The sequence below is a fragment of the Arachis hypogaea genome, chromosome 9 (genome assembly GCF_003086295.3).
Source record: "Arachis hypogaea cultivar Tifrunner chromosome 9, arahy.Tifrunner.gnm2.J5K5, whole genome shotgun sequence".
Taxonomy (NCBI): Eukaryota; Viridiplantae; Streptophyta; class Magnoliopsida; order Fabales; family Fabaceae; genus Arachis; species Arachis hypogaea.
The window spans coordinates 120,078,232-120,222,410 of NC_092044.1; the positions used below are offsets into that span (position 1 = coordinate 120,078,232).

General features: G+C 32.5%; 7 protein-coding genes, 2 long non-coding RNA genes and 1 pseudogene across 21 annotated transcripts; 4 read left to right on the plus strand and 6 right to left on the minus strand.

Moving 5' to 3' along the window:
- Positions 1–6,777: 6,777 nt before the first annotated feature.
- Positions 6,778–7,421, minus strand: LOC140175014 (uncharacterized). Its single transcript, XR_011865189.1, has 3 exons — positions 7,236–7,421; positions 7,091–7,145; positions 6,778–7,003 (listed from the first exon to the last, which is right to left on the minus strand). It is a non-coding gene; the product is annotated as an uncharacterized lncRNA (long non-coding RNA).
- Positions 7,422–13,287: 5,866 nt separating this feature from the next.
- On the plus strand, positions 13,288–19,767 carry LOC112709654 (uncharacterized; annotated as a pseudogene).
- A 6,901-nt stretch (positions 19,768–26,668) lies between these two features.
- LOC112712699 (GEM-like protein 5) lies at positions 26,669–30,141 on the minus strand. Its single transcript, XM_025765629.2, has 3 exons — positions 28,992–30,141; positions 28,110–28,384; positions 26,669–27,479 (listed from the first exon to the last, which is right to left on the minus strand). The coding sequence occupies exons 1-3, from the start codon at positions 29,308–29,310 to the stop codon at positions 27,264–27,266; spliced, it is 810 nt and encodes a 269-aa protein (XP_025621414.1). The 5' UTR covers positions 29,311–30,141; the 3' UTR covers positions 26,669–27,263.
- A 3,203-nt stretch (positions 30,142–33,344) lies between these two features.
- LOC112712700 (uncharacterized) lies at positions 33,345–46,637 on the minus strand. Of its 3 annotated transcripts, XM_025765631.2 has the most exons (5): positions 46,396–46,637; positions 46,113–46,303; positions 45,754–46,029; positions 35,280–35,413; positions 33,345–34,801 (listed from the first exon to the last, which is right to left on the minus strand). In XM_025765631.2, exons 3-5 carry the CDS (start codon positions 45,770–45,772, stop codon positions 33,572–33,574), a joined length of 1,383 nt encoding a protein of 460 aa, XP_025621416.1. In that variant the 5' UTR covers positions 45,773–46,029; positions 46,113–46,303; positions 46,396–46,637; the 3' UTR covers positions 33,345–33,571. The 3 variants fall into 3 exon arrangements, with proteins under 3 accessions (XP_025621416.1, XP_025621418.1, XP_025621415.1); XM_025765633.2 differs by lacking the exons at positions 46,113–46,303; positions 46,396–46,637 and having other exon boundaries at positions 35,280–35,410; positions 45,754–45,964; XM_025765630.3 differs by lacking the exons at positions 45,754–46,029; positions 46,113–46,303; positions 46,396–46,637 and having other exon boundaries at positions 35,280–36,065.
- Positions 46,638–56,034: 9,397 nt separating this feature from the next.
- LOC140175398 (uncharacterized) lies at positions 56,035–59,319 on the minus strand. Of its 2 annotated transcripts, XR_011866153.1 has the most exons (3): positions 58,999–59,319; positions 58,658–58,797; positions 56,035–58,562 (listed from the first exon to the last, which is right to left on the minus strand). It is a non-coding gene; the product is annotated as an uncharacterized lncRNA (long non-coding RNA). The 2 variants fall into 2 exon arrangements; XR_011866152.1 differs by lacking the exon at positions 58,999–59,319 and having other exon boundaries at positions 58,658–58,987.
- Positions 59,320–63,349: 4,030 nt separating this feature from the next.
- Positions 63,350–70,570, minus strand: LOC112712704 (protein S-acyltransferase 10). 8 transcript variants are annotated; one of them, XM_072203739.1, is made up of 13 exons: positions 69,874–70,255; positions 69,233–69,302; positions 68,475–68,634; positions 68,169–68,283; positions 67,151–67,225; positions 66,946–67,017; positions 66,690–66,827; positions 66,570–66,603; positions 66,139–66,248; positions 65,212–65,298; positions 64,810–64,893; positions 63,983–64,048; positions 63,350–63,831 (listed from the first exon to the last, which is right to left on the minus strand). In XM_072203739.1, the coding sequence occupies exons 3-13, from the start codon at positions 68,566–68,568 to the stop codon at positions 63,657–63,659; spliced, it is 1,050 nt and encodes a 349-aa protein (XP_072059840.1). In that variant the 5' UTR covers positions 68,569–68,634; positions 69,233–69,302; positions 69,874–70,255; the 3' UTR covers positions 63,350–63,656. The 8 variants fall into 8 exon arrangements, with proteins under 8 accessions (XP_072059840.1, XP_072059841.1, XP_072059839.1 ...); XM_072203740.1 differs by having other exon boundaries at positions 69,870–70,000; XM_072203738.1 differs by having other exon boundaries at positions 68,475–69,302; positions 69,870–70,570.
- A 14,105-nt stretch (positions 70,571–84,675) lies between these two features.
- LOC112712705 (protein decapping 5) lies at positions 84,676–89,738 on the plus strand. Of its 2 annotated transcripts, none has more exons than XM_025765639.3 (8): positions 84,676–85,289; positions 86,376–86,476; positions 86,876–86,947; positions 87,022–88,035; positions 88,198–88,275; positions 88,553–88,750; positions 88,847–88,957; positions 89,038–89,738. In XM_025765639.3, exons 1-8 carry the CDS (start codon positions 85,139–85,141, stop codon positions 89,176–89,178), a joined length of 1,866 nt encoding a protein of 621 aa, XP_025621424.1. In that variant the 5' UTR covers positions 84,676–85,138; the 3' UTR covers positions 89,179–89,738. The 2 variants fall into 2 exon arrangements, with proteins under 2 accessions (XP_025621424.1, XP_025621425.1); XM_025765640.3 differs by having other exon boundaries at positions 84,818–85,289; positions 87,028–88,035.
- Positions 89,739–91,631: 1,893 nt separating this feature from the next.
- LOC112712706 (protein CHUP1, chloroplastic) lies at positions 91,632–96,752 on the plus strand. The gene is made up of 9 exons (XM_025765641.3): positions 91,632–92,324; positions 92,490–92,581; positions 92,725–93,453; positions 93,700–95,028; positions 95,111–95,242; positions 95,354–95,535; positions 95,778–95,889; positions 96,136–96,279; positions 96,365–96,752. The coding sequence occupies exons 1-9, from the start codon at positions 92,240–92,242 to the stop codon at positions 96,449–96,451; spliced, it is 2,892 nt and encodes a 963-aa protein (XP_025621426.1). The 5' UTR covers positions 91,632–92,239; the 3' UTR covers positions 96,452–96,752.
- Positions 96,753–111,359: 14,607 nt separating this feature from the next.
- On the plus strand, positions 111,360–114,708 carry LOC112712707 (uncharacterized). The gene is made up of 7 exons (XM_025765642.3): positions 111,360–111,682; positions 112,538–112,600; positions 112,686–112,765; positions 113,240–113,348; positions 113,445–113,604; positions 113,812–113,975; positions 114,081–114,708. The coding sequence occupies exons 1-7, from the start codon at positions 111,680–111,682 to the stop codon at positions 114,438–114,440; spliced, it is 939 nt and encodes a 312-aa protein (XP_025621427.1). The 5' UTR covers positions 111,360–111,679; the 3' UTR covers positions 114,441–114,708.
- Positions 114,709–118,145: 3,437 nt separating this feature from the next.
- On the minus strand, positions 118,146–123,523 carry LOC112712709 (uncharacterized). Of its 2 annotated transcripts, none has more exons than XM_025765643.3 (10): positions 123,236–123,523; positions 122,995–123,117; positions 122,390–122,510; positions 121,350–121,478; positions 121,149–121,258; positions 120,870–121,053; positions 119,966–120,139; positions 119,090–119,326; positions 118,773–118,974; positions 118,146–118,648 (listed from the first exon to the last, which is right to left on the minus strand). In XM_025765643.3, the coding sequence occupies exons 1-10, from the start codon at positions 123,253–123,255 to the stop codon at positions 118,533–118,535; spliced, it is 1,416 nt and encodes a 471-aa protein (XP_025621428.1). In that variant the 5' UTR covers positions 123,256–123,523; the 3' UTR covers positions 118,146–118,532. The 2 variants fall into 2 exon arrangements, with proteins under 2 accessions (XP_025621428.1, XP_072059843.1); XM_072203742.1 differs by having other exon boundaries at positions 119,090–119,319; positions 119,959–120,139.
- Positions 123,524–144,179: the final 20,656 nt, after the last annotated feature.

The following is a 144,179-nucleotide window of genomic DNA, read 5'->3' on the forward strand; positions in this document are numbered from 1 at the left end:
CTAACAAGCTTTTCTCTCCAGCTTCATACCAACATAGCGGAGATTGACATTTCCTCCCATACAAGGCCTCATACGGAGCCATTCCGATGCTCGCATGATAACTATTATTGTATGCAAACTCCACCAATGGCATATACCGATCCCAACTCGCCGGTTGGTCCAAAACACAAGCTCTCAACATATCCTCTAGTGTTTGGATTGTCCTCTCAGATTGACCATCTGTTTGAGGATGGTAAGCCGTGCTCAAGCTTAATCGGGTTCCAAAAGCTTTCTGAAATGCACCCCAAAACCTTGAAGTGAAACGAGGATCTCTATCAGAGATTATAGTAGCAGGTACACCATGAAGTCTCACAATCTCCCTTATGTATAACCGTGCTAGCTCCTCAAGGGTGTAAGCCATACGAATGGGTAAAAAGTGAGCTGACTTCGTCAGTCGGTCCACAATCACCCAAATAGCATCAAAACCAGCCCTAGTCCTTGGCAATCCCGACACAAAGTCCATTGCAATACTTTCCCACTTCCATTGCGGAATCTCTAAAGGTTGCAACATCCCGGAAGGTCTTTGATGTTCAATCTTTACCTTTTGACAAGTTAAGCACTTTGAAACATATTCCGCCACATCATTCTTCATACCCGGCCACCAAAACATCGCCTTTAAATCATGGTACATCTTAGTACTTCCCGGGTGAATGGAGAATCCGCTTTTGTGTGCCTCTTTTAAAATATCTTGCCTCAAAGTGCCAACATCCGGCACAATGATCCTACCCTTGAATCTCCATAACCCATCTTTTTCTTCCGACACTCTCCACCGTTTTCCTTTCTCAATAGCCGGTAATACCTTCCATAACGCTTCATCATTTTGATGAGCCTTTAGGAGTTCGGACTTAAAATCACTTGAGATCTCTAATCGGCTCAAACACAAAGTTCCGGATACTTCTCGAGCACCAATTTTCAAACTCTCAAATCCCTTGAGCAACTTCTCCTCTTGAAGCATCATCCAAGCCGCATATAGCGACTTCCGACTTAACGCATCCGCCACTACGTTCGCCTTTCCCGGATGGTAATTCAACTCAAAGTCGTAGTCCTTTAACAATTCCATCCACCTTCTCTGCCTCATATTGAGCTCTTTCTGATCAAAGAGATACTTCAAGCTCTTATGATCAGAGAAAACTTGGAACTTAACCCCATAGAGGTAATGCCTCCACACCTTCAAGGCAAACACAACTGCAGCGAGTTCCAAATCGTGCGTAGGGTAACTAACTTCATGAGGTCTCAACTGTCGTGAGGCATACGCCACCACATTACGATGCTGCATTAGCACGCATCCTAGACCCTTTAATGAGGCATCACAATACACCTCAAATGGCTCATTCGGCTCGGGTAACACTAGCACAGGTGCAGTGGTCAACTTTCTCTTCAATGTCTGAAAGCTCTCCTCGCACTCAGGAGTCCAAACAAACGGAGTGTCTTTGCGGGTTAACTTTGTCATTGGCAAAGCTATCTGTGAAAAGCCTTTGATAAACCTTCGGTAATAGCCAGCTAAACCCAGAAAACTCCTTACCTCTGTTACGGTGGTTGGTTGCTTCCAATCCATCACAGCCTCCACCTTAGTTGGATCTACGGCTATTCCCTTCTTACTCACCACGTGACCCAAAAACTTCACCTCACTCTTCCAAAACTCACACTTAGACAGTTTTGCATAGAGTTTCTTCTCCTTTAGAATCTGCAATACGGTCCTCAGGTGTTCCGCATGCTCTTCTTCAGTCTTGGAGTAAATCAGTATGTCATCAATGAAGACAACAACGAATTTGTCCAGAAACGGACGAAAAACTCTATTCATGTAATCCATGAATACCGCAGGAGCGTTTGTCAACCCAAATGACATTACCGTGTACTCGTAATGACCATAACGAGTCCTGAAAGCGGTCTTAGGGATATCCTCATCCCTCACCCTTATCTGGTGATAACCGGATCGCAAATCGATCTTGGAGAAAACTCCAGCTCCTTGTAACTGATCCATGAGATCATCAATTCTCGGCAATGGGTACTTATTCTTTATTGTAACCTTGTTCAGCTGCCTGTAATCCACACAGAGCCGCATACTCCCATCCTTCTTCTTCACCAGTAACACTGGAGCACCCCACGGAGAGACACTTGGTCGTATAAAATTCTTTCCCAACAAATCCTCTAACTGAGACTTTAGCTCGTTCATCTCTAACGGTGACATCCTATAAGGAGCACTTGAGATTGGTCCCGCCCCGGGCACCAATTCAATAGCAAACTCAACCTCTCGGTTAGGTGGAAACTCATCAATATCATCAGGAAACACTTCTGGAAACTCACACACAACCGGAATCTGTTCCACCTTTGATCATCACCCGAAACGCCCGCGGTTAACAACATGATACCCTGACATTCGGTTCCGGAACAACTCACCATCATCGAATTCAAGTAATAATTATTCACCACGACCGGCCCTTCAGTATCTTCCGGCATAAAGTACACCGACTTTGTAGAACAATCAAGCAAAACATGGTTCTTAGATAACCAGTCCAATCCCAAGATAAGATCAAGACCAATCATCGGTAAGCAGATTAAATTATGAACAAAATCACGCTGCTTGAACCTAAAGGAAACTTCCGGGCATCCTAGCCTAGTTACCATGGCTTCATGGGTAGCATTGTACACTCTTAGATCATAACCTAAAGTTACAATCTTCAACCCTATCTCATGAGCTTTCTCAAATGCAATGAATGAATGTGATGCTCCCGAATCAAATAAAGCATTTAAAGTTTGACCAGCTATTTCACAGTTACCTCGAATGAGTGTCTCAGATCCCTCAGCTCCTACAGCTGAAGTGGTGAACACCCGACCGGTCTGTTGTGCCTTCCCAGCACCTTGTTTCTGTCTCTCCAGACAATTGGCGGCTTTATGCCCCGCTTTTCCACAATTGTAGCACAAACCCCATCCGGCCTTGCATGGTGCTCCCGGATGGTGACTCCCACACCTAGTACAAGCTTGATCATTCTGAGGCTGCTTTCCAAACTTCTTTCCTTGGGAGTTGTTGTTGTTGGGCCTCCTAAAAGAGCTTCCTCTCTTGAAAGATGAACCTCTAGGTGCAAAGCTCTTCCCTCGGTTCTGTGGGAATGATCCCCTTTGACTCCCTTTCTCAGCGGTTGCCCTTTTTACACACTCTTCAGCAACCCTACACTTGTTCACCAATTCGGAGAAGGTCCTAATCTCCATTGGTCCCACTGAACTGAAAATATCACTCCGGAGTCCTCCTTCATACTTAACACACTTCCATTCCTCATAGTCCACCGGAGTCCCTTGGCACATACGAGAGAACCTGAACAGCTCCTCAAATTTGTCAGTATACTCTGATATGGACATAGTACCCTGCTTCAGCTGTAACAATTCAAGTTCCTTAGCCGTCCTAGCAGAAGTCGGAAAGTACTTCTTATAGAACTCTTCTTGGAAGACATTCCAAGTGATATAGTCATCACCCTGCTGTAGAAGACGTCGGATGCCTTGCCACCAATGCGATGCTTCACCGACAAGCATATAGGTAGCAAACTCGACACGCTGTCCTTCAGGCACCACTTGCGCTTGCAGCGCTCGCTCTATAGCCTGAAACCATGTATCAGCCTCAGTCGGGCTAGTAGTTCCCTTGAACTTAGGCGGATTAACCTTCAAAAAGTTTGCCAAGGTCATCGGACCCTGAACTCCACCTCCATCATTACCATGGTTGTTCATCTGTTGACCAAGAGCCTCAGCAGTGGCTTGCATAGCAGCAGCCATGTTCTCCAACGCAGCCATAAAGTTCACCGGGTCATTAGGGTTATTCTCCGGCGCACGAGCGTTCGTACAACCTCTCGCACTACCTCTACCGCGTCCACGAGGCGCCATCTGGTTCCTATACATACCAAACAATCGATATTAAGTTGATCAGTCTCAATATCGGAAGTCTAGTACTTCAAAGTCCCAAATGCATGCTCATGAACGTTTATGCCAATTATATCAAGCAGATATACTAACAGCACATAACACACACACAGAGAATGCACAGAAGCATAATCAGTCCATCCCTCAGGCTCTACAGGAACGAACTGCTCTGATACCATAATGTAACACCCTACCATACAGAGTCTTATGCTTAAGTCATAAGTCAAGATGGCAAGGTATTACGACCTCTAAAATAAAAACTTAGTACATATAGTAGTATGAATAATTGATTATAACTAGGAGCCTTTGTAGAAAAGGGGTAAACAAAAACCGCAACCTTAAAGCGCAACACTCCGATCGATAACGTAACGAAAAAGGATAATCCAACGCGTGATTATATATAAACAGAGGAGTGTCAAAAACAGGAATATCAAGACTCAAAATCCGGCTGCGAAGATAACCGGTCCGAGTATAACAATATATACATATGATAAAATAAGGAAAACCCCAAAGGAAACCCAAAGGGACACAAATACATCAAACCTATTCTCCAAAATCTCCCATAAGAGGAGTCATCACAGTTTGTATTATTCAATGGAGATAAAAGTATCTAAGCAAAACATATAAACCAAAACATAGCCCCGAGAGCAAAGGATCTTCGCAATAAAAGAAGTCTCCAGCATGCATCAGCGGGACGCCTCACGTCCTGCATCTGAAAACCACAAAATCCGCATGGGTGAGAACCAAAGGTCCCCAGCATGGTAACAGCTTCCACATATATAATACATAATAATGGAGGAAAGCCGAAGGAAATCCTAGAACTTCCTCCAGATAATATCCCAGCTTATAAACAAGCTAAACCATACAAGGCAACTGACTAAAGATTCTTCAGTCTAACTAATACTGCCCTTTCCAATTCCTTCAGACCTCCCAACCACCAGCAGGATATAATATAGCAAACACAGTTATATCAAACAAGGAATATACAAATAGGAGCAAGTAAGACATTTAGACAATTAGCAAGTTATATACAGTCAAATAGGCAATCTCAAACAATTCATATAGTATGCATATGATGAATGCCTGTCCCTAGTGGCTGATGATATCATCTTGTCGGTTATATAGCCAACCCGACAAGTCCTGGTCGCTAACCATTGGACTGTCCCTCTGTCGTGCATCCCCAAATTTGAGTTATACTCGTTATAAACTTGATCATAAACATGATCCATATACATCACCCTCATTGGTGAATATTTACGGGGGTTCGAGCTCATCCGGGCCTTTCACAGTGCCCGGCCACACTTACAACATAGGGTTAACAGAGCTTCGAGTCTCAACCTGGAGCACGTGGTGGCTAGCCACTGCTACTACCCAAGGAAACTCGTACTCAGATAGTGGAAGTGCAATTCCACAATTATCAATAATTCAGCATCAACATGCATGAATTCTCATCCATGGATCAACATCCATACCAGCCATTCCGGCTCACAGTTCAATCCAGAACCAGCCAATATTCATAGCATACACGGCTATTCCGGCTCATGGTTAAATCCATAACCAACCATTTCATTAACAATTATAGCCTCTCGGCCCATGGTATAACAAGCACTTCCTCCACCATCCTCCACATCTCACATAATCATCTTGATCCTCATTGATCATTCATATTTCCCTTGCTTCACTCGCAAGTTATCACATTCACTAGCCCCTTTTTAATAGCTAGGCATGCCATAATGATTTAAGACATAAATGGTGAGATCGGAGGCTTAGAAGTATGAGATTTGGCTTTTAAAACTCAAAAATCAACTTTGGGATGAAAACAGGGCCACGCGTACGCGCACTCCACGCGCACGCGCGGATGGCCTCAAAGACTTCATCGACGCGCAAGCGTCAAGCACGCCAACGCGTGGATTCAAAATTTGCCAATCGACGCGTACGCGTCTACCACGCGTACGCGTGGGTACTCTCGTGCCCCAGGCACAAAACTGGCACAGTTCTGGCATAACTCTCTGGAAAATGGCTGGGCATTGGGTGCAGCACAATCGGCGCGCCCGCGCACATCACGCTCACGCGTGGATGGCATTTTCGGGAAGAACGGCGCGCACGCGCCAAGTGCGCCCACGCGCAAGGGGTTATTCTGCTAAAAATTTTCTAAGTTAAAAGCTGCAGAATTCACCAATTTAAACCCCAATCTTCCAACGGACATAACTTTCTCATTTTAAATCGTTTTCCACCCGTTCTTCGAACGGCATGGACTTCCCGGATCCAATTTCATTTCTAAACAGATTTAACACAAAACGGAGATCCGTAGTCCAAGTTATGTCCCGTCAAAGTGTGCCCAAAAACCATGTTTTTCATAAAAACCACAAAGTGCCATTTTCAAACATGTCATTTTCAACTCTTTTCAAAACCAATCAAAACATGCCATTTTCATCCCTTTCTTTGAAATCAATCAAAACATATCAAATTCAACATCAAGCCTCCTCAACTCACACATTGACACTTTACCACAAATTACAAAATCACTATCTCATCATTTTAACCCACTTCACCCAAGTGGCTCAAACTCAAACATATTGACATATCATATACTCTTTCTCATGCCAATTCTCAACAACACCAATTCCAATAAATCATTATTGTACACCATCAATATCATACTCACCATCAACATGGTTCAACCCACAATTCAACCATAACCAATCATCAAGCATATATCACAACATGCATATTTCTCATACATCATACCACCAAGGCATCAATAATCATCATCACATATATGACCACATCATATATCTCAATCATTCAACAACATCAACCATTCAATGCCTATCTTAGGGCCTCTAGCCTAAGTATTTCCTACCACATTACATATTAGATACGGGAAACCGAAACCATACCTTAGCCGATTTTCCCAAGCTCCACCGGAGCACTTCTAAACCACTTATCCACAAGCTCTCAAGGCCTCAACACTTTCAAGAACAGATTTTGCACCACCAAACCCTTTCCAAGCTTTTCAAAATCACCAATCAAGCTCCAATATCCACACATACACAACCTAAGCCACAACCATCATACCCATACACAACATCTCAAACCCAAACATCATAAAACAACAAAAATACACTAGGGTTGAGAATCTTACCACACCCAAGGTCCAAGGAGACAAGATCAACCTTCTCCTTCAAGAGAGTTGGGCCCTATAACATCAAAGAACCCAAAATCTCAACATTTCACCCATAAAACTCGAAAATAGGGGCTGAGATTTCGAACAGCAAGGTGTGGCTTACCTCAAGATTGATTATATGGGTTTTGTAGAGCTCTCCGCGGTGAACGCGTGGCCGCAAACGGGGCGGCAATCGGAGCTCTAGATCAAAAGTTATGGTGATTTGAAGATCAAGTGAGAGAGAGAAGTTGAGAGAATGTTCTTCCCTTCCTCTCCACCATTTCAGCTTGTGTGTGTAACAAATGAGGAGAGAGAGTGCTGAAAACTAGGGTTTTGGTTAAGTTATGTTGGGCCAAGGGCCCACTTTGGGTCCAATTGGCCCGGTTTGGCCCGTTCGGTCCAATCTTGGTCCGAATTCTATAAAATTGGTACCAAAATTCTCGTCTCAGTCTTCTTTATCACATTTAGCCATAAAAATCACATTTTAGGCTTTCTAGAATAAATTCTCATTTATGGGTTAATTAGCCATTAATTAACCGGGTTTTACAATAGTAGTATGAATAATTGATTATAACTAGGAGCCTTTGTAGAAAAAGGGGTAAACAAAAAAAATCGCAACTCAAAGCGCAACACTCCGATCGATAACGTAACGAACAAGGATAACCAACGCGTGATTATATATATACAAAGGAGTGTCAAAAACAGGAATATCAAGACTCAAAATCCGGCTGCAAAGATAACCGGTCCGAGCATAACAATATATACATATGATAGAAATAAGGAAAACCCCAAAGGAAACCCAAAGGGACACAAATACATAAAACCTATTCTCCAAAATCTCCCATAAGAGGAGTCATCACAGTTTGTATTATTTAATGGAGATAAAAGTATCTAAGCAAAACATATAAACCAAAACATAAACCCCAAGAACAAGGAATCCTCGCAAATCTAGAAGTCTCCAGCGTGCCTCAGCGGGAAACCGTACGTCCTGCATCTGAAAACCACAAAATCCGCATGGGTGAGAACCAGAGGTCCCCAGCATGGTAACAGCTTCCACATATATAATACATAATAATGGACGAAAGCCGAAGGCAATCCTAGAACTTCCTCCAAATAATATCAAAGCTTATAAACAAGCTAAACTATAAAGGGCATCTGACTAAAGATACTTCAGTCTAACTAATACTTCCCTTTCCAATTCCTTCAGACCTCCCAACCACCAGCAGGAGTATAATATAGCAAACACAGTTATATCAAGCAAGAAATATTCAGTTAGGAACAAGTAAGGCATTTAGACAATTAGCAAGTAATATGCAGTCAAATAGGCAATCTCAAACAATTCATATAGTATGCATATGATGAATGCCTGTTCCTAGTGGCTGATGATATCATCTGTCGGTTATAGAGCCAACCCGACAAGTCCTGGTAGCTAACCATTGGACTGTCCCTCTGTCACACATCCCCAACTCGAGTTATACTCGTTATAAACTTGATCATAATCATGATCTATATCCATCACCCTCACTGGTGAATATTTACGGGGGCGAGCTCATCCGGGTCTTTCACAGTGCCCGGCCACACTTATGACATAGGGTCAAAAGAGCTTCGAGTCTCAACCTGGAGCACGTGGTGGCTAGCCACTGCTTCCTCCCAGGGAAACTCTCATCTCCAACAGTGGAAGTGCAACATTCACAATTCATTCAACAGCATATATGCATTTATACATGGCCATAATCATAGCTCCGCCGTAACACGGCAATAATCTAGCCATCCGGCTCACGGTTAAATCCATAACCAGCCAATCGGCATCACGGTTAAATTCATAACCAGCCAATATTCATAGCATACACAGCTATTCCGGCTCACGGTTCAATCCAGAACCAGCCAATTCATAAACAATTACGGCCCTCTGGCCAATGGCATAACAAGCACTTCCACCACCATCCTCCACATCTCACATAATCATCAATGATCCTCATTGATTATTCATTTTCCCTTGCTTCACTCGCAAGTTACCACATCCACTAGCTCCTTCTCTCATGGCTAGGCATATCATAATGATTTAAGATATAAGTGGTGAGATCGGAGGCTTAGAAGTATGAAATTTGGCTTTTAAAACTCAAAAATCAACTTTGGGATGAAAACAGGGCCACGCGCACGCGTGGACGGCCTCAAAAACTTATCGACGCGCAAGCGTCATGCACGCTAACGCGTGGGTTAAAAGTTTGCCAATCGACGCGTACGCGTCAACCACGCGTACGCGTGGGTGTTCTCGTGCCCCAGGCACAACACTAGCACAGTTCTGGCATAACTCTCTGGAAAGTGGCTGGGCGTTGGGTGCAGCACCACCGGCGCGCCCGCGCACATCACGCGCACGCGTGGATGGCATTTTCGGGAAGAACGGCGCGCACGCGCCAAGTGCGCCCACGCGCAAGGGGTCATTCTGCTAAAAATTTTCTAAGTTAAAAGCTGCAGAATTCACCAATTTAAACCCCAATCTTCCAACGGACATAACTTTCTCGTTTTAAATCGTTTTTCACCCGTTTTTCGAACGGCATGGACATCCCGGATCCAATTTTATTTCTAAATAGATTTGGTACAAAACAGAGATCCGTAGTCCAAGTTATGTCCCACCAAAGTATGCCCAAAAACCATGTTTTTCATAAAAACCACAAAGTGCCATTTGCAAACAAGCCATTTCCAACTCTTTTCAAAATCAATCAAAACATGCCATTTTTCATCCCTTTTCTTTAAAATCAATCAAAAATATATCAATTTCAACATCAAGCCCCCTCAACTCACACATTGAGATTTTACCACAAATTACAAAATCACTATCTCATCATTTTAACCCACTTCACCCAAGTGGCTCAAACTCAAACATATTGACATATCATATATTCTTCCTCATGCCAATTCCAACAACACCAATCCCAATAAATCATTATTGTACACAATCAACATCATACTCACCATAAACATGGTTCAACCCACAATTCAACCATAACCAATCATCAAGCATATATCACAACATGCATATTTCTCATACATCATACCATCAAGGCATCATTAATCATCATCACATATATGACCACATCATATATATCAACAATTCAACAACACCAACCATTCAATGCCTATCTTAGGGCCTCTAGCCTAAGTATTTCCTACCACATTACATATTAGATACGGGAAACCGAAACCATACCTTAGCCGATTTTTCCAAGCTCCACCGGAGCACTTCCAAATCACTTATCCACAAGCTCTCAAGGCCTCAACACCTCCAAGAACAGATTTTTTCACCACCAAACCCTTTCTAAGCTTTTCAAAATCACCAATCAAGCTCCAATATTCACATATACACAACCTAAGCCACAATCATCATACCCATACACAACATCTCAAAATCCAAACATCATAAAACAACAAAATTACACTAGGGTTGAGAATATTACCACACCCAAGGTCCAAGGAGACAAGATTAACCTCCTCCTTCAAGAGAGTTGGGTCCTATAACATCAAAGAACCCAAAATCTCAACATTTCACCCATGAAACTCGAAAATAAGGGCTTGGATTTCGAACAGAAACACGTGGCTTACCTCAAGATTGATTGTATGGGTTTTGAAGATCAAGTGAGAGAAAGAACTTGAGAGAGTGTTCTTCCCTCCATAGCCTCCATTTTCAGCATGTGAGTGTGTTTAGTGAGGAGAGAGAATGCTGAAAACTAGGGTTTTGGTTTAGTTATGTTGGGCTAAGGGCCCACTTTGGGTCCGTTTGGCCCGGTTTGGCCCGTTTGGTCCAATCTTGGCCCGAATTCTATAAAATTGGTACCGAAATTCTCGTCTCAGTCTCCTCTATCATATTTAGCCACAAAAATCACATTTTGGGCTTTCTAGAATAAATTCTCATTTATAGGCTAATTAGCCGTTAATTAACCGGGTTTTACAAAGGGCGATTAGATACCACAACCTTATGAAATTTGAAGTTTATATTAGAAAAAAATGAAATAGATCAAAATGAGAATGAAGGAGGTTATCAAAGTGAGATTTGAAACCTACTGGGTCAAAGTTCTCAGATTCTTTTATAGAGTAAAGAATAGGACGACAGTTACTTTTGGATGACCGATTTGGAGTAGCTTTGGGAATAGAACATCCTTGAGGATGAGAAGAAGATCGAGGAAGAGGAGACATGAGGAGTTCTTCCTCAGTCATTGGTTGCCCACCGGCCCGGAAGCCATGTGTCAGCATATTCCCATAGATGGCGCCAATGTTCATGACTAACCTAGAACAATGGATCCGTGACCTCGCAAGGTTGTTGTGCCTCCTGGTTCTAGGTCTTTGTGCAAACGACGGGGTGGAACCTTCAAAGACACTGTCCAAATCTAAATGAATCTTAAAGGGTTAAGGCTTAGAGTTTTTTGTGTGTCATACCTACGGGGAGTCCGAAAATTCCCTTATATGGATCGTGTTGTGATTTCGAGATCATCTTTATATGGGAAGATACGATTTCGTATCCAAACATGATTTGTGGAATGATTTTCGGCGGACTGAAAGGTCCTAAGTAATTGGGTCAAAGAAAATGATTTGGCCCAAAGACCGGATCCTTGTTGAGCCTCAATGGTTGAGAGATCAGGTCCCTAACATATTTAAAAAATATTAACCTCAACAAAAAATAAATAACAACTTTTTACTTTTTATATTATAATCACAAGACTTAAATATTAATCAAACTATAGATATAGATTTTTAAAAAGAAAATATCATTACTTTATGTAATAAGTTATCATACTTTAATTTGCATTCCTTAATTAGTATGCATAGATATGTATATTTAACATTTGTGTCATAATTTTCAGGTTAAATTTTAGCTTTGTCTCTAATATTTAAAATATTATATTTTTATTTCAAAACATTTTAAATGATTCAATATTATCTCTCTATTTAAAAATATTAATTTGAGATTAATTTTTTAAATAAAAAATTAATAAAATAAAAAATGTGAGATCTAATCACTATTAAATTAAAATAATGAGACTTACACATAATAAAAATTACAAATTTAATGGTGATGAATTTTTCGCTGTATTAATTTACAAACGGTGATATTACATGGTCAAGTTATTTTAGTATCTAAATTCAGCTAAGCTAGTCCATAGCTTATTAGAAAAAGAAAAAAAAGACTTAGTTGAATTTAATTACAAAAATAATTTGATCATCCATTTTTTATTTATAAATAACCTTATTTTAGAGATTTTTTTTCATGTCAATTTGGTCTTAGACCCTAGAGTTGCTCCATATTTATAGCCTAACTCATTGCTTCCCCATCTTCTAAAAGGTGCTTGTTAACTTGCAAATAGTCCTGAATTATTGAAAAAACAATCATTTTACCTGTGAATGTTCTTAACGCTGACAAAATTATCACATAAGAATAAAACTAAACTTATACTCATAAAAGATAAGATTTTTATGTCAAAAATATCCAACCCTTCAATTTTTGCTGACTTTTTAAAAAAATTAACTAAATTCTCTAAATTATCTCTACCATTTATCTTCAACTTCGACCACCTTTATCGTTTCTTTTTTATCCAAACTCCCAATTTTCATAATTTTTCATCTCTATCCCCACTATCTTAACCACTTGTAACACCATCACTACCACCAACGCTGCTCTCGCAACATAATCCACTTGAACTTGATTGATTTGGAATTGAAAAATCTAGTTCTAACTTTAAACAAAATTTGAAAAAAATTAAAATTTGTAACAAAAATTCGCAGTGACTCTTGCTTGGCCTGCGTGCACTCCCATTGAATATCACAAGCACCAAGATGCAGCTCAATGTACAAACCATGATGAAGGCAAAATCAAATAGCTTTTTCAGTACGTATCGCGTTCGAGCTGCAGGTGCTTTTGATATTCTCTCACTATCATATGCGAAAAGCCCATCTTTTCGATCGTTGCCTTTTCGCTAACATCGGAGCGCTATTGGGTGCACCATTCTTCAGCGATGAATCAAGCTTCTTGATGGAATGCTTTTATCGGTTCGCGAATTGATTTGATTCCTTGCGAGGATGAGGCTAGAGATGTCAATGGCGATGGCGAGAAGAGGACTAGAGAGGAGGATGGACGAGAAGCCTAAGGTGGTGGTGAAGGCCTTCAGCTTGGAGTTAGCGACGTGATGGTAGTGGTGGTGGATAAAGGTGTTTCTATGGTGACACTACATATTATGGTGGTGGATTTAGGTTTTGTCAGGAAGGGTTTGAGGGGGCACAGTGACATGGTTGGAGTTGTGGACGTTGGTGTTGACGATGGTAGTGTTAAGAGGTTGAGGATAAATGGCAGGAATAATTTACAGATTTTGGTCAACTTTTATTAAAAGTAAAAAAAAAATTTACAGATTTTTGTCACAAAAATCTCATCTTTCATAGATATAAGTTCAGTTTCATTTTTTTCTGGGTAGTTTGGTCAGCATTCAAGATATTTGTGATTAAAAATAATTTCTTTTTCAAATTATTTAAAAGTCCCAGCCAACTACAGCTAAACCCCCCCAAGTGTAATCAATCACCAGCCAATAGTCGATTGACCTGTGGACATTATCCTACCAATCAATCAACCATGGCCTACTATCCCGACCTACCACAGCAAGGCGACGATCACTAACCGATGGTCGTCTGATCGATCTTGTCTAATCGACCTTCAATCGATCAACCCTCTGCCGATGGTTGATCCCATGGCTCTTGTCCACCTCTGTCTGACAATCGGTTGACCGTCGCGTAACAAACTGATTGCCAACTGTTGTGTGACCGAGCAATCTCATTGGTCAACCCGGCACCCAACATCTGATTATTTGCGAACCGATAATCGTTTAACCAACTGCTTGCTATCTAAAGAACTTAACTTATCGATTTGTGGCCAACTCTGAATGATGTAGGATATAATATAAAAATAGGATAATTTTAAAAAATTTATTGGATCGATGATTAAAACAGGGGCCAAAGTTAAAAAAATAATAATAAAAGAAAAAATTAAAAGAAGAGTCGAGCCTATAAAATTTTGATCAAATAGAAATTTTAAAAAGTGACCCTTTTATCATTGGGTCATTTTTTTTTATCTTAATACGTAAGGTGATGGCCATGTGATAGATTGATTCTATTGATAGCTCTATCTAGAATTGTTAAAATGGACTAAATTTATAGGCCAGTTCATTTATCCGTTTAAACGGATAGTCTTTTGTCTCTAAAATTAGATCCGTTTAAATTTTTGACTAAACGAATAATTCATTTAATTTTTTTGCATTTCTCTAAAAAAAAGATTAGCACTAGAAAAATTCTATTTATTTGAGATTTTTGACCCAAAAGTATTTTTTTTTAACCAAAATATTCCTCTAAAAAACTTAAAAAGTAAACGGGTAAGTTTGTTTAATCCGTTAGATTAGCCATAAGCAATTTAAATTGAAAAATTATGGTATGAAAACAAAGTGAATTTAAACAGACCAGTCCGTATAATCCACAAACTTAAACAAGTCAACTCTAAAACAATATATCCAATATCATTAATCTTAACCTTTGACGCTAAAACAATATGTTATTTACATAAAAATATTAGAATTAAATAAGTTTAATTTACTCAAAAGTTAATACAAGAAGTGGCGAGTATCTCAAACCTATATTCCCTCTAAAATCATATTCTTAGAATACATGGGACTAGTAATAGAAAATGAAATGGCAGAATTTGTGAATAATAAGTTTCCTATATAAAATTTATCCATATAATTGTTTGCTTGACTTTTTTACAAAGTATATATACCTTACAGATGAGCCTAGCATTAAGGTATGATGATATATAAATCCCCATCTTGAATGTGTGTGGTGGGAAGAAGCTAAGCTAATAGATATGTGACAGACATGCCATATACACACATATATAATAGTTTTCTTTTCTCTAATTTCTGCCAAATTTGAAGACTGTTAATATGTTAACATCATTAAATAGAAGCTGGTGAGGGGTTTTCAAACAATTATTAGATGTACAATATTATTCCGATTGCTAGTGTAGATATCTTGGGTGGGTTGATGATCCAATAATAATTGACATTTAGCTACCGCAACAGGTGTCTGGTTTCAGTGTCCAAAATTTTCTTGCAAGAGTTTTAATTCTTTTTCCTAAATTTAGTTGTGGGGGCTGCTGGTTGGAGAGAAAATCCCAACTAATTGGAAAACATACAACGACCATTGAAATGCACTACTTATTTATTATATGTATCTAAATCAATTATTAACTATGTCACATAAATAATGCACTTATTCTACTCACCCAAAAAAATTGTATTTTCTACACGTATCATTTTTGGTTGATGTAAGGTGTATACAATTATAGTGTTTGCTATGATACGATGATATATTCATATGTACCCATATTTTTAAAATATGGATAAATAATAACAATCTACGTGGAATTTATTTCCACATCAACATTTAATTTTTGTTTTTTAAATATATATTATATCACAACTTTTATTAATACACCATTTTAATTAAATAAAAATAAAAAAAAATATTTTTTATTTAATTTTATAAAAAGTCTTGAACATCATTCTTTTATTTGATTAGACAAAAATATCCTTTTAAATTAACGAAATTTTAGAATTCAATTAATTCTAATTTTATAATTTCAAATAATTTAAACAACAAAACAAAAACATATTAAAAAAACAAAAAATCAAAATTTCTTCATCTTCTCCAATTTTTCTAATCATTCATGCTCCCTCTAAGCAAAACATATCAAAAAAACAAAAAATCAATCGTTCTTCATCTTCTCCAATTACCCCTCTAAAGCAAAACAGTGAAAATCCCAAACCAAAACCTAGGTTCTTCGTCGTTGCCGTCCCAAACAATGCTTCTTCTTCTTTTGCAACAACCGCCACTAACAACAACAACAATAATCTCCTTCATGATCCATCCCAGTTGTAAATAACACTACTAATCTTGCTGTATCTTCATCAATGCCCAAACAACAGGACCTCAACGGTAGCGGTGTCGGTGGCGGAGGTGGTCATCATCACTTCGACATATCCAGTTTGCTCGCGAAGAAACCGGCAGCGGCGAAGAAAGATAGGCACAATAAGATTTACACCGCTCAGGAGCCGAGGTACCGAAGGGTGAGGCTATCGATCGAGATCGCGCGCAAGTTTTTTGATCTCCAAGACATGCTAGGGTTTGATAAGGCCAACAACATGCTCGACTAGCTCTTCACCAAGTCCAAGAAAGCCATTAAGGAGCTTGCCAGGAGCAAGAACCACAGCGCCAGTGACAAAGCCGAAGCCGAAGCCGGTGCCAATAACAAGAGTTTCGCCTCGTCCTCTAACTGCGACGAAGATGACTTTGAAGTGCTTTCTAGAAACAACCACCACCGCCACCAACAACAAGGGTTAGTTTGGTCTTTATAATCCGCCAATATTTAATTTAAATCAGCCAAAGAAGAAGAAGCATTGTTTGGGACGGCAACGGCAAAGAACTTAGGGTTTTGATTTGGGACTTTCACTGTTTTGTTTGGGTAATTGGAGAAGATAAAGAACGATCGATTTTTTGTTTCTTTGATATATTTTATTTAGAGGGGGCACGAATGATTAGAAAAATTGGAGAAGATGAAGAAATTTTTATTTTTTGTTTTTTAAATATGTTTTTGTTTTGTTGTTTAAATTATTTGAAATTATAAAATTAGGATTAATTGAATTCTAAAATTTTGTTAATTTAAAAGGATATTTTTGTCTAATCAAATAAAAGAAGGATGTTTAAGACTTTTTATAAAATTAAATAAAAATTATTTTTTTATTTTTATTTAATTAAATGAATGTATTAGTAAAAGTGGTGATATAATATATATTTAAAAAACAAAAATCAAATGTTGATATGGAAAATAAATTCTACATAACTTGTTATTATTTGTCTATATTTTAAATGTATCGGTACGTATGAATTTATCATCATACCATAACAAACACCTACAATTATTTACTATTTGAACTATCAATGATAATCTACTGTTTTAGAATAATTTTGCAGCAATCAAATCATACGGGCCAAACTATACTATATACGAGAATTTTCTTTATTTTTCGTTTTTACTAAAAAATCCATGCTCAAAATCAAATCTAACATATATAAGATGATAACACGTTCTTCTTTTTTCTTTTTTTTTTCCGAATTAAGTCAATCTTTTTATTGGACTATGCTATTATCGAAAATTCATCTAATGTAAGAAGGGTATTAACTATTAAGTTCTCTAATAAAAATAAAAAAAATACTGTAAAAAATCTAAAAAGAGAAAAAGAAACTTAAACGAGGCAAAGTTTCTGTAATTTTATTTGGTAATAACTACTTATTAAAAATTAAGATAATATTTTCTATTACTTTTTTAAAGACTATCCAACATTAATTTTAGAATAAACACTAAATTTGATCTTTATTTGTTTTGCTGAAGGACAACGTCATTTTTTTCTAAAAAATATATTTTAACTTTTAACAAAATCATTTTAAAATAATACAATTTTTCTATTAAAACTTCGTTAAATAATAATAAAAATAAGCATTACAAGGATAGAATTTATTTGTAATTTAAAAAGAGGAGAGGGTTTAGAATTCTTTTTAAAAATAAAAGTAATTACTATTGAAATTATCACTGTCTTTTTTATCATTATCGTTATAATTTTTATCTCTACTATTTTAATTGTGTAATTATATTTCTTTTTATTAGTAAATATCTAATTCGGTCTTGTTTATTTTTAGAAAGGACAAGATGATTTTTATCTGAAAAAGAGATATTTTGGCTCTCAATCTCTTTATTTTGGGAGAATATGACCTTTCTGTTAAAAAATTTATTAAATAATAATTACAATTACTTTTATAGGATTTTATTTATATTTTGTGAGAAATTTTAAATCCTACAAAATTCTTTTTTACCATATGATCAACTATCACCATTATTACCACCACATACTTCATTCTTATTATTATCAATTCTATCTCTATTATTTTTATTGTAGAACCATACGTTATTATCACCGTTATCTCCTCTGTTATCATCATCGCCAATATCAATACCATCAATATTAATATTCTCTTCTCTTATTTATTATTCGATGTTAATTTTTTCTTTAAAAAAACTTCGTACTGTAATTTTTTTTCTCATATTATTTTCAACAATGGCCTTTCTCTATTTATTAACCACCACAAGTGAAAAATTTTTTAAAAATAAATTTATTAATAATTTGTAACACCCACAAATTACATATAAGATTTCCATGAAACAAATTTTCGTATTTATTTAATAAATATTTTAACAGATGGGTGATATTATCTCAAAATAAAAAAATTAAAAACTAAAGTGTCTTTTTTTTATATATAAAAATTATCTTGTGTGATGCTATTTTTTTCAAAAGATTTTCGTACTTGAATTACTTTTTCTTTTTATGACATTCTCTTAACAATAGTTTTTCTCTAGTTAACTATCACTAATAAAAAAAATTCAAAAATAAATTTACTAATAATTTTTGAAAATTTAAAATCTACACATTACAAATAAGTTCTTTCCACAAAATTATTTTTTTTTATTATTTAATAAAATTTTTAATAAAAATTTATATTATCCTAAAATAATTTTATTAAAAACTAAATTTATTTTTTTATTTAAAAAGAAATCATTTTATCTTTTAAAAAAATAAACAGAAACCAAATTGAGCGTTTGTTTCTAATTTTATAGTTGTAAAAATTTACATGGCCCAACTCTTCCAACAAGAATAATCTATATATGCCTCTGACACTTTGGTCCTAGTAATTCAAAAAGACAACTATTTAAATGAAAATAGTAAAAATATTTTTTTATAAAAATATTTTATTTAAAAGTGTAATTTATTTATTTAATTATATTTTAAATAAAAATAATATTTTATAAATATTAAAATTTGATCATATAATTTATTATCTAAAAATTAAAAATAAATATTTTTATATAAAAATAATTATAAAATTTTTATTATAGTATTTTATTATTTAAAAAATATTTTTTGGGGAGAGGATAGGAAAACAAAATCCTTACAACACGATGTAAACATCCATATAAACTCGGATCAATTTATGTAAAATGAGAAACACATCGAAATTGTTATCACTTTCAATTTATTTTAAATGAGGCTATGTCATGAAAGGAGACCTGAGAGTGTGAGATGAGCATGCACTAAATAATCAGCATCGATCCTATTTATGAGTTATATATATATATATATATATATATATATATATATATATATAGAGAGAGAGAGAGAGAGAGAGAGAAAATTTTAAGTGTATCAAAAATATCAATATTTCAATTATTTTAATTGTCAATCTAAATTATAAAAATATACATAATATATATTAATTAAAATTAACAATTAAAATAATTAAAATATTCATGTTTTTGATATATTTAAAATTTTTTCATATATATATACGCCGAAACTGAGATAAATTTAATTCGATTTAATGGATACATATCTACTAAGAATGTCTTGTGAATCAGGTTTCTGATAAGGACAGATCACGTGCTCTCATCTGCTCTTCAGACATGTGAGATCTTCCCAATTGGAGTCGCATTTAGACTGGGAAAGACATTGAAATCATAGAGAGGAACATATAATATAAAATAATAATTAAAAATATAGAGTTTTAATTAAAGTCAATATACAAATTGACACCTTAACAATCGTTATATGGCGTAAAAAGAACAGAAAATTTTTAAGTATATCGATGCACCGATATTTTAGTAATTTTTAATTATTAATTTTAATTATATATATTATATATTTTTTATAATTAAAATTAATAATTAAAAAAAAGTATTTTGTTAATTTTTTTTAAATTTATTTTTTTAGTAGAAAGCAATAATCTTTTTAGCAAATTAAAATACATCATATAAAAGAATAATTTTAGAAGAAAATTCAAAATATAACATTTTTTTTCATATTGCCCACCCCCAGTTTTAAAGGTTGAATTATGTATTTTATATCATAAAATTATTTATTTTAAAAATTTAACATAATAAATAAAGATACATAAAATAATAAATAGAGATATACAGTAAACGAGAAAACACTTTAGTAATATATGGAGTACATAGGATGTATTTTTATGTATGATTGTATTGTTTGATTGAGATCTTATTTTGATTAAACAGTTTTGATATGCTGTTTGTAACTCCTACTCCTATTATTGGATCGAGACTTAAACTACTAATTAAAAAATAATTATTCTAATACGTATTTTTATATAAGAGTTTCTTTTTTATTCATGTTTAAATAATTTTTTAAAATTAGTAAAAGTTAAAGTCTATATTTTTTTTATAAAAATTTTAATATTGTATTATAAAACTACTTTGAATTAATAGATAAAATATTTAAATAATTATATCACTAATATAAAAAAAATTGGAAAATTAGAGCCAAAAATTTTGGATATGAAAATTTTTTGTGTTATTCACAAATATAAAATTGAGAGGTGTTGAACCAAAGTTTGCGTGCTAAAGAGTAATTCGAATCAGCCTGATTTGAATTGTTGTGTGTGTAATTTGAATCAGGTTGATTCGAATTAGTGGGTATGTGCGTGTGTATAGTTTGAATCAAATTGATTCGAATTATATGTAAATGGGATTTGAATTAAGCTGGTTCGAACTATATAGAAACGTGCTTTGGTTGATTTATAAACCAGATTTTGGTTTGGTAGATTTGTATAAAATTTGTCTCTCCTTGACTTAATATAGTGATTTACCCTAATATTAATACATTTCTATTAGTGTGAGATATTGATGTGGTGAATATTATTACTAAAGTTATTTATTTACACATCTTTATTTTATATTTAGTACATCTTATTTATTTATTTTACAACACGTTATCAGCACGAGACTCTGATCAAATTTTTGAAAGACTCAGGTAATAAATTTTCATTATGTCAAAGCTCTCTCATCTTGAATTTAATGCTCTTGATATATCTAGAAACAATTATTTATCATTGATAATAGATGCTGAAATCCATCTTGATTTAATGGATCTTGGAGATAACATTAATGCTGAAAATAATACATTCTAAAAGGATAAAATCAAAGTCATGATTTTTTTTCGTCGTTATCTTGACGAAAGATTGAAAAATGAATATTTTACATTAAAAGATCCTGCAGATCTATGGAAAGATCTTGTAGAAAGGTATAATCATCAAAAAACGGTGATACTTCCTTAAACCCGATATGAATGGACGCACTTGCGTCTATAGGATTTTAAATCCATAAATGAATATAATTCAACAATGTTTCGAATCACGTCACGAATGAAATTATGTGGGAAAAGGATAACTGATAATGATATGTTAGAGAAAATTTTCTCGACCTTCCATGTCTCAAATGTGCTCCTGCAGCAGCAGTATCGAGAAAAATGATTTACAAAATATTCTAAGTTAATTTCTTACCTTCTTGTTGCTAAATACAACAATGAATTGCTATTAAAAAATCATGAAGCGCGCCCAATTGGCGCCGCCCCATTTCCTGAAGCAAATGCGGCAAATCATTACCCTAGAAGAGGTAAATGACATGATTTTAGTAACAAGAAAAATCATGGAAAGAAAATGAATTATGTTCACAAGAAAGGATCTCACCAGAAGTGGGATAAAGAAAGAATCTCTGGACAAAATAAATCAACAGAGGAAAGTGTTTCGGTTGTGGTAGAAAGGGTCATTGGTCACGTACCTGTCGTACCCCGAGGCACCTAGTCGATCTTTGTCAAGCATCTTTGAAAAAGGATGACAAAGGAAAGGAAATAAATTTTGTTTCAAATGATGCTGAAAATTACACCACTCATTCTGATGTATCTGATTTTTTTGAAGATTCTAAAGGAAATATTTGTCATTTGATCAATGATAGAATAGTTTAATACGTGAGATTGTTAAGTATTCATGTAAATAAATAATGTAAAAAACTTATTGTTAAGTTTTTTTTTATGCATCTAAATTTTAAATATGATGTATAATAAAATATTTATGAATTTCAAAATTTCTAAATACGCCAAGATGGTAATAATAAACTTTTTAGTATATTCTATACTTAGAAAAGTATTTTCAATCAAGAAAATAATTTTACTGCGTAAATATTTATACTCATATTAATATTATTTGTCTTTGAAGAAATGGCAATGATATGTTTTGTGGATAGTGCAAGTTTGCACACTATTCTCAAAAGTGATATATATTTTACCCATCTTGTACCAAAAGAAGAATATGTTAACACTGTTATTGGCTCGGGCAATGTGATAGAAGGCTCCGAAAGAGCTATAATTTTGTTTTCTGGAGGAACAAAATTCATAATAAATAATGCACTATTATCTACCAAATCTCTAAGGAACTTGTTGAGTTTCAAAAATGTTCGCCGAAATGTATATCATATTGAAACAATGAATGAGGAAAAGCATGAGTACTTATGTTTCACAACTCATGATTTAAATAAAAAGGTTATATTAGAAAAGTTACCCTCCCTTTCATTTGGGTTATATTATACCAAGATTAGTGCAATTGAATCACATGCCATTGTAAACCAGAAGTTTACTAGCCCAAATAAATTCATAACTTGGCATGATCGATTGGGTCATCCGGAAAAAACCATGATGTGGAGAATTATTGAAAACTCCCATGGACATTCACTAAAGAACCAGAAGATTCTTAAATCTAGTGAATTTTGTTGTGCTGCATGTTTTCAGGAAAAGTTAATTTTAAGGCCATCATAGTAAAGATTGGATTTGAGTCCCCTGAATTCCTAGAAAGGATTCAAGGCGATATATGTGGACTTATTCATCCACCGTGTGGATCTTTTAGATATTTTATGGTCCTAATAGAGGCATCTTCGAGATGGTCACATGTGTGCTTATTGTCTTCTTGCAACCTGGCGTTTGCGAGATTACTTGCTCAAATTATTTGATTAAAAGCACAATTTTCAGAAAATCCAATTAAAGCAATTCGGCTTGATAATGCTAGTGAATTCACTTCCCAAGCCTTTGATGCTTATTTTATGGCTAATGGAATAAGTGTTGAACATCCAGTAGCTCATGTTCACACACAAATGGGTTAGCAGAATCACTTATTAAACGCCTCCAATTAATTGATAGACCCTTACTTATGAGAACAAATCTCCTAACTTCGGCTTGGGGACATGCTATTTTACATGTCGTAGCACTTATTCGTTTGAGGCCAATAAGTTACCATCAGTTCTCTCCTATGCAAATAGCTTTTGGCCAGCAATCAAATGTTTCTCATTTAAGGATATTCGGGTGTACGATATATGTTCCCATTGCACCACCTTCTCGCACCAAAATAGACCCCAAAGAAAATTGAGGATATATGTTGGATATGATTCTCCCTCTATAGTGAGGTATCTTGAGATACAAATTAAGGATGTATTTAAAGCTCGATTTGCGGATTGTCATTTTGATGAATCAAATATTTCCAACATTAGGGGGGAGAGAATAAGCTTCCTGAAAAGGAACTTAATTGGAATGCATCATCATTGATGCATTTGGATCCTCGATCAGGACAATGTGAACTAGAAGTTCAAAAGATTATACATTTGCAAAGGATAGCAAATGAATTGCCTGATGCATTTTCTGATACAAAGAGGATTACTAAATCCTATATATCGGCTGAAAATACTCCAATTCAAGTTGATGTCCCAGTCAGACAAATTGCCACCAAAGCGAATTCATGCCAGAAGCGTGGCAGGTCTGTCGGTTCCAAAGACAAAAATCTTTGAAAAAAAAGAGGTAAATATTATTCCTGTTGAAAAAGACACTGTAAAGACACATGCAGTTGTCCAAAATTCTAATATAGTTTTAATGCCAGAAGATGTTCAGGTACCTGAAAATTGTGAAAATGACGAGAACTCGATAAAGTATGTCTTCACAGGAGAGAAATGGGACTGAAATAAGACAATTGTCAATGAAATATTTTCATATAGTGTGGCATTAAATATCATGCATGAAAGTAAGGATCTTGATCCAAGATCAGTTGAAGAATGTCAATAAAAAAATTATTGGCCAAAATGGAAAGAAGTTATAAAGACTGAGTTAGACTCACTTGCAAAACGTGAAATCTTTGGACCTGTAGTCCGTACATCAGAAGATGTAAAACCTGTTGGATACCGATGGGTATTTGTGAGAAAACGAAATGAGAAAAATGAAGTTGTACGCTACAAAGCTCAACTTGTAGCACAAGATTTTTCACAAAGGCCCGGTATAGATTATGAAGAAACATATTCCCCTGTAGTGGATGCAATAACATTGCGTTATTTGGTTAGTTTATCCACATATCATAATCTACATATACATTTAATGGATGTGGTAACATCCTACTTATACGGCTCATTAGATCGTGATATCTATATGAAAGTTCCTAAAGGACTAAAGATATCTAAACCATCCAATGAATATTCACATGGATTATACTCAGTCAAATTGTAAAGATCTTTATATGGTCTAAAGCAATCTGGACGAATGTGGTATAATTGTCTTATTGAGTATCTGACCAAAAATGGTTTTAAGAATGATGTTATCTACCCATGTGTTTTCATAAAGAAATCTACATTTGGATTCATTATAATTACTGTGTACGTTGATGGTTTAAATATCATTGGAACTCCTGAAAAGATTTCAACAATTATAAAAACTCTAAAAGAAGAATTTGAGATAAAAGATCTTGGAAAGACTAAATTTTGCCTCGACCTGCAGATCGAGCATACAAAGAATGGGATCTGTGTTCATCAAATAATATACACAGAAAAGATATTGAAAAGATTTTATATGAATAAATCACATCCATTAAGTACCCCAATAATCGTAAGGTCTTTGGATGTGGAAAATAATCAATTCCGTCTTAAAGAAGAGAATGAAGATATCATTGGTCCCGAAGTACCATATCTTAGTGCCATTGGAGCGCTAATGTATCTTATTAATAATACACGATCCGATATATCATTTGCTGTGAATTTACTAGCAATGTATAGTTCCTTTCCAACCAGAAGACATTGGAATGGAATCAAACAAATCTTTTGATATCTTCATAGAACGGTTGATATGAGACTGTTTTACCCATATGGATCCAAGTCACAATTAGTTGGCTATGCTGACGCTGAATACTTGTCTGATCCACACAAAGGGATATCTCAAACAGGATACCTGTTCACATATGGTGGTACATCCAAATCATAAAAGTCCACGAAACAGACGATAGCAGCAACCTCCTCTAATCATGCTGAAATACTAGCGATACATGAAACAAGTCACGAGTATTTTTGGCTCAAGAGTTTGATCCAATATATTCTGTCATCATGTGGACTAATTAACCATAAGATAGCTCCAACTTAAGGGTGGATACATTAAAGGTGACAGAACAAAGCATATTTCTCCCAAATTCTTCTTCACTCATAATCCTTAAAATCAAGGGACAATTGATGTCCAACAAATCCACTCAAGTGACAATTTGGTAACTTATTCATAAAGTCACTTCCAAAATCCTCCTTTAAAAAATTGGTACATCAGATTGGGATGCGCCGATTTCGAGATGTTAAATGATGTCGACAAGAGGGGGAGACTGTACTCTTTTTTCCTTGGTCACTTTTTTTCCATTGGATTTTTCTTGACAAGGTTTTTAATAAAGCAATCCCCATCACAAAAAAAATTTGTACTCTTTTTCCTTCACTAAATTTTTTTTCATTGATTTTTTTTTAGTAAAATTTTAATGAGGCATAATCCTAAATAGACATCCAATAAAAAGTGTTGTGATAAGAATGGAATATGGATGCCCATTTCCTATGAACACTTATATTCTCAAGAAAAAAATACATTAAAAAAGTATTAAAGAAATTTGAAAATATAAACACTATAATATTATAAATTCTATTATAAATACTTTTTAATATATATAAGTTAAAAACATTAAAAAAAATTTAATTAAAATTTATTAAAAATTTTAAAATTTTTTATTATTATATTTTTTAAATATGTCTTTACGACACGAATGGACTAAATCCTATAAATTTTACTATGAAAAATGGAATTTCTATCATCTTGTATGTTAAATTTAATTACGTGAAGATATATATTACTTCATATGTATGAAAATTAACTTTATTAAATGACATGAGCAGTAGTATTAAATCAAAGCGTAAATAGCTAAGGGGGAAAAAATGGCATGTAATTAATGAGCAACCCACAGCTAAAATATAAAGAAAAAAAAATTTCAATGTATAAATATTTTTTTGGTTTCTACTATGTTCTCTAATTTAGTAAATTAAAGATTAATTTACATAAATCTAAATTTTATTTAAGAATTCGTAATTAATTAATGAGATACACCCCAATTTTATTTAAGAATTCGTAATTAATTAATGAGATACATAACTCCTAATATTTGTTTAAATAAAAATAACTATTTAATTAATTTAAATTAATTTAGTTTTATTTTCTATGATACCTCCCAATCCAATAAGCCAAGCCATGAGGGATTAAAATTTTATTTAAAATTAATCGCTGACCAATAAATAAATGAGTAGTGCTAAGGAGCCAATGGCCTAAACGTACAATGTGTACAATGGGCTAAATCTTTAGTTTATGAATAAAATGAACATCACCTATACTATTCAGAATAACCATCCGGATACCAGTGATAACCATCTAGATATCAGGGATAATAAACATCTCATGTTATAAAAATACCATGTTTTGAAACAACTCATCCCAAAAACGTAACCTAATAGAACAATGTAACACTAATAATCATATCTCTAATACTTTCTAAACCTTCATTGTACACATTGTACGCTTAGGTCATTGCCTCCCTATACTTTCTCTAAATAAATACATACACAAGTTAGATCCATATGACCAACATAATAGATCTTCTAAAACATAAACAGAAAAACCTAGCATCCACAAATTAAAAGTTGGCCTTAAATCTCGCTTTGGTTTGGGTCTGGAAACTATTCATCTAGTATATATAAATCCAACATTAATAGCTGCAAGAAAATACATTAATGAACACAACTCGCACAGGGAAAACAGATTTCATGCAGCGATGAAATGGAAATCGGTGCTCAGGAACTGGAACTGGTGGGTGGAACCGCTATTCCTGGCACAGTAAAATTTGACAAAGCTTCTGAAAGATGCTTATTTGCCTTGTCAAAATTAACAAAACCCATGAACCAAAAATCATGTCCATCCACAGTAACAATCTGAATGTACTTCTCTGATGGGTTCTCCCTCATGATCACTGGGTTCGCTGCTCCAATCTTCCCCAAAGGCACCATTACCTGTTACAAAGTAACATCCTAAGTGACGATGTTTCAACATTTGAACACTGAGTATCATCTAAAAGTTAAAAAACAGAGTTTTTAAGAGCTGAAATGGATGCCATAACAAAATCTAAACATACAATGATATACAAGTTCATAAAATAATGCTTTTCATTTATACTAATCAAACTGCACACTTATTTAAAACAAAATCATATTTGTATAGGTGTTGTATTTTTGTGCACTCAATTTAATCTATTACAGTACAATGTGATCTCCCATAAGTTAACCCTTTTTCTATCTTCTTCACCCGTTAGATTCAATAGATGTTTCAATTGTACACCTATTTAGATGGTAGGTTGCGACTAATCTACTATAATTGTTGCTACATTATGGTAAAAATTTGCGTACAGTTGTTTTTTACATGAAGTTGATAGTTAATAATCATTATATAACAATTTAGTCAAATATGTCAAATCATCTAGTAATTTTTAACTATCAACTTCACATGAAAGAATTTCATGACTTTTTTCCTTGCATTATTGCTTTCCATATAAAAACTTGGGTGTTTTCATTTCCTTTTGAACAATTCTTTCTGGTGTTATAATTGCAATTATAGATTTAAGAAAGAAAAATAGAGATTGGCACCTTGTAGTAGCTCCAAGTTTGCTGGCCAGAGGGTGCAGTGAAAGACAAAGGGTGATCGCTGCAAAAGGCGACATGAACATCTGAGAGATAAAGTGTTCCAGCAACAGGGCCTGTTGATGTTGAGAGGTAACAGGCAAAGGTTTTCTTAAGCTTCTCATTTGGATATGTTGTGAATGTCTGCTTGTACAGTGACTCAAATCCACCTTCTGATATTGCTTTCACCGTCAGGTTCATCTTCCCCAGTGCAGCCGAGGATACTGATGGGCTTGTTCTGACTGCAAAATATCGAAAATAGATCCTCTCAATTTTTAGCGTCCGAACAAAAAAATCAAATGATAAATATTATAATTACAGAATAACAATTATAGTCGATTGGAATGATATTTGATACTCATGATATGATTGACTAGTGTTTAATCACGGTAACCAAGTGATATGCACTTCTCCTCATCTGAAGAAGTTGATAATTAAAAACATTATAATTTAGTTAACCATATCAAAATAACTCTTAACGGTCAACTTTAAGGAAAAAAAAAAAAACTATGCGTGAATTTTCACCCCATGTAATTCTAAACATTAATATGACAACATTTTCACAACTAAATTGTAGCAAAATATATGATTTGGAGCATTTTATTAACATAAATTATACGATGATCAATACATATAAAATATTAAGTAAAAGCATAAAAAAATTTAAGTAAATCCAATCTGTGTTGACTACTAAAGACACAAGTAATAACTTAATTCTTTAACAGAGAAATTTACAGAAGTACAAATTTTTTCCTCTCAAATACTAATTAATTTCATCTTTTATAACTAGCACATCAATTTGAGAAAAAAGAAAGAAAAATGAAAGAGAGAAGGAAAGAAGAAACTAACGGTTGTGCCAGATGTTGTTGGCAGCAAGTTCAGCCTTCTTACTCCAAGAATCGAACATGTTGAGGATGGATTCCATGGGGCTGGTACTTGGAGGCTTGTCAAGGGGGCTATGTTGAACATATGGATGCTGCTGATGGTAGTACTGAACTCCAGGCTCTTCACTTGGTGCACCCTCCACTGCTGCTTTCTTGTTGTCTGGGTGGCTACTTGGCACTGCTGGCTTCCCCATTATGTGCGTCTCCCACTTCGGTACAGATGGAGATGATGAAGACGATGCTGCAGATTGATCGTTCTGGTGGTTGTTGTTGGCGGTGCTCATGTTGAGAAGAAACTATAAGGAACGTTTACAGAGGAGAGGAAGAAAATCTCATATTTATATTATTATTATTATTATTACGCGCTTCGCTTAAAGAGTATTCGAGAAGGTAATGGTGTGGATCCGTTATTAAGGTTGCTTAATCGCGTATAATGTGACATGGTTAATATTATTAATTTATTATGCTTAATTTTTTATTCAACACTTGGCAGCTAATTTGCTGGACCCACGGAAATGAACATATCTAGTTTGTCATCCTCCATTTTCTCACAACAACAAGTGGCAAGTACCAGTCGCATCGTCATTGTCGCGGAGACCAAACTTGCTGGGGAGTCTTTCTCTGCTCCGACACTATTTTTTTATTTTGACCGTTTTCTTCTTCTTTAACAAGAACGAAATCAGTCACCAAAAAAAAACAAGAACGAAATCAGAGTGACCCGAAGGATATGGTGATCTCCCTTTCCTGCTCTTCATAGCTGATCAAACGAACGGTGATGGTGGCCCGAGCGTTTCCGAGGCCCAAAACCAACTTGACTTCCCGGGGCCAGGGAAAGGATCTCAGCCCAAAGCATCCACGTCAGCAGCACCTGAAATTGAGTCGAAGCCCAGGCCCAAAATAGATCTCGTCTGCGCTGAGATTGTGTAACGCGCACTCGTCCGCGAGTACGTATTTCTGTTCCCCTGGAACGTCGAAGACCAATAACGCGCTCATTTTCAGCGATAGCACTTCCGAGCAAATCGCCAATCCCATCAAAACAACAAGCTTCCATCGTGTTCGTGCCTGATCGCTTGTACCCACAGTAGCTGCATCCTCTGATTTTCGGATTGAAATCTAATCAATCTAGGTTGGTCCATTGTTTAGTTTATTAGTTAGCGTATTGGAATACTGATCTGCGCAATAAAATAATTTATTAATTAATAACAAATTTTTAAATAAAACTTAAATTTATAACGGATTAGTTTTTAAATTGTCGAATTAAAAATACATTGAAAAATCTAAAAGAAAAAAATTCTTTCTATGTAACTTTGATGTTATTCTAATATTAATATTGTGATTTAATTTTGGTAAATTATTTCATACCAATAAATATTTAGATACTCTATTTATATTTTAACAATTATAAAATAGTATTTTATTTATTTAATATTCATTAATATTATATATTATATCGAATACTATTAAGCTGAAAAATAAAATTCACTTATTTTAAATTAAAAAAAGAATTTGTTTTTGAATATGTATTTCACAACCTAACCAGACTAAGATGCATAATTATCAAAATCGAATTGGTAATTAATTCAGTCAAAGTAGTAAATTATATTAGATCATTGAATTAATAGTTCAACCGATAGATTGGTCAAACTGTTAGATTCAATAATAATTAAATAAATTAAAAAAATTATAATATTTATTTTTGGTGTTTAATATTTTATATTATTTAAATTTTAATAAATTATATATAAATTTTATTGCTTTAATATATATATAGATATAAATTATTAGCTTTTAATTTAATGGTCTAATTAAATTTGAAAAAAATTAAAAAAAGGTACATATAGATAAAGTTAGAAGTAATTTTCTAAAGAAAGAATAAAAATAACAAGAAAAATAAAAAAATTTAAAGTGAAAATAAATTATTAATGAAAAATAAGAGACAATCAAAACTTTAAAATAGAAATAAACATATAAAAGTTGAATTATATGAAGTTAATTTATTTTAACAAAATCCCATATACATGCATGAATTAGTGTAAGGCTGAAGCATTATTCATATGAATTTGAACATCTGATATATTATTATTAGCCTATAATATGTTAAGGAGCACTTCTAAGTTCCAACTTAGTGGTAAAGTGAGATATAGCCTTAGATAAAGTCTAAGGTTTGTAAATTAATTCACATGACATCTCTTACTGTGATTTAGTGTCTCGCTGGTGTACCGCGGGGACACACGGGATCATACGTCCGATCCGCATAAACATTTCTCATATTATCTAGAATAACCAACTATCCGAATATTAGGAATAATAAACATCTTCTCAAAAGATTAAATTGATTTTGGAGTTCACCAAATATTGAACTCTTAGCCTTTCAGATCTAACATTCTAATACCATGTCATGATACTACTCATCCCAAAAGTTTTAGTTGATGAAAAAGGTAACAATAATGGTTATATCTCTAATTCTTCATAAATTTCCATTATACACATTGTATAAATATTCCATTGGCTCCTTATACTTATTATTATTTGTAACATTCTGAATTTTAAAATTAAAGTATATATCGGATTTTGAAAATATTGTCATTGTCTTTATTATATCTTGGATTGAAATAAATTACTATAATTTTAAATTGTTTATAAAATTCACCATTTTTCCTCCAGAAATTTTACTTATCTATTCCTCTTTCAACTAGTTTCTCTCAAAAAGTACAATCCAACTTCTCTTTATGGTGTTGTAGCATGCCTCTTACAGTACCCCAATACCCTTGTGGGTATGTAAAAGATTGAACTAGTTTAAATTAAAACCGAATTTAAAGCAATTTTATTGATCCAGCTTATAATTGTGATTAATTAAATCAACAACCACCCAATTATCCAATCCTATAATCTCCACCACTAAACACACATGGTGACATTAAAGCCAAAGTTTCCTTATAGGAGAATAGAATATGCAGAACTCCAACGACCAAGAGATGGGTAATAAGGTAACAACATTCAATTCAATTCAATTTTTTCTTTCTTGCTTCCATAAGCTGACAATTGTACATAATTTGTTTAATGCACCCACTTTAGAACAATTGAGCAAACCAACATTGAACAAAGAGAGCCCAGATTTGCCAGAGCTATGAAATGGACCCAACCTTCCCATAATAAAATTAATAATAATAATAATAGGCCTCTCTTTATAAGCACAAGGTCCATTGAAAGCAGTGTACAAAACATTACTACTTACCAACATCAAAGTACACAAAGACACATACTTACATATTACAGCTACAAAGGTACAACATACCAATAACAAAAGCCTATAATGTGGCCTACCCATCAATCTCCCTTCTTATAATATCCCTTCACACTTCACTTTCAAAGCATTAAAGTCATAACTGCCATGCATTGGAAATCAAAATGTAGAAATTGCCAAACCTCTATTCCAAATTCTCTCTTTTTGCTTCCTTCTCCTCTCCTTACTTCTTGCATCGTTGCAAATATACACACATATTTTGATTTCAAATGTGAAAATAAAGACGTGTGTTTTACATTAATATTGAGTTATTTTAGTTAAAGACGTTAATATTAGGGATATTAAACCGAAAAAAAATCATAACTCACAATTTTATATAAGATAAAAATCAAAGAAATTGTGATCTCCGAATAGGTTAATCTTTTGAATTGCTGCTGAATTTACGGACAAACAAGAAACAATTTGGCCAACTAAAATATCTTAGTAGCCAGAAAAAAAAAAAGCAAAAGCGATTCTCATAGTAGCGACGAGCAAAATGAGAGTAGCCTAAACCGTAAAAATAGAATTATGAAAAAATTATACAAATTTTGTGCTGCTAGGCGAAGTGGTGGAGTGCTACACTCTAGATGATGAAAATCTAATAGCCAAAAGCATCACTAAGTTTAGACTCTAATCCGAGTAGCATGGGACAAAATTTTGCACAATAAAATAATAATTCACAATTTGTATTTATATATATTTTTTTAAATCATGATTAAGATTTTCATCTTATCACTTTTCAATCCAATATGTGTGTATTACATATTTACATACTTATTAATCAATATTCGAGAGTCACACTACATTTAGGATTATGTAAAAATAGTTCTTCATGACATTTAGGATCAAAATAAATACCTCAAACTACGGTAAAAATTTTCATAACATTGTTCGTGTAAAATTCTTCTTGTCTAGGTGATATTAGAAGTTCAACTTAGTCTTTAATATAGTACTAGAAGATGCTAGAATAATATATGTAAATAATTCTTACAAGATGTTAGAAACAAAGTACAAGATTGGCAACAAACACTCAAGTGGTTTCATAATGTGGAGTAGTTACTATATTATACAGATATCAATTAAAGAAACCATATTAATTGAGCTGCAATGTTCAGGTGAAGATAACTAATTTGTTGGGCAATAAATTAAGTAATTGACAACACTATCAGCATATGTTAGAAGAAAACTAAAAAGCCTAAAAAAGAAAAATTAAAAGAAAAAAGAAATACAAGTTGAATCTTTGTTCTTGATGGAAGAGCTAACTATACAACTAGACATAGACACATCACCAACATTGTTTCCATAAAACTGCACCATAACCCATTGGTAACATGGCTAGAAACCCCCATAGAGGATATGTAGTTATGTGAAGTCACATTCACATTCCCATTGAGAATCTTAGAATTTGAATTATATTCTACCAAATTAACCTCTTCTTGGTGTTGTTGGCATGGTTTTACTCCATAAGGAACACTGCTACTTGACATTTCTCTAATTTGGTAACAAAGGTTTGGGTTGTTCCATGCACCAAAACGCCTCCCTAATTTTCCATAGAAGTCCTTGGAGAATTTAAGCTCTCCTATGAAATTGTTTCCACTTAGATAAATTGCATTGAGGCTAGGAAGAGATTCTAGCTTAGGTGACAATGTTCCTGTGAGGTTGTTATCACTGAGGCCTAGAAATCTCAATTTCTTTAACTCTGATATTGACTCAGGAATTTCACCTATTAGCCCCATGTTAGAGAGTTCCAAAACTTCCAAGTTCTTAAGCTTTTCCCACTTTAGGACATTGATGCTTCCACCTAAGGGATTGTTGGACAAAACCATTTCTTCCAAGGAACACATTTCTTCAAGAGACAAAGTTAATCCACCAGAGAATTTGTTGCTTCTGAGGTCCATAAGTGTCAAATTCTTAAGATTAGCAAATTCATTTGGCAAATTACCTTCCAAGTTGTTGTGGCTAACATCAATCTTCAATGCTGAAGTTAAGCTTCCAAGTGTCGAAGGCAACACCCCGGATAGCGAATTCTGACTTAGATCAAAGATTAATAAGTCCTTAAGTCCACCAAATGTATCTGGAATGTTACCATTGAAATAGTTTCCAGCAAGAACAAGTCTTCTCAATTTGATGAGACTACCAATTTCTGTTGGAATTTCACCTGATAAGCCATTCTCTAGCAACACAAGCGATTCGAGGTTCTTGAGGACACCAAAACTTGAAGGAATGGTTCCAATTAGGCCCTTGTTTGATCTGAACTCAAGCGATTCTAAGCTTTCGGCTAGTTTGTCCCAGCTTCGAGCCGGGATGCTAACCGGAAGCTTGTTTGGTGATTGAAAGCAATTGAAGAAGGACAGAGATTTCAGGTGCCTTAGCTCAAACAATTGTGGCCTAAATTCCAAATTTGGAGCACAAACCAGAGAGTTATCATGGATTGGTCCAATGTTTAAGACAGTAACATACCAAAATCCATCAAACAGATCACAAGATACACCCTGCAATTTAAAATAACATCACCACACAGATGTCATAGATCATAAAAAGAAAAAAGAATAAAAGTTATTGCAATATTTGTAGAAAACTTATCATTTCAAAATAACTACCAAAATTCCTATTCCTAGTACACGGTTTAATCAGAAAATGAATAGTTGCTGTACCATGAAACCTTTTACACTTTACTATGACGAAAAAACAAAACTTTTTGAATAAAAGAATGGGGGAAATCATTACTATGAAGATAAGGTTCACATCAGAAATCATTTTCAAAATTAAGACCTCATGGATCTAAATTTTTAATAATACATAAACGAAATCTCAAATAAACAAGGAGATTATGTTCAAAGCTTCATTGTTAATTCTGAATAATTAAGAGTAGCTATCATATTCTTTTCTGAAACTCATCATAAGAAAAGGCCTAATAAACCTTCAACCAACACTATTCTATTCTGCAGTATAATCAAATGGAACAGTTACCTGAATTGGAGTCCAACCACAAGGATCTGGATAAAGATCTGAGCCATTCCATGAATCACCAACAAAGCCTTGAATGGTAGAATATAAAGCTTCTTGCTCATTTTTCTCCATTGGAGCTACATCATAGTCTACTACTATTTGTCCACAGCAACTTTCACCAAGTGAGAATAAAACCATAGCAAAAATTGCATGACTAAGACTAATACTAATGATAATAGCCTTAAACCTCTCCATGATAATGTTACTGAACCAAAAAGAAAGGACTATAACAAGCTCAAGAATATGGTGGCAAAGATGATGAAACTCAATTGCATCTTATGATATGATTACATGGTTTTGATGATGATGGGGTTTAGTTATATCAGAAATGTTTTCTCCTTTTGGGATAAAAGACACAATCCTCAAGTAAGTTATAGCAAAAGGTGAGTAGCAGAGAGAAGAATGAAGATGAAACAAATGAGTTAATCAGCTCTCAACAATGAAGACAAAGAACTCAGCATGGGGCCCTACAAAAAACTACAAAGGTTTTTTTGGAAGAGCACACATTTTATTTTCTTCCTGTTGCATCAAGAGAGTAAGAAAGAACAAGATCCTGAAATTGTGCTCAAAACTGAATGGGAAAAGAGGAATGGAGGAAACACAAAAAGCTGAGTAAGGAACCTGACCCTCTTTACTCCATTGTGTTTATGGAAAAGCTAAGGAAGTGTGGGCACTATATATATATAAGAAAGGAAGAAAACAAATTAGAGAAATAAAAAAAAAAAGAAAGAAAAACTTAGCACAGTTATCAAGGCTCAAGGTCATAATAACAATGACTTTAATATATGATCAGAGATGCATTAAAGAGGCCTAGCCTATTATTATTTATTTATATGAAAGCAAAAAATAGCCTTTTGCTTTTATGCAGCCTTGCTCTGCAATTTCCACACTCTTGTGACTATTAATTATTATTATTGAATATTAGATTAGATGAGAAATTGGCAAATTAGCTCTGCAGTAATATAATTTTATATATTTTTTATTTGTTTCAGTTTTGTCCTATATGAACACTAAATAGGGTTATTCATTAATAATTTGATGCAGTATCATGAAATTTCAAATTTTCAAAGGGAGTTAGTGTAATAATTTAAAGCCTTGATTTCACATTTGTTTAGAACAATTTTTAATTGTAAAAATAGAATGGCAGAGTGATAACTTTATTAGTAGGAGGTTATTAAAGTACATATTGGTAGTTGGAGGAAATAATGGATGCACATAAAAGGGTTAAGGATTGATGGATTAGTTAAGGGGTGTTTGAAAAAGAAAGAAAGAAAAAAGTGAAGGTTACATAAGCAGTAAGTAGTAGGGGACCATTACATTATCCATGCAAAAGAAAAGAAAGGGTGTGCTGTGTGCATGCATCATGCATGTAATAGCTAGCATGCAAGACAAATAAGGTTTTTTATCCACTAATATAATATAATATAATATAATATAATAATTAAATTTTGATCTTCTTTCCTTGTAAAATAGTTTCCATGTAAATCTAATTACATAATATTATATTAATAAAAATAATTATATATTTTATATAAACAGAATGAATAATTATTTAAAATAATGAATTTAATTGTATAATTATATAAAATATTAGATAAAGTATTAAATTGATCTCCTATATTTAGACATAATCCTGTTTAAAATGTTCTATTTAAATTAAAAAAAGTTTTATTTATCTTCAATGTAGTCCTACCGTGAGGTCAAAGTTAAATAATTAACGAAATATCCTACAAGACCGTAGTATAAGAATAAGGTCGATAATCTGAAGAATAAATACAAATTTTAGAGGTACAAAATCAATCGTGAATACACCAATATATTTATTTAGCATTTTGCTTATCATTTAAATAAAATATTTTTTATAGAATTAAGAAAAATGATAAATAAATATATTGATACATCCACGATTGATTTTGTGTCTTTAAAATTTATACTTATTCTCTAGATTATCCACCTTATTCTTGTACTGCCGCCATGTAACACATTCCGTTAATTATTTAACTTTAATTTATATTAAAGCTAAATGAAATTTTTTAAAGTCAAATAAAATACTTTGAACCAACAAAGACCAAAACAGAACATCTAAATATAAAAAATCATTTTAGTATTTTACCCTAAAATATTTTATACTGTATCAGTGCATCAAAATTAAATTCATAATATCATATGTTTCATTGTTGTGTGTGTGTGCTTTTGCCTGTGGGTTATTTATCTTATTGAACCACTCTCTTCATCACTACCCTTTGAGAATTGAAACTAAAAGGGTGGAAAATGAAAGGACAATAAAGCACAGTGGCTTTGAAACAGTGATGGTATGCAGTTTCTATTGAACTATATAGGTTCAGAAATCAGAAAATTGGACCATACTTTGTGTGTTAGTACTTAGTACTATACTTTATATACTATAATAATCTCTCTCTCACAACAACCCCTTGGGTCCATTCTGTCCTCAAAACTCGTGGCTAACTAAATGAATCAAACAGTTCAATTTGAAGGGTTATTTTTGGAAGCATGTATACATATATGGTCATGTGACTCATTGGTGAGTTTAATTTATGGATAATTATTAAACTTATTACAAATTTGATTTTCCTAAGAATAATAATTTTGTAATTTTAATTTTGATTTTGCTAAGAAGCACAATGTACATATATATAGTACTATGATTCTGACTTTGAAGGTGTTTCTGTTTTCACGGGTCACATGAGGATATAGTTAGTAGTGTGTAGCTTAATAATTTCTTGATTTGCTAAAATGTCATTGTTATTCAAATTTTTTTACTTGCCATATGTACAGAGAAAATCACTTAACTTTTATACTCATTATCCAAATAAAACATCTTTTATTGTCGCGCTAACACTTTTTTTTTGGTGACTTGTCGCGCTAACACTTAATTGCATGTTAGGTTTAAAATGGTTTAATAAAAGTACGATAATGCCATATATTAATAATAAAAATAAATAGCTTTTTATATATGCTATCTTAAAAAGAAATTAATTTTACTTAAACTGCTTTGAAAAAAAAAGAATAAAATAAAAAAATAAATACTAAATTCAATTTTCATATTACGTTTGATATGAAATATACATAATTGAATTATGTCAGTATTTTGTTTAATTTAGTTTAAAATAAGAGAAATTATTAAGAGGCCACCAATTTTTAGTATTTATTATCTGATTTGGTCAGTAAAAATATTAATTATCTTTAATAAATAAATTTTATTAATTTATATATATAAATTCTAAAAACGTAAATATAATTTGTATTGATTTATGTATACAAAGTTTTAATAAATATAAATATAAATTATATATTTTGTGTGTAAAATGTCTATAAATATTAGTATAAATTATTATTAGTAAAAAATAATAATATTTATATAACATTGCTCTTAAAATAAAATTATTTAAATATTTTTATTAATTAAAAAATAAAAAAAAATAAATCATAATTTTTCTACTTATCATTATCAAAAGATAAAAGGACAAATAAGTCCCTGGCCTTTTAATCCGCGGACATTTTCGTCCCTGACCATTGGAAAATACTTTTAAATTCCTGACCTTCACAAAAATTAGACGGATGAGTCCCTCCGTCCAAATGCCTCCGTCAGATTCAACGAAAAAGTCTGACGTGGCTCCGTTCTGATGACTTGGCGTCATAGATACACACGTGGGAACATGATAGTTTTAAAAATTGGACAAATAAATCCCTCAACCCTAAAACTACGTCATTTTCCGTTTGGCCCTAAATGGCCCATTATTCTTCCTCCTCCTCTTCTGTAAGGGCCCGCTTCGAGAAGATGATTAGAGAAGCTCAGGACCCCGTCTGCACCGCTCTTGATGCCACCGACGGTTGGGCCAACTTCAAGGAGGATGTTTGGTCCAGGCCCGGCGGCGGTGGCGGCATCAGCAGGGTTCTTCAGGACAAGGCCATTTGGAAGAATGCTGGAGTTAAGGTCTCCGTTATTTACGGCATCATGCCGCCAGAAGCTTACCGCGCTGCAAAAGCTGCCGCTTCTCCTAACCAGAAGCCTGGTCCTATCCCATTCTTCACCGCTGGAATCAGCTCCGTAAGTGTTTCCCCCATTCAATTCTTTTCGATTTCATATGGAATGGGAAATGACATCAACCTTTTTCAGGTTTTGTATCCAAAGAACCCATTTGCCCCAACTTTGCAGATTATGATTTTCCATCCTTATTTTGGAGTTGTTTCTCATACCATTATTACTACTGTTGTCTGTCATATAGCTCAAAATCTTACTTATCCCAATTTCTAGATTTAGGCTTTGTAGGATATGCTTAAACTTGGTCTAACAATCAGGTTGGGGAAGCAAATATTCAAGAAAGTCTAGATAGAGCAGTGGCAATAATAACTTGGAAGGAAGCATTCCTAGAAGGAGTGGTAAAGCATTTTCAAAGATACAGATCAGGCCATTGTCCAATCCTAATCGATGTTCATGGGGAGAACTTAAAAAGGAAGAGGCCATATATTTGGGGAGCAAAGCATTGCAAGAATGGAGAAAAGAGAAATTTGGGGAGCTTCCGAAACAAATAAAGGAAAATAAGAACTCATATGATAACTTACATCTCACTTACAAATTGAAGAAACAATTCTGAATTTGAAAAGGGCACAGGCAGACTTAGACAAACTCTTCTATCAAGAAGAGATTAAATGGGCCCAAAGATCTCGTGCGAACTTGTTGAAACCGGGGAACAAGAACACTCGATTTTTTCATCAGCAGGCATCTCAACAAAGAAGGAATAAAACTCAAAGAAAATCACTGATGAGGAAGAAAATCTCTATAAAGAAGACGAGAAACAGAGTATATGGTTCTCCCTCTTCCATAGCGAATGCACACTGGAACCTTCTCAGTCTGGATGGTGGTTTTTTGGAGGGAGAAATAGAGTATTCCTGCATTTGATCTTTGATCTTCCTTAGGGTTTAATGTAATTCTGTAAAAGCTCTGTGGGTGTAATAGGCATTGTACACAAGGAAAGGGATGAGAGTGTATATAAGGGGCATCACACAAAATGACGTCGTTTTGAGTGACAGGGACTTATGTGTCCCTTTTTCAAAAGCTTCATCCCACTAACGTGTCACGTGAGAACGCCGTTAAGCCAGGTAAGCAGAGGGGGAGCCAGGTCAGCCTTTTCTGTCAGGTCTGACGGTGGCTTATGGACGGAGGGATTGATCCGTCTAATTTTTAGGGACGTCAGGGACTTAAAAGTATTTTCCAATGGTCAGGGACAAAAATGTCTACGGGTTAAAAGGTTAGGGACTAATTTGTCCTTTTCTCTTATCAAAATCATCATCATCAGAAAGTTTTAAACAATCTTCAATAAAGTCAACTCGATTAGCAATCATGCACAAACTCTATTTTTCTTTTTTCACAACTAGAAATTCAATGCATATTAATGAGTCAAATATCCAAATGTTGAACCAAAAATAAAAGCAAATTCATAAACTTCCAAGCCATTGTAGTCCATGAGAAGGCAAGAACAAATATGATATAGAAGAGATTCCAATACTAACATTAAGGAGCATGGATAAAAAACAACAACTACTTCCAGCAATAATACGACAGCACAGGCACAATCAAAGAACAGGAAATAACCACTAGAAATTATAGTTTCATCAATTTTGGTAATACCATATTAAAATCACAATGGTCACGCATAAGATTAATAATTAAGCACACAAAGCAAGAAGTAGAAGAGGGCAAAAAACTTAAGAAGCTGGGAAGGAAAGAAAGAAAATAGAGAGAGATCAAACCAAGGAAGAAGAAGGAGAAGGAGGAAGAAAGAGATTAGACGGAAAGGGAGGGGGAGATGTCGGCGGTGACAGAGGGATGAGACGTTGCCACTACACCTAAGTTCTAGAAGAGAGAGAGAGAGAGACGGTTGGAGGAAGGAGGAGAAGAAGGAGGCGGTGACGGTCGTTGCTGAACGTAGAAACTAGGAAGGAAATACGGGAAAAAGGGTATAATGGAAAATTAAAAAGTTTAATAAGGGTATTTTTTTAAAAAAATATTATTAAAATTTTGGTATTTGTTTTTAGAAATTTTAATTTTTAATTTTTGTATTTTTTAAAAATATTGAAAGAATTAAAATTTTAAATTTTTTAGATTAAAATTTTAGTTTTAATTTATCGCCACCAAATATAATACTAAATCTTAACTTTTCTGTTCTAGTTGATCTTTAGAAATAAACATTGCTTTTGTAACAACTAACTAAATATCATTTTCTTTTATTATATAATGAATGTACAAATTAAACTCATATTTTAATTATATAATATAGTAGTATTTTGAGACAAAAAAAGTGTCCTGTTAATAGGATTTTGGTGCTCTATTAGAATTTGGGTGCTCTGTTTCAGGATTTTGGTGGCTATTAAGAATTTTTTTTTAGATTTGATCGCTGTTCAGTACTCATCAATCGGCTCTCTCTCTTTGATTGCATTGTGTTGTCAATATGCAAAATAGAAGGGATAACCGGCAATAGAGAAACGAGGATAGTGGTGAAGAGAATGATGGACCAATCTGTTTGGAGGAGGGAGATGTCTCTAAGAGAGTCAACGCCTATTCTAAAAGCCTTGTTGAAGGATTTTTTACTGACAAAACCTTCTCGGTAGGGACGCTAGACAGTGCCCTTAAAACCATATGAAGGGATTCGGCTGGATTTAGGGTAGCTAACATGGGAGATCATCAATACCACTTTTCTTCGATCATGAAGGGGAGGCTGCGAGAATAGAAGGGGGATCTCCATAGTTGTTTAATGATTATGTTCTGCATTTAAAAAAATCAACTGACTGGGAGAGTGCTACAGAGAGCTGAATTAGACTCATTCCAATGCAGGTGCAGTTTTGGAGTTTGCACAAAAAATGTAAGATATTGGAAGTGGATAACTGACTAAGTGGAAAGCTCAGAAGACTCTAGACATTAGTTTCTTAAATGTCAGGGGAAGGAATAAAGAATCATCAAGACAAGGGTAGAAATTAATAGCGACAGAAAATTCAAAGACAATCTACGAGTCATTGGACCGGATCAAAGGAACACTGGAAGTAGGGCTGAGGTATGAACACCTTGGAAAATTCTGCACTTATTGTGCTCATATAGGGCACGAGGAAAAGACATGTAACAAGTTGTTTAAAGACTCAGCCAATGAATGTGTGCATCAAGACCAGATTGAACAGTGGTTGAGGGTAGATCAGACAGAAAAGATGGTGGATACATTTAGGACTCATGATGGTGAACGCCCTGCTAGGTCTGCAGCAGAATCAATAAGGAATAGAAAGAAACCAACCCCAACATAGATGATTAATAGTTTTTCTAGTCTCTACATGAAAGAAAATGACAGTAGAAGAAATGATAAAGTAGAGGACAAGGAAAACAAGGTAAAAGACACTGGTAGAATCATTCCTGATGAGGAGTGGAGGTCTATGGAGTATCATGGTAACCGTGTTGTTCTAGGGGAACTGAATTTGCAATTAAACACTGAATAACCGGTGAGCATAATACAGTACCGATGAAGATCTTTGCGAGAGGTTTATGCCTAAAGAGTATGGCTAGACAGGGGAGAGAGAACTATGGCCTTGTTAGTGGAACCAAGAGAAGATCTGAAGGGAAGGAGATGGAAGAAGGCCAGAAAAGAATCTGCCTAGATGAAATGCAAAACTGAGACATTGAGGTGGAGGGTGTTAGCCATCAATTGGCACACAAGCCCATAAAGATACTTACATGAAATTGTCAGAATTTGGGAAGACCCATAACAATCCATAACCTTAAAGGGATCAACAAATTCCACTCTCCCGAGATTGGTTTTCTTTGTGAGATCAAAACTCAATCTCGAATGGTGGAAAGAAAGTTAAAGTCGTGTGGTTTCTCTAAATTTTTCTTGGTTGACCCGACAGGAAGAGTTGGTGGACTAGCATTATGTTGGAAAGAAGACACCGAAATTACAGTCATTCAACATTCTCATGGTGGACTAGATTTATGTTGAATGAGACTTGGACATTGATGGGGTTCATATGAGCTGTAATGATCAGGTGGGGCAGTGACAATTTGAGGACATTACAACCATTATATAACAATTGGGAGGTAAAGTGGTGATTTTTTGCGATTTTAATTCCATCACTAACCAGTCTGAAATAGCTGGCGGTGGACTTAAATCTTCCCAATCAATCTCAACTTTCAATTACTTCATTGGGAATAATAGGTTAGCGAATTTGGGCATGCAAGGTAGACAATTTACATGGAGTAATAAAAAGAAGAGCGGAAGAGCTATTGATAGAGAGGTTGGACAGATTTATGGCCAGTGAACAGTGGCTAGCCAGCTGCCCACACGCAACTATTGTTGACATTATCAGAAATTGGATCAGACCATACACCACTTATTCTCGAAACTAATCCAACTAATGAACAATTGAAAAGGAGATTTTAGTTTCAAGAAAGATGGTGTGTTGTGGAAGATGTTCAAAAAATAGTTCAAAAATCTTGGAGGATTGAGATTGAAGGGTCTCCCATGTATAAGCTGGCCTAGAAGCTAAAGTACTGTAAACACCAAATTATGGCATGGCAATGTTCAAAAAAATCCAATACCAGGAAAGTATGGCAGAAATTGAAGGCCAATTGGAGGAGCTAAGAGCTGCAGGCATAACTGGCAAGGAGGAGATCTCAGAATTTGAGAATCGATTAGAAGTGGCTTACTTGCAAGAAGAACATTATTGGAAGGATAAATCTGGAGTTAAATGGCTAAAATAAGGTGATAAAAACACTCATTTCTTCCACCAAAAAGTCAAGACTAGAAGCCAGAGAAATAAGATTTGGAGGCTAATTGGAAGGAATGGAGAGACGGTAACAACTAATTCGGCCATTGCATCCGTGGCTGGGGATTACTACAGAGACATCTTTGCTTCCTCCTTTCAGGCCGACCCAGAATCATTCCTAACTGATTTTGAGCCAAAGGTTACAGGTACCACGAACCGGAGGCTACAAAGATCAGTCTCTATGGAAGAAGTTAGGCGAGCGGCTTTCAGCATCCATCCCTAGAGTGCTCTAGGGGAACATGGAATGACAGCAAAATTTTATCAATTCTTTTGGAAAATAGTAGGAAGTAATGTGTTCAAAGCAGTTACCAGCTTCTTTGGTGGAGTGCGCATACTGAAAGGTTTCAATCACACAAATATTTGCTTCATTCCAAAAATCCCTGATGCGAATATCATGAACCAGGTGAGACCTATTAGCTTGTCTATTAGCTTGTCTATAGTGTTTTATAAAATTATTTCAAAAATCCTAGTTCACCGGCTGCAAGGTTGCATGAATGGCTTAATTATCCCTAATCATAGTGCCTTTCTTAAGGGAAAACTTATCTCTGATAATATCTTGATTCCACACGAATTGCTGCACTATTTAAAAAACAAAAAAGATTGGTCTTCAGGTTGAAATGGCTATCAAGTTAGATATGAGTAAAGCTTATGATCGAGTGGAATGACACTTTCTATGGTTCATCTTGGAGAAGCTTGGTGTTGGAACTAGATGGACTAATTGGATCCGAGAACTAGTCACAACAGTTTTTTATTCCGTTGTTGTGGAAGGTCAACCCTATGATTTTTTTTTTAAACCAACTAGAGAAAGGAGATCCTCTATGCTCGTATCTATTTCTTTTTTGTGCAAAGGGTTTTGCCTTTTTGCTACACAAAGTGAAACAAAACAGGTAGATTCAAGGACTATAAATTAGTAGGTGATGCCCCACTATCAACCACCTCCACTTTGCTGATGACTCCATTCTTTTCTGCAAAGCCTCGGATGAATCTTTTGACAGCATTCTAGGCATATTAACTGACTACGAGAGCTTTAGTGGAAAAAATGTTAACATGGATAAATAATTAATTTTCTTCAGCAATAACACCCCTGAAACAATCAAAAATTCTCTGGCAACTTGACTAAATATAACTCATATTGGTGCACAAGATAAATACTTGGGGCTTCCTTCTATTATCAATAAATCTAAAAAAGCTACTTTCAACTCAATCAAAGAAAGGGTACAAAAGAATCTTATGGGATGGAAACTTAACGTGCTATCTAATGCAGGAAAACATATTCTCATCAAAGCAGTAAGTGAAGTTGTTCCTATCTATACACTTTCCTGTTTTCGTCTTTCGGACACTCTACTATCAAAAATTCATAGTATATTCTCTCAATTTTGGTGGAGTCAAAAGGGGACAGAAAGGCATATGGCTTGGGTGAGCTGTGACAAGATGACACGGAGTAAAAAAGAGGGTGGCCTTGGGGTGAAGGACTTATGTGTCCAGAACCTAGCTCTATTGGGAAAATAATTTTGGAGATTAGCTACGCAACCTAATTCCCTACTGAGCAGAATGTTAAAGGACATATATTTCAGATATGGAAACGCATTAACTACAGAGGTTGGAAGCTTACCTTCATGGGCCTGGCACATTATTCTGGAAGGGCGCAGAGTTGTAGAGAAAGGCTTGAACTGGAAAGTAGGATCTGGGAGCGGAATTAAAGTTTTTAGGGACCCCTAGCTACCACCTCCTTTTCCTTTCTGCATTAACTGTAATCAATCTTTCCAACCGTAGTGTAACTCAATTTTCTGGGTGAAAGACCTCATGCTCAACCCACGGTCATGGAACTATATTCTAATTCACAGTGTTTTTCCTTCAAAAACTGCCAGCAGAATCCTCGCAATTAAACCTACAAGTGAAGAAGATAAATTGCAATGGTGTCTCAACAAGACAAACAACTATGATGTCACATAAGACTATAACGTTGCTTACCAATTCTACCATGTTGCAATTGACCATTGCCCAGACGTAATGCGGAACCCCCCATCTCTGGTCTCAAATCTAGAAACTTGCAATCCCCAAAAAATCTAATTGTTCCTCTGGAAGGTGTGCCATAAAGCCCTCCCATTAATGCTGAACCTCAATGCCAGGTTTACTTCTTTAAACCTAGAATGTGTCCGTTACTGCAATGACCGTGAATCAATTAATAATTGTTTACTTACTTGTGTAGAGGCGAGAAGCATTTGGGAGAAAAGATCTTTGGCCAGATTCCTACCTTCTCAACCATACGGTCACTTCCATCAATGGTGGCTGAGATTGAAGGTAAACGTTGCGCAATAGAGCGACAAAGAGGATAAGCTCAACTTCACGGCTATTATCTGCTGGCAGAATTAAATTGCTAAATCTTTGGGTGTTTGAGAGAATGAAGGTGACTCCAGAAAAAAGCTTGGAGGCAGCTTCGAGATCTTCCACTCCTTCAGACAAAATAGCAAAACCTTACAACCCTAATTTATCGGCTCTTTCTTTTTTGTCTAAAAAGTTTATGTTTAATTATTCATCACTTAGTTGATTTTACTGGGATACCCCCATTTTCTTTGTTGCTTTCGCCTGAATTTTGGTATGCTTGTATTTCTTTCATTGTTGGAATAAAATAACTGTCTTTGGTAAAAAAAAAGTATTTTGAGTAATGAATACTTTTTTTTTCATATAATTTTTAAAATATTTTAATACTTAATTTAATTTTTAATATTTTAAATATATTTTATTATAGGGTAAAGTATTAAATTGGTCCTTTACGTTTGGACGTAATCCTGTTTTGGTCCTTAAGGTTTAAAGTGTTCTATTTGAATCCAAAAAAGTTTTATTTAGCTTTAATGTAGTCCTACCGTGAGGTCAAAGTCAAATAATTAACGAAATGTTCTACATGACAGCAGTACAAGAACAAGGTCGATAATTTGGAGAACAAGTACAAGCTCTAAAGGCACAAAATCAACCGTTGATGCATCAATACATTTATTTATCATTCTCTTTAATTCTATAGAAAATATTTCATTTAAATTATAAGAAAAATGATAAATAAATGTTGATGCATCCACGGTTGATTTTATGCCTTTGGAGCTTGTACTTGTTCTCCAAATTATTGACCTTGTTCTTGTATTGCTGTCATGTAGGACATTCCGTTAATTATTTAACTTTGATCTCACGGTGGGACTACATTAAAACTAAATAAAATATTTTTGGATTCAAATAGACCACTTTAAATTTTAAAGACTAAAACAGGATTACGCCCAAATGTAGAGAACCAATCTAATACTTTACCTTTAATTATATTCTTAGAAGTTAATATCATTATTGGAGATGCTAATTAACATGGCAATTATATGTTAAAGTATCACTTACCCTTGACAACTTAGACTAACATATTAATGACACATTAGTATAGAATTGATATGTAATTTATTGTTCATATTCAGGGTATAAACAAAAATGAGTTAATAGTCAAAAGTGTTCATGAAAGATATTTCAATATTTATTTTTGTCTCCAAAAGATAAAATTAATTAAATTCGTTTTCGAAAGATAACTACCTTAGTTGTGTTAGTCCTTCTGTCATCTCCTGCGCTGATGTGGCTAACGTGTTAACTGCCAGCGTGGCACTCGCTTAGTGTACCTTCTTGTTGCTGATAAGATAAATTTATTAGATTAATTTAAATCAGTCTCTGAGTCCATGAACCCTAATTCCAAATCCAAAAGAATCGAACCTCACCTCCATAGCAAATTCCATATTCCCAGGTAAGAGATTCAGAAATTTAGGAAGTAAGAAACTAAGCAATGACGAAGCATATGTAGGCATGGATGGGAATGCCAAAGAAGAGATGGCCGCTAATGTTAGTGCCATTTTTGTCTCTTTCCACTGCCATGATTTTTTTTATCAGACCCAACAACTCCATTTTCTGCACCACCACTATTGCCGCCGATAGCAACCACTTCGTAGACTAAGACAATCAAATTTGCTCCTCTCTCCAACTTAGAAACGCCCTCTCTCTCCTTGATTTCATGAAGTCCAAATTCGTTCTCATGGTTTCCCACAAACTCTCCCTTTCAGATATGTTCTTTGTCTCTTTTATTTTTTCTCTTATGCCATTAAATTTAGGAAAGAAAAGAATGTTATTATTTTTATCTGTGTTATTATAGATAAAAATAAATTGTCATATAGCCAGAAAAAAAAATATAAAATAGGAGTAAATCACATACTGCCGATTAAAACAGAAAATAATATAGCAGATTTGTACACTAAATTTTTATCAACAAAGACCTTCCTCTATCTCAACTTTAAGCTGGACATGATCGACATTCATGTTCCAACCTGAAAGGGGTATTAGAATATATAGATATAAAAGTAGTCATAGTGTGAACTCTATCTCATCATTATATATAAAAGTGCATGTTATGGTGTCTATATACATTTGTCTAATTTATTAAAAAGAGACAAAAATAAATATTTAAATTAAAAAATATAAAAATAAATAATTTTTTAATATTTAAAACTTACCATAAAAAGTAAGTTCGACAATTTCGACACCAAAATTATAGGCACCACGGAATTTACCATACATAAATAGGCTCATGTATATTTAAGTGGGTAAGTTTTGAGTTTTCAATTTCATGTGTTTTTATTTTTCTTTTCATGAAAAAGTCGAATACATAATAAACGGGATATTTATCTTATTTATACTCTAAAAAAGATATATAAAATGATATAAAAACATAAATATTTTTTAGATTATACATATTGATTTATATATAAAAAAAATATATCCCTTCACATGAGAGCGGATTTACTCATTAAAAGTTCACATGTTTAGTTAAAAACGAAGTTAGAATTATACAAGTAGTGTAGTATCTAAAACCAAAATGTACATCATAATAAGAATATAAGATCTACTACCATTTCTTCAACTTTTTCACATAAATTAATCTCTTCAAATTTTGAGTGCTCTAAAAGGGTTTAACATTATGAAATGAATGCTTTCCATAATTATATTTCATTTAAGAGGAAAGACGTTATAACGTTGAATTTTCAATATTCACTCGGTTTCGTGCACATTACCACAAGTCATAGTTGGCATAATAATTGTCATGAATTGCCTCCAACTTAAAAGCTTCAGCCTTGTACTAAGACTAGAGAGCCTTACTCACCCCCTTCTTTAAATACACCCCTTTTTCCGGTTTAATACAAATTGCTCAAGAGTATATAATTTTCTCTTTTTAAAACGATATGTTTTAACGTCTTCATTGCAATAAGTGCTAAATACAAAAAGAGAAGTTGAAATTAAATGAGAAAACATAATACATATAGACTATAGGGTTCCCTCCAATCTATATTTCTGTTATTTAATTGCCATGTTACTACTATAAAATTGTACACATACAATATGAAAATAATCCATATAGATAGCAGGTCCCCTATTCTGAATGCTTGTTCATTATAAACTAACAAATATTCAATTTAACCTTACCATGCTTAGCTTTCTCTCTACAAATGAAATTTAATGAGAATAAATGATAAGGGAAAGAAGATCATAATGGAATTAATTATATATTGAGGAACATAAGAGAAAAGAGAAAGATCCAAAAGAAAAAGGACCACACTCAAATATGAAATATGAAGTAAATAATAGGGGATGGGAAGGGTAATGAAATCGATCATAAAAAGCTAAGAAGGTGTAGCCAAAGGTAACACAGTCTAGTTGCTTTTCATAGCGGGCCTAACATAGCTTCATAGGTCTTTTTCTTACCTATATTTAATAATATAATTTTTCTCCTTCTTCCAGAAATTATTTTTAATATGGAAATGGAAATGGTGTTTTGGTTGAATATTGATATTTAAAGTGTATTACAGTATTGTAGAACTCATTCAACACGCTCCCCACGTGTTGCCTCACGCCTCCACGTGTTGGCCAATACGCTCCCACGTGTTAGCCAGAATGCTGACACGTATCCAACATGCCCCTCATATATTGCACCACGCCCTCCACGTATTGACTTTTTACCTACAAAATCCACCCATTTATAATTATACCAAATAATCTCATTTCCCAAAAAAACACTAATATTTCTTCCATATAAAAAAAATCAGCCTCCTTCTTCTCTATTCAGGATATCATATCTACTCACATATACTATGTTTCATTTTTCAACCTCAAAAATAAATTAATGGGAAATAAAAAGATTGAGCGGCACAAGAAGGAACCAGTTAGTTTGTGCTGTTGGAATGTCAAATCTCAGGATGTCATTCACATTCAGTTCTTGTTCATTTTGTTTTATATTTTTATTTGGTGTCTAGTTTTATTATTTTATGAAAAAATATTAATGCAACTCAGATGAGCTCAATTAAAAATTATTATTTTACATTTTATGCATGTACTTCAATTAATTTAAAAATATTTGTCTGGAAAAAAATATTTAAATATAAACTATAAAAAATATCCTTGAATTATTAAATAACAGATAAAAATACATTTTAAATTTATTACCAACAAAAATATAATTAAAATATTTTAAAATATGACAAAAATTCTCAACCATTAAATATATATTCTCAAAAATAATTTTAAAGATCTTCCTTTTATGATTTTTTTAAATATGTTTAGAATAATGAAAAATTTTTATCCTTAAAATTTAGTAATTTTATACCAATTGAATATATTTTTGTAATTATTTTTGTCAATAACTAAAAATATTTTTTTTAAAATTATAAAAATAATTTTTGTCTATTTTTACATATACTTTTCTAATAGATATCCAAACATTCTCATAAAACTGAGTCAAATCTCAAATGTACAAGGGATTTATTAAATAAAAAAGTTGTTTATCATATGAATTATTTTTTTATTTTTATATTTAAAATATTTTGAAATTATTTTTAGTATCAACAAATTAAAAATATTTTTATTTATAATTTGATCTTGAAAGGCATATTCAGTGAGTTATTCAAACTTAAACTGACAAGTTCATGAGTTCATGACTTTCTCTTTGCTTTCTTTCGAAGAAAATTTTAATTTCTAGTACGAGCTAATTGGTTCTGTGAAAAAGAGATTAAAGAATGATCACATACATGTGAAGCTTAAACTTTAGCAATAATAGTTGTATTAATCAAGTAGAATTATTAGCATAATTAATTTTACGCTATCTTCGTTATTATTTCGGTGAAGGCTATATTTATGTTTGTATGTTTATGTATATTGGATCGATAGTTTCATACTGTTTTTGCAAAACTGGCCTGAGTTGATGAGTTGATTTAGTAATTAGTTTATTCGTCTGTTAAATAAGTATTAGAGTTTAAATTATATTTTATACATGCATTAATTAATCAGCTAATAATAAACTTTTAAAAAATTTAAATTTGCGATACATTAATTGTTAGTCAATTGGATTAGAAAACATTGTGAGCAAGAAAAAAAATTATGTTTTTGCAATCATTAAAACTTAAAAGCAAATCTAAATGCTAACCCTTCTGTTTGGTGTTCTGGAAAATATTCTATGCTCAAACATTTTAATTTTTTGAAAAATTAAGACTACTGAATTTTTTTTAACGTAACATGGAAATTAAATGAATTGAATTGAGACTACTCCATCTATATATACGTTTTTGTATATAGCCCTTGTTTTGCCTCTCAAAAAGTTAAAATTAAACTTATATTTAATAATTAGACCTCAATATTATATATATATATATATATATATATATATATATATATATATATATATATATATATATATATTATATATATAGCTCCTCTTTCATCTTCCTAGGATGCTACAATCCGCAATGATAATTATTCCTTAGCCCCAATACGATTTTAATTTCCCAACAGCTAAAAAGTTCAAAGCATAAAATAAAAACATCACAAGTTCCAACAAAAAATATTAAACAAAGCATAGAATAGAGATGATTAACAATTTGGCATCCGAAAATTTCAAGTGCTGATAAGAAGGATATTAAGAGATGTTATCGACAAAAAAAACTCTTAAATAAACTTAAAATTTAACAAAAATGATCAAATTTTAACTGCTCCTATTTTTGTTAACAAAAAACGCTTAGCTGACTAATTAATTAGATGACATGGCGGTTCGAATCTCGCCTTGTGCATGCATCAACTCATTGGCTAACGGTAAACCTTTAAATGGAATTCAGTACTGCGACGGATTAGTCCTTGACCTGCCAGACTGGGAGATACCGTGAAAAACAAAAAAAAAATTAGATGACATAGCACAATAAAATATTATTTGACATTTTTAATTAATTTAAAATTATATAAACTCTAATTTTTTAAATCAATTTTTCTCCTCCCTCACTCGTAGAGGCGAGCTAGTGAGTTTCGGCGTGGACCTAGTCAAACTCAACGGACATATTGGCTTCGACGTAAGAATTGACGTTGAGCTCAGAGTCAAATTCAACCTTGAGTTCTGCGGCGATGATAATGATTATATATGACCTTGCTCATTGCCGCCGCCTTCTTCTTGTTCTTTTTCTTCTTCTGTCGATGCTGGCATCTTCTCTCTCTCTCTCTCTCTCTCTCTCTCTACTTTGTGTCTTCTTCTTCGTCTTCCACTTTCTTTTATTATGTTCACTCTTCTACTTTCTATCTTTTCTTTTCTGTCTTTACTCTTCAGATCTTTTTTTAATTGCACTATGTTGTTATCATTGAACTGTGTGAATATTGTTGTTGTTATTATTGAACTGTTATTGGTAATCTTCGTCACCGTCGGTTCCTACAACCAAGCTTTGTTTATTTCTCTCTAAAGGGCTTGTAGTTCATTATACCAAAGACTTAAAATGAACTATTGAAATTGTCGAGAGAGTACCAAATGCTGACGAAGGTTACCGACTTTCGGTGGACAGCATAACGAGTCTTTAAGTAAGTGGATGAACAGCGTAATGAGTCTAAGGCTATAGAAGCATTCACCAACGTTGATAGGTAAATGCATTGCAAGCAAATAGAGCAGAGAGCTTACCGTCTATTTCTATTAGATTAAAGTTGTGAGCCTGTTGTAGTCGGTCCGTGAGTACTTGCTATATTCCTACGTTCTTGCACGGCTAGTTCTTCGAGCCCTACTTCTCCCTTCCCTCTCTTCCTGTTCATTCTACCGTCCAAAAAAAGGCTGTATGGAGTATAGCCAAGTGGTAAGGCATCAATTTTTGGTACCTGCATGCAAAGGTTCGAATCCTTTACTTCAGATTATGAACACCCGATCGAATTTTTCAAGAATGAGCTGATGACTACAGGGGAAGCTGCTGATTGCTGTCCTTGAACCCAGCCCAGGAGGAACGCATGGTTCCCTGGCGCTTCATGGGACGGGCGTTCAAAGTCCTCCTCCCTCTTATCTAAATCTCCCCCGCTCCCCATATGAATTTGAACTACAATTCTCTGGATAGTTTCACTCAATTATCCTTCCTGCCTAAGCTATAGAGATGGAGGACTCCCCCACTTAAGATAAATAATAGCTCAATCTAGTGATTTCCTTATATTTGGCCTTAAAGGCCTACAACTGCTCATTCTGTGGAATTTCATCACTAAGTAATTTATCCAATTTCATAAGTAGCTAATTTTATTTAAGGCATTAGTAAGATTTCTAGAACTAGAGAATAGGCTATGAGCTACATCGAAAGTGGAAGGGAATCCCACCTACTACTAATAGAGGTAGGCACAGAGACGGATGTACTCAGCAGGTAGTGGGGGCAACTACCCCCAGTGAGATTGAAAAATTAGTGAGTAATTCTTAGTGAAATATTTAATTTGCCCCCACTATCCAATTAATTTTGACCCCACCCTCCAAATCTCTAACCTTTCTCTTTCTCCTTTTTTTTAATTTTGTTTCTCTGCTCCAGCCTCCAACCTCCAACCTCCACTTCTAGACTACAGCAGTCCAGCCCTCCAGAGTTACTGCCTTCTGCTGCCACTCTCCCACTCCGCCAGTTTCTCTGTCGCTGTCTCGTTCAGCCTTTCACCCGCGTTGGCTCCGTCTCTACTGATTTCTCCTTGCATCGCCGCGTGCCCGCGTCTGGTTCTGCCGCTGCGTTCCCTCGGCGTCTGGTTTTGTCTTCTTCTTCTTCTTCTTCTTCTTCTTCTTCTTCTTCTTCTTCCTCCTCCTCCTCCTCCTCCTCCTCCTCCTCCTCCTCCTCCTCCTCCTCCTCCTCCTCCTCCTAGTCTTGGGTGCCGCATCGCTGTTGGGTTCTGCCTAGTGGAGTTCAGGGTTCTGCAGTTCAGTCTGGACTCTTCACTCTTGCCTCTTGGTACATACATTCGTGATTTATGAATGATGATTGTTAATTGCTTTTTGTTAATTGCCTCTTGGGTTCTGTAGTTTAGTTATGTGATTCTATCTATGTAATTGTTACTGTTGGAATTTAGAAATCAATTTTGTTGCTGTTGGAATTTAGTTCATTAGTTGTTGCTGTTGGAATTTAGAAATCAAATTGTTGTTGTTGTTGGAATTTTGTTGCAGTTTAGTTCATTAGTTGTTGCTGTTGGAATTTAGAAATCAATTTGAATGATGCATGATTATCAATTTTGCATATATAATTTTATACTGTATTTTTTAATTTGTGTAAAATTGTAAATTATTTATATTAGTCAATCAACTTAGGTTTATAATTTTATTCTATTAGTAATGGAGAAATATTTTAAAAGAACTTCGTTGTTGGAGGTTGTATCCCAAAACAATTCGTTGACCTCTTCTAACAAAAGGAGATTTTAGAATTCAAAGTAGAGAGTCTTATAGCAGATTCGGGACAATGATCAAAGATTTTAAGTTATCATCCAAATGACAGAGACAAATATAGGTGTGCATATTTGTGAAAAGGTCCTTATGGAAAATGAATTTTTAAATGAGTGTTTAGTCACATATATAGAAAGAAAGATATTTGATTGTATTGACAATGAAAAGATTATTCAATCTTTTTAAGAAAAAGATGAACTCCAGAAGAATAGAATTTTAAATTATTTGTTACTATTTTAAATTATTATTTTATTATTTTAATTTATTAGTTAAATAATTTGAGAAATAATCATATTTTATAATATTATAATACAATTATAAAAATTATTATTATATTATATATATTTTGTCCCCATGGACAAAATTTTCTGGATCCGTCACTGGGTAGGCATATAAGGAAAGTCCTTGAGCTATTGTCGGAAGAGCAAATGACAAGCACAATGGACCCGACCCCTTAGCCTCTTAAGGTGAATAGAATACCTTCATTCTTGAATGCCATTCTGCTACAATGTCGGTGAAGATGCTTTTCTCTGAGTCGTGTAGGGCCTGTTCAAGTTCCACACACTACAAAAAAAGGGGTTAAAACGGCGGTTATTTTTTGTCATTATTACCAAAAATGGTGCCTCCAAAAAACGTCGTTATTCTGGGCGCCATTCTGGTTATTATGGCGATTTTCAGAAAATCGCCGTAACAACCAATGGATAATACGGTTGCTTTTTTAGGGTTAAAATGGCGGTTTGTAACCGCCATTATTTTCACATAAAATGGCGGTTTTTGAATTGTTTAAAATGGCGGCTATAACCGCCGTTTTTACCAAGATGTTGTGGCATCATTTCTGTTTAAAATGGCTGTTAAAAATCGTCATTTTTACTAGGTTATAATGGCATCTTTTGTATTTAAAATGGCATTTTCAAACCGCCATTTTTACCAGGTTATAATGGCATCATTTTCGTTTAAAATGACAGTTTTTAACCGCCATTTTTACCAGCGTATAATGACATCGTTTTCATTTAAAATGGGAGTTTCTAACCGTCGTTTGTACCTAATTATGATGACAATTTTATGCTTTTTAAAATAAGATTGAAACCACCAATTTAAAGTGATATTTTCGAAACTCACTTAAAAATCTCATAATAACCAAAAGGCATACCCATAAATCAAACATCATAAGATGATTTTTAATTCATACATGATCCAAAAGTCATAATCTAAGTCATAATTGAAATGTCATAATCCAAAGACAAAGTATTAAAGTAACATTTTTCAATAATACGTCTTAGCATATAATCCTTAATATACGTCTTAACATATCAAGCAAGGTCATGCTTCCTTGTTGCTTGCTCCAGAAGACCTACTTTCTAACTCTTTTGGTGATAGAATCTCACTCTCCTAATCCAATCCCTACAACAAAAATATAATTATTATGAGCACAAAATATACAAGAAAAAAGCATATATTAATAATAAGTGGATAATTATGAATTTGAATTCATCTAAAAAAATTCACATATAAGAGCAAATTAAATATGAGAAAGATTTTAAACACTCATCATACACAGTAAATTAAAAAAAATCAAAATATGAGAAAGATTTCAAACACTTTAATTAAATCCTTAATAATAATCGAGGATTACATAGTAATTCAGTAATGAAGCATTAAAATTTCCTTCATTCAATATAAACACACATACATGCTAATTAATTTTGATCTCTGAAAAAAATTCATATGCTTTATCACTGTGAGTTATTTTCATGCCCCACAAGCATCAATATTGTTGAGAATTTTTTGTTACTGAGCACAAGCTAGTGCAGAAATCATGGTTTTAAATTATGGTTGCAGTTGTAATGCTTTAAAATATATATATATATATATATATATATATATATATATATATATATATATATATATATATATATAACTTAATTATGGGAATATATATTGTTAGTTATTAGATGGTGTATATATATATTTAAATAGGAGGAATTGAACTACTTAGCTTCATCTTCATCAGAGCCAATGGTAATGCATTCTTTCTCATCCTCAAAACCTTCAAGAGAAGGATGAGGAGAGTGACCCTTACCAAAGGATCTAATGCAAGAAAATCCTACACTAGTTGACACTAGGAAACACATGATGACATTATCTACTAAGAAAACTAGCACAAAAATTGTAGTAACATGCGGTAAGAGTTAGACCAGATAAGTACACATTTTCACAATGGCACACACTTCTCACCCACATTACTATTACATCAATCAACCCTAGAAATGAAATATGAAACGCCCATGCAAAACAAAACTGATAAGCACATACCAAAAAGTAAGAAAAATAAAAACTTTGAACCAAATCACCCCTTGAATGACTCAAGAAAAAGTAGCAAACATGAAAGTAAAGACAAAAGGAGATTAAGATCGAAGAACACATACCTGAACACGAGGAATTGAGAGAGAAAGAGAGAGAGAAAGATGGAGAATGTGAAGGATGAACATATGAGAGAATAGAACGAGAGTATATAAAGGTGGTATGGATTATCATATATTAGCTATAGCCTTCAAATTAGATCCGTATGTTAAAATGTCTCAGCACAATTTTAGAAGTTTATTCAATAAAGCATATATAGCATGGTTAAAAAAGGAGGAGGAGGTTTTGATATTGGCAGATAGAAAATTCTTAGGTGGTTCAAGAATTAATCATGATACATGTGACGAAATCATTTGCAGAATTCACATACATTTTTTATTCTCCTCTGTAATTCACATACTCTTATTCTTAACATATATTAGAGACGAGAACCATGATTTTATCACGATGCAAATCCAAGAAGCAACATTAAAATAATATATATAAAAAACCTGCAGTAAAGATTCACTCCTCCTATTCATAACCAAATTCTCCTACCAAGAGGAATGCATGAATGACTTTAGATTTGATAAACAATTGAGCAACAACACACTCTTAACTCCTTACATCACCAACCAAGCACCTAACAAATTAACTAGCTAACTGTAACCACTTTAATTAATTTCTAACAGCCGACTAAGTCATTTATAGAGTTGCAAGGGAAAAAAAGAGAAGGAAATTTAGCCATCTCAGATAAACAGAGCGCAAATATAAACAATCTAGAATAATTTTAAGAAGATAACAACACATAGAAATTTAAACACGAAAAATCCGAACCTTAATAAGTAATCGCAAATAAGGATGTAAGCTTTGTGAAACTAAGCTATGACAGATTTTTTCTGAGATCAGAGATCAGAGAAACACCTTAATAGAAGTAAGCAATAGAAGATCTGAGTTCAGAGAGAGAGAGAGAGAGAGAGAGAGAGAGAGAGAGAGAGAGAGAGAGAGAGAGAGAGAGAGAGAGAGAGAGAGAGAGAGAGAGAGAGAGAGAGAGAGAGAGGGGGGGGTAAAGTTATGAAAGAAGACATGAGATCGTCGTTAACCACCCCCCGCACCAATGTCAATCCAATGCTTCAACGGAAGACCCAAAAATCCCTAACAAAGCTACAAAGAAACAAAAATCCCCAAAAATCAGCACCAAAAACAATTTTAAAATTCTAAACCAAACAAAAACAAAGAAATCGGTGCCTTCTGGAATCGAAATGCTGAGGTTTGTAGCCACCAGAGCTTTGCCTCTCACCGAAATCTTCGTCTCCACAACACTAACAAAAAAAATAAAATAAAACAGCATTTCAGTTTCGGTTTTGGCTTCTCTAATAGAATAACTGTTTCAGTTTAATTTGAGAGGGAGAGGTACCTGGAGAAATCGTAACTGGCGGAGAGAGGAGAACCCTAGAAGGAAGAACGGCATTGTCGGAGAGCTTCTTTACACGAAGGAGACAAAGGAGAGATAGCTAGAAGGGAGATGAGAGCGTCGTATGTTTAGAGAGGAGAACCCTAGAAGGAAGAACAACGTTGAATGAGCTAGGGATTGCAATTTTTTATTTTATATACGTGTGAAAATGGCAGTTCAAAACCGCCATAATCACCAGAACCGCCAAAATATACAAAGCCAATTACGGCAGCAACAAAAATTTTCATAATGTCTCAATATTATGGCAGTTCTTTAAAACTGTCTTAATATCAATGCCATTTTACCCCTTTTTTGTAGTGACAGGCGGTTGGACCTTAGATGCGAAAAACTTCTTTAATATCTTCGAATGGGTAGGAGAGGATTGCTAGGTAGCCTCCTCAGCCCTAAAAGATGATCTTATGTAGCAGCTCAATAGAAACCCAACTTTCATTTTTGGCATTTTGTAGACGTGGTTATTCCTATTTGTTTCTAAGAACAATAAATGTGGTTTCTGGTTTCGACTCCTTCCATTTTTCCCATTGCTTTTATGTAATGGATTGAAAGCCTTTGATTTTCTTTGGAATAGGAGAACCCTTGCCTTTATGGATGAATTGGGTAAAATAGTAACCCCATTCCTACTGTTGTGGGAGAGAGGCACTACTCCGGGCCCGTCGAGAGAGGGGGTTCAATCCACTTGATGAATATCAAATTTCTCTCTTACTACATTACATAAATATTTAAGAATCCTATAGAAAATACTATTTGAAATAAAAAAAAGAAATACAATTTTGTGAAGATCATCTGTTAGTTTACATTTTCCTTTGCAATTTACCATGTTTTTCTTTAGTGCCCACCAAGTGTTTGTGAAAATTCCACTTGGTAATTTTGAGTAGATTTTCACACATTGGTTAGGAAATAAGTTCCTAGGATACTAGAGTCATAATATCTGACATTTAGTGACAACTCTTAGGTAGTTAGTTGACTCTTATTTCCATTGACGCTAGCTTTTTTCTGGGTTAATTGGTAAGTTAGCTAGGACTTATGGATCAAGGTCAATTATGCTTACTTGACTTACTTCTCGATGCAAAGGGTTGATGAAGCGAGATTGACTCCTTATAGTTGCCATAGTTGTTGTTATGACAATGATAGGATTCCTTAGTTCTCATTCCCAAGTCAAGGCTCTTTTATGCATTTATAGCATTTTCACTAGTTTTGACTTTATTTCCCTTTTTGATAGCGTTAATTTTCTTTTTTAGCGTTCTTTAGTTCTTTAATCTTTCGTTTCTTGATTCAAACCCCCCTTTTTCCTCGCGACCTAGAATGTGAGATCCCCAAATTACAATTCCGAGAGAGACGACTCGAGGTTGAATGACTCTCGATTGATTTTTATTTGAATTGAACTTTGATTGATGGAATTTAATTGCCGGTTTGGACTATGCTACCGACAAAGTGATTCTTGTTTGGAGAAATTCTAAACTGGCACAAATGCCATTCGTCAAGTTTTTGGCGCCGTTGCCGGGGAAAATGCAAATGGTGCTATATTCTAGGTTGTTGTGAATATGTTAATAGTGTAAATAGACTTTTTGGTTGTTTGTTTGTTTGCTTTTGTTAGTAGGTTTTGTTTATAACCATTACCACAATTCACCCCCAAGAACCCCAAACACTTATTTTTCTAGTTGCCAATTTTATACACCATCACCTCATTTCATACAAAATCAAAATTCTTACCCTCATGAGCTTAATTGTCAACTCACCTCAAGTTTCATCTTCATGTATGGATCAATCCACACAAGAAGCACTTCAAGTGCTCATGCAAGAACAAAAGGAGTTCCAGAAGAAACAAGAGCAAGTTATGTCTACCTTAACAGAAACTCTTGACCAGTTAGCTTTATTGCATTCATCCCACAACCAAGAGATTCTAATAGATGAACGTGAGGAACCAAGCTAAAGTGAAAAGTGTGGAATGGAGAAAGAATTGCAAAATCAAGTAGAAGATGAGAATTTACAAAGTGAAGCACAAGAGGAGGTAATTGAAGAATTGTTGGAGAGTGATCAAGTGGATTCCATTATTCAAGATTTTTTTGTCCAACTTGGTCAATCCCTTCAATGACCTTCATGAATCTCCCTCCATTAAATTTGAAGAAGATGTTGATGTGGACCTTACACAACCTCCAATATTTGACTTGAGTGATGATAAGGAAGATTTAAAGGAGGTTGAGAAAGAACTGGATTACCAAGAAGCGAAGATGCATGTAAAAGAGCAAATTGAGTGGGTTGTAATCACACCAACAAGCTTCTTAGGCCCACATCAATATGCTATTCTAGAAACGGATCTTCAACTTCAAACCCTTCTTGGAATAGTAGATGGTGTAGAGAAAAATGTCAATTGGCAAGAAAATCAAAAGCTCATCAAAGAAGCCAATTCAACATTTCAAGTTCAAGTGTGGTGCAATATTCAATCAAGTGGATTTTGAGGGGTGTGCAAGTGTTCCAATGGTGATTCAAGAGGATGTTCATCCAAGTGCGAAAATAAAAATCAACAAGAGGATGAACAAGAGACTAGAGTATGAGATCCAGGCATTGGTTTAAAGAGTCAACAACAATGGATCCTAGTTACTTACTTGGGATTGCTAAAGAGTTTGAAACACTTCATTTGGGACCTCGGAGGTCAAATCAAGAGGAAACTTGGATGGCAATTCAAAGAGGAGTGGAAGCACAAGCCACCATAACACAAGCTTCACTCAAAAATGTCTAACTTAAGGACTTTAAACCAAAGTGCTAGGTAGGAGACACCCCACCATGGTAATATCTTTCTAAATATTTCCTTCTTTTACCTTTTATTTCTTGAATAATTGATTTTCTTGCTTAGCTTGGTTAGTGCATTTTGATGATAGTTTAGTGTTTTTAGTAGAATAATGTGTCTTTGAGGTTTTAAAAATGTTTTGGGGCTTGAAAAGCTGTTTAGGATGTCATGTTTGGTACCTTAGAAGCATAAACTTTTGTTGCAAAAATAGAATTACACATATTACACAGTTTGGCTAACACAGTTACATGTTGAGCAACTTTTTTTCATTCATGCAAATATTACACATATGAACTCAATCGCATCATTACTCAACATTGAGATCAAAGTTTGCAAAATATCACTAGTAAGAACAACAGCATTACAGAAACAACTACAAACAATAATTTGATCATAAACTTTTGACTCCTAACATCCGATTCTAATTTTTCCAGCCTCCAACCTTCTGTCATCTTCTACTCATCATTATAGTTAAGACTTTCTGATTTTGCCGGCACAGCCTCTTGCCCAACATCTGCCCAAACAAATAAATCACACCATCTTTTACCAATTGTCTGCAATCAACGAATGTTTCAATAACCAAATTAGAAGTTGGGGAAGGAATGAAAAATCAGGAAAAACCAACAATTACAGCTAACATTATAATTTGGGCATCCAAAAAAGGGCTTATTTGGGTTGGAATATGTCCCAGACCACCGGAGCACAGGTCGGCAACCACAACCACACCATTCTGGTACACGCGTAACCTTGCTACGATTTTGGGTCTTCGCCCTGTATCCATTACTTGTTGACCGTATCGAGCTCCCACTGGCTTGCCCTTCACCTCCAAACATTGCTTCAGAGCTTCAATGGTGGACCAGAATTATGGGACGAAGGAGAGAAGAAGAGATACTAGTTATTATAACGATTCTTAGCTTTTAGGGTTTTAATGGGACCAGAGACCACATTGGGTACAAAATTCATATTTGCCACATCAGCTAGCTGTTGCTGGCTCCAGCGTGGCATTGGAGGTGCCAGATCATCCCTCCGTTTGCTGATTTGGCGCCGGAAAGGGTTGCAGGGCAACTATGGGTCCTGGAGCTGAATGTGAGGGATGTTGTTAGGAAATTTTGAAAGTAAAGGACAAGTATGGGTAACTCGCCCAATCTCAGGGACCACTTTAGGGTTTTAGTCGTCCAGTTTCCAAAAGCTCACTGCCATGTGGACTCCGTAACGGACAGGTTAGCTCCACGTTTGCCAGGTCAGAGTTTTCCGACCGGTCCAATGACCTGAATTCAACGGAAGGGTTAATATGTCCACGTTTTATAAGGATTAGGGACATGAATGTATTTTCCGTTTCTTGAGGACGAAAATGTCCACAAAAAAAATCAAGGACCTATTTGTCCTTTACTCAATTTTAAATACTTTACTTTAATAAATACACAACAAATACATTGAGAATCTAAATTTTACATTAATTTTTTATAAATGCTTTTTTTAATTTATAATTTTATCGTGTCTTAAAAATACATATTAGCTAAACCCTTATTTTAATAACTAATTTTGATTTTGGGGGTTGATTAACGTCTTGCTGGCCAGTTGGAGAAAAAGATGCCATCCTCATCCCCCGTTATTTAATGCGATAGATTGCGACAGAAAAGTGGAACTAACGGCGTTTGCTTTGTCAATTTAATGTTAAATACTCAAATCGATTTCCTCCTTGTTCTTACCTTCTTTAAACACGAAGCTGCTTTAGAAGTATTTTAACTACATCTGTGCCGTTGACCAAAGCCACATTTTACGGTCAAATTAATTGGACATTCAAAAATTTGACTTCTAATAAGATGTGGAAACCAAAAGTAAAAAAAAGCATGTGAGCAACACTCTGTTCATTCATCTACCTTAAAACTTTAATTGCTTCGACGACAATCAACACTACCACAACCAACAATTCCGCATGGTGCCTTGTGTTCCAAGAATCCCAGGTCTGAAATTCAACACTGGCAAAATGACACACACTCTAGCACTGCAACTATACATTAAACTTAAAACATCCACTTCCAAAAAACAATTAAACAAAGAATGCATGACATGGATAATCACAATGCAAATGGCCTCAAGTTCACAATAAAACTCTCAGGGACAAAGACTCCTACTTATACAATTTGTTTACAACAGTCATCAGCAACATCGACAGGTTACGACATCCAGACACGTGTACGGTCTTGACTTTTCCTCTGTCTCCTGAGGTGTCGGGAGCCGCTCCATGTTGTATACGCTGCTACTTCCGCAGCAGAAATTGTATACATTTCTAGATACTCCTTTACTAAATGGATGCACTCTTTCAGGAATTCCCCTGCAAATGAATTGATGAATGGTGTGCTTAAGAGAGATATCCCAAGAAACATAAACCACCAACATACAATTATTAAAACAACTAAACGCCAAGATTCGATCTATTGAAAATACTAAGTAATGGAAAAACAAGGGACTATAGCTAATCTAACCTTAGATAAGGAATCCGTCTTCTCCTTACAAGTTCATAAGTAGTCTGATTTGTCAAAATAAGATAACTGCAGGGAAATCAAAACATCAGTGATTGTTATAGTCTTTAACCTGGATGCTCAACTAAACAGTGAACATGATGGAGACATTGAACCATAAAGTAAAAGTAAACCTAGAGCTTGCATTTGTTTCAACTTTGTAAAGAGTAATACTGTAATAGAGCAATACATGTAAAGGAAGATAGTAACACGACATTCACTTAGCATAGTCTATATATAATTATATATATGTATGCTGTAACATACATACATAGACTATTCTAAGTGATTGCAGCGCTACTATCTTCCTTATGTACTGCACTATTACTCCTTACAAACTATTTCTTTAAGTAAGGAAAATATATCACTTTTTTATTTTAATTAAAAAAAATCAAATAATTAATCACAATCTTAGAAGAACTTATTCCCAATATTTTAGCAGAAGCTACAGGAATAGCTTCTCGGATATAAAAATTTAGTCTTGGCTCTTTCAAATATATAAAAAATTTACAAGTTAGAGAGTCACAGTTTTAGTCTTCATTTTGTAGAGTTAAAGATATTAAACCAAAATGAGAAGTGAGAACCACATGCAGTCATATTAAACTGGTGCACTGAAAGCAAACAGAAGCCGATGTCCCATCCCTCCACGTGAAGATCAGATGCAAAAGACATCAGAAACAATTAACTATTCAACATAAAAGAGCATGGCACTTTAGAAACAGTAAGTATACATGAAGATCTAAACAAATGCAACCAATGCAAAATACAGAACTAGAAAGACAAATATTTACCTATGAAATAGAAGTAGCAGAAGTAGAAAGATAAGAGAGATTGACAAAGTGATCAACAGTACTATCATGATTGCATCCCGCCACCTGACAGCATCATAAAATCATGCTCTAATTTCAGATATAAAGGGAAAAAAATGTAGATTGCACGAGCATTGTGCTTCCTTCCGTTTGGTTTTTTGCTACTTTCTTTCTTTTTTGTGTGTGTGTTTTGGGGTGAGATGGAATCTGCATAGATAATACGTGACCCGCCCACCTCACAGTCACAAAGATTGGGCTGTCACTTACATTCTTGCTTTCCCTCTTGAACAATTTAACCAACAACAATTATTTATCATCTTCATTTTAACGAGAGTCTGTATCAGTATAAAAAAATATTACTACTAAATAAATCAGATATCATACCAAGCACTTTTAATGTGATCCTTCAAGTATGAAATATATAAGATGCCAGTCCAGAGGCTCAACGCTGTCTCTTCACAAAGGTACCACCTAAAGTATTTAGACATTAAGGAGAAGGATTCATAACAAGGAAAATATAGTTACAATACTTTAACACATATATACATAAAACAACTTAATAGAAGTAACTCCTTTGCATCATGATCACATATCATTTATAACATAGAGAGCACAGCCTTAATATTCTCAAGATAGATAGTATCTTAAAGGGTAAAGTATACTTTTTGTCCTTAAAGTTTGTCAAAAGTTTCAAACATACCCCTAACTTTATTTTGTTTCAAGTTTGTCTCAAAAGTTTTCGATTTGCATTAATTATATCCCTATTAGTTAAATTTTCAAGAAGTTTAAGACTAATCCACTAATCCAGTAGTAACCACATCTCTTGCATTCAAGTAAAATTGATTGCTTAAGGAAATATTATTTTAATCCAATTAGTAGTACATATAACTCAATCTGGAGAAGAAAGCACCTATATTTCAAAATAAATAAATAAATAACGTGACAATGAAATGCTTAAGTTCACTATAGATTTCCAAATTCATCCAACACATTTCTTACTGGTCTCTCTCATAATCAGCATTAAAAAATGATTAACAAGTACATGTTGCAGCTTCATTATTGTAACAAATGCCATGACTATGAAACAGAACAAATCAACGGCACTTTACTGAAAATTTTTAGTGATTCCATTTCCAGGTCAATGATTCTTCAACTAAATATCCTTACTGATATAAATACTAATATCAATAAGCTAAAGATTTGTTAATTGTGGAAGTTCTTATCTCCATACTAGCTAGCTCAAATTAAGTGTACAATAGAAGAGCTTCAATAACGGCATGCAAATGATGAAATTACATATAATTGACTCACCAAAATCGACAATGATTGCCCTGCCCAATGCAGTTACCAAGCCAAACACAATGATGATCAAACTGAAGAACACACTTGTCACAATCATGACAGTGCTTTGATCGTGGAGGCTGGATAATGGTCATGAAAGGGAAAAAAAATATGATTGAACATCAAATCGAGTGTTACATTATTGGAACAAAAGAAAGCAACTGCAAGAGGTGAACAGTTTCTATGCAACGTAGGAAGTCCTCATGCGCAAAAAGTGATATATAAATCAAATAAAACCATTTTATATAGTGCAGCTAAGTCCACCTTTTTTCATTTGTAATGAAAAATTTGTTTACTCATTTTTGTTTTTTTGGAGCATACATTCCAGCAATGCAATAACACAAGTATTTACATAAGGTACCTTCATTTAATATGTCGTAATACATACTATATATCATTACCTGTTCCACGTTGCAGTAGCTGCATGTCCATGTTCTGCAAGACAGAGAAAACCCTAAATAATTTTGAAAACTTAATTAATAGAGCGTAAAATTAAAGATTATCTAGCCAGCCCTATCTACCTGATTGTTGTTCCCATAGGATACAAGTCTGCCACTAACTTTGACCAAGTTGGTGTATTATTTCCTGAAATATTTTTTCCTGCCTGAGTTCCCTCGACAGCAACAACGAAACTCCCATTTTTGCTTGAAGCCGGTAAACTTTGCTTAAACATGACAAAATTGACAATAATAGTTAGGTGAGATCAAATACATCAATTTTCTTCGTATGTCACTACATAATAAACCTTTGAAGAGGATGAAAACAATGATAAATTACTTTGAGGCTTCTGATGTCTTTCTGTATAGGACATTTCTCTCAGTAACAGTCATCATGGCATCAAGGACATAGCTGTACACACAAATGTAGCATATGCAAAAACAAAGAAGATCAGGAAGATATAAATATAAATATAAATATCACGTTTACACATCATAATCCACATCCGCTCCATCCAACGGAAGAAAATAGTTGTGATGTTTACCCCGGAGAAGAAATAGATGTAACAAAGTATTGTATTAAAGTAACAAAGAACAGCAGCAAGTAACAAGCAGTGTACCTGACAGAAAAACCAAAAAAAGAAGAATAATAATCATAAAATAAAAAATTGGAAAAAATAAAGACACCTCAAAAGTACATCAAAGCACAGAAACAGACATTCATGCAAAACAATACGTAAATCTAGAAAATTATTAACTTCTACTAATTATTCAGACTTCCAGCACACTTCTCATATTAATTGATGGAAGTGCAGAAGGAATCTGTTGCTATCCATCGGCCATATTAGCATTAGAAAAGATGTATCAAGAACAGTCACAACTAAATGCTTATTAAATGGGAAAATACTATTTGCCTCAATGATTTGCCAAAAACTCAATCTTTACAAATTCTAACACCAATTTTAACTGCTATGCATCTTGGGACAAAGTATAATGCCAAGTAGTCTATCCAAAAAAAAAAAAAGGGAAGTATAAGGCCTAGTAGTCCTTCTCAAATTGGAACATTTGTTGGAAGCAAACAAAGAACCATTGATAGAGGCACTACATTTACTGAAAAGCATCCTCGCTTGCTAGCTAGATATTAAATAGCCTCAAACAATGGGTAGGTCCCTGCCAAAAATGTCTTAATAGCTAATTCTCAGCCTCATATTTCTATGCATCCTTTGCTTAATTTTGCCCCCTTTCAAATCTAAAGTATAGAATACTTCCATAATAATATAATATCCATATAAATTCATTAACCCAAATGCACATTTATCACTTTGCTTCACTTTGCCAGTCACAAACTCTCACTATGTGCAACTCATCAGCAAAGCTATCCTCTCTTTCAAAGGTATCTCACTCTATTTCATTTCATTAGATGGTCTATTGAACAAATCGTCAAGTACAAATAATGTTCCACTAAACCCATTAATGTTCCACTAAGTTGAAGCTTCAGTATGGTAAAAAAAAAGATGCAAAAAATAGAATACAGTGACTTAAAAGTGGGAAAAAAAAACATACATCGGTTCCTTCTTAGTCTTTTCTATCAAATCTCCATCAATTAAGAAGAGAACGCCAATATAAACCAAATGGACAGTCACCAAGACCAACTTCACGCACAGTGCAGACCTCCGAGCTGAAATTCAGTGACAAAATTCCAAAATGCACAAATAAATAAAAAAAATTGCATAATTTTTGTTAGGAAGACACATAAATGAAAGTCAGAACAGTTCGGCAACAGCATTCACCATTCAGCACGCAAATTCAGATAAAACAAAAACTAAGCTAATTTAAACAAAAAAGAAAAAGGAATTGCAGCAAACGCACCAGGGTCAATGAGGCATGGAAAGAATCTGAGGCAGCGATCCATGGGTTGATCCCAAGGGGAACGCATAGGGCGGCATATACCAACGATCGTCATGAGACTAAATTAAGAGCAGAGCCATGTGAGAATGAAGCGATTCGCATCAGAGAGTGCTGGTTCGATCTTCGGTGTTGTTTGATTCCAGGGGAAAAAAATTTCTTGGTAAGAACCGAACATTCGCGAGAAAAGCAAAAGAGAGAAAATGGATAGTAGCAGTAAGAAGTGATTTTGGATGTCGGATTTCGATCTTAAATTTTTTATTTATGTTTTTTTATATTACATAGGTGTATGATGTATATCCAAGGTTGCGAACCGGACTAGTCAATAAACCGGTAAAGTTACTAGTTCAATGGTTTACTGGTTCGACCAAAGTTTAACAGGGGTTCAACTGGTTTACTTAAACATAAATAAAATTATTAAAAAACCTATATATAATTTTAAATATATAAATTTAATAATTTCTAACTTAATAAAATTCAAAATTTCACAATTTCACATCATAAATTATTCATAATTTAATATTAGAAGCTCACATACAACTTCAAACATCAAAATTCGTAACTAAAAACAACCAAAACACACAGTGAAAAACACATAATGTTCTACTTTTAAAAGAAACATTAACAAACAAGTTTTCAACTAATCAAAGACACAACTCATCAGATTTTCCTTATCACAGCAAAATATTGCCAAGCTGGATCAGATTTTTTTCGAGAAGAACCAGTTTGGGATTCTTAAACAGCATTGACAGCATTGTCTTGTGGCGGTTGATCACTTTATGATTGTTCCATCTTTAATATACAACAAAAACAACCATAAAAAAAAGTTAATTCAGCAAACAAATTTGACAGAATCATGAACAAAATTAACTCAAGCAAACAAAATTAACTCAGCAAATAAAATGATTCTAAGTCACAGCAAACAAAATTTAAAATCCAACTAACAAAAATCATGAACAAAATTAAGTAATTAACCAAACTAAATGATTCCTACTTCCTAGTCACAGAAAATAAGATATTCAGAACCAAAAATCATGAACAAATCAGAAATTTCAGAACCAGTAATCACAAGAATGAACAGCAAAAACTCAGGCTAGAATACACAAATAAATACTACAAAATTATTCCAAGTCACAGCAAACAAAATTCAAAATTCAGCTAACAAAAATCATGGACAAAATTAAGTAATTAACCAAAATAAATGATTCCTAGTCACAGAAGATAATATATTCAGAACCAAAAATCATGAACAAATCAGAAATTTCAGAACCAGTAATCACAAGAATGAACAGCGCAAAACTCCGGCTAGAATACACAAATAAATAAATAAATCCTACAAAATGGAGAAAAGGAGAATACCTACCTGAAGCACGAACAGAATGAACAGAGATGTCAGCGGCGAGGGAAGGTTCCAGCTATCGGATGAAGGCAGAACGAACACAGATGAGGCGGCGAGGGAAGCACGAAGAAGTGCTTGACAGTGACGGAGGCACGGCGAACACGGAGAGAGCGCTCTCGAACAGAGGAGACGACGTCAAGCCCCTGCGACGGCACCGAGCTTCCAGACGCGATGTCTGTACATGCGACGGGGATTCGGGGTTGAGGTGGTTGCGGTGGTTGACGTGGCTGTGGGGCTGCGGTGGCTGTGGCCGGCGGAGCTGGGTCAGTGGGTGGGTAGGGATTGAGGAGTTGATTTTTTCTTCCAATTTCAGAGAGGAATGGGAGCGTTGGGGCATTGGCGACTTGGGGTAATGGGTAGTTGATTTAGGGGTTTTTTTGTATGTAAAACGGTGGCGTTTTGAAATTTGTAGCCAAACTGGAAACTTTCTAAAAAACCGGTCGGTTCAATCGGTTCATCGGTTAATTACCGGTTCAACCGTTTCTCTAACCGTTTTTTGCAAATAGGTTTATATGGTCAATCGAACCGGTTTGATAACCAATTTTTCGATTAATCCGATTGAACCAGATGGTCCGGTTCGATTTTTAGAACAATATGTATAGCAATCTTGTGTTGAAAGGGAATTGGGGAAAGAGAGAGAGGGTGCGCAGTGCGCATATTTTGGGAAACTTAGCGTTGTGTTCTGTCTTCCACTCTATAGCAGCGAAGGCAAGGTGAGATTGATGAGTGAGACTGTTAGTTCAATTTTTCTTTTCTTCTCTTTTTTTCCTTTTTCGTATTGTCATTGTTATGACTGACGGAATTAATTCAAGTGAGTTAACCCCTATGTCCAAATCATTCATGATTCAACTATCCCCCTATCTTGGAGCAGGTTAAGTATCCGTGGACAACTTCTTTAATTGTTGAGGTGAATAACTAAATATTAATTCAATATTTGAAAGATTTTAGTGTTAACAAAATTATATCAGAATAATATTATTGATAAAATAGTTTTTGAAGAATTTTAAAATTTGACAAGTGTATTTTTAGACTTGTCGAATCATTTTCTGTACGAGAAGAATACTAAATTGACTATCGAATTTTGATGATATGACATATCAAATAGCTAATTTTAATTTAAAAATTAAAAACTCTTAATTCTTTTGCCTGGTTTTTACTAAGCAGAAAAATGTGCATCCACCTCTTCTCTCACTATTGTCTGCCACTGACCTCCACTTTCACCTCCAAGCTCCTCCCCTCTCACTCTTAAGATCACTGTAGAACTGTCATCGCGTGCCTAAGACCAGTCCGAAGAGAATGTCGTCGTCACGTGTTTGACCTATTCCGAGGAGAACACCGTCTTCACGCACCTGACCTAACCAAGGAGAACATCGTTGTCACTCCTGACCCAGCCCGAGGAGAACGCCATCTTCATGCGCCTAAACATAATCATCAGAGGCAAAATCGTTATGTCAAAGGCAGAAGTGTCACCTTCTTCGTCCCGTCAATGGATAATCGTCTTCATCATCGTCCAGCAAGATCATCAGAGGTAGAATCGTCTTTGTTGTAGTCCAGCCTCCTTTACTGCCTCTAACAAGATTGTTCTTCATTGTCGTCGTCAACCTTTTTTCTTTTGCCGCTATTCCTTTTGGTAAGCCAGCATTTTCAAATTTCATCTTTTGAATGTAAACAAAATTAAAACTATATTGTGCTGAATTTTTATTTATGAGATTACTGAATGCTGATGAATAGAATTTGTATTCTTGGAATTGCTACTGAACTAATTTTTTATTGTTCCTCAATTTTTATTTTTGGTTTTTCTCTGTAAACTTTTTTGTTTTGTTGTTTAGCTAATCTGATTGTATAATAGAAGCACAGTCATTGAGAGAATCATAAGTTGAGAAGGATATGGCTCTGATTTTTAAATTAGTAGTGGTAGTGGTGCCTAGAACAACAATAGAGAATGAAGGAGGGACCGTGGAAGGAGCGAGATGAACCCTCTTGTAGAGGATTTTTTATTTAAATAAATAAAATAAATGTTTTAATTACTAAAATAAATAATTATAAAAATAATTACCGAAATCTGTTCTCTAGCCTTATCTCGTTTACAGTGTAAACGAGATAAATATGCACGTATCTCGTTTACACTGTAAACGAGATAAGGTACATGCGCGTGACACAGGTATATCTCATTTGAGTGTAAGAATCCGTTACTATTGTGCACTCAGCGCGTAAGTTCGTTGTCCGAGTTGAAAAGTTTGATATTGAGCAACCTTGGTGGCACAGGGAGAAGAGAGATTGGAAGGGTGGGATGTAGGTTACTAGCACTGTTGATAATGGAGTTTTTCAGTTTCGACTATTTAGGCTCCTCGGCGACGACCATGTGCGACTCATGTTCGATATCCATGGGAGAATCATGGCAGAATAAGTGATGGAGCTTTCCACCAAGGTTGGTGATGTTGGTGGTGGTGGTTCTGTACACTCGATATTTGTGTAGGATGACCCACTTCTCACACCACCACCGATTCAGACTGCCATACCAATGGAAGACATAGAGGTGGGTAAAGAAGACTTCGACGAAGAGTATGTTACGGATAGCAACGATAGTGATTCTTTTGAAGATGATGATGAGGATGAGTTTGTAACGGAGATACCGGACGAGACATCGTTGCGCTATGTTCGCCCCCCCCCCCCACCCCATCCACCCCCGATTCCGGCACTATCAGATGTACCAAGTTACTATCATACATTGAATCTAGACACCATGCATGAGAAATTTCCTATCTCCAACACCGGAAAAGAGGATTACAACCTAGACGATGGGGTTGAGTTTCGGGTCGGCCACATATTCAAATGCTGAGATGCAGTAATGTAGGGTGTGAAGAACTACAATATTCACATAAGTGTTGAGTACCAAGTGGTCGAATCGGACCGATTAAAGTGCCATGTGCATTGTCGTCAAGCTGCAAATGGATGTCCATGGAGTCTCTGTGTTTCTCTTCGACAGAACCTCGAATATTAGTGAGTTCAAGTTTAATTGAAGTGTACTTACTCATTTATGATTGCTATATGTTGAGTAGTTTCCAACCATAGATGTTTTATTTCATTAGGGAGGTCCGGAGGGTTGGTGGAGCGCATACTTGTCCAGCACCCACCATGTCCCAAGACCATCGACAATTGGATAGCGGCCTCATCTACAAGGTCATCCTGCCGTTGATACAGTCCAACCCATCCGTCAGCATCCCTGTCCTGTAATGTGCAGTCCGGCAGAACTATCACTTCAAATCCTCCTACAGAAAGATCTGCATGGCAAAGTAAAAGGCAATTGCACAGATATATGGAAATTGGGAGGAGTCATACAACAAGGTTCCGAAACTGCTGCAGGCACTGCAGAGTTATTGTCTCGGAACTATTTGTGAGCTCAGGGGCGTACCTTACTATGTATATATAGGCGTCCTCCAACCTCATCTCGTTTACAGTACAAACGAGATACATTCATGCTTATCTCCTTTACGTTGTAAACGAGAAAAGGTTTGGGAATGTATTTCGATAATAATTTTTATAATTATTTATTTCAACAATTAAAATATTTATTTTATTTATTTAAATAAAAAATTCTCTTGTAGATGGGGTAGCTTAGGGCAAAAGAATTGGAGAATTTTTTTTAGTTTGTAATTGTTAAATTAATTATAAAAAATAACTCAATAATTAGCTAAAGAAACATACCATGTTATTAAAATTTGGTGGCCACCTTAGCATATTTCTCGTGGAAGATGTGCTCAGGTGAGTCAAGGGACACGCTTGCCAATTAAAATCTTTCAAAGAGTATTTTGTTGATAACATTATTCAGGTACTATTGTATCAGCGCCAAAATCTTTACTTCTTAATTGTTTTTATTTTTTGGATAGAGTAGTATTTGGGTAGTTCAGATCAAATTCTAATTTAGTCTCAACTATTTTAAACATTCTATTTTAATCTTAAAAAGTTCTAAACATATTAAATGTTGTTTTACCGTTAAATTTAACTCGAATAATTAATGAAAAAGTTTTTACATTAGTGATTATTGGTTGGTCGATTTTCTTTAGTATTGATATGAACATTGTATTGGCTCTTAAACATGTTTATTGTTCGTGTCAAATTTAACTATAGGACAATATTACACCCATTTAAATTTTTGGGACTAAAATATGACGTTTAAAACATTAAGGACCAAATTAAGATTTAGTCCAAATATAAATAACTAAAATAATATTTTATTCTTTATTTTTTAAATCTGGAGAGTATTTCTAATAATTTCTACTTATTATCTTCTACATCTTTAAATGAGTAATTAGTGTTTTTTAATTATAATTTGGATTTAGTTAATATGTGCTCTTAGGACATATAATAAGACTACTATTAATAAAAAATTGTAAGTTTTCTAGTAAATATAAAATAAATGCATTAAAAACTTGAATTTTATTAATTTATAATCTTAACATGTGTCTTTAAGATTGCGTTTGGAGGGAGACTGAAATTGAGAGGACTGGAAGACAAAGACAGTATTTGTATTATTTCAATGTAAAATATATTCGACTAAGTTATGTCCTAGTATTATATTTAGTTTAAGATAAATATAAAAATTGATGAGTAGATTTGTAATTTAAAAAGTTAAATAAAGATATTTTTGAAAATAAATGTTATTAAAGTTTTAGTCTTCGTTTTTTAAAATTTTAGTCTCTTGTGTTCTTATTTTTTAGAAGTATTAAAAAATTTGAAATTTTGTATCCTCACACTAAAATTTTAGTTTTAATCTCTAATCACCACTGTATCTCAATTTTCTAATTTCAATTATAGTTTTCGAAAACAAATACTAATACTAATTATTCTTAAATGCTAATACTAATTACATCATCATTTAAAGAAAAAAATTGATAAACTAAAAGCGTATTAAAAACGAAATCGCGATGAAAAAAAAACAAAAACATTTAAATGTATGAATAGATAATCTGTTAACAAACTTAGCACAATAACTTTTCAAAAAGAAACATTACTATAATTTAAAAAAAATAGCCATACTTAGCGCAATACTTGATTTATTTAATTGATATTTAAAAAAATTATAAAATGCACCTACATGACAAGTGCCATGAATTGGCAAGCCTATTTTGTATGAATTTATAAAAAAATAATATAATATTCAAATAGAATGATATTATTATTTTCTATTATTAGAATAATTTTTTTTGTTTTTTATCTATTTGTTTAAAGGACAAAATATTTTTTCATAATTCAAAAAACTCTAACCAATCTTTAACAATTTGATAAGTTGGTCTAAAAAATCTTTATAATCGATAATATCTGGACGTGTTAGGTATAAATATCATGTGAATGTCACATAGAGGCAATTTTTAAATATATTGATAATTTACCGACTCAAGTTTCAGGAACTTGGTGATCGACCTAAAGAGTAAGCACTAGTTCACTTCGATAGAGCACCTTCAGACCAATGGACAAGTCGAAGCAGCAAACAAAATCATACTGATTGGGCTAAAACGCCGAGTACAAAATGCAAAAGGAACTTGAGCTGACAAACTCCCTCAAGTGTTGTGGGCATAGTGGACCACCCCACACTCCACAACGAGAGAATCACCCTTCTGACTTGCTTACAAAATGGAGGCAATGATTCCCATAGAAATAAATGAAGAAACACCTAGGGTCATATTCTACAACGAAGGAGTCAACCCCCAAGCGCAAACCGAAGAACTCAACCTCTACCTAGAAGTCCGAGAAAGAGCTCGGATTAGAGGGGAAGCCTTGAAGCATAGGATGGCTCTAAGATACAACCAAAGGGTGATCAAAAGAAGATTTGTCACCAACGACCTCATCCTGATCCGAAATGATATCGGGACGCATCAGTCGGACAAAGAAAAGTTGGCTGCAAACTGGAAAGGACCTTATAAGATAACTGAGGTCCTAGGCAAAGGTTATTATAAGGTATTCGACCTCCAAGGGCAGGAGCTCTCGAGGTCCTGGCACGTTTGTAACCTGAAAAGATATTATAGCTAGAAGCCTTGAACTAAGGTGCACTCTTTTTCCCAATGAAAAGGGTTTTTTAATGAGGTACCAAGACAAGGGCTAGAGACACTTAAGCCTTTAGTAACTATCTCTGTAAAAGAATTTTACACATTAATAAAATTTCTAATCTATTTATCTTTTTTCAAAGTTTCCTATTTCAAACGCCTTAATTTAAGCTTGATAAACCATAAAAACCATTGCCCGACCTAAAGTGGTTAGCAAGATGAAGCGACGAGGTACAAGTTAATGTAGGAAGTTATACAAGCAACTCTTACAAAATGATCTCCAAACAAGTCAAATAAAAAACAGAGTTGCAAAACTAACTTGAAAAGAAGCTGACTACACGAAGTCGGAGCCAAGAAAGGAAATTAAGGAAATTAAAAAAAGCATTACAAATTCTGAACATTACTTAAAAGTTGAAAGAGCAACTAAAAGAAAAAGTAAAGTGTTCACAAAGCCACTAGCTATTAAAAAGTTCTAATGTTGAAAACCCACATGCCGGGTTACCATAAAAGATTGACATAAAAAAAGAGATCATGACTTTTCACCCATGAGGGGACCAAGCTTCTCTCCGGTCACAACATCTGCACCTTCAGCCGAAGAAGCCAGAGGAAGCATAGAGACCAGAACGACCAAAATTACCTAAGGAGTAGCGAAAGAGGTTTCCACCACAACTTCTTTAAATCGAGCCCCTGAAGAAGAGGTCGGGTAAACTTGGGGACCTGAAGTCTTCGGGTCGGGAAGAGGCCCCTCCTCATTAGAATCAGGGGCAGGGACTATTTTCCCATCCTCCACCACATTGTTAGTGATGAGTTTGGAAAACTCTTATTAAATTTTAATGATGAACAAACATTATTAAAATATTAAATTACAAAATTATTAATTTGGTCTTAATTCATATTTGCTTAATTAATAATTTTGTTGTGCAGATTTTACCTTGGGCGGAAAACAAAGATGTTGCTAGCCCAAAATTAAAAATCAGCATTGCTATATGAGGCTGAATTATTAAATGGGTCAGAATAAACATTATTGTTGCAAGCCCAAACAAATGCTTTCTTATGTGCTCTATGCTTTATCCGAAATCAATTTTATCAGGAAAGTAAATGTTAATCAAATGGGCCAGTTTTAATCTCAATGTTACAAGCCCAAATTCTATTAGTGATAAAAGGTTCCAAGCTTGGTCCGAAACCAAGGAAAAATGAAAGCAAAGTGCTTCCAACGGAACCAAGCCTTTAACCATGTGATGGATTTCAAAATCTATTATATTGTCAATTAATGCATGGGGAACATGAGAGAGAAATTCAGCTGATTTGATTGATGGCTATTATGACAAACACGCCACTCTAAGCTAAGGGAAGTAAAAGCAAGCTATTCTCAAATTAATGTGTTTAACCACTTTACATTGCTTTTCTTCAGATTCTTTCATTCTCTCTCATCTCTTTCTTCTTCCTTCTTCGGTCTTTGTCCAATAAACCATGGACGCTGTGCTCATCAACAAAGAAAAGGAAGAAGCTACATGCATCAAGACCATCAAGCTAATGATGGCAAGAAAACACACCAAAATAAAAGTGAGATGTGGCTAAGATACTTACCAAATGTGGTTAGATTTGGTGAGGCTATCTTGAGCCTTACATGCTCAAAAATGGACGTTGAAGATTCGGCCAAGAGGAGAGATTCTTGAAGCATGGCTTGTCTTTGATTCTGTTCAACCACCACAGGGAGTAGCTAGAGTGGCGAAGTGATGGTTGAAGGCAGAGATTGAAGCAGATGAAGTCATCATCATCATGAAGCATCAAGGGCCAGAAATCCATCTTGGAGAGGAAGCCAAGGATGGAGAGCTCGGATTGATGAAGGGTGATGATCAAGAAAGGACTAGAGGTAATTGCATGTTGGGTTTTACATGGTTATCTCTTCTCTCTCTAAGTGGCCGAACCAGTTCTGTGTTTGTTGAAGGAGGAAGAAGTTGGTTCGGTTTTGGCTTCAAGTGTGGAGGCTTTCCTCTTCTTTAAAAAGGGGGAACAACCACTGTTTGAAGCAAGGAGAAAAATTTGAGAGTGCAAGGCACAGTGTTCTCAGAGCTACCTGAGCTAACAGTTTTCTCTTCTCCTTCAATGTATTCTGTTTAAGTATTTTTCTGTTTAATTTTGTCATGTCTTGAGTCTCATGGAAAAAGGCAAACAAGTGAGGTTTGTATGAAAAAGCCATAGAGCGGAAAAAGGTAGAGAGTGCAAAATTAAAAGAAAAAGCCATAGATGTCTTAGAGGTCCTTTGTTCATCTATGTTGTGTATCATGATTCTGTGGGAATCCCCTTGTAAGTTGGGTTAGCACTTTACAAGTTGTAATCATATTGATTATAGTGAAATTTCATCATGTTTGTGATGGAGACTGGATGTAGGCTGCACTGCACTTAGTAGCTGAACCAGGATATATCTGGTGTAATCTTCTTCTCCTTTCTACTCCATTTCTGTTTTATACTACATAGGAGCAAAAACCAGAATTATCTCGTGCCAAGTGACGAGACAAAAAGAAAAGTCTCGTGGCAAGGGACGAGACAAAACAAAGTTGCTCGTGTCCAGTGACGAGCAAAAACAGAAAAGACTTCTCTGAAGGTTAGCAAGTGTTAACATCAGAAAATGGGGCTAAGATTCAACCCCCCCTTCTCTTAGCCACTGAAACCATCAGTTAGTACTAAGCAAGGAGAGATCAAGGTCGGGAGCCAGGACCCTAACATGGGCCTTCAAATTCTCAAACATCTCATCCATGCCCGCAGCGGCTAACTCCTGGAAGCCAGCGAGCTCATCCTTCAATCTCTCCAGCTCTTCCTCCCGAGCCAACCTCTCCCCAAAAGTTCGGGTATAACTCTCCTGGTACTTTTTGGCCTTTTCTTCGGCCAAGGTGGCAACTGCTCTGACTTGGTGGCTCTTTTCCGAGCTCTCTCAAAGCCGGCATTCAGGGTTTTCTGCTTCTTTTCCAGCTCCTTTTTAATTTCACTCAGCCTCTCCACACCTTCCCGAGCTATTACAAGGGTGCTGGTGGTAACTTGAATGGGAGAGTCCCTTAGCTCTTTAGCCAGCTGGGCACAAAACCCCACAGTCTGAAGTCCACCACGTGCTAGGGTACGGATATGGTTTTGTACTGCCATGTCGTCTATACTTACAAAGTGACAAGGAATGAGGTTCTCTTCCGCCCAGGCAAGAGCATCGAAGTTCTTGTCATATATTCTCTCCTCCCCATCCACCCTCTGCTTCTTCAGAGTGGGCTCCGTAGGAGAGGGAGTAGAATCAGAAGATATAAGTCAGGACAAAGGAGTCGGGATGTCCACTTGAGGGCCAGAGGACCTGGTTCCGGCCTCTTCCTAGGGAAAGATCGGACTGGGATCCTGGTCTCTTTCAGAAACGACCCCTCCCCGACCTCTCTCTGCTACTGAAGGTTTCGGGTCACGACTATCTTCTTGGTGTTTCTCAGAAACTTCATGGAAGGCTTGGGAGCCATACTCTCTTCAAAGTAAAACAAAGCAACGTAAAAAAAAATGGCAAGAATGAAAGTGAAAATTCAACAAGTAAATGAAGGGGGGCTACCAAGGTCGGCTTTCAGAAGGCTGGGATCTCCCAAGTATCTTTTCATGTCCAAATGGGGATCCTGGCCCCAAGTTCCCAAAATCAAATCCACAACCCCCCTCTCTGTATCATCTAAATCAATCAGATCACGCCTAACGATGTTAAGGGTATCTTGCCTGTATAGGGGAAAGGGGGGCTATTGGTTCTCAGGCAGGAAGAAAGGTTGGGCATCCACAGCACTCGTGATTTTAAAAAAGTAATTTTCAAAGTCATGGAAAGAATCGTTAAAGATGGAAAAAGCCTTCCGACCTTGAACAGCTCAGAAGGATATCCACTTCGACTTCTTGGTGGAACTATATGGTTTGGTGGCCACAAAAAGATAAAAGAAAACATTCAAAGTAGGCTGAACATCTAATTCTCTACACAAGAGCTAAAACATTTTCATGAAAGTCCAGGAGTTCGGGTGCAGTTGAGAAGGGGCAAGGTTAGAAGATCGTAATACCTCCATTTCAAAATCGGTGAAAGGAAGTCGGACATCAAGTCGGATAAAAAAGCAATGATAGGCATAAAAGAAAGGTTGTTCAGACTCCACTATAGGAGAAAAATAGACTCTCTCCTCAGGATTGGGTGGTTCTAGAACATAGTTCCTCTCATCCTCCCTATTCTCACAAATTCTATGGTATCTACGAAATGCCTCACAATACTTTGTCAGTAACTAGGACACAACCTAAAACAGTGCTATCTACCCAAGCTCGAAGAGCAGGGGGAACCTTAGTCGACATATTCAAGATAACTTTGCGAGACATACACGCTATACCTACAAATGAAAAGTAAAAGAAGGCTATCACTAAACAAGACGGACGTAATTTAAAAAAAAAAAAAGAAGTCGGGCAAAAGCTGCTAAATCAAGATATATCCAGCCTTTTCGAAAATATTTTCCTACCAGCAACAAAATGGTGCCCCTTCGATACAACATTAAGTACAAAGAGCACATCATTAGGGGCAGCATAGTACACAAAAGACAGCAGCAACACCAAAAACAAATGAAGAGCCTTTCAAACAAAGGAAAGACTTTCAAAATCGTTTTAGACGTTTCCTACTTCTATAAATGCTTCGCATCAAGCTCACAAGAAAAGTAAAAATAGATTTCCATTAAAAAGGAAAATGCAACAGCAAAATAGCAAGTCTCATACAAAGCATAAAAGAGAATTTGAGGGAAAAAAGAAAAACCAACCTCAAAGAAGACTACGAAAAGAAAGGAAGAGCACGCTTGAGAACAGCAAAAACTTGAACAATCCTCACGCCAAAACAAAAATTCTTCAAGAAGCCAAGAAACGAAGCCTTGAAGAAGCAAAGGGGATTGAAAGGACTCAAAGAAGTATTTTCAAAATGATCTTTCAAAAAAACAATGAAGGAAGGAGAAGAAGAGATCGAAAGTCCCCTTTATAAGGGGAAATAAATTAGAAATGACTCTCTCACACCTCTTTAAGTAAGCACGGATCCCCAGGAACAGCTACCGCACATTAATCGTCTGTCATTAAAACCCCATCATCGTTCAAAATTTTAAACACGTTGGATAGACCGACGAGCCCAAACCCGATGTGCATAGCAGAGGCCACGAGATGCTTGAGCATGACCTTCAAAAAAAGACGAACTCAAGCAAGGGCACTGTTCATACCCTGACCCAATGTACAAAAGCCAGGCCCAACAACACTTAAATAGCCACAAAAAAGGTGGACCTCATGATAAGTCCGACCTCTTTGAAGAGGTCGGACAACCGACTCCAAAGGGCAAAAGCCCTACTTATTCGGTGCACACAAACTGCTTCCTAGAATCTCGGCCTCATCTAGAAGGTGAATCTTAACAAACTCCCAAGAAAAAGGGAGCGCTTATCTATCAGAAAAAATAAGATCACTTCAATAAAGGTGGTTAGCAATTCTACTATAAATATACTCGCACCCCCAGGTATAACTCACGTTCTAATCTATTAAAAACCTGCTTGAAGCCCTTGTTAACTTAAGTATCAGAGTCTCTTTCAGGTACCACCCCAACCTCTTCACGAGGAACTCGGACAGGCGGAACCTCGGTACAATAAGTCAGACGTTGCCACACAAAGGGATCTAGACCTAACGTTCAAACCCAAATCAACGTTTCAGGTAACCCCCGGAATACAAATTAAATTTTAAAATTCAAATTTAAATAAGATGTGCAAAGGGTAACTATTAAATTGAGATATAGAATTGGTAGATTTAAACTTTATATTATCATCATTGAAAATTTTAAATACTATTATAAAAATCTAGATATTTTTTTTTATCTTATTGTTCTTAAATTATATATTATACTGTGTATTTGAAGAGTTTCATTTTTTTGAAATAAGTGTGATATTATATATTTTTTTGGATACAAAGGGATAATGAAGTTGAAGTGAGTAACAAAATTAATTATATAATAAGATACAAATTTTTAAATTTGTTAGAACACTTGACAAATTTTTAGCTTCAAAATAAATTTTTACTATGTTTTTGAATCTTTTATTTAATTTTTTATAATTTTTTTTATTTTCTTAATTAATTATAATTATAATAATTCATCACAAATTTGTGTTTCTAGAGAAAATTTATCAATCATAAAATATAGAAGACTTAACCAAAAAATTTAAAATATGTTAATTAATTACAAAATAAAAAATTATGAATTGTGCTTTAATTATGTTGTAAAATACAAATTAGGACTATTTAAAATTAGTTTTTTACCATTAATGTTAACTTAAATTATAATAAGGTAAAAAATAAAATTATATATAATAATTTTATTTAATTAATTATACTACCAAAATTATTCGTTATTATATCCCATTTATTTTTATTTATTGGTGATCTTTAATTGTCTATTTTAAATAGAAATTTGAATTGATTGAATTGATTTTTTTAATTAGTAATATAATTATTGTGACATTTGCTTTGTTGAGAAATATTGTTTAATTTATTTAATCTGATTAATCATCTCTTTCTTATTTTATGCTAATTTAAGCAATTAAAGTTAATAAATTTTAGAATTCTTGCAACTTTTTATTCAAATAATGTATTTCAATTAATACATTAGTACAATTTTAATATTTATATGGCATTAATAATAATAATCTCATTTCAATTAATACAACTATATGGTTTTAATCTCATTTATCCAAATAAAAAATAATAACGATAATAAATGAGATCACCGTTATATAAGTCATTTAATGTGAAATTACTAAATTTACGATTATAATTAATATATGTATTGCCCATAAATATATTAAGAAATAATAATTTCCTAACAATCTTCCACTTGGGCTATACATATATATTTTCCTAAGATAATCACATCTTATAAATTCTATGCGCACATATGCATATTATTTCTCTGATTATTTTAATAATCTGGTCTGTCTCATATATTAGTTATGAAATTACCATAGCTTTTATCACATTAGTGTCACAACGCGACCACGATAATCGCCATATTAAAATACTCAATCACATAAATCAAATTTGGATGAGAAAATTTAGAAATTACATGCAAAAATAATCTCATGCATACCTATTTCCAACTGGTCCAACTTGAATAACAATTTTATTTTATTCGGTGACAAACTCAGATGAAACTACAACGGCAACGCCCGGGCTCATAGCGACGGCGACAAATGATGAGTCTGTAGAAGAAGAAGAGAAGTTAACAGACTCACAATGAGAGAGAGAGAGAAAGAGAGAGAGAGAAATTTACCTAGAGAAAAAGGACTCGGTAGGAGAAAGGTGGCAATGGATTCAACAGCGGTAACGAGATAAACAGCGATGGCGATATGAGCTGTGAAGGAAGATGGGAGCTGTGAAGAGGTAGGCGCCGATGGGCTCAGCCACGACAATGACGGGAGCTATGAGATTTTTTGTGAAGAAGCAGAGAAGAAAAAGACTCTAAGTGAGGATGATTGGGTTTCTGTTGCATAGCTATAGAGTATGAACTGACGCTGTAAATCACTAAATCTGTGATGTAAGGCAAATCTTAATTCCTAAAAAGTGTTTATATGTATATATCTAGGGCGGGTATACCCTAAATTTGACCATGCCATATCTTGAGCAAAATCTGCCCCGACTTGGGTCAAGTTATTACTCTCTCCAACCGGATATGGACGGGTTGGGTACCTGCGTATTCGGGTACTCTGCCAAGTCTAACCACGTATTGATGCTTCATTTATTAAGGGTTTACCGCTAGCCAATGGATTGCTACACACACAAGCCGAGATTCTAACTCTTAATAGTTGTTTAAGCGAACGAGTAAGATGATTACTCAACAAATTCAAATTGATTAAGGTAAATACTAATTATTTTTAATATTTTAATATTAAAAATCCTAAAAATTTGATTTTAATTATAAGTTTATAAAATATTTATAATAATAATAATTATTATATATATTTTATTTAATTTTTTAATAAATTTTTTATATAATTTTATGTATTATCTCGTACAGAATATCAAACACATACACTAGTTAATTTTAAAATTCAATTTCATCGTACAACATATTAAAATGATAATTTATTTAAAAATAAGTTATAATTTTAGAATTTTTTTCTTTTGGAATCAAAATCTTTTCATTAGTTGTTTAAATTTCAATTGTTTTTTATTATAAATTTTAAAAAAACTTTGTTTCTCGAAGAAAATTAATCAAACTTTAATTTTTTAAATATTTTTTTGTGGTATTTAAGATGAGTTTGCCATACCCACTAGCAAACTTCTAATTTTACATAGAATTGTCGCACTTTCGACGAACTTTATTTCGAGATAGAATTAAATTTCTTCAAATTGTTTTTATACACATATATATATGTCATAAAGCATAAATTTAATTTTATAAAACATATATTAAATTGCGTAATGCTATAGTATAAAACATAAATTTTTCATTTTTTTATTTATTACTTTAATATTAATAGGTGATGCATATATATATATATATAATATAATTTTATTTTATTTTAATGACCATAAGAAAATAATTGTTTTTATTGTAGATGAAGGAAAGAATGGATCGGAGTTAAAATTTATAGCTACCACCATCATAAAAAAGATTTATTTTTTTGTGAAGACTTGAAGATATTGATATACTTTTGAATGAAGAAAAAGGTTTTTTGTATTGTCTTTATTTTTCTTTTATCTTTTGGTGATTGTCTTTATTTTTCTTTGCGAAAGAGGAGTTTTAATTCTATCTGAAATAGAAGTTTGTCCAAAATCTGACGAATTTACATAAAAACTAAAAATTTGCTGGTGTACATGACTAACCTTATAAAAATAACAAGGTTCGCCAGTAGGTACAATAAATTTATCCTAAATGCTAAATAAAAAAAATCGTGTTTCAAAAATTAAAAGTCGATTAATTTTTTTTGAAAAATATTTTTTTTTAATTTATAATAATTTTTTTATTGTTAATTTCTTTTTTGGTTAATGCTTTCTCACTTCCTATCCCCTACACACTCTCTCTAATCTCTATCTCTCTCAGACCCAGCAAAAACCGATCGAACCCTAAATTCGTTCTCCCGTCACAAAATCAGCGGAACACAGTGTATGGTTTTTGTTCTTCCTCGCAAGCTAAGGCTATGGCTTCCGATACTGCCTCTTCTCGCTCGAGTTCCGCCGCGGATTCCTACATTGGTTGCTTGATCAGCTTGACCTCCAAGAGCGAGATCAGATACGAAGGTGTTCTCTACAATATCAACACCGATGAGTCCAGTATTGGCCTCCGAAACGGTACTTTTTCTCAAAACCCTTTCGATTTTCAGCTTAATTTGGTGTTATGTGCGTCTTAGATCTTTGAAATGATGGTAAAAAGAAAATTCGTGTTTTATCTGTTTTGAGTGAAATTCGTGTGAATTTCCTTTTTTTTTTTGGGTGTTCCAATGAAGAGTTGATTTTTTTATTGCAAGGTTTTATCATGTGGATTGACCTTGAGTTTGAATCTGAGCTTCGTATGGTGTTATATGGTTCTTGTCATTGTATTTTTAGTTGGTTTGAAAGCTTTGTGGTGACTTGTCTATGTTTTAGTTTTATGAATTATTGTGCTTCTCTTGCTGTTTCGTGCAATTTTGATGTGTAAGTGTTTATAGTGTGATTGTATGTTTGATCATTGATTATATTATGGCTACTAACGATAAAAGGGTTAGTGATGCTGCTTTGTAAATGATTATCTGTTCTGGAGGGAAGAAATTGCTCTGTACTTCTGATTGTTTAGGGTTCTTTTCTTTAAAAGGTGTAAGCACTAACTGATTTTCAAAAGGTTTCCACTTTCTGTTACCATTGAGGTTTCATTTTTCTATTTATACAATGAAATTGAAAGGTTTTTACCACATCTCAGATTGTTTTCAGTGGTTTGAAGGCTTTTTGATAATCTATCTGGCTTTTTGGTTTTCTAAGTTGTCTTGCTTTCTTTATGACTTACGATTTTCATTCTCACTGGACGATGCTTTGGCTTTTGGACATTTGGTTTGTGTTTTTGTTTGGTGCCCCACTTAATATTATGATTGTGACTTGTGAGTCTTTAGTTATGTGTTGGTCATGGTAAAAGCCTCTGAAATTCCCATCATATGGTCAGGGCAGCAGTAGGCATTAATTTGTTTTGCTGATTATAACATGTATCTGGCTCATGAAGAACATGAAGAGCGTGTTAGTTGATGTCATGAACTTGCGAATGCATAAAATTGGATGTCATTTTCAATGTTGAAGTCTATTATTTCTGTTTGCGTAATTAAACAATGACAAAGGTTTCTTCATAGGTGTCTTACCGTCAAAAGCGGCTTTGGTGTACTGATTCTTTAGTCTTTGGGTTTTGTGGTGCAGTGCGATCTTTTGGAACTGAAGGAAGGAAAAAAGATGGTCCACAGATTCCTCCAAGTGACAAGGTGTACGAGTATATACTATTCCGTGGGACTGACATCAAGGTATCATATACAGATCAAATACTATTACCTTGTTGAATAGCTGATGTGGTGTTGTCTATTGTGTTAATTTTCTTTTGAAAGAACTGCATGTTATTATGTGATATTTTTATCTCTAGGACTAATTAATACTACAAGAATTGGAATAATGGGTAATTGATGCAAATATTCTAGCATTTATCTTCATCCCCAAATTTATGTAGAGGTTTATTTCTAGTAATTGTCAGCAAATCACATCTTGTATACATTGAAGTAGGGAGGAAGCCGATCCGGATTTTCTTATGTCATTTTATTGAATATTCCGATGTTATTACACAACATCTGCTTTATGTTACTGCATGTGGACTCTGAATGATTTATTTAAACCAGATTGGCTGAAACATCCTATAATACTTTTTGCAGGATTTACAGGTTAAATCTTCTCCACCTGTCCAGCCTACTCCACCAATAAATGCTGATCCAGCTATTATTCAGGTTGATAAGCAACTTTTTGAATACGCAACGCATCGATTTAAAATCACATACTAACATGTGAAATTGCCTTGTAGTCTCAGTATCCTCGCCCAGTCACCACCACATCTACAAATATACCTCCAGTAACTGGATCTTTGACGGATTTTAGTTCTCAAAACACACAGCTAGGACTCCATGGATCAAATTATCAAGGACCATTACCTTTATATCAACCTGGAGGGAACATAGGATCATGGGGAGCTTCTCCAAATGCCCCAAATGCAAATGGTGGTGGACTAGCTATGCCACCAATGTATTGGCAGGGATATTATGGTGCTCCAAATGGGCTTCCTCAGTTACAACAGCAATCTTTGCTTCGACCACCACCTGGGTTATCAATGCCTTCATCTATGCAGCAGCCAATGCAGTTTCCTAATTATAGCCCTTCTTTGCCAGCTGCACCTTCAAATTTGCCAGAACTCCCATCAGCTTTGCTCCCATTGAGTACTAGTTCTGCCAATGTAACAGCTACTTCTATACCTCCATCTAGTCTCCCATCAACTTTGCTCCCACTGAGTGCTAGTTCTGCTAGTGTGACAGCCACTTCTGTATTTCCATCTAATATGCCATCAACTTTGCCTCCAGCTCCTTCTACTACTCTAGCACCTGAATCTTTGACAGTATCAGTTCCAAACAAGATTGCTGCTGTTTCGCTTCCAGCAGCCCCAGTCACCACTAACCGACCATCGTTGACTCCTTTTACCAATGGAGCTCCCGATATAGGTGCTGTAGTACCACCAGTCAACAAACCTAATGCAATTTCTGGTTCAAGCTTGCCATATCAAAGTGCATCCCCATTAGCTCCTGCACTTGTTGGATCATCAAATTCTATACATATGGATGCACCAGCCCCTCCTTTGGTAACACCAGGTCAATTGTTGCAATCTGGACCAACTGTAGTATCTTCATCTCAGCCTTCACAAACTCATAAGGATGTTGAGGTGGTTCCTGCATTATCAACATTACCTCCAGAGCCATCTGTTCCAGTTTCTGCTGAAGCTCAGCCACCAATACTGCCACTGCCAGTAACATCGCGGCCTAATCAGAGGGTACTCCTCTTGCTCTCTCTTTAATTAATGAATTGATATCACATGTCAATTGGGCTTAATAGTGGCAATTATAAAATAATTGAGCACATTAAGCTATTCCTTTTCATACCTTGGTTTTTTATCGGAGAAAATTCTCTTGACATATGGTCGTGCTTTCTTCAGCCTGGGGGAGCTCCTATGCATACTCAACATGGCTACGGATACAGGGGACGTGGAAGTGGAAGAGGAAGAGGGACTGGGGTAATGCTCTCTTCAACACTTCTAAGTTTTATCAACTTGTTAGAAGATTTTGCAATTTTCAAGTTAGTTTCATGTGTGTTTCAGGGCAATAGGGTAGTTAACCTTTTGGTTTAAGAATTTACACTCTTCTTGTGTCGGAGTTTTTTTTTATCAGATGTTAAGCAATTTGAGTAACTCTGCCTGTTGTTGTTTTCTCACTAACTTGATTCTTTTACATTGATAACTTAAGTGTAACAATCCATTTTAGGTATTGTAATCTTGGATTAATTTTTTACAGGGTTCACGCCCAGTTGCAAAATTCACTGAAGACTTTGATTTCATGGCAATGAATGAGAAGTTCAAAAAGGATGAAGTATGGGGTCATCTAGGTAAAAGCAATAAGTCCCATTCAAAAGATAGAGATGGCGAGGACGCAAGTGATGAAGATGACAGTCAATATGAAGACAACGGTGATACATCAAAAACGGACGCCAAGGTAGTTCTCTTACGATTGTGTGTGTAGCTCATTGCTGTCAATTATGTCGAGAACTTAATTTTGTTGTCTTATGACTGTTTTTAATTGTTTCCACAGCCTGTTTATAACAAGGATGATTTCTTCGACACGCTTTCTTGTAATGCACTTGATCATGATTCACAAAATGGAAGGGTTAGATATTCTGAACAAATCAAGATTGATACTGAGGTAATGTGTATCTTGTCTTGACCTCATATCCATGGACAATGTTCAAATTGTTCAAATTGTTCGACTACTTTGTGTTGCAGACTTTTGGTGATTTTTCAAGGCACCGTGGTGGCTGGGGAGGCCGTGGTGGACGCTCTCGAGGTGGTGGTTATTATGGAAGGGGTTACGGTTATGGCTATGCAGGAAGAGGAAGGGGCCGCGGCATGTCTAGTCGTCCTTAGGTGGCAGCAACAGCCAGCGGTTCATTGAGTTGTGGTGGCGATGTGGATCATACTCCAAGCCAAGCCACCCACTGAAGCAGTGTTTCTTGAGGCTATGCTTCATGTATTTCCGCTCTTCCTATTTTGGCACAGAATAAGTAGGATAGTCATTTCTTGTCATCTCGCATTCTCCTTACCATCTCTTTACTCAAAGGAATCTGTCTTGGTGAAAAGGTGTCTACTCATTTTGTTTTTAGTTCATGATCAGGAAGAAACAGAAGTTTAGATTTTAGACTAGTGTCTCGTGGTGTATTGTTTATGCATGTAAGGAATAGCAAGTTTTCGATTTCAGGGATGTCTTATGTTGTATTGTTATTTGTTTGCATTGTAAATGCAAGTTTCAGTTTTTGTTATGCAAGTAGCAGATTCTAACATGGGGTGTGTGATATTTGCTGACCACTATGATTAAAATGTAGTACACAGTTATGGGAAACACTTGTACGGTCATTGCAAGTGAATTTGTGTTTTGGAAGCAGCATACCCACATAGGTTGAAAAAAATACAGCACATTCCATTCTACATTTTTATGTGGACCCTTTTAATTAAGCACAAATTCAGTGAAAAAAAAAACTATCGAATCACTCAATCTGAACGCATGCTCCTTTCTTGTGTTTTATGGATTTCTTGTGTTTTTAGAAACCTGTTAGATGCAAGGACAAATGGACAATGAGGACAAAAATCCCACCTATTAAAAAGTTGTGGGTCCTATACCCTACGATAATCGTAGTTAATATTCGTATATTATCACGTCAAATGTCCTTGACATTTATGTATATAACTATAGGAAGAGTTTCAAGTATACTGGGAATACCAGTGATCTAGTTGTTTTAACTAGTTGTTTTAACCATTAATCTGAATTATAAAAAATATATATAACCATTAATCTGAATTATAAAAAATATATATATAATATATATTAATTTAAATCAATAGTTAAAACAATTGAAATATCGATATTCTTGGTATACTTAAAATTTTTCCGATAAGATATATAGTTATGGAAATTTCTCTGGTATTTCTCGAGTTTGGTATCTTGCTTAGTTGTTGTTGTTTGGTTGTCGGACAAATTTATTGGATGATATTAGAGGGAGAATTTAATACTTGAAAGTATAAAGATATCAAATCCATTAAATACATTTAAAAGGAAGAATGATTTAGAAAAAATAAAATAAGAAAAGGATACAAGAGATCATCACTAGAACCAAGTCATTTAATGTACTAGTCACATGTCAATTTTTTTAGCATGCATAATTGCTCGCAAAAATATTTTACATACTAAAATTAAATTCTTAAAAGAATTTACAATAGCTTTTTTTTTATGTGAATCCCTTAAGACTAAATTTTACAAAGTAATTATTTTTCAAACCTACGTGTAGGGACGGATCTAGAAATTTTAATATGAAAGGGTTGAATTTTAGATTTTTTTTCATTCTATAAAAATAATTAGCATATAGTTATTAGAGTTAGTTTTTAAAAAGATTTATCAATATATATATATATATATAATTATAAATTCTTTTTCACAATTTTATTTTTAATATGATAGTTACATAAAAAAATACAACAATATCAATAGTACATTATAAAATTATAAAATACCAATAATTTATAATGTTTAGTTAAAAATTATTATATATCTTATTAATTAAAATTATTTTTTTCAAAAATTTTAAAAAAATTGAAAATAAATTATAAATTATTAATTATTTAAAAAACACAGTACCTTTATAGAATACAAGATATAAGATATCTTTATAAAAAATTTTCTTTTAACAACATAAATTTAAAAAAAAATGAGTATTTTTTATAAAAAAAGAATATCTAAAGTACATAATGTGTTACCAAAATATAACTACGTCAGTCATTATTAATATAATAATATAAATGTTAAATATGTTAATATAAAAAAAACAATGATCTTTTTAAAATAAATAATAAAATTATTATATAAAAACTAATTTAAAAAGTACAAAGACTTGAAGGTATGATATTAAATTATTTAAATAAAAAATATTAGTAATTTAAACAATTAAGATATAAATTCATTATATAATAAAAAATAATACATATAAAATTATTAAATTACATAATATTTTTTACTTTTTTAAACATATATCTCATATATAAAATATAGTTTCTTCAAATTTTGAAGAAGTGAATTCAATCAATTAGAAAACTATTCTTTAAACAAAAAAAAAATCATACAATCAATATCTACAATAAAAATATAGGAAATATATTAAAATTAAGATTTAAACAACTAAATCCAATCATACAGCCATCAAGTAGAATCAAGACGTGGGAAAAGTAAATTACTCTTACCATTATCTTTTTTATTTGAGTTTTTCACATTTTTATTCTAATTGTTCATTATAGAATTATTTTAAGTTGTTTAAAAAGTTCTTACTCCTCCCAACGTTTAATAAGTGAGGAGTAAAGACCAACGGCAAAAAACGGCAACAGCAAAAACAAAACTAAAGATTCTTACCTTTTTCCCTTTTTTTCATCTAACATTCAAACAACCAAAATCATTATCATATTTATTTTCATTAACGGGGGAAACCAAACAAGAAAGGAAGGGACAAGAACCATAGTAGATCAACTCCTGTTTTTAAATTTTCTCAAATTGATAATATCTCTGGCCCAAAATTGGCCACTTGTTCCACAAAGACTCGAACTTGAGCAACAAATTCAATTTCTTTCTTTCTTATAGCTACCTTTTTGTCTCTATGTTGAAAGCTCCGTATAAGTAAGCTGAATATAAAGTTTGAAAATTTCCAAGGAATCTTCTTGCAAGGTTCAAGTTTCCAAATCTGGGTCTTGCTCATTTGTCCTCGTCTGCCTGAGTTGCGAATTCTTTGTTCCTCTCAGGGTCTTCAATTTTCTGGGGTTCTAATGGTTTGAGGCTTTTGAGAAGATAGTTATGGAGGTTGGGTGAAATGGGTGGTGGAGGGTGGTTTTGGAAATGGGTTCCCCCTTTTAATGAATGCATTGTTAGTACACTGTTATCACTTGTAGCTTCATGATTGTTAGGTTAGGGTTCCTAGTAGCTGCTTCAATTGCAGCCTTTAAAATTCAGCAGCTGAATTTGAATAACTCCAAATCAGGTATTTTGTGAGTTTTAGTGTTTTACCTGTTTATTTGTTTGAGAATATTTTATAATTATACATACTAATCATTCTACAGAGGATTTTCTACTTGTTTCATATTATGTTCAATCCTATAGTATAACCTTGGTCTTTATGTTAAACTCCATTATCAATATGGCACAGAACATGGCCAAGCAAGGATTAGAGAACATCAAAAAGGGGGTACGGAACATGAACAGACCACTTGTTCTACTAATGGTCTTGACCGGAACAATGTGAGTATATTAGGCTCAAGTTTTAGAACATTGATTTTTTATTTTAATGGTTATGTGGATTTCTTTTGCAAATTTTGCTTTATGGCTATAGTGAAACAGGAACTTTCTCCTGAACTTTGTGGTATGATTTGACATTGTTGCAGAGGAAGGAGGAGGAGGAGCAAGAAGAGGAGGTTAAGTTAATTAGCAATATAATCAATCAGCATAATGATTTTGAAGATGATATTCTACCTGAATTTGAACGCTTTCTATCCGGGGAGGTTGAGTTTGACGAGATTGATGAAGCAAAGAAAGACCGGGTTCATGAAAATGAAAAGGCAAACGATGCTAGTGAATTGGAAAGGATGAGGAATTTAGTCAGGGAATTGGAGGAGAGGGAAGTGAAACTTGAAGGCGAATTGCTTGAGTACTATGGTTTGAAGGAGCAGGAATCAAACATTGTAGATCTACAAAGGCAGTTACAAAATAAGATGGTGGAAATAGATATGCTTAATGTAACCATTGATTCCTTGTTGGAAGAGAGGAAGAAGCTACAAGAAGAGCTCGCAGACCGAGCTTCAGCCAGGGACGAACTTGAGGTGGCTAGAAGCAAGATCAAGGAGTTGAAAAGGCAGATACAGGTTGAGGCTAACCAGACAAAAGGCCAGCTATTGTTGCTTAAACAACAAGTTTCTGGTCTACAAGCGAAAGAAGAAGAGGCTGTTAAGAATGATGCTGAGATTCAAAAGAAATTGAAGGCTGCAAATGATTTGGAGGTTGAAGTTGCGGAGCTTAAGAGAGAAAACATAGAACTTCAACATGAGAAGCGAGAACTAACCGTTAAACTAAATGCTGCTGAATCTAGAATTACAGAAATATCCAATATTACAGAGGTCAGAGTCTATCTCAATAACTGATAATTGAAATTACTAAAGTTGCAGTGTATCACAAGAATGAATATTAAACATTGAACTGCACTAGTCATTATATAATTATATAATAATTGAATGTGTCATGTTATAAGTTTTTACATTTAGCATTTGTCTACAATGCTTTGGAGTATGTTGACAAATGGGGTTAATTCAGCAGAAAATTCTTTTCAAAAGCTACATAAATATGTGTTTTGTCTGTAACTACAGAATGAAATGGTAGCCAAGGCGAAAGAGGAGGTCAGTAGACTGACACATGCGAAGGAAGATCTGCAAAAGCAAGTCGAAGGACTACAGATGAATAGGTTCAGTGAAGTTGAAGAACTTGTATACCTCCGTTGGGTCAATGCATGCTTGAGATATGAACTCAGGAATCACCCTCCGCCTCTAGGAAAATTATCCACCCGTGATCTAAACCAGAGTCTTAGCCCAAAATCACAAGAGAAGGCTAAGAAGCTACTGTTAGAATATGCCGGATCAGAACGTGGCCAAGTTGACACAGATTTCGATAGCACCTTTTCCCATTCCTCTTCACCTGGAAGTGAAGATCTTGACAATACCTCTATTGAGAGCTCTACTAGCAGCAGACACAGTAATCTTAACAAGAAGCCTAGCTTAATCCGAAAGTTGAAAAAATGGGGTAAAAGCAAAGATGATTCAAGTACTCTTATATCACCTGCCCGATCTTTCTCAGGAGGCTCTCCAGGAAGGAGGAGTGCGAGTGATAGGCCTAGGGGTACATTGGAGTCGTTGATGCTAAGAAATGCTGGTGATGATGTAGCCATCACTACCTTTGGGCAGAAGGATCAGGAGCCTACTGTTATTCATGAGGATGTTTCATCCAGTGACTCCTTAAATTCGGTTTCAGCCTCATTCCAATTGATGTCTAAATCGGTTGAGGGTTCACTGGACGAAAGATATCCTGCATATAAAGATCGCCACAAATTGGCCTTAGCAAGGGAGAAAGAAATCAGGGAAAAGGCTGAAAAAGCAAGAATAAAGAAGTTCAGTGATGACTCAAATATGAACATAACCAAGGCTGGAGGCGAAGGGCTTATATCTTTGCCACCAAAACTTACACAAATAAAGGGGAAGACATATGTCCCTGGTAATCCAAATGATCTCTCTGAGAATGGTAGGGATGTTGACAATCAAAACATTAGCAAGATGAAACTTGGACAGATTGAGAAAAGGCCTCCTAGGGTGCCTCGTCCGCCTCCTAAATCATCCGATGGTGCTCCTGTTAGAGCTAATGCAAATCCATCTAATGAAGTACCCCATGGTCCCCCTGTACCTCCTCCTCCACTGCCACCAGGTGGATTGCCTCTGCCTCCTCCTCCCCCAGGAAGCCTGCCGAAAGGTGCAATGGATGGTGACAAAGTTCACCGGGCTCCCGAGCTAGTAGAATTTTATCAGACATTGATGAAACGGGAGGCAAAGAAGGATACCTCATCTTTAGTTTTGTCAACAACTAATGCATCTGATGCAAGGAGCAACATGATTGGGGAAATTGAGAATAGATCATCATTCCTGTTAGCTGTATGCTAAAGTTTTCACTTATTTTCTCATTTTGGCAACTAGTCTGTACAAATTTTAGATTTTACTTTTTTGTTCGATTCAGGTGAAAGCTGATGTAGAAACACAAGGAGATTTTGTGATGTTCTTGGCAACTGAAGTTCGAGCTGCCTCATTCTCTAAGATTGAAGATCTTGTGGCCTTCGTGAATTGGCTTGATGAGGAGCTTTCCTTCCTGGTAAGCCTCAAAGTGTTTTTGCTCATCCATCAAAGGAAAACATGCTCCAAAAAGCATTAATTTATCGATGATGACTAGTTCACTTAATTCGCCATTTTAATTGTCTGTAAGGTTGATGAAAGAGCAGTTCTCAAGCACTTCGATTGGCCTGAAGGAAAAACAGATGCACTGAGAGAGGCTGCTTTTGAATATCAGGATCTCATGAAATTGGAGAAGCGAGTCTCCACCTTCACTAATGATCCTGAACTTCCATGTGAAGCTGCTTTGAAGAAAATGTATTCATTGCTTGAAAAGTATGCATCTTCTTCTATTACTTTGCATACTTGAATAGAAAATCAATAATCTTTATATTTTCTTGAGAAAATTCAATCTTGCATGTCTCTCACTCACAAAGAAATATAAATGCCTTCCAGTTATCTGGTTCGATGCAGTAAATTCAGACTTTGCAAATCACAGTATTGAACATGAAATATGCTTGGTTTGTTTGTTTGTTTATCAACTTATTTCTTCAACCATGTTTTGTTTTTATCTCCAGAGTGGAGCAAAGCGTGTATGCACTCTTGCGGACAAGAGAGATGGCAATTTCACGATACAGGGAATTCGGAATCCCAGTAAATTGGCTATTAGATTCAGGTGTTGTTGGCAAGGTATGTCTCTAAACTGACACAAACAGTTTGTTTTTTCTTATTTCGCGCAAAAAGAATTCGATCCTAGTAGCCGTGTTCTCTTTCTACCAGTTAGGCTTGCAATTTTTAGAATGCTACTAGTCAATTTAGTGGTAGCACCATGCCCTGTGAGCCTGTCATGAATATGCAACATTTAGTGCATTACTTGGTTTGCTGTTGTAAGTTGTAACCTTCATAATGCTTGGTTGGGTAACTCTTCCATTGCAGATCAAGCTTTCCTCTGTGCAACTTGCCAAGAAGTACATGAAATGCATAGCATCTGAACTCGATACGCTATCCGGCCCTGAGAAGGAACCAACAAGAGAGTTTTTGATTCTGCAAGGCGTACGATTCGCTTTCCGTGTACATCAGGTAGCTAAAACATAAAATATGTAATGTGAAGAAATTTGAAATTCATGGAACAAGGAACTGAATAGTTGTGTGGAACTCTCTTCAGTTTGCAGGAGGCTTTGATGCAGAAAGCATGAAGGTTTTTGAAGAACTAAGGAGCCACATTCGTTCCCAAGCAGGCACAGAAAAATAAGCATAGGGTGATCATATTTCTATACAAGAGAAACTATTTTCTTCATTTCTTAACACCAACACTTGCGTTTAGGATTCTCACTTGTTAAAACTGTACATTCATTTTTCTTGAGATTCAAGTTATAATGTCATATAATTAACACATAGTGCTACCTTATTTTTATAAAATTTATTATGTAGTCACCTTCCCCAAAGTCATTACAAATCAAGCATATCATATGTAATACCTCTTAATTTCACTGAAAACCGGTGTATATGTCATTCTTACTCTTCAATTTTTTGGACAGAAAATTGATATTAAATGCTCTCTCTCTCTCTCTCTCTCTCTCTCTCTCTCTCTTCTTTCTCTCTCTCTCTCTCTTATATATATATATATATATCAAATAGATAATACTGAACATGTATTAGATGAATGATAAAAAGAAAAAAAAAAAGTAATTTGTTGCCACATTAACATATTTTATATAATTTTTTACAGAGGCGATATTTACAATAATTTCTATTTTTAATAAAAATATTATTATATTAAGGTGAGTCTCAATAAAGTGATGCGTTATTAATACGATTTTTATTTTAAAAAATTACTAAATAGTAAATCCTATTTTTTGTGCTCTGCATTTACAATTTTATTTTAATTTTGTCTTTGGCGTTTGATTTTCAATTTTAGTTATGATATTTTAATATGTTTCAATTATGCCTAAATTTAGAGAATATATGATGTGATAATCCTACATTAATGTGTCACTGACAAGTCACATTAGCATATAATTAACACCCCAAAATTTTTATTAGGAGATAGTTATCAAATTTGGTCCAACTTGATTTGTGGAACCAAAAATCTGGAATCTATATTGGATCATCATTTAAATTAGTCAAATAATTAATTCGGTCAGATATAGTCAAACTTGATAAAACCTGCCAAAATTAATTAAAACCAACCTAGTAAAATCCAGTAAAATTCAATTAAACTAAAAAAATATTATTTTTTATAAATGATATCTTTTTATTGAATGTATTACGTAAAGAAAATTAAATAACATTTACAATTTTTTTAAATTATTAATTATAATATATTTTCTATTATTATTATTATTATTTTTATATTTTTTATAAATATTTGAAGAGTATAATAAATATAAACTAAATGATGAGTTATTAAAATTTAAAAATAATAATTAATTTAATACAAAATAAAATTAAAAAGATATTTATTATAAAAAATTAAATTAAATTTTATATAATTATTTAATTATAACTAGATTAACTGGTTCAATCTGTGACTTATTGGTTGAACCAATCATTTAATGATATAGTAATTTGATTGGTTCAATTACTGTTAGTACGGTTCTAATAATTATGCATTATAGTATTAATTTTTAATTAAGGATATAATTAAAATATATTTAAAATATTAGAAATAAAATTAAAATAAATTAAACATACATAAGGATATTTTTGAACATTTTCAAATATTTAAAGAGAAAAAATATATTTTATTCAAACATAGAACATAAATATTATAATAGATTCTTAAATAACTTAATTAAGATACTTAGCTTTAATGACACAGAAGAGACAGACACATATATAGATTTCCTTTCTATCTTATGTAAAGTTTAAAATCTTATTCATATATTGTGCCTTTGTTTCAATGTCAATTGTCAAACAGTGTGGACGTTAGTAAACTCTGTAATTTATTTAGACAAAATTTTATAATTATTATTGGCTTGATTTCGTAATATAGAAGATAGTGTGCACTTGAGTTGAGGCATATGAATTCATAGTGACACTTTTAAGTAACTTTAGGTGACATTTCATTTGCATATATACACTTGAGAGTCTCTTTCTGTGTAAATATTTATGTTGGGAATTGCAATTGCAAAATGAAGCCCATTGCCTCCATCAAATGTTGACAATGCCAGTGGATCCATCGCAAGTGTTGTTATATCTAAATTTAAGAATAAGAAATAATGCAACGTAACGTTGACAAATTTAAGAAATACATATTGCTGATTAAATCAACATATTTATATGTTATTTATTCTTATATGCTAAATTGAGGTTAGTCGGCAATCCCTTTTTATAAAAAGTACTTTATGAGATAAGACAGCACTTAATATTCTTTTTCTTATAGCCTTCCTCTAGAACTAGTAGTTGGTTAGTTGGAGACATAAGTCATGTGATGTCGAACATAAATAATTATGAATTAAACTTTTCATATGTATAGATATATTGCTTCATCCATAAAAACATTCAATTGTTTTAATTAGATACTCTAACAGAGTGTAAAAATTGATCTGTAAATATATAGTCCTTTAATTTGTAATTTTGTATTTTTTTTAGATAAATTATTATTTTAGCCCCAATGTATAAATCAAGTTCTAATTTTATCTCTAGTATTTAGCGCGTACTATTTTTATATCTAAATGTTTTTTTCATCGATCCTATTATATATGCAAAATTATGGCTGTGACGTTTTGAGAGCGAGATCGGGATTGGGTTTTTGTATCATTGAGATGAATCCATCATAATCATTAATTAAATTTCATATAATGATGAAACTTCAAATGTAAAGTTTATGCAACTTTATATAATAAAATAAAATAATCGAACTTGAGTATTTCTTGAGATCGGAATGTCTCTTCCACTTTACTAATGCATCCCACTGTATATTTTGTCACTGTGAAATTAATTAAATATATATAATTTGTCACTACTGTGAAAGTAATTAAATAAGATGCTTATCTTATTTCAAGGTTTTCTTGGTTGTGAGGAAGCATAAAGAACAATTTGGTTCTTTCTAAATAAATATTCAATTTCTTTTTCTGATCATTTATGAGATATCGAGAAGTGCATGCATGTAATTCCAAGTTCTTATGAATGTTGCGAGTGGGTGGCAAAATCAGCACATGAACCTGGTAACCATATAAGACGCAATCTCCAAAATCTTGTGAAAATGATGATGTTCATCATCATCATCGTGATGCGGCTAATATATATATATATCTACGTATATTTTAATCCTCCTCAATCAATAACCAATTTTTGAGTTTTGAATATATTTTAGTAATTTATTATGTTGTGATTCTAATTAAACAGAATAAACTAAAAAAATTTTCTTCGAAGATTTATGTGCGGACAAAATATTCTTAAAAGATCAAATCAATAAAAATGTTTCTAAAAACTTTTTAAAATTGATAAAAGTAACAAAGTTTTTTATAAATAAAAAGTAATCTTGTATTTGAAAAATAATTTCTATATTTGATTAGAGTTTGTTTTTAAATATTTAAATAATTATTTAAAAAATACATTAAAAATTAGATTAAAATTTGATATCTAGACTTTCTTTTATTTTTTTTTTAAAAAGTTTGGTCATTACAAAAAAAAAATTAACATAAAATTATCAAATTTTAATAATAAAAATATCTAATTCTTGTAATCATACTTAACTTGTAAAAAATTATATCAAAATATGACATTTAAATTTTCTTAAAAAAATTAAATATATATCTAATAGTTAAACAATTTTCTCATATAATTTTACATGTAGTTTACTCTTTTATATATAAACAACTTAAGTCCATACAAATAGCATCCAAGGCGCCATGAGAACTATAGTTTGGAATTGTCAGGGTTTGAAAAATTCCTGACAATTCACACCCTAAAAGGGATCTATAAATCTCACTCTCCCGAGATTGTATTCATAAGTGAAACAAAAAACCAATCTCGACAGGTGAAAGCAAAACTTCGGATATGCAGCTACGAAAACTGGCATATTGTTAACCCGACAGGAGTGGTAGGAGGACTTGTGCTAACTTGAAATTCGGAAGCAGTGAGGTATGGGCGTTCATTAGTGTCCGTTTGAGTTGTTCGAAACAAATTCGATCCTTACAGTTTGAAGAGCTTACAATAATGAGTCAACACCTGAAAGGAAAGGTGGTAATAGCAGACGATTTTAATGTTATAACAAGCCAAGCAAAAAAGGAGGGTGGAGGCCAAAAATCAGCAACCACCATTGCAACATTCACTAATTTTATTGACAGCAACGAATTAGTGAATATTGGAATGGTGGGGAGGCCTTTCACGTGAACAAATTGAAGACAAGAAGAGGATTTGATGAAGAAGAGGCTTGACCGCTATTTAGTTGGGATGGAATGGAAGCTGAAGTTTTCGAATGCAGTGGTGCACAGGCTCACAGAGTCAGGCTCAGATCATGCTCCTATCTTGATGGAAACCGAACCTCAATCCTGGTATAGTAAAAGACGTTTTAAATACCAGGAACGTTGGTGTGGAGAAGAGGATGTCAATAGAATTGTTAGTAAAGTGTGGAGAATAGAAGTATTAGGTTTAGCTATGTTCTTCTTGGCCCAAAAATTGAAATATTGTAGACATAGATTAGTTCAATGGCAGAAAACTCACAAAGCAAACTCCCAAAAAGAAATTGAGGACCTTCAAGCTAAACTAAAGGAGTTGCGGGTGGCTGGCATATTTGAAAGAAGAGAGCTATTGGCGAGAAAAATCTAGAGTCAAGTGGCTAAAAGAAGGAGATCAAAACACCAGATTCTTTCATCAGAAATTTCAATCAAGGGTGCGAAGGAACAGAATTTGGAGATTAGTTGGGAGGGACAATGAGATTACATCGAAACCGGAAGATATTGCAAATGTAGCTGAAGACTACTTTTGCGATATTTTTACTTCTTCTTGTTCGGCTAATCCGAATCCATACTTAGAGGATTTGGAGCCTAAGGTTACATTTTCCATGAATCGCAGGCTCCAAAGGCCGGTAACTAAGGACGAGGTCAAAAGAGCTACATTTATTGTTCATGCTCAGAGTGCTCTTGGTGATGACGGATTTACAGCTAAGTTTTTTCACTTTTTCTGGGATATAGTTGGAGGTGACATTTTTAAGGCAATGAGAAGTTTCTTTCACAGTGACAGAATTCTAAAAAGTTTCAACCATACTCAAATTTGTTTGATTTCAAAGGTGCCAGATGCCAGTGACATAACTCAAGTACGACCGATTAGTTTGTCCTCAGTTATGTATAAAATTATTTCTAAAGTTATAGTGCACTGATTACAAGGTATTATGAATAAAATCATAAGCCCAAATCAGAGTGCATTTTTTAAAGGTAGACTCATTTCAGATAATATTCTAATTGCCTATGAATGTATGCACTATTTGAAAAATAAGAGAAGTGGGGCAGAGCATGAGATGGCTATTAAACTAAACATGAGCAAGGCTTATAATAGGGTTGAATGACATTTCTTATGGTATATAATGGATAAGCTGGGCTTTGATGCTAAATGGATTAACTGGACTAAGGAATTGGTAACGACTGTTTCTTATTCTGTTATTGTGGAAGGTCAACCTTTTGGCTATTTTAGGCCAAATAGGAGCATCTGACAGGGTGACCCCATATCTCCATATCTCTTTCTTTTTTGTGTAGAAGGATTTTTCTTCTTGCTACACAAGGCAGAGCAAAACAGATTAATTCAAGGAGTTCAAGTTAATCGGAGATGCCAAACAGTTAATTACCTTTTGTTTGTTGATGATTCAATCCTTTTTTGCAAGAGCTCACCTAACCCAAGCCAAAATATTCTAGAATTGCTAGAGATCTATGAGGGTTTCAGTGGGCAAAAAGTCAATTTGAATAAGTCGGCCATCTTTTTCAGTCACAACACCCTCCAGAACACAAGACTAGCAATTGCACAGATACTAAATATTAAACATATCAGAGCACAAGACAAATACTCGGGGGCTGTCCTCTATAGTTCAAAAATCAAAGAAAGCAACATTTGGAGCTATTAAGGATAAAGTTCAGAAGAGGATCATGGGTTGGAAAAGAAGTTTATTGTCCTCGGGTGGCAGACATACGCTTTTGAGAACGGGAGGGGGAGAGGGGGGAAGCGATTTCTATTTATACACTCTCTTGTTTCAAGCTCCCAGACACGCTGTTAACTGAGATTCATAGCATGCTCTCGCAATTTTGGTGGGATAAAAAAGACGCAGAACGAAGAATGGTTTGGATTAAATGGGACACAATGACGAGACCGAAGAAAGATGGAGGGTTGGGGATCAAGGACCTAAGGGCGCAAAATTTGGCTTTATTGGGCAAGCAATGTTGGCGTCTTATGAAATACCCTAATTCTACTCTATCAAGAATGCTCAAAGCTAAACATTTCAGATATACAGATTTCTTACACGCAGAGATAGGAAGCATACCATCGTGGGGCTGGAGAAGTGTTCTTGAAGGGAGCAATGTGATCAAGAAATGCTTGTTATGGAAAATAGGCTCTGGTGCTAATGTCTGCATCTTTCATGACCCTGGCTCCAACTACCATTATCCTTTAATGTCCCTCAAGATGCAATCACAATCTCACCAAATCTGCAAGTGTACTACGTTAGTGTGCTACTAAATCCTGATAGATTTTGGAACAGAAAGCTGATTGAGTCAATTTTTTCAATTGATATATAGAATAAAATTTTTTCAATCAAACCAACAGAGGAGGAGGATGAAGTTAATTGGTGCTGGACAAAATCTGGTATATATGAAGTTAGGTCAGCATACAAAATTGCTTATGGATTCTTTCATTCTCCTACTTCATTGAGGCCCCAGAACATACCGAACAATAGAGTATGGAATAGCATTTAAGAATTGAAATTACCTCATAAAATTAAGGTTTTTCTATGGAAGAGTCTTCACGAAAAGCTTCCGATGTTGCAATAAGTTTACAACCGATTTGTATCCACCCCTACCACTTGCCCAATATGTATATTGAAGGGCGAATCAATTTCTCATGCTTTGTTCCAATGCCCCTATCTTCAATAATCTGGAGGCTAAACTTAATAACCCCTGACCTATGGATAACAGAAGAAGAGACCCTTTTCAATTGATGGCAACGAGTCTTATCCTGGGCAGCGGCTCAATTCGACGGTAGACAAAAGACCCTCTTCATAGCGGCGCTGTGCTAGAGCACTTGAAAAGCGAGGAATCGATGTGTTTTTGAGAAGGTAATAAACCCGACACCAAAGATAGTGAAAGAAGCCGTGCATGAACTCATTAGCCATACTTGATGGATGCTGTTAACTTTCTTTATTCTTACTTTACTCTTTTTTAAGCTATTAGTCTTCCAGTCACAGTTGGTGATAAATGAGAATACTCAATTCTTTTGTACTTCTTTATGGAAATACCTTTATTTTATATTAATAAAATAATATTTATCTTTAGAAAAAAAAACTTAAGTCCAAATACATTAATTACCAATAAATTAATATAAAAGTGCAAGATAGATTTATTAGTCTATAAAATTGTTTCAGGGATTACCTGAAATCGGATGATTGGACTTCGAATGGAAGACCCAAATGTTAGAGGATGATGGTCTCAGACTTGTTCACGTCTGGAAGCCGCCGTCCAAGTTGTACGTACGTGTTTAGATAGGTGGGGGTGGTACTTGCAAGATACTACGATTCTTAAGTTAGCAAAGGGTTAAGCAGGTTTAGAGTATTAGAACTTAAGTATACTTGAGGGGTGTCAGTGTATTTATAGGTGATGAGTCAATAACCACCATTAGAGTAGTTCCACTATTAGTGGTGGATAACCGTCTTTTTATCTTAAGGTTGTTAGGATCTCTCTTCTAGAAATGAGTGAGAGATATAAGGAGACAATTACTTACTTGGATAAGTGTTAATTGCCTTCTTGTGTTGATTCCGACCTCTTAAAGGAGGTCAGATAAATGGCAGGAGTCAATCTTTTTAAATTGGACCTTTTAACTTGATTTGGGTCTGATTTATATTTTGGGACAGGGTATGAATAAAAATTTTATAACATATGATTGTTTTCTCTCTATTTTCATACTTAAAAAAATACTTTTAATTAAAGGTTTATTTTTAAATGCTCTTTATTAATAAAGAATATTAAATTTTTTATTAATTACATAAATTTTAACTTTTTATTTATTATATTTTTTTTCAATAATTTAAGTTTGAAATTTAAAATTTAATATTTAAGATTATAATTTAAATATTTTATTTTTTATTTATCTTTTTAACCTTTAATATATAGCAAGTTAATTTTCAAAAAATACTACAACTTTTACTTTCTTGAAAATAATTTAGCATTCTTAAAGTGTGGGTATGTCTAAAATGAGTACAACAATTTTGTGCGTATTATATGTGCTACATATATAAATCATCAGATTTATTAAATAAAAATTAAAAGCTAATATAGAAGAAGAGCATTGATAGATTCTAATAAATACAGAATATTCTAGTACATAAATAAATATATTTTAATATACAATATTCTAAATGACAACATAATCTTTTATTTTAAATAAATAAATATTAAATACATAAATATAAAAATATGAGTATTTTTTATTTATTAAAATTAATTATTATGTAATAAAATTTTTATAATATTAAAAAATTATATTAAAATAATATTTTAAACCGTAATATAAAAATATAAAATAATTAAATTTTATTATTATTCGACAAATAATTAGATTATTATATTCAAAACTTATTAACTAACTATATTTTTGTTAAAAATATTATTATATAATAATTTAACTTTTTATCAAAATATTTGTGAAATTTAAAATAGTCACAATTTTTTTAAAAATTAGTCGTTTATTCTTTTGCACTTCTTTTTCCTTCTTCTCACACTCCAACTTTAATTAATCACTAATTAGTATTGGCTATCCATACCGACTATTCATTACTTTGGCAATCTTAAGTTCTAAATTTTAAACTCTAAATTCGAACTTTAAATTCAAAATTTTAACCCTAAATTTTTTATTCTAAATTTTAAATTTTAAATCTTAAATTCTATACCTTAAATTAATTTTATCTTATTTTATTTTTAAATTTTTTACCTAAATTTTGGATATTTTTATTATTTTTTATTTTAAATATTTTTAGTGTTTAATTATTGTTAGTTAATTTATTAATCGAAACCGTGTTGGATCCCAAAATCTTTTCTAATACAAATATTAGTTTCTATAGTTGTATTAGCCACCACACCATAGCATTTATTCATGCATAAAAGTTATTTTTCTTAATGGTAACTAATATGGAAAAAGTCAACAAATAAGACAAATTTATAAAAATGAAGTTGCTATGTGAAATCCACGTTATACATATCAATAAAGTTGAAAAATTAAATTTCACAAATATTTTGAAAAAAATTTATATTATATAATAATATTTTTAATAAAAATAGTTAGTTAACAAGTTTTGAAGATAATAATCTAATTATTTGTCAAGTAATATAATATAAAATTTAATTATTTTATACTTTCATATTAGAGTTTAAAATATCATTTTAATATAATTTTTTGATATTATAAAAATTTTATTACATGCATAATAATTGATTTAATGAATAAAAAATTCTTATATTTTTTATTAATATATTTTATATTTATTTGTTTAAAAAAAATTGTTACTATTTAAAGTATTGTATATAAAAAATATTTATTTATGTATTGAGATATTTTATATTTATTATAGTCTATTAATATTTTTTTATATTAATTTTTTATTTTTATTTAATAAAATTTAATAATTTATATAAATATGATATATTTAATGTGCACAAAATTATTATACTCGTTTTAGACATATTTTTAAAGTGCCATCATTTCAGGATGCATTTATTCATGGCATCAAGGATTGTAAGAAACAAACAGAGACAAATGAAATACATATTAATGAGAAAGAAGCAATTGTGGGTTGTGATGACTTGTAAAGGACGATAGCCTTAGTAATAATTGTTGCCAAAAAAGAACGAAAAGAAACGGTGAAATTATAATGTTCTAAATGATGAATTAATGGATTTAGGGGAAAGATAGAAAGAAATTATTGAGACAAAAGCAAAGAGATAGATTTGTGAAAACAAGAATATAATTGAAACAGATATAGGTTTAGTTTGGTAAAATTTTATAAAGAAGTATTTATCGAATAAAATGTACAAATACTTTATTTTATATTTGATAAAAAATGTTTATGTACTTATGTTGATAGTTTTAAATAATTAGGAATACTTTTAAAAGTACTTAAGAAAAAAATTTTTAAAATTGACTTGTACTTATTAAAATTAAAAAGTCTAATATAATTTCATACATTAATTAATATCTGAATTTAATTCTTACATTAATGTCTATTATAATATTTTTAAATTTTTAAAATTAATCACATTTGTTAATATTTGTTAATGCTTTAGTTTATTAAAGACTATTTTTAACTTAATTTACTAAACACAGATATTATAATTTTAAAAAAACTAACTTAAGCTAATTTTTATAAATTATTTTTGAAAATAAAAATTTTGCCAAACTAAACTGTAGTATATATAATTGTTTGGTGCTTCAACCTTCAATTACAAACTTGGTACCTACCTTATTATTTTCATATCAAAACTTTTATCATCAAAACGTTATTATTATAAAACCAAACATGCCATTACTGCTTTCTTCACTTAGTAATAATCTATTTATCTATTTATAATCTATAAAAGTTAATACTAATTTATTATACAATGAATTTTAGATTATTTTATTGTTGCTAATGATGCCACATAAACATTTTCAAACACATGACAACACATAAGAATCAGTCGATCATATTTAAAAAAAATAAAAAATTTAAAAAAATATTTTATTTATTATTATTATTCAATTGAAACATAAATTATAAATTAAATTTGATAAATATATATTAAAAATATCATAATAATCATAATTATAAACACATTTTTATTATAAATATTTAAATTTCACATTATTTGATCTATTTATAAATATTATATAATGCTTTTATTAGTATTATTATACTATTTATAAAATATGTTACATACAAGTTTTATTATTATTATTATTATTATTATTATTATTATTATTGTTGTTGTTGTTGTTGTTTTGTAAAAATTATGAAATAAATATTTTACAAAATATTTTTAATATAAAAAACTTTAAATTTTTATATTATCTAATTAATCTTTATATAATATTAAAATATACTATATAATATAATTAATTTATATATCTTTCTACCCGCAGATTTCACTCTACTTCAACATAAAAACCAAAGGCTTTTATATGAGTTGGTAGAGAGAGAGAGAGAAGGAAAAAGGGAAGGCATTATTCATGACTCATGAGTAATTCAAAATCTTACTTAACTAAAGCATGCATATATATTAACATAATTTGAAGTAAGAAATTCTGGCATAGATAGATAGATTCTATAATGTTAATGCAGGCTGAAATTAAAAAACCAATATATACTTACAAGTGTCCATTTTAATCTGGCAACCACCGGGGCAATGATCACGTGATCAAGTGACATATAGTATTTTTATTAATAATTCAAATGAAAACAAAAAACAAAAAAACTATGCTTTTACACTAATCATACTCATCATATTTATATCATTATTATGCTTCAACCAAAAATAAATAAACTCTTCAAAAAAAAAAAAAAATGTGCCGTGCCGTCTCAGCTACTCATGTTTCTTCAAGATCAACCACCAGCTCCACTTCAGATTAATCATAGTTATTACTTTCCTCCTTAGTCCTTACTTTCATGAATCATTATTACATTGACGAAATAAGAAAAAAAATGAAATAAATCATGGTAATCACCATAACTCAAAATGCACTGAAAACCTGAAAATGTGTGGTAATTTTCAATTTTTTGTTTTTTGGTAACTGGGAAACAAATCAATTAATGAACTTAATAACATATAATATAATATCATATCATAATTCATATCATACAATAAGGTCAATTCAACTAATTTCTGGTTTCAATATCAACAAGCAGTAGTCCATATGGAATATGGAAAATGAGTAGAAAAAAAAAGTTAACAAAACAAAAATGGATTTAGTAGCATATATGATGCACCCATGTTATATTAATATCAAAGCTTCCACTACTAACCATTAAATTTTTTTTGCCTCTAATATTTTCATGCACCAACCTCCTTAGGTTTGAGGCTTCATTGTCATCAATGGTGTAATGGATTTGGACCGGTTGGTACACGGCGCTTCTGGACGCCATAGCGCGGATCAATCTGTGTGTCTGAAGGGTCGGGCGGAGGATGTTTATGGCGATGATGGTGGTTGAAGAAAGGAGAGAAGTCAAATTTGGTAGCTAGAAGAACTTTTCTTCCATGATGATTTTTAGGGTTAGTAGGCTCTATGATTTGTTTCTTGTTGAGATTGCAATAGTGATGAAAGAGCAAGAATATTAGGGATAGCCAAATGAGAATGTGAAGTAGTTGGGAATTTTTGAGGGTCATGGTGGCAAAGGGTTAGAAGGGGAAGCATGGAGCATATAATATGAATATGGAAATTAAATCTAAGATAGAGAGAGATTTTTGGATGATGCAAGATACATGAAACATGTTCATTACTTGAGAGATCTTATAGAATATAGTAAGTACCTTTTTTATGGTTTATAGTTTTCCAACGAGTGTGAGGAATATGACCCTTTCCAGTTTCCCCAATGAAACTTCCTTACAAATAAAGAAAATAATAATATAAATTTAGTTATATATATGATTTTGTACATAGATATGCTTAGGGAAAAAAATACTTTAACACTTAAATTTTATGAGTTTATGAGTTGGATTAAGACCTAAACACCATCAGTTTAAGTGAAATTCGGAGTTACTTAATAGTTAATAAATGAATATTTAAAAAGTTTATACAATTGATTTCTCTTAATCTCTATTATTTTTTAAGTTAGACTAAAAATGATGGCAAATGTTATGCGCTCCAAAAAATATAAATAGTGCAGTGCTCTTTGAAAATTAATTTGCTATTAAAAGTAAAAATAAATAGATAAATAAAAAGTAAAATATTCTCAATTTTAAATCTTAAATTTAAATATTAAAATATAATAAATGAAGAATTAAAATTTATTTAATTATTAAAGAGTATAATATTTTTTATTTAATAAAAAATGTCTAAGGATTAAAAAAAATAATAAAGAGAAAATGAAAGAGATGATTGGGTGCAAGAAAAGATGTGTGCTGGTTTTTAGTGAATTGCAACTAAATGAAAAGGGTGGGGAATTTACAATCCTTATTTTCTATCGGCAAAGCAATGTATGGAAGATATTAAGATAATATGAGACTATTTGATAAAGGTAAGGTACTGTTGCAAGAAAGTGATGAAAACAATTGAATGGGGTTATCATTATCTCCCATTTATTTGTTCTCTCTTTTTTGCTTATTGTTTTCATTAATAATTGTTCGAGTGAACTATTAATTTGGTCTTATTCATTTTTTAGAATGATAATGTGATTTCTTATAATAAAAATAATCTACTTCAATTTCTATCTTCTACTTTCGTAATACAATGCGATTTGTATGAGTATTTTTCCGTCAACTTTAAATAAAAATGTTGACGTGTCAAATTTAAAAATAGACAAAAGTCTAATTGTCTCTAAATTTAAATTGGTTAAAAATTTATTTGTCTTTATTCTTTAAATAATATTCTTTTTGAATTATTTTTTATTATTATATTAATATTTTTTCAATATTTATTAAATATAGGGTATAATAATTACAAACTAATTAATAAATTATTTAAATTTAAAAATATCATTTATTATAAAACTGAATAAATAATTATCAAATATAATTTTTACATATATAAATAATAAATATTAAAATACGGTTAATATATTAATAATAACAACTCTATAATATAATATTAGTATTATAATCTAGATAATTTTTACAATAAATAAAAACTAATAAACACATTATTTGATATATAATAAAAATTTTTTGAGTAATAACAAATTTAATTTTTTCTCTTTTTAAACTAAATTAATAATTCTATTTGATATCTTTGTACTGAAATACACTATAAATAGGCTATTAATACTAAATAAAATAAAATATAATATATATTATGAAGACCATTTATAAGCTCAACAAACTCAAAGCATCAATAATATTATTAATTTATTAATTTAATTTAAAGAGATAAAAAATTAAATTTGTTATTACTCAAAATTTTTTTACTATATATCAAATAATGTGTTCATTAGTTTTTATTTTATTATTTTATTGTAAAAATTATCTAGATCATAATACTAATAGTATATCATAGGGTTATTATTATTAATATATTAACTGAATTTTAATATTTATTATTTATATATAAAAAAAAATTATATTTGAGAATTATTTATAATAAATGATATTTTTAAATTTGAATAATTTATTAATTAATTTGTATTTATTATACTATATATTCAATAATTTATTGAAAAAAGAATATTAATATAATGAATAAAAAATATTTAAAAAGATATTATTTAAGAATAAGAACAAATAAACTCCTAACCATTTTGAGTTTAGAGACAATTAAGCTTCTATCTATTTTTGAACTTGACATGTCAGCATTTTTCTTTCAGAGTTGACGAAAAAATACCCACAAGAATCACGTTGTGTCACAGAAATATAAGATAGAAACCAAAATGGATCGTTTTTATTGTGAGAGATTGCATTGTTATTCTAAAAATTAGATAGGGACCGAATTGGTAGTTCACTCTAATTATTCTCATATATGTCACAAATTTAGGTTGGCTATATTTCCCCACCATGTATTCGGAGAAACTCGATAGAGTGAAGGAAAAAAATCAACTTTACGTGAAATTGATAGTTGAAAATTATTAAATAATTTAATTGATTTGATTAAATTTTTATTTATTAATTTTTAATTATCAATTTCATGTGAAATTGACTATAGTTGAATTTTTGACAAGTGAATTATATCTTTTTCTGAATTTTCTAGATCTAGTCTGTTAATGATTTAGAATTTAATCACCTGTAAATATTAAATACGACCCAACCCAAATATAAAATACATGTAAGTCATTTATATATGTTGGTCATTTCAATATTCATATTTTTTTTTTCTGGGTTTCGATCCGATATTTAATACCTACAAAAAAAAATCTAAAACTTAGCCCAAAAAAATAGTTAACCTAATTCACAGCTGATCTTTTTAATCCAAACCTTTCCTACATTAAATCAACCTGTCCAGACTCAACTAAATTCCTAACCACGCGTTTCCCTTTACCCTCTTCCCGTTATCAAACACCCATACACATCTTCGTAGAACATCGTCGCCATTTTCAACCGCAAACTGTGACAATACGACTGAAGCTGAGAATTTTGAAGGACAGTAAATCAAATAAATCAAAATGGTGAGACTCTTTATATATATAGTTTTATTTTTATTGCATGATGTCAATTAGGGTTTCCGTTTAGTATGGGCCTGCTTCTTTGATTTTTCCTGTTTTATTTCTCTTTGTTGTATTGTTCAGTTTAATCGCGATCGTAACTTATGAATATGAACCCTATTGGTGTTTGATTTTGTTATTGTTGCTTTGGATTGTTTAATTATGCTGTAATGAGCTCGGGGAAATCGTGAAAATTCGTATTGGCCTTTCTGATGATAGGAAGAAATTTAACGGGATTTCTTTTTTAGGGTTAAAAGCTGTGTGTTATAGGAAGAATCGATAGAACACCGACTTAAGAATATGGAATCGAAAGTAAATCTAGGGTGAAAGCTTGGTATTTGATGGCTTTTGTTGGAGTACTTGTCCAACTTCTATTATGTAAAATTTTAACTGTGAGGTTGATTACAGTTCTTTGTATTTTGAAAACTATGCAAGCCATACTCTTGGTGGAACTGTGCCATTCTGATAGATTTTGATTCTTCTATTGCAAGCTAATTACTAGGAGATAGTGTTAACTGCTATTCAATATTCATGTGGACAAAAGCTCAAAACCAAATTAAAACTATTGATCACTTATATTTGCTTTTTGTTCAATAGCACCACTGCATGTATTCTGTTTTCTACATTGTTTTTCTTTGTTGAAAAGCATTTGCTACATTATATAGCATGTAATGCAGCTGGTTACTGTGAATTTATAGTCCCTGCCTGTTCTTTTTCTATCTTCTTCCCCTACTCCTCATCACAACCTTGAAATTAAAAAAAAAAAAGAAATGAGTTGATTTTCTGGTACACTAATATTCATTGCTTGCATTTCTGTAGTCTTCCCTTGCAGCAGCTAGAGCTGACAACTTCTACTATCCCCCTGAATGGGACCCAAGTCAGGTATGTTTTCCTACACACTGTGTTCTCTTATACAATCAATAATTATTTAGTAGCAAGATTCTTACATCATGGTTTTTCTTTTCAGGGTTCCCTGAACAAGTTCCATGGTCAACATGCCTTGAGAGAGAGAGCCAGGAAGATAGATCAGGGTATTCTGATTATAAGGTAATAATCAATATAGCTTAACAGGAACAATGATATTTTCATTATTCATTTTAACATTAATAATCTTTATTGAAAGAGGGATCTCCAACAGTAAGTCTTTTACTCTATGATTGCTGTAATCTGGGAATCGGAAGAATGTGGATGATAAGCACCTTAAGCTATTGTCTGTTTTGTACCTATAATGTTCATAGACCAGAATCTCAGGTCTATAGTAATCTAATATACAAGTTAATATATTGGTACATGTTGTGGTTTATGAGTATGCTGTAACAATTCCTTAAATTAAAAAATGATCATATTCTAATTTGTTTATATGCTGAATGTAATATTACATGTGAATAGGTTGTTTTGTTTCTATGTTAAGCTGGCATCCATTCCCCAATGTGGCTTAAGTTGGACTAGCATGGGATGGAATGTTAATTACTCGATTTTTTTATTATGTTTTAATTCCTGTTTTCTAACTATTTGCTTCAGGTTTGAGATGCCTTTTAATATATGGTGTGGAGGATGCAATTCTATGATTGCGAAGGGTGTGCGATTCAATGCTGAGAAAAAGCAAGTTGGAAATTATTATTCCACAAAGGTATGCTTAAGTAATGCTGCAAATCCATTCTACGAGCTGTTCAACCTTCTTTTCTTTATGTATTAATAATTAACAAGCGTGTCTGTGTTTCTTCAGATATGGAACTTCACCATGAAGTCTGCATGCTGTAAACATGAGATTGTCATCCAAACTGATCCAAAAAATTGCGAGTATCTTATCATCAGTGGTGCTCAGAAAAAAACTGAGGATTTTGATGTTGAGGATGCAGAAACTTTTGAATTACCTGCCGATGAAGGTATGGATTTGTGACAAATCTTGGCTGTGATTTTTTCTTTATTAAATAAGGTATATATTTGCTCCAACTAGCTTGGTGTGTGTTATTTTGCATGCCAGTGTTACTAAACCCTGTGATAGTGTGGTTGTTTTACATGTACTCGCCTAATTAGGGTAGCTACTTTTTCACTATTGCAAATGTTGGCTAACTAACATTTTTGTATTACAGTGAAAGGGAAGCTTGCAGATCCCTTTTACCGTCTTGAACACCAGGAAGAAGACTTGAAAAAGAAGAAGGAAGCTGAACCAGTTCTTGTGCGTCTACAGCGACTATCTGATTCCAGACATGCAGATGACTATGCCCTGAATAAGAGTCTCAGGGCCCGACTTAGAGTATGTTATAGCTCATGAAATTTGTCCTATTATTATTCATTCCTTATCTCCTCCTTTAATAGTTTTATTTCTCCTATTGATATAATATTGTCATCATGCTCTCAGAATCAAAAGAAAAGAGTTGCTGAGGAAGAGGCTGCTTCCAGGAAAAGGGGCTTTGGCATACGACTGCTTCCAGCCTCAGAAGAAGATGCTGCTGCCGCAGCAAAAGTGAAATTTTCGGGTAAATTTGACAAAAATAGGAGGGACAAGAGGGCATTGATCAATGCTTCATCCATTTTCGCTGGATTGTCTTCGTCTTCCATGACCGATAAGAGGAGACTGGAGCTGGAGTCTAAAAGAAGAAAAATTTGTGCTGGTGAAACCTCTAGCTTACTGGCTGGTAGATTTAAGCAGTCATCTTGGTCACAGAGTGAAGTCAAGTCAAGTAAGCAAAAACTGTCCTCCGTGAATGCAAAGCGTTAGAGAACAGATGAATTTTTTGGGGAGTTTGACCCCTCAATGTCAATGGTGGTGATCTTCGGAAGTTACAGTGCCTTGTATATATAAGTTGCTGAATAAGATTTTTTGTTTTGTTAACGCAGTCCATCGTTTTAGAAGCTTTAGGTGAGAGTATATAGTTTTGTAATAGATATAAACCTACTCGGGGGGATTAAAATGTGTAAATTTTTCATAAAATAATTCTACAAATGACATTTTAAAAACGAATGAAAAGTTTATTTTTATTAAGTTATTTATAGATTTTGTTTCATTAAGTTATTTATAGATTTTGTCAATAAATAATTAATTATTTCAAGGGTAAAGTATAAAAAATGCATTCGAATAATTGTCTTCGATAAAAATTTGATAAAAATCCATTTGAATTTTATTATTGATAAAAATATTTTTAAATAATTTAAAAACGTAATAAAAATATTTAAAAATGTAACTAAAATATGTAAAAAGAATTTATCTTTTTTAAGTGGCAAACGATTTTTGTATTTGATAAATTGTTTATGTATTTAATCTAAAAATTTTATAGAAATATTTAGATAATTGTTTAAAAAATACACACAAAATAGGATAAAAATTTGATTTCTATATTTTTTTATTTTTTTAAAAGTTTATTAGTTGTTGACCAAGAAAATAAAAAAATATATATTTAGTGAAAAATTACTAAATTTTAAAGATAAAAATCTTATTTTTTTAATTATATTTACAAAAAATCGTATAAAAATTCAATTTCTAAAATATTTTTGGAGAATATATATTTAATGTTAGATATTTTTTTAGCTTTTTTAAACTATTTGAGGACATTTTTACTAATAACAAAATTTTAGTATATTTTTGTCAACAATAAAATTATTCGAATATATTTTTTGTGATTTACTTTTATTTCAACTAAAATTACAAAATATATTAATTGTGTTAGTAGTTTAAAGAATTTTATTTTAAAATAGTTGCATCTTAATTAAATATTTTAGAAATTTTTAAATGTAGTTAAAGTTCTTATGAAATTCATAACATTAAAACTACTATATTTTACATTACAGAATGAAACCCTTGGAATCTAGTGTGGCTTTAAACAAAAGCAAACATGAATGTCTTGGCTAGGACCGTCGAAATGGGCTAAATCTATCGGGCCAGTCTGTTTACCCATTTAAATGGGCAGATTTTGCCTCTAAAATTAAATCCTTTTAAATTTCGGGCTAAACGGGTTGAGCTCGATTAATCCGAAAAAAATGACAGGTTAAACGGGCTAGCCTGCGGGTTAAATGGGTGGCCCGTTTATTTTTTTTACATTTTTTAAAAAAAAGTAGCACTTTTAGCCAATATTTCTCTCGATCCGATCCGAAAATTCGACCCATCAACTAAAAAAATATTATTTTTTAATGAATTTTGACGAAAAAGTGGTATTTTTTTGTCAAAATACTTTTCAAAAAATAAAATAAAATGATAAACGGGCTGGCCCGTTTAATCCATCGGACTAACCATAAACGGTCTGGGGTAAAAAATGCTGGCCTGCGAATAAAACGGACTTAAATAGGCCAGCCCATTTAACCTATTGGCTTAACGGACCGGTCTTAAATGGGCCGAACTATCCCGTTTGACAGCCTTAATCTTGAGAAAAAATATTCATATTTTATAAATTATGAATTTAAACAATTGTAAAAGATAAATACATTTTTCTGATTTATTAATATTTTTATGGGACAAGCTTAAATGCTTGATACGTTTAAAAAAAAAACATATATTTATTTTGATTACCACAACATAAGTATTTTAAAATTAAATAAATTAAATTTCATACTTATACTTAACATATTTTTTTATTTTCATTACTTATCTCAAAATTATTACATATCTCTTTTATAATATAAAAAAAAATAAGTAATCCAATTTTGTTACTTATTTTGTTTGAAAACGAAATATGAGAAAATTATGTTTACATGAATCTTGTTTGCAATGCAATGAGATCGTTGGACAATTAAAAAGAGAGTATTTATAATACAATTTAGATTGATTTAAAAGGTAAAATCAATATAATTGTTTATAATTGAATTGTAATAAAAAAAATTTATTTTTTATTTAATCAAATTTTATTTGAACGATTGCAATATGTATAGTATCAATTTAAATTTAGTTTTTAATTTAATCTGATTAAGCTATTGTGATTTGAATTGTCCGACTGGTAGGACTGTCAAACGAGTCATCTTGACCCGTTTAAATCCGACTAGATTCCTGAATTAAATGAGTTGATCCGTTTAAATCCATTTTGGTCATAGATTATGATTTTTTTAGTTCAGACCGTTTATAACCAACTTAATGATTTAAACGGGTAAAAATATCACTTTTAAGTCAATCTTAAATAAACAGTGTTTTGTTTATTGATATGTCAGGTTTTTGCGTCGAATAAGAAAAGATATTGGCTAAACATATTTTTTTTTAGAAAAAATATTTAAATGAAACGCCTATTTAATCCGTTATTTTTTTGGGTTAATCGGGGTCAACCCGTTGATTCGGGTATAGTTTTGTGGAAATAGATTAAGTAAAGAAAGATTAAGATGAGAGATTAATGGTAGATAAATTTGTGAGTAAAACACTTTTATTAGTGGCAAATAAGCAACACAAGAACTAAATATGAGGAACAGTGGTGGAAACAAGAATTGAAACTTTTACTAATGTCATAGAATGATGAATGAACTCTTTTAAAGTGAACAGGGGTTAATTAAACTTGTTGTCGGGTGTTCTACTAGAACACCCAAAATGCTAATTTTATGAATTCTCTTGTTTGAATTTGGTGAACAAAATGAAAAAACAATAATAAAAAATTAGAAGAGAGACAAGGATAGAGATGATCTCTCAAGTTTGAAAAATCTTTTTTGAGAGAAGTAGGTTAAACTCCTTTTATAATTTCAAGTTGTTTTAAAAGGAGAGTATATTATCTAATGGTTATAAGGTTATATTCAACCTATTCCTTTTATCTCAATGCTTGTTATCAAATAATTGACGGAAGATGTTTTTGAGTGTTTTCATTATTTTAAGTCTCTTTAACTATGAATATAAGAAGGAAGGTGATCTTCAAGTTAAGGTAGCAGTTTTGACACTATTGAGTGTTTTGTAGCAACAAAGAGATGTTTGAGTAAAAGAGTGCTCATGACATGTGACATTAATAAAAGAACATCTAGTTTAGTTCATTTCTAACTAGACGACACTCTACATTTCAAATCCACCAATCCATCTCATTAATTTAGTTTCCACTTAAAGAAAAATTTAACTTCTTAGGATTTTCTTTTTGAATTTTATCCTTTTAGCCTAACATTTATAAAAGAAACTTTACTCTTTTTTGATTATGTTTTGGGTCATAGAATTATTCATACACAATAAAATTACACTTTTAGTCTACATTCACTTGTTTAACCCAAAGGAGGAACTTAAATTTTTTTTAGCCATGTTTTGGATTATCTTAGAATTATTCATACACAATAAAATCACATTTTTTGTATACAACCATCTGTTTAACTCAAAATAATTCGCTCCTTTAAACAGATAAATAGGTTAACTTGACCCATTTTAACGGTAGGTATACTCCATCCAATTATAAATTTTATAATTTATAATTTTTTAATTTTATCCTTTTTTATAAACTAGATGTAAATATAATATAATATAAAAATATAAATACTCCCATTGCATGAATAGTTAATTATTATATTTATTTTATTTATGTAATAAAAAAAAATCCAGAATGGTGTTCTGTTTTTGTGTTGGTTACAACACAACCAAATGAAGTTTCACACACAATTTCAAAGTAGAGTTGACCCATCCAATATATGAAGACAGAAATTTATGATAACCGATGCTATAAAACCAACCCTCCAAATCTTCTCTTTAAAAGTTCAGGGAAGCGTCACCAAGCAAAATGCACCACAGCAACTAAAGAATATGAACAGCTAACCCGGGTTTTTTAGCTGCATAACTTACAGCAGCATGGCTCTATGCTCAAGAACAAGAGCACCTTCTCCTTGTATATCAGAAAAAGCCATTTCATCATACTTAACCAACCATGTAACTTCATTAGCCTTCTTCCCAGTCAACATCATCGTCATCATCACTAGCATCTGCTTGTGGTTGCGGTTGATCCTTGTCAGATTTAAAATTCAAATCATTGACCTTGTAACCATTTCCAATGCCTTCATATATACACCAAAGCACGAATGAGGGACACAATTGATGTAAAACATGTTTAACATATAAATGCAGGTTTAAAAAAGTATCCAACTTTCAATTTACTCAGATTCAGAAGACGACATATACCTCCAAATGGAGCATCCTCCCACTCAGTACCATCATCTTCTTCGTCTTCCTCGCGTTTTGATTTGACTCCAACCTGACGATTGGAAGTACTGCTAGAAGGATCCTCTGCTGCAGGTGCATTTGGTTCTTGATTTTTTGATGCATCTTGCCATTCTTCTTGTTGCTTAAGTAAAGCAGCATAATAAGCCTTGATATACTCATCCTATATAATACACAGATAAAGGGGGGTCAGCATAAACTTTAGAATGAAACTTTAGAATGACTTGGGAAGCAAGGAAAGTAACAAGTATCAGAACATAAAGAATTATTCTACGAGCCTGTATATTCTTGTTATCCTCTTGCAAAATTGATGACTTTTTGTCGTCCGAGTATTGTGTTGCTGTGGATGTTGAAGTCCCATCCATTTTTGTTTCCTGCTTCACCTCTCCTCGCTGTTCTTTTGTAAGAACCATTCCCTGTCTAATCATCCATGGTGGCAAAACCTTTAAACTGGTACTTTCAGTTTCTGACTTAACAGCTCCTTTTAATTCGGAGCCATTGAAATCAACTACAACCTGTCCACGTTCATAACAAACAACTTAGCGTTTAAGGCTTTTATGGAAGATATGCTCCATCACAAATTTTGCACAGAAAAATAACCAAAAATTAAAACTATTTGACCAGGAGTGCAAACTAAAAGAAAGAAAAAACAAAACACAACACCAAGTTGGAGAGCATGTTCACGATACACATGAAAACATATGTAAGGACAATTTTAAGAATTCTTAGCCACCAGTTCTGATTTGGTACATGATAGTTTTGTGCCTCTCTTTGGTGCATAGTAGATGGCTTTTTTTTAGGGGAAGTTTACCAGTAGATATAGAGACACTGAGCCAGGGATTCGTATAAATTAGAAGGTAAAGAGTAGAGAATTGGAGTCTTGTGATTTGTTTGGGAGTCTTGGACGGTTGAGAAACTCCAATGTAATATTTATGAGGGTATTCGGCACTTTGCCATCAATGGTATGCCAATAATACGTATGCTCTCTTTCAGATTATATAACATGACACTACTCAAATTAAAAGTAAGGAAAATTTTCATTTTCCTGAAAAAATAGGGAAAAAAATAAAAAGAATAGTGAGGAGAGGATATTCAACTACGAAGAGGATAACATATCCTCCAAAACAAAAGGGAAAGAAAAGGCTACCCCTAACCTTTGTATCTCCACTGTAAGGGATTGGTCCAAGCTGAGATTTATCAGAACCATCTCCACCGGCTGCACGCCCAGCAGCAGCAGCTCGAGCTTCCCATGCTTGAAGATTGCCAAAATCTGGGACAGGCAAGTCTTTTACTCGATTGAGTTGGTCTGTTAAAGGCTTGAGCTCCGACTGCATTTTCACATAAAGTACAACAATCATCACATAAAAATTAAATGCTGGTTCAGTAACAATGAGAACATTTAGGCTGTATGCACTCCAACAAATATCATGGAGTTCAAACGTGCAAAGTGGGTGACCTCAGGTAAACTTGCAATTGTGTCTAGCAAATTTTGGGCACTGTATCAAACACGGTTGTCAAAAATGAGGCATTGAGTTTAGAAGCATAGCTATTAGTCAAACTCAGTGACCTCCAGTCCTCCAGTAAACTTGAAAATCTGCCCAATAAATTTTGGACACCATGCTGATGTTATCAAGTTTCGAGTTTAAACTGGCAGCAATTTTATTCCTTTGATTCTCTCCTAATTAGGGCCAGAACATCAAAAGAGAATGGAAATAGGGGGTTCTGTCTCCAGGTTTCTTTTCTTTCTTGATCTTCTCCAACTCTAATGTGGTTAATAATTTCTCTCCATCACAATAATCTCAAGAGATCCTTATGCCTGTAAAGGGTAAAGAATGTCTATTTTTATATCCTCCTGCTACTAAAGTTTACATGAGATGAAAAACAGAAGCTGGCTATGACCCAAATTAGCTCCTAGAGGGAAATAGGCAAACATCATTATTTAAGTTTCTTATTTCTAGAAAGTAGCAAACAAATGAGATAGTTTTCATCGAGAATACAATTATAAACAAAAATTATTCATCATTTGAAACAAATAATAGAAATAAATAATATGAGAACCTCCAATTTTTGAAGCATATCTTTTAACTTTTCACGTCGTCGTCGTCTTGCATTTTCATCAACATCTCCCCCATCTTGAGCAGCAATCTTATCGCTTTCAATCTCAAGTTTTCCATTACAACTTTCACAATGGAAGTCGTCATCTTCAAATGAAATCAACTGCAATGCATCCAAAGCATTGTATCTACAATAATTCAAATTCCAGAGTATTAGGTTACAAGAATACATCAAATTGAATAACCATGACAAATTATTGATTTTAAAATTAATTATTAAGACCTTTTCCCACAGGTTGTACATATATATTCCTGAACTGTGTTTTTGTTATCCAATTCATCTTTCAGCTTATGCTTCATGCGATGCAGTCTGTATCTGACCACATCATATATCTGCAATGAGACTCAACTAAGAATTTCAATGTATGAAACACAAACACTCAGTAAAATAGATTTATAGAAGAAAATGCAAGAAGGGATGGACCTGTGCATAATCTAGACAACAATAAGAGTGTGTGTGCAGCTTGACCTTTTCTTCTCCCTCTTTTGTTGGATGTTGAGCATCGACTGTAGCAGCTACAGCAGCACTAAAAATTTTTGCACCTTTTGCTGTCTGGTGAAATCACACATTTAAAACAGGTACACTATACCATGACTATATCTATTTTACCCACAACTCACACATCATAATAAAGAAATTGGAAACGATAAATAACCAGTTATGATTTTTGAAACATTTGAATTTAAAAGAATGAAGAAACTTCACATCTTAGAGACAGCCAAAAAGAAAGTTGTACAAAGGATTAGAATGACATATACGCTACAGCATGATGACAAACTTATATCATAATAATCTTAGCAGTAGCATGCATATCCTTATTTAATGTGTCCGTAAAATCAGAGAAGTATGTGAATTTGTTGTTGGGTATCCATGGTCAAGTTAACAGATCAAACAGAACCAAAAGAGAATAAGATCCTTTTACAAAATCTTCAGAGCAAAATATTATGCCGAATTTACAGTGACAACTCGAACAGGTTAAGATAACTGAGATGTAATACTTGCAATATCTTTAGTGCTAAGGTGTGGCAAATACCTGCATAAATAACAGGAATAAACATCATAAATTTGTTGTACTTTATTGAATAATCCTTACCCCAGCCTTATCCATTTCACTAAATTTTAATTACGGAACTAGAGAACATAAGAATAGAGTTGCAATGAGAAGAATATCATACTGCACTAAAATTCAATATCCCCTTTTATTTCCCTTCTATTAGTGTGTCATTCTGTAGCTTCCAATTTATATGAGTTAAGAATAAATCATCCAATTAATTGTTAACTGAAGGAATGTGTCATCACCAACAGATTGATCTACTCAGTTGACCTGTTTAACTCATTGACTAATACAACCAAGCTTTATATCAGACTTTAGAACATGCCAATCTGGTTGGCGAACATTAATAAGCCGATAACAATTCACAAAATGGCAGTCAAACTATACATGGACTGAACACGAAAGTCACCTCTTTTCTGTGAAACCGGGTTATTATCTTTTCTTCTTCAAAGAACCGCAGAGTTCGACGAAGCTGTTTCGTATGCAATTTGAGGTCCTTTGCCAAGTCTTCTTCCCTAACCCATTGCCGTCTAGATAAAAGAATTAACACAAGGCCAACTGAATAAAATAACTCAAGCAAACTAAATAAACAAACAGACATATCCCCATTCCCCTCCCCCCATGTTCTCTTTCAACTATGTATAATCAAACACTGTAATTCAACCAATATCATTATTGAATCTCAAAATCAAATCCAGGCATACTAAGTGTTACAATCAAGCTGAAATGAGTTACAGTTAGTTAGTCCGTTAAAAATTAGCTAACAGTTAGTTATGCTCAATAGCCTATATAATAATAGGTTTAATACTTGTCTCAATCAAGCCACACCATTAGCAGATTAATCAAATTCATCATTTTATCACCTTCAACACTACTAACAAGTATTTTAACCTCAATGCACTAAAATTTCAAATGAAATTTGATCATTTATTTATTTATTTTCAATTTTTTTTTATTCCGTTTGCAATTGCGTGAAAATAAAGGGAGAGAAATCGAAATCTGAAGAAGGATAACCTAGTGAGGGCGTCGAGGATCACAACGGCGATTCCTCTGTTATCACTTCTTCCGCTTTTGGGTTGATTATCACCTTTGCTCGTTAGATCTTCGTAGAAAGCCCTCGCCACCAGCTTCACCAGCCTACGCACCCAAATTTCACGGCAATCAAAAATCCAAAACCGAAAACATAAATAATTAAATCGCAAAGTTTATTATTTATTTGTTTAATTATTTGATTTCTTGTGAATGAGGATCGTACTTGTTGTAGTGTTCAACCATGGAATCGATCAGGTTTAGGGTTTAAAAGTACGAATCCAGTGGTTGTTAGATGTTGCAGCTGTTACAGTTGATGAATCTGTGCTCTGAACGTTTCTTTGATTTCAATCCCAATGTTAGAATGAATGAATGAACATGTTATTTGGTACATAATGGAACAGCTGCATCAACCTCATCTATTTATAATTTTGGATTTATTATTTTTTTTTTTTAAAGAGAGAATCCGCGACGCTGTTATCTTCTGAATTCAAAACTTGAATAAATATTGGATTTAGATTAAATGTATATCTTTACTATATATGGTAAGAGTATGAAAATAAATTTTTTAAAGTTTTTTATGTGTTTAATATATTAAAAATATCAAAAAATGTGAACAACGTTTAAGTAAATATTTTTTTATTATATATTTATATTCTTAAAATGTATTGCTAAGCACATATTTTTTTTTAATAATAATAAGGTTAGATTAAATGATTTTATGTGATAGTCAAAGAGAGGACACATTGACTATTTGATATAAACTTGCCAATTGCATTTCATTATTTTTTGGATTTTGATATGATTATTATTTAGAAGAGTTTAGTTCTCACCAAAAACCAATGCCTTAAGAAGGTTTTATTGTGATAATAGGGAAGTTATATATATGAGGTTTTATTGATCAATTAAGTAGATAATTTTGTTTTGTCTATCTAATAAATCAAGAATTAATTTATTATAAATTTGACCTTCATTTAAAGGTGTGTTATTAATCAATAAGTTGCTGCATGCACAATCAAACCAGGTAGGTAATGCTGCTATTGATCCAAGGCCTCGACTGCATGTATCAATAGTTTTTTTTTTTTGGTCAAAGATTTAGACCAAAATCTGGCCCAAATCAAATACAAAGCTCAAAGCCCCCAACCCAATCAGGAAATCAAACACACGTTTCCCTTTTCATTCTTTTACAAAGCTAGTCTCTTTAATTTCCATTATAGCAAGTTTTCCTCAGCAAGCAAAGTTGACGCAGAAGAGCTCCAAATTGGCGGATATATCTTCGACGCTCTAGGTTCCAAAATCAGTGGACAACAGTTATCAAACCGTCGGCTATATCTTTGTCTTCGTCGGCAGCATCTTCATCTCCATCAACATTCTCTTCGTCTTCATCCTACTGAAACTTTGGTGGTCTTTGGATTTTCAAATCCTTCATTTCTTTGAAGCTCTCCCTAATTGCCTTGAGGTTGTCGTTCACCCATCGCCATGACTGCTCGTTCCCCGATTTCTTTTTCAACTCAAACTTATAAGTCTGGTTGACGTCGAAACCTGTGCCATCCTCTTTTGGGACCGAGTCACTTTGGGTTACACTTAGAGCTTTTGCCTCAGATCATAATTGATCTGGCTAAGAAACCATTTTTTTTTCGTATTATCGATGAAGTATGAGAACAGGTGATGTTTTTTTTATAGCTTGTCTGTTCATATATCTTGCTCAGTCTATTGATTCTTACTTTCATTGTGCATAATACGCAGAATTTCTAATGGTGGTTGCATGCTCCAATTTGAATGAAGGTTTCCTAATTCTGCTTCTCTAGCCACCTTATGTGCAAGAAGATTTCCTTCTCTGGGAGTCCAAGTTATGCCCCTACCAAGTAATTGTTCCAATAACAACTGGATGTCCTGAATAATTGCCAATGCTTCACCAATTGGACTCTTGGATTTAATTGCTTGTATGATTTTTAAATTATCTGATTCAATGAGAACTTTTTCCATGAACAAATTGTTTGCAATGATTAGAGCTTGTCTGATTGCTAAAGCTTCTGCTACGGTGACTGAGTTTGCTTGAATTAATCCTGTGAAACCTAATAAAATCTTTCCTCTGTTATCTCTGTACACCACTGCTATAGCTCCTTTGCCTGTATTCTTTTTGAAAGAAGCATCCACATTTGCCTTGATCCAATCCGCAGGGGGTGGCCTCCAACGAACCTCTCTCGTTATTTTTTGAACCTGTTTTTCTTTTAAATTTATCTGCTTGTCTGCTATTCTTCAAACCAGATTTTCCATTAGTTTAGCCCTCTTTATAGTCCAGCTAGGATTAATTTCTTGTTGCTGGTACACTTTCTGATTTCTAGTCTTCCATATCTCCCACACCAGAAATCCTATTTTACTAATTCTTCTATTGTCCTCCTCCCCCCTACTGATTTGATTTTCTGTATGATAGTCATAAACCAGTCTCCAAACTCAATAACTGTTTCTGTTGTTGGAATACACTGACAATCAGCTCCAAACCATGCAGCCCTTGTCCACTCACATAGCAATACAGCATGCTCTGTTGTCTCCACCTCTTTAGTACAAATCTGGCATATAGGACTCAGCAATTCTCTTCTTGTACAAATTTGAATTTACCGGCACGATATCATGGGCTGCCTTCCACAAGAATGATTTGATTTTTGAGGGAACTTCCATTTTCCAAATTTCTTTCCATAACTCCCTCCTAGCATCACTTGTGGATGGGTTCCCATGACCTTGAGATTGAAATTCTCCTTTTGCTGCGAAATAACCTGTCTTTATGGTATAGATACCATCTTCTCTTGCAGGCCAGTATAAATTATCCTTCCTATTCACAAAACTAATTGGGGTTCTAATAATAGCATCACAAATTTCTGGCGAAAACATGCTTCTGATTTTGCTTTCACTCCAACCCCTTCCCACTTCAATGAGCTCTTCAACTTTCTGATCATCTTGTCTACCATTCTCCAGCACCTTACCTTCAGCTATCCAATTATCCCTCCATATATTAATTTTTGAACCATTTCCAACACTCCACTTTCCTTTCCTCCTTAGCAATTCTCGTCCATGCAGAATACTTTTCCATATCCACGAAGAATTCTTCCCAACCTGCGCCTCCCAGAAATTGCCCTCTGGGTAATAGACAGCTTGTAGGATTTTTACCCACATTGCATCTGGATTCTTCAAAGCTCTCCATGCTTGTTTTGCAAGATGAGCTATATTCTGCATTTCTAAGTCCTTGAATCCCAATCCCCCTTCGATCTTGCTCTTTGTTATTATATTCCAATTCTTCCAATGAATACCTCTCTCCTTTCCGGATGCCGCCCACCAAAATCGCGCTATTCTTGAATTGATTCTCTTGCAAAACTGCTTGGGAAATTTTATCACGTTCATAGCATAAGCTGGTATGGCTTGCACAACTGCTTTAATTAGAATTTCTTTGTCAGCTTGGTTTAGTAACCTCTCTTTCCATCCTTCAAGCTTGTTCAAAATTCTCTCTTCTATCCACGACAAAGCCCGATTTTGAGATCTTCCCCAAATTGCAGGTAGTCCTAAATATTTTCCTGGGGATTCCCACGATGACATATTTAGTATTTCTTCAATGCATACTCTTGTTTGTATTGAGACTTGATGTCCAAAAGTAATACCAGATTTATCTAAGTTTATTCTTTGCCCTGAGGCCTCTGTATATTCATTAAGGACTGTTATTATCTGATAAGCCTCATCTTCTTTTGCTTTGGAAAAAATAATGCAATCATCTGCAAATAAGAGATGTGTAATTGTTGGGGATGTTGGGGCAATTTTTAGGCCTGAAATCCTATCTTCTTTTTGTGCTTCCTCCATTAATATGGTAAACACTGCTGCTGCAAGAATAAAAAGATAGGGCGAAAGCGGATCTCCCTGTCGTAATCCTCTTTGTGGTTTCACTTTCCTTGACAAGTCCCCATTGATTTTGAACTGGTAATTGGCATTTTTAATACACTCCATCACTAATCTTACCCACCGTTCATGAAATCCAAAAACTGTGATGACCCGTTCCAAAAAATCCCACTCCACCCTATCATATGCTTTGTTCATATCTAATTTAACCGCCATATCTTGAGATCCATTTCTACTTTTTTTGTTAAGGCTATGATATATTTCTTGCACAATAACTAGATTATCTTGAATGAGACGCCCTCCCACGAATGCACTCTGTATCAGTGATATTATTTTCTCCATTATTCCCTTAAGTCTTAAAACTATGACCCTTGCCAATATTTTGTAAATAAAATTACAACAGCTAATGGGTCTTAGTTGGTTAAGACTTTCAGGGTTCTTGGTTTTGGGTATTAGTACAACTGTATTTTTCCCAATACACTCCGGTATGTATCCACTTCTGAAGAAACTTTTCACTGCTTCACACACTTCCTTGTTAATGACATCCCAATACTTTTGATAAAACAATCCATTCAAACCATCAGGCCCAGGTGCTTTGAGACTTCCCATACTGAATACTGCCTTTTTAACTTCTACATCTGAAACTTTCCTTAGCAGCTCGTTATTCATCTCTTCTGTAACCCTCTTAGGAATTTTTCTAATGGTGCTATCAAAATTCTGTCTTCTTGTGGAAGTGAACAAATCCGTGAAATGATTAACAATGTGTTCCATTATTTCTTCCTTGCTATTCAACCATTGTCCTGAGGCATCCTTCAACTTTTGAGTTCTATTTCTATCTCTTATCTGAATGGTGGTTGCATGGAAGAAAGAGGTGTTCCTGTCCCCTAGCCTCAGCCATTTTACCCTTGCTCTCTGTCCCCAATACTTCTCCTCTTGCCTCCACAAATTAGCTAATTTCTCCTTTATATTCTGCATCTGCTCTTGTTTTTCTTCTGAAAAATCAGAGGCTTGTAGTTTTTTAAGTTCCTCCTTCAAACAATGAATCTCTCTGTCTGCCCGATTGAAGGTAGTTCTACTCCATTTTCTTAACTCATCCTTACAACTCTTAATTTTATTAGTTAATCTCCCCCATTCGCAGCCAATAGGTTCTCGTTTACTCCAACCCCTTCTCACTACATTCTCACAATCTTCGTGGTCTGCCCAAAATGCTTCGAACTTAAAACTCCTTCTAACATTATGCACAGGGTTCAAATATAAAATTAGTGGACTATGATCCGAACTAATAGCAGGCATTGACGAGAGACAGGCATGTGGATACATCATCCTCCACTCCCAATTGCCCATCGCCCTATCTATTCTTTCTCTTGTCACAAATCCATTTCTTGGATTGCTAAACCATGTGAACCCTCCTCCTTTCAATTCCAAATCTATGAGAGCATTTGAATCTACAAAATTTCTGAAGTCTCTAACCTGATTCTGCGGCTTCGGATGCATTCCCACCTTCTCCTCTTGACTCAAAACGTCGTTAAAGTCTCCTATGAAGAGCTGAGGTTCGCCTTCATTTCTGCTACTGATCGTGATTTCCCTCCATTACTCTTGTCTTTTTTTTAAATTAGGATTACCATATACAAAATTGCATAACCACATATTTCCTTCTTTATCCACAATTCGAGTTTTAATATAGTTATCACACCAAAAATAAATATCAACCTTATATATTGCATTCCAAAACATATCAATAGTTCAATTGAGGTTCTCTCTTTGTCTTGGGTTTAGAGTGGGCCAAGACTTTTATTTTGGGTCATGGAATGGGCTAAGACTTAATTCAGCAATGTGCAGAAGGTTTTATTTTTTGGGTTAAAATAAACCATGCTTACAAGGCCCAAAATTTCATCTTATTTTTTCTAATTGTTGACAAAAAAAGGCTTTTCTTTAATTAATCACCCACCTTCACACATGTTCAGTTATTGTAGAATGGAGAGGCAATATGTACTTTGAAATTGTAGCATATGCTTTACTATTCCCTTTTAGATATAAACTAATACTAATAATAATAATAATAATAATAATAATAATAATAATCTTTTAATTCAATGACATTGGTGCTTAATTATTAAGCAGTTTGACAAGATCTATTGAAAGTGTCACGTTTTCATTCACTCATTGGTTCGAGTCTGTGAAAGAGCAGAAAGTGAAACACAACTTCTGATTTCTTTAGAGAAAAAATATTCAACAAAAGTAGCGTGAAGCAGAAAGTTATGCATGTGTGTATGATGGATATATATATGACCTGATTTAAAGAGAAATATTTGATAAAATCATTTTGCCTTATAAGTAAAATTCATCATTTTAAATATTTAATTTGGATTGTTAGTGAACTGAAATGTTATTACTAGATATAAAGAGATTCTGTGTTTGTGTACGTAGCTACATATTTTGTATGGAATTTAATTATTTCATTGTATAGTTATATTTATAGGACCATACATTCATTTTCCATATCAAAGCCAAAAATTCAATGCTATATATATACTATAATGATAATTAACTGAGTATTAGCATATAATGATAACTCGATCTAATAAATGGTATATACATTATAGTTTCTTGTTACATGCATAATTATTAGCACCGGCCCAGATCTGAATAATCTTTTTGTAAATTAATTACCTATATAATAATGGAATTTATTTAAATTAATTAGATGGTTGGGTATATCATGGATGTGGATACATCATTTTAATAAAAAAGTTATACATTAATAAAAAAGTGAATTAATTTAATTGTGAAATTAAACTTCATCATATCACTACTAAAATTTTCTTTAAAGGTTTATATTATTAAAGCACCCAATGTAAGGGTTAATTTCTACATTTGCAGATTACTTATTAACGAGTATGATGAAATGAGTGCCATGGATATATAATTTGTTCAATTAAATTACGATGATACAAAAAGTAGTGACCCTAGCTAGAGACTTGGTTGAACATGTTTAATTAAAATAATAAAATCATCATCATGAATATCTAGACAGATTAAGTACCTAAGAAAATGAATGATTTGCAAGCTTAGTCTTGTTTATAGGCTTAATTTTCCGTGATCATCAACTATAATCACAAAATATATAGTTAGCTAGCTTTGAAGTTCATGTATGGAGACAATAGACAAACCTGAAATTGGCCTGCACTGCCTTATTATGAGCATGATAAAAAAAAAACATTTATTTATTTAAGAGCAATGTTAGGGCCAGCAACTTTTGTGATTGTTAATCATCAACTAGTCATTAACGATGATTTAATGGTGTGAGATTGGTGTGAGATTTTATCCAATGGCTCACATTTATCTGCTGGTTACATGCTGGCCAAAATTCAATAAAATTGCTGGCCCTAGACTTTTCCTTTATTTAAAAAAGAAAGAAAAGAGAGAGAAACAAATTAGTATTTACTATTTTAGAGCAATTCTAATAGGATTAATGTTGGGTATTGATTTTAACCTCTACAGTAATTGAAATGATTTGAAATTAAAATTTATATTAAATATCATCTTTAAAATGATAAAGTAGAGAAGAGATCGTATCATTTTAAAAAAATAATATTAGTATTTTATTGTCACTTATACGATCCATTAAATTTATTAAATAAACATTGTAATATTGTTATTGTAAAGTTGCAATAAAGATTCCATTAAAATATATATGTAAATAAATTAAATGTATTCAATTTTAGTCTTATATTTTATTATTTTATTTTTTATTATCTTCTTCTTATCAATTTAGTAGAAAAATATATTCAAACTAATTTAACACAAGTTCTTTTTTCAATTATTTATAAAATTAATTCTTTTTTCAATCTAAATATACAAAAATTTTAATCTTCATATCTATAAAAAAAAATTTTTGTAATTTTTAAAATAATTCAAAAGTTTAAATTAAAATAAAATCAAACATTAAAGTAACAAATTTTATATTAATAAATTTTAAATTAAATTTTATTATATATAATTTTATAAATATTTATGTGATATTTTATAAGATCTAAAATAAAATAAAATTAGTATCGTTTATTTTTAATTTAATTATTTATTTCAACATCAACGAAATAATAACGAATTGGAATATTGTTTATTTAGTATCGTGGATGCAGCCTTGAGCAATAATATTGTTTGTGGAGGAATATTCAGTAATTTAATTTTGATATTATCTTCCACTATCCAAATATTAAGAGATATACCACATGATATAATTTGTAATTAATTGTGTTAGGTGTGTGTGTATATACATGGTCGATAGGAAACACAAAAAGACGCACACTGCAAAATTTTATTTGATTAAATATATTCACCATACTTATCACCAAGAATTTTCAACCTATATATATCAATATATATGCAGCGCAATACTAATTGTCATATCCGAAAGTGCCACCTCATATTCCACTGCAGTTATTATATGCAACTTGTTCACTAATGTTAAATATAGAATTACAGTTAGAACTAGTTGTCCCCCTTAAAATAATCTTATATATTATATTATTCAATTCAATCACAAATACTTTTTTGCAATAGTAGTACCTAATTTAGTGGCTAATTATGAGTGTCAATATGGATAAATTCTATTCAATTCTTTTGAAAGTATATCTTAAGTTATTCCTTTATAACATATTTTATTATTATTAGATGAGATAAATTAATTTATTATAATTAAACTGTTAATTTAATTTAAATTTTCTTATCTAATTAATTAATTATGATATAATTTTTTATAAATTATAAAAATTATATTTTATAATTTTTTATTTTTTCAAATTATATATATTAATTAATTTTAACCACAATAAAAAATCTAAAAAGATACCAACACAAAAAATTGAAAAAATATAAAATATAAAATTTCCAAAAAACTTTTTTAATCACTCTCTCTTATTTTTTTCAGTCTTTCAAAAATTATTTTCATTCCTCGTATAACAATGATAATTGAAAGGATAATTGAAAGGATTTTAATTCAAATTTTTTTTCTAAACTAGAGCTGCCGCTGCTCAACATGCCTATGAAGACATGTTTACGACGCCCCCCAAAAACTAAACAGCAATGCAAGATATGTATGAGCAACAAAAGGAAAAAAAAAAAAACATAGATAAAAAAATACAAACAGAACGTAGTTACCATAAATTAATGCGTGTATGTTGTTTGAAAAAACTTTTCAACTGGTCTATAAAAATGATGATGAAGAACATGAATAATAAATAGATATAATTAATTAATAAGAACAATAAAAAAAAGTTTTTTGAAAAACAATTAAGAAAATAAGAGAGAAAAAATTTTGAGAAATTTAAATTTTTAGTGTCTTTTGAACTTTTTTTTATTTATTCTTTTTATCTTTTGAAATTTCTTTTATTTTGTAATTGAAATTGCATTAATAAATGTATAATTTGATAAAAAATAAAAAATTATAAAATTAAACTTTTTTTAATAACTTTTTATAATTTATAAAAAAAAGTTACATCATGATTAATTAATTAGATTAACAAATTTTAGGTTAAATTAAAAATTAAAATTAATCATAATAAACTAATTCATTTTATTTTATTTGATAATAATAAGACACATATATCACAAAGAATAACTTACTTTTTAATTTAAAAAGAATTGTTTAATTTAAAAAGAATTGGGTAGAATTTACCCCTCCCTCTCTCTCTCTCTCTCTCTCTATATATATATATATATATATATATATATATATATATATATAATTACCCAACTAATGAATATAGCACTGCTCAAATTACCTTGTCACATGATGATTAAGGATCACAATCAAGAGAGTAATAAAGCTAGTAGTTTTACCATCATTACTTGTTTTTGTGTTAGACGAGAAGATAGTACTTCACGCTAAATTACTTAACAATTAATTAATCTCATGCGAGACTAAAAATGTACTTGATGCAAAATAAATAAATAAACATATTGCAAGCCGTCATCATAAATAGATGCATGTCTCAATGCATACTAATGCTAATTAATTTGCTCTATTTCTCTTTCATTCTCTTAATTTTATTATGGCCAGATCTCAAATACCCTAATCATTTCGTAGACTAGAAAAATAATTAAAAAAAAGTAGATTTATAATATATAGAGTAAGCCATCATCGTACTGGCATGTCAAAACACTACAAAGGAGACGGAAAATTATGGCGGTTCTTGGAGGAATTTGCGGCTATTTTTAGTCGCTACGAAACGAGATTTTAATGGTTCGTTAAACGTCGCTTGTTAGAGAGTGGTTATATGATTTTGCGGTGATTCTTATGAATTGCTGGTATAACTGTCGCAAAACCCAAAAATAGTGTCATAATGTTTAGAGTCGGTTTAAAACCACCACTATCTGCCCAATAGTGATCCATACGAATTGAATGGCAATTTGAAACCGCTACTATTTAATGGTCACAGTTTTTTCAAATGTAATTGGCGGTTCTCCTAGCCTGTTTTTTCAAAATTTTTACGGCTATTTTACAACCGCCGCTATTTTCCGGCTAAATAGTCGCAAAAATACTGTATTGTACACTGTCAATCAACGCTCTTTTTAATTTGAATGTATTAATTTTTTTTGTTATTTTTTGAATCCTTCCTAATATTAGTAAGTTAAATTATTTTATATCCAAAAAAATAAATTACTCGATAAACGACAATAGCAAAACCATTAATTTAATTGATATAATTATCCAAATATCAATAAAGTGTACTCCTTATTAAGAGTTGTATAATCAACACTAAAAAACTGTATATCTAGAAAAAAAAGGTTCCACAATCCTAATATCTACTTTCTAATCTGTCCCTTCAACGCACTCATCTATGCGGCGACGTCTGATGGCAGCTTCCCACCTTGTCCTTGAAGTAGACATATCAAAGCACTATCCATTGCCTGCATCCTTATCTTTCCAGCTGCTACTTCATCCTCCACTGTCTGTCTTTTTGTTTTTTCGGCTGCTACTTCATCCTCCACTGCCTTTCTTTTTAATTTCTCGACTACCAACTCTGCTTGTAGTTCAAGTAGCACCCTTTGGGTTTTCTCCCTTTCAAAACCATTGCTCGGCTGATAGAAATTCATATCGAAAACTTGACTAGAAATCGGCCCCAAACTCATGCCACGTACCCTACTCGAGTGCTCCTTTTTGAGAGTTTGAACAAGCGAATCATTTTAAAATAACAGTCTAGAGAATTTATCACGTTGCTCAATAGTCACAATTATTTTCTACACACATAGATAAGCATTATAAGTGCAATTTGAGAGTTATTCCAAGATCAACTATCAATTTGAGAGGAGCTGATAAAGATAACACTCAATTAATTAGTTCAGACAGTTAGTTGATTAGTAGTTTAGACAATTATTTAGTGTTTAGCTTAAGATTTATTAGTTAATGTGGATCTTTTTACATTCTTGATGCTATAGTGTAGCTATATATATTAAATACAAGAGAGTATAATAGAATATAAAGTGATTTGTTTCGGTAATAAAAAATTACTTTTTTTTTGTTGTGATATTATTATCTAGTGAGATCATATTTTAATAATCTCTATACTAGTATAAATTTTTTAACATAAATATTTAAGAGAGAATAAAAATTAATTTATATTAATCTAAAATTATTTTATTTTATATTTATTATTTATTTATGAAATAAATATATAATATTAAATATAATAATATATAACTTTAAATATTATTTATATAATTATAAATATTAAATTAAATAAAATAACTTTAAATTATTATCTTTCAAACATTAATATTTTTTAATTACGCTACTATATATATATATATATATATATATATATATATATATATATATATATATATATATATATATCCTATGCTGCCTCTCAGAATTTAAATATAAACATTTACTGAGACTAGCTTGTAATTAAGTAGTGTTATCAAGTTAAACTCTATATGGATGCTGATTTTTCCTTTTTATTTTTAAAATTTCAAATATATGAAATATCAAATGAGAAAGGAAAAAGCGGAGAAGTTTGGATTTTTGAGGCACTTTTAGATTGATAATCATGATAATATGCTTCGAGAGGAGTTAATACTCAATCTACCTTCTAAAATTTAAAGTTAAATTTAATTTAATTTTTAAAATTTTAATAAACTTAAATTAGATTTTAAAATTTATAATTGTAACTCATATTGATTTTTTAATTAATCTCTATTAATAATGTATTGATTTAATATATTAATTTGTTACGATTTGAATTTATAATCCAAGTTTCATATGATCAAGATTTATTTGAGTTCCAAAAATTTGATTATTGCTCCTAGAATCGTAAAAATGTTAAATTAAATTTATTGTCGTCTTAATTAACAAATATGTTGGAGAGCCAATCAAAATTCAATAAAGTTTAGTAGGTCTTGATTATATAAAATTTGGGTAAATAGTCCAAATTTTAACATGCAAAATTAATATATCGTTTACGAAAATCAACTCCAAAATTAATGTGAGCCATTATAAATTTTAGAGGCAAAATTGAGTCAATCATAATTTTAAGAATCAAATTAAACATTAACTCGTTTTGAGAAACCAATTTTTTTTAAAAGAATTTAAAACATTAATATAACTAACTTTGTATTGCTTATTATTATATATAGAATACATATCAAAAAATCAATTTGAATCTGTCTAGTCATTAAGTCATTAATCCCATTAATTAAAAAAGTGTTAAAAGATTGAATTTCAATTTGTGTATACAATTTATTGATCATTGATAATCTTTTAAATAAAATTTAAATTCATAACAAATTCATTTTTGACTTACCAAATTTAAAAATATTGTGAAAAAAAAATACACATATTAGGATATCAAGTGTGAGAGGTAAATTCTTACCTCGGTTGAAAATATATTAAAAGAATGTATATAATATGTATGAAATAATCCATAGATCTATTGCTTTAAGATTTTAGACAAAATGTAACATATAACTTGATATTATGATTATTACCTACTTAATCTAAACAACCATAAATAATTTACGCTCTTACATAAGTAGTGATGATGTCAAATTACTATTTATTACATATTACCTTCATCAATAACAATAATGTATATTCCTGTATTGTCAGTGTTTAACACTTCCATAATTAAAATATACATTTAATTAAATGGCAATGGCCACATTCTTCATATATGCATGAATTTAAGAGAGAGAGTGTGTGTGTATATCACTTAATTAATCGGATTTGAATAAGTTTCCTCTATATATAGATCAATGAAATGCATGAAGCTTGTGATGATAACAAAGACAGTACTAGTGAAGGAATTCAAAGAGCACTCATTTATCATAAGCCAAATTCTTATTGTTGAATTGGTTGTGAATTGTAGCATAGAGCAAATAAATCAAAGACCTATAGGCACTAATATTGAACATGAGCACACGTCATCATAAGGTGGCACTGATGTCATCATAATATAAACTCCACTCAAAGGACTTATATATATAAATGGTGTTGGCAGTGGTGGTGCAGCTATCATCAAATGTTTGAATAGCCTTTTTTAAAATTAAATTAAAATTCCTAACACTGTATTTAAAAAATGGAAAAAATTTTGAAATATTCTAAAAATATTAGTATTTTAATAGTTTTAATAGTTAAATAATTAAATTAACAATTAAAATTACTAAAATATCGGTATTTTAAAATATTTAAAATTCTTCTTAAAAAATTAATACGAAACATTATAAAAATAAATGTATGTACAAACATAAAAGGTATATATATAAGAAAAGAGAGATTAAAAAAATGAAAAAGCTAAGAAGAATGGGACCGAAGCAGACATGCGTGTGACCACAAAAGTGCCCTAAAAAACAAGTACTCTTTGCCTCTAAGCTTCCATGCCCTAATTAAAGAAAAAATGAAAATAATAATTAGCTATTGAAAAAAAAAAAACTTAAAGGGGTAGCTAGCTAGGGATTTCATGCTGAAGAAGCATGTTAATAGTAACATTGCAGAAAGAAAAGGAAACATGTCTACTAACTGACCATGTTAAGAAAAAGATAACCCTACTTCCCAAAAGAAATAGTGAAAGAATGCATCACAGGAGACATAGTAATGTGGTTATGTGTACTTGTAATTAAAATGTTACATTATTTCAAACTTCTCTTACTCATATATTCTAATGTCCTTCTCTCTCTTTTTTCCCAAATCCAAGCCACAGCTGAATTTATATTATGTGCCAACAAAAAGTTTATAGTGAGAAAAATGTTTGATGGGATTGAATAGAAATGAATTCAATTAGAAATCAAATATATATATATATATATATATATATATATATATATATATATATATATATATATATATATTGCGTTTGAAATAATATATAAAATAAAAATTGAATTAATTTCGCTCAATGGGCTCCCTCTCATCAAAGACCTTCTCTTTTAGTTTGACACTTTTAAAATATCAAATTATTTTAATTTCATTGAATTCGTCTAAAAAACAAAAGGAAAAGTATGAGAAGCCAATGAAATTTTTATACAATATGCACAACGGAAATTTAGGGAGTATTAGAGATATAATTATTAGTGTTACTTTTTCTATCAGCTGAAACTTTTGGAATGAGTGGTATCATGACATGGTATTAAAGCGCTAGATCTGAAAGGTCAACAATTCGATCTTTGATAAACCACAAAATCAGTTTAAGCTTTTGGGAAAATGTTTATTATCGCTAGCACTCGAATGGTTATTCTAGATAGTATGCGAGATGTTCATTTTGTAAAATTCAGTTATATAGTAAATATATGAGATTTGCAAATAAAATCAATTTGAATGCTAAAAGATTATTCCACACACATGAGAACCTACAACTAAAACTTGGATATTAGAAATCTATGAGCAATATAGTTTTGTTAAAATAATATTTAAATATTAGTAAAATTAGTATTTGTATTTGAATTCATATTTAAATTTAAGTTAACTAGCTAGTTTAATTATTTTTTATTTGTTTAATATCTATAAATGAGTTGTACTTTATATCATACAAAAATACACAATAAATACGGATACACCCTTTTATTATCTAATCTCTTCTGTTAACATAGTCAATAAAACCCTATGTATCTTCATCATGATAAACCTAAGAAAATACAAATAATTTTATGTATGTTGAGACCCTAAGACTTACCGGATTCCAAAAAAATCAGAGCATCTTTTTTTAAAAAGGCAAAAAAAAATGTATTATTATTGTAGAAATTTCGTCTGTCATTGTCTGTTGAAGACTGAACAATTATAATAATAATGTTTTGAATAGGGAAAAAATGAAGAGTGTATAAACTTTAATGATTTTTGTTTTGCTTTTGATGGCCAAATTGCTTATGAAACCGAGGATTTGGCAGCGAATAATAAAGAAAGAGATCTAAGACTTGCCTTTTAAGCTAGGGCTGCTAAATTATCATCGTGCTTCTATTTTACCATGCACCGTTCATAAAAAGATTGAAAACACAAACAAATAAATATTATTGAAGGGAGAAAAAGGGAGCAATAGAAGCCATTATTGAAAATTATTTTCATTTTTAATTAAGTATTGCGTAAAAATTTGTTGCATATTAAAATTCAAGAGGTAGAACGGAGAAATAATTTTGCAAATATTGGACCACATATATACATTACTTTTTTTTTTCCAGTGTATAATATGTAAGAGTTATGTTAAAAATAAAATGAATTACTAAGCATTAAACTCTGTAATCAATAATTAAAAATATTTGTATGAGTATGTTAAAATAGTATTTATATAAGAGTTTATTAATAATAATAATAATATAAATATTATGTATATTGAAATTCAATTATTAAATTAATTATTATATATTTGTGTATAAATAAAAGTATTAATTAATTTATTTTCAATGTGTATTTGTACTTAATTATATATTTTATAAAAAAAATTATTTAATGATCGATTTTTTTAGAAGAAGTAGTATGATTGATAATAACATGAGACAAGGGGGAATAAGAGTGCTTAAAAAGTGTGCCACTTGTCAAAAAAGTAAATGGAAAACATGTATTAGTTCTAACATTCTGGTAGACAATATCTTACCAACCGTTATAAAGTGGCATATTTAATTTATCATTCTTTTCACAATAATTTCCGGAGTGATCTTTTAAGCTATGATTTGTCTAACAAATAAAACACTACTACTACTCTTAATCAGTTTTAAGTCATAAAATCACCTTTATTGGCTTATTTTTTATTTTTTTGTGACTGGCTGCCCCTTTAATTTGCCGTCTCTATATATTTTTTAGGCAATTGTATTGTGAGTAATACTAGGAAATTAATATGGTAGTAGTTAATTTCAGTTAATATTATAATAAATTGTTAAATAAATTTAGTATAAAATCTATAAAGATGAATTTTTGTTGAGTTTAGATTTTGAATTTTTTTTAATTAAGTTTCAGATATTCTTATTTTTTAGATTTTTAGATTTTTTATATTACATATTAACTACAATATTGTTTGGACAGTGCTGATTTCTAAAACTTTCTCTTTTAATTATTTAATTAAAAAGTGTATATAATTCTAAAAATTCACTCATATTAGATAGGTTGGTTAAGTATATGGTTTAGTTTATTTAATTTTCAAAAAAAAAATTATTATCTCTAAGAAATGTGAAATCAATTCTCCACATCAAACACACTCTTAATTAAGTTAAGAGTACTCGTTAATTTTTATGTATTTAATGTCATTATTTTTAAATAAAAAAATATTTTTTGTATTTATGACGGTGACACTTGTAGAAAATTTTATTATTAGAAAACATTTCACTATACTCCCGTGCGAGATGCTAAAATGACACTCCCTCCATTCTATTTATAAAATGTACATTTCTCTTTCTTATAACTTTTAAAAAACCTCCTCTTTAATCCATTTTAATTTTTTTGTGTTAACTAATTTTAACTTTATCTATTTTTAAAAAAAAAATAAATTATTTTTTTACAAAAATACCCTTTAGTAAAAATTTTATTTTTTTATCATTAATTTTGCTTACCAAAATATTCTTTAATAAATTATTTTTTTATTGATTAAATTGTATTTTTATTAAAATATTTTTTAAAAAATTTAATAATTAAATTATTTTTTCTAAGATATCCTTCAATAATTTTTTAATTATTAAATTATAATTTTATCAAAATTTTTGTTAATAATTTTTTTATATTTTACTATTAATTTTTCGATATTAATATATATTATTTTAATATTAAAAAAATCTTAGTAAGATTATTTTTCAATATCAATATATATTAATTGTTATACATATTAATAATGGTAAAAAAATTTTATTTAATTTTAAAATAATATACATTGATATCAAAAAATTAATAGTAAAATATAAAAAAATCGAAATTTTGGTAAAATTATAATTTAATAATTAAAAATTATTAAAGGATAGCTTAGGAAAAAATAATTTAATTATTAAATTTTTTTAAAAATATTTTGGTAAAAATATAATTTAATAAATAAAAAATAATTTATTAAATAATATTTTAGTAAGCAAAATTTAATGATAAAAAAATAAAATTTTTGTTAAAGGATATTTTTGTAAAAAATAAATTTTTTTGAAAAATAGATAAAGTTAACATTAGTTAACATAAAAAATTTAAAATAGATTAAAGAGGAGGTTTTTTAAAAATTATAAAAAAAAGAAATATGCATTTTATAAATAGATGAGAGGAGAACGTCATTTTAGCATCTCGTAAGAAAGGGAAGTAAAATTTTCTCTTATTATTAATATGGTTTCATAATTTGTCAATTCATATGATGACTTCCTATTTGTCGTGCTAATATAAAATGAAGCCTCATCACAATAATAATGATCCAAACATAATCTATAGATGATGAAGAAACGTTAAGCATTGGATATATTGAGTTAGGCATCACTACTCCTTGCATGCTTCACATAAAAATGATGGCAACTATACTCACAATTTCTCTCTATTTCTTGCAATGTTTGACATCAAATTTAAAAGCTAAACACACTCTCAATTAGTTAGTACTAAGATAAGCAAGTATCTCTCTAAATTTGTCCGATGAACACACTTAAAAAAATAGAACTTAATTTTTTTTTAAGTGATATGTGGTAAAGTATGATATTTTCGTAAATTAATTTTTATAAGGAATAAATTTGATATATTCAAGTATATGGAGTAAAAAAGTGATTTTAATATTTTTCAGTCTCTTGTAGGATGTGAGAAGGTTCTCTGTTGTCACCCCATATTTGATAAATCAGTTACTTCAATACTTTTCACAAATTATAATAAGTAAAAAATATATATTAAAAAGCTTTTTGCAAATTGTGAGAAGTAAAAAAAATAATTTTTTTGTACAAAAATTAAAAAAAAGTTTGCTTAGGATGCGAAAAACTCATTCTTAGATTTCACCCAAAAAATCCTATTTTGGAACATTACACAAAAAATCAAACTATATATAAAAAAATTTAGCCTGATATTTTATAATAGTTTTTTAATAGTATTAATTAAAAAATATTATATAATAAAAATTATATTTAACAAATATTCTGTCCACAATAATTCGGACTAACAATAAAAAAATTAAAGCGGTGAAATAACAATATTTCTCAATAAATTGATTATACAATGTACATTGATTTTCTTAATAAATCCTAAGTTATAAGTTGGTTACAGAAAGAATAAAATATAACTAAAAAAATAATAGGAAGTATGTTTTTTCTAAGTCCAAGTACTATATATTTTTTTTAAAAAATACAATTTGGATTTACACTAACTTAAGCATCGAAATAGATGCTGCAGATAATAATAACTCGTAAAGGAGTATACATGCCCTCCTCTAGGAAACTAGATCAGTTTACCTAAAAATAATTAAAGAAGTTCATTCTCCTTCTTTAGTTTTAATTTTTAAGATCAAATACTAATTTTAAAGAATGACAAAAATTTTCGACAAGACGGATATACGTGAGAATTTATCTATTAAAAAACAGGTATGAAGAGTGATTTTCATTTGTAAGAATGAGAGACGAAATCCTGTATAGTAAACGGGACAGAGACGGAAGTAGAGGTCCCCATCCCGTAGAGATTCGTTAAATTTTCGTTTATTTGAAATAATAAAAATATCCTGATATATATATATATATATATATATATATATATATATATATATATATATATATATATATATATATATATATATATAATATGTGAGCCATTAGACAACAACTTTAGCCGTCACATATGCTTCTCTACTTTAGAGATGGAGAGTGAGAATCCCGTCTCTTTTCTTTTCCACTCCTCTTCAAAACTCAAACTGTCAGTCCCTCCTATCTATTTCTTGAACACCGCCGACCGCCGCCTCCCACCCTTGAGTGGCTCGCTCTCTCATTGGAGGTCCCGAGCTCACCGTCGTGGCCACGTCGTTTTCATATAAAGTCTAAAGATAACTCTTTCACGAAATTATTACACTAACAGTCACAAAATTCGACGGATCAATAAAAAATATGGTAAAATTTGACCATAAATCTGATAATTTTCAGCGTATTTTTTATAATGTAAAAGAGTAAAAAGCAATGTAACTTATAAATTACGGATATTTTGTTAGATTATCGTATTCACGTGTTGAACATATTTTAGACACAATACTCATCAATATTTGTTTGACACATATATCTTGTTGTCTGCTGTGTCCAACCGTATTTTAATAAAAAAAATTTAGATACATTTGAATACACTTAAATATCATCGCGTGCCAACGTGTCTAATCTTATTCTTAACAAGTATTATTGAAATGAGTTTAAAAATAGTATATATTATTATTTATTAAAACAAAATATTTTATATATTTTATATAATTAAAAAATACTAAAAATAATTAAAAAATTAATTTATATTTTAATATTAATAAAATATTAAAATATTATTATAATTTATTTAAAAAATATTTTATATTTTATATATATATGTATATTTTTATATTTTATAAAATTTTAAAATTATATATCTATATATTTTGTATCATATCATATTATGTACTGTATTTATGTCATTATCTACAAATCATAATGTGTGACTAAGAGAATAAAATAAATATAAATAAGTGCAGCTAGTTAGGACTGAAACCAAGGCAAATTAAAGGCAGACACATATACAAATATGAGTATGAGAGAGGGGGGTGTGTGTGGAATGGAATAACTGTGGAAGAAGGTGGAGTGTGTTCCAAGACACAATGATTACATAGTCTTGGAGAAAGGGTGGCGTGGACATAGCAAGTGTATAGAAGAACGTGGGAGGGGCTTGCATTGACCGAGGTACCTTACCACCATTGAAAATGATATGCCTTAACCCCACAAACCCTAAATTATTAACTACTACTATACTAATTAGTAATTATGAATCTTGCTCGCTAGTTTATATAGTAACTAATTAAAATTGATGTGGAAAACTATTATGTTAGTTGTACGATTAGTCAAATATAATATACCTTAACTTCAGTGGGAAAATTAAGGTTGCCACTAGAACCTAGCTCTATTATAATCTATAGTATCTCATCTATATATACTATAGTTATTATCAATATATAAAATATTACTCTCGTATATAGGAAAGTTAAATTTTGATGAAACTTTAATTCCATTCTTAAAGGGAAAGAAACGAAAAGAAAAAGTTTGGCTAAGCTATTAATAATGATGATGATACTATATCAGTCTTATATATAGTCCTTGGTCGGTCGACAATCTGTGTTGTGTGTTTATTCAACAGTGCTTGTGTTTGCCATCGCCATGGTTCTTTCTCTCTCTCACATAGACAAAGTTATAAGTCATTATGCACTTTATATTTTATAACAATCAAAAATTAGATTTTACTTCTATAATACATTATTCTATGTATTAATTACTGTGCACAGAATATATATATATACGTAGCAACTTAGCAAGTTTGATGAGTTAGGGCACTTATAAGTTTTACTTATTATACCAAGTGTCTTAATTAAAATTAAAACACCTACTAATAAAATTATTGATCACCATGTGGTGCCTATATATTTAGGTCTGAAGTGTTGTAAAATTGTGTATTTCTTGATCTGTACGAGGATTCTTGTGGCTTAATTTAGAAGACAAAAATTCATCATAGGATATATCTAATTCAAATTCCATTTATGGATGGCGCATGCTATATAAAATTATGATTGAGTTATGAAATATTTTTTATGCATTATATATGTTATATAAACATAATTTTTGAACATTGAACTACAGTTTGAATAAAAGTGGGAAAA

Bases quoted from the DNA above. Each gene is read 5' to 3' on its own strand.
- LOC112712699 (XM_025765629.2), bottom strand. From the start codon at position 29,310: ATGAGCACCGCCAACAACAACCACCAGAACGATCAATCTGCAGCATCG. The intron at 28,385-28,991 runs GTTAGTTTCTTC...GATATTTTGCAG, and splicing joins CAACAACATCTGGCACAACC to TCAGAACAAGCCCATCAGTA. The intron at 27,480-28,109 runs GTGCCAATCTCT...ACTTTGTAACAG, and splicing joins AAACTTGGAGCTACTACAAG to GTAATGGTGCCTTTGGGGAA.
- LOC112712700 (XM_025765630.3), bottom strand. From the start codon at position 35,513: ATGGAGAGGTTTAAGGCTATTATCATTAGTATTAGTCTTAGTCATGCA. The intron at 34,802-35,279 runs GTAACTGTTCCA...TTTAAATTGCAG, and splicing joins GTGGTTGGACTCCAATTCAG to GGTGTATCTTGTGATCTGTT.
- LOC112712704 (XM_072203738.1), bottom strand. From the start codon at position 68,568: ATGACGATCGTTGGTATATGCCGCCCTATGCGTTCCCCTTGGGATCAA. The intron at 67,018-67,150 runs GTAAACATCACA...TTGTGTGTACAG, and splicing joins ACATCTATTTCTTCTCCGGG to CTATGTCCTTGATGCCATGA. The intron at 64,049-64,809 runs GTAAATATTTGT...ATTTCCCTGCAG, and splicing joins CTGCTACTTCTATTTCATAG to TTATCTTATTTTGACAAATC.
- LOC112712705 (XM_025765639.3), top strand. From the start codon at position 85,139: ATGGCTTCCGATACTGCCTCTTCTCGCTCGAGTTCCGCCGCGGATTCC. The intron at 85,290-86,375 runs GTACTTTTTCTC...TTTGTGGTGCAG, and splicing joins CAGTATTGGCCTCCGAAACG to TGCGATCTTTTGGAACTGAA. The intron at 88,276-88,552 runs GTAATGCTCTCT...AATTTTTTACAG, and splicing joins GAAGAGGAAGAGGGACTGGG to GGTTCACGCCCAGTTGCAAA.
- LOC112712706 (XM_025765641.3), top strand. From the start codon at position 92,240: ATGATTGTTAGGTTAGGGTTCCTAGTAGCTGCTTCAATTGCAGCCTTT. The intron at 95,029-95,110 runs GTATGCTAAAGT...TGTTCGATTCAG, and splicing joins GATCATCATTCCTGTTAGCT to GTGAAAGCTGATGTAGAAAC. The intron at 95,890-96,135 runs GTATGTCTCTAA...CTTCCATTGCAG, and splicing joins ATTCAGGTGTTGTTGGCAAG to ATCAAGCTTTCCTCTGTGCA.
- LOC112712707 (XM_025765642.3), top strand. The intron at 112,601-112,685 runs GTATGTTTTCCT...TTTTCTTTTCAG, and splicing joins CTGAATGGGACCCAAGTCAG to GGTTCCCTGAACAAGTTCCA. The intron at 112,766-113,239 runs GTAATAATCAAT...TATTTGCTTCAG, and splicing joins CAGGGTATTCTGATTATAAG to GTTTGAGATGCCTTTTAATA.
- LOC112712709 (XM_025765643.3), bottom strand. From the start codon at position 123,255: ATGGTTGAACACTACAACAA. The intron at 120,140-120,869 runs GTTCTCATATTA...GTGAAAATGCAG, and splicing joins ATATGCTTCAAAAATTGGAG to TCGGAGCTCAAGCCTTTAAC. The intron at 118,649-118,772 runs GTATATGTCGTC...GTATATATGAAG, and splicing joins GGAGGATGCTCCATTTGGAG to GCATTGGAAATGGTTACAAG.